The sequence below is a fragment of the Lissotriton vulgaris genome, chromosome 7 (assembly GCF_964263255.1).
Source record: "Lissotriton vulgaris chromosome 7, aLisVul1.2, whole genome shotgun sequence".
Taxonomy (NCBI): domain Eukaryota; kingdom Metazoa; phylum Chordata; class Amphibia; order Caudata; family Salamandridae; genus Lissotriton; species Lissotriton vulgaris.
The window spans coordinates 68,195,654-68,339,832 of record NC_141695.1 but is presented as its reverse complement, the minus strand read 5'-3'; positions in this window follow the sequence as shown (position 1 = coordinate 68,339,832).

Genomic DNA, 144,179 nt, shown 5'->3' with positions numbered 1-144,179 from the left:
ATTGTTGTGTGAACTTGTGGCCATGACAGGTCAGGCAGGCAGTAGTTGCTATGGAAAAGAGGTAGAAAGGGCAGAGGAGGGAAGGGTGTTCATTTGAAAAAAGTGAGATAAGAGTTTTTATTGGCTGACATGAGAGATATGTGTGTTGAATATCAGCGTTTCAGTGCCTTTGTTGGTTCCAGCCTCTGGAGTGGTGTGTTTCTGAGACTGTTTTCAATTTCAAAAAAAATTTGTAAAGGTGAGTTATCGTTTATATATTTTAGTTAAAGAGTAGTATGCTTTTTTGCGTAAATAAGAAAGTCAGCTGTGTAAATGATGTTTTGTGTCAAGTGTTTGCATTCTGCTTTCAAAGGCGATTTTGCATTCTTCATTTATAGAATCGGAAAAATTATTGGTTCGGTAAAATACCGAATCGGTAATTTTACCGATTCTGTAAATTTGCTATGTAGGGGGGAGTCTTCTGAGTCTCAAATGACTTAACGAATCGGTATTTTAGCATGAAATCAAACTTCATGGTAAAATACCAATTCCGGTGTGCATGCACATTTGTGCATGCACACGTATGTTATGTGAAAGGCAGACCTGTCCTTACATGAATGTAGGTGTATAATTGTTTTACATAAAAGGTTTTAAAACTTTGTTTGAAATCAAATGCATGCACACTTAGGGCCCGATGAAGGTGGTCGTTTAGGCCATTTACCGACCGGTTACGGCCGATTTCGGTCGTTTCCGACCTGTAAATGGCGAAAAGGTATGTAGGCGCATAAATCCAGGGTCACATGTAGGTAAATTTACATTTACAAAATCGGAGAAATTGTTTTTGATGGTAAAATGATGTGACTCCAGCAATGCGTCGCTTTTGCGGAACAGATATATGATGTAATTGTGTTGTTAATGTTACGGTGTACATGTAAAAAATGATGCAGTAGTGTTGCACGGGCATTGTAGATACTCTCCTATCTGTGCTTAGCAATTTCAAGTCACTTCCCCCGGGTTCAAGGGCCTTGTAAATACGTCCCCATGTGTGTCTGGTCATTTGAAGTCATTTTCCTTGTAGTGTAAGGCCCTTGTAAATATGCTCCCATGTGTGCTTGGCAAATTTTCATTTTGATTGTTTGAGTTACATAGCCATGTTAAAAGTTATTGAAAAAAAGGTGCAAGTTCCTTAAAAAATGTTTTCATGTGTATTAGGGCATTTTAAGTCTGTTCCCCATGAATGTAGGGACCAGATGTAGGTGGCTGAAAATAGCCATTTACCGATCGGTAACGGCCGAATTTGGCCGTTACCGACCGGTAAATGGGCATTGACATGTAGGGGAAGTTAAATGTTGCCTTTTCGGTAATTTTACCGAATCGGTAATTTTACGGATTCGGTAATTTTACCAAATCGGTAATTTTACAGATTCGGTAATTTTACCGAAAATTCAAGATTGAAATGTGGGTAGCCAATTTTCTATTGGCACATGGCTTTCAGAATCGGTATTTTACCATGGCATGCAAATCCATGGTAAAATACCAATTCCTGTGTACATGCACATCTGTGCATGTACACATATGCCATGTGACAGACAGACGTGTCCTTAGGGCATGTCTGTGTGCCACATTGCTCACATGCCCGTTTTGGGGGTGCTAGATGGTGTCAAAGTGATACCCCCTGCACCCTTGACAAATTCGGTATTTACCGATTCGGTAAATACCGAATCAGTATTTGAATTGAATCCTTTGGGCTTCAAGGCCCATAGGATTCAATAGCAAATACCGATTCAGTATTTACCGAATCGGTAAATACCGAATTTTTAAGGAATCGGTAATAAATCAGATGTTGGTACCTACATCCCATTTACCGATTTTGAAATACCGAATCGGTAAAATTCGGTAATATTCGGTATTTCAAAATCGGTAAATGTGATTTACCTACATCTGGTCCTAGGTGTATTACTGTTTTACAAAAAATGTTTTAAAACTTTGTATGAAATCAAATGCATGCACACTTAGGGCCAGATGTAGATGGTCGTTTCAGGCCATTTACCGACCGGTTACGGACGTTTTCGGCCGTTACCGATCGTTAAATGGCAAATCGGTATGTAGGGGCTTAAATCCAAGGCCACATGTAGGTAAATCTACATTTACAGAATCGGAAAAATTATTTGTTCGGTAAAATACCGAATCGGTAATTTTACCGATTCTGTTAATTTGTTATGTAGGGGGGAGTCTTCTGAGTCCCAAAGGCCTTAACGAATCGGTATTTTAGCATGAAATCAAACTTCATGGTAAAATACCGATTCCGATGGGCATGCACATGTGTGCTCGCACACCTATGTCAAGTGAAAGGCAGACCTGCCCTTAGGGCTGGTTTGCTTGCCACATGGCACCTGTGCCTGTTTTGAGGGTGTCAGAGGGTGTCAAAGTGATACCCCCTGCACCCTTGTGCATACTTTTTTTTTTTTATAGCATTGTCGAATCTAGTTCTTACTGTTATTGATTTACTGTTTGGTAATATTGGTTAATAACATTTTTTATTATATTTCACCACAGATTCAACTGCAGATTATTTGGGAATTAGACAATGCCGTCTAAGGATAGAATTCGAAAGGCTACAAAACGTCAAAGACAGCAGTTACCTAATATTTTACAGCAGTCCTCTATATTAATATTACCTCAACGGACGAAGAGAACACCGGGTAAGAGAACAAAATCATTCCTTAAAAACATTTGTAGAAACAAAAGTATAACTACAGAACAAGTTTTAGTCCAGAAAAAGAGAGCCAATTTAAATGGAAAGGAAAGGCCCGTGAAAAAAGTTTGTGCTAGAGCAGGAGATAACTCTGTGCATGGCAGTAGAAGGGCAAATATTTTCAGGGACATTCGTCAGCGAATGTTCCGTAACAGGGTAATTGTCAATTTGGTAAAACAATTTAAAAAAGGTCAACAGAAAGTGTCATTTTATAAGAAAAAGAAAAATGTAGAGAAAATTATTGATCAGGCTTTTGAAATCAAGCGAAAGTTATTTATTTTGGTAATTAATAGAATTAGGAAACTAAACAAGGTAATCTATGTTTTCAAATCTAATAGTAGATGGAAGAGAGACGTTAATCAGAGTAATTTTTGTGAAGTTTTCTTAGGAGAATGGATGCATAGTTCAAATAGTGAGGCATTTTTTAATGAGGAGAGTTATTTTCAGGACAATGTTTTGGTGCATGCAGTTTGACAGCAGTGGTCTAGCATATGAGGTAAAAGATGGTCATCCGGTTGAAAAAGAAATACTTGTGTCTGCAGATGCAGAAGAGGCGCTAAGTGATGAGGTTTTAGGGAGACGTCCTAAGGGACCAGTGTACACCTGGAAGTGTAGTTCTATTTGCAGTGTGCGACAGAATTCCATCAATTTGCTTTGTGATTTTATACGGACATTTCATAAGAAAAGTGTAAAGCAAAAAATAAAGTTGTTGCAAGAATTAGATCCTTGCAGAGTGAGACAAGTGACAGGTTTGCGTGGTCATTCACTGGCTTTTCTTTCTAGGAGAGTATGCCAGAGTGTATTTCATCATTTCAGGATGCTTGCAGTGCATCATAATAAAGTGAGGAAATTAGTTAGAATGTTGTATTATGCTAAGAATCCAGCAATTATGCTTAAAAAATTAAGCAAAGCTCTTTTTCATGGTTCTGAAGTAGATGTGAAGAATATTTGTCAAGAAATTGAGTTCTGTTATTTTGCTGGTAAAGAGAACAATGTTGATATTGAACCACTAGAAGATGGTAATGTGGAAGACAGTGAACAGATTTTCAGTACAGATAAGCTTCACAAGGAAATTTCCACGTTTATGGTGAAATCAAGTGAGAGGCCTAATTTCACTTGTGTGTGTTGTCGACGGACTTATTATAAGAATCAGACTAAGTTAGTGGATATATATGCAAAGAGTGATACGGAAAACAATAGTGAATAGAAGGATTTTGCCACATACTTGATGGTAGAAAATTCTTTTGATTTGGGAGCAGACCAACGTATGTGTACTTATTGCTATAACAAATTAAACCAAAACCAGATGCCTGCTAGAGCGGTTTATAATAATCTGGAATTAGATGACATTCCTTATGAATTGAAGGACTTAAATACTTATGAATCTATTTTGATTCAAAGTGTCCATCCCTTCCAGGCTATTGTACGAATGGAGCCACAGTCAGGGAAGTTGCCTCCATCAGATTTACGTAGAGGATTAAAGGGAAGGGTTGTTTATTTGCCTTTGGATTTGAAGAAAAACAATAATACAATTGGAGTAGAGAAAGTGGAAGAGGAACCTCTGGTTATCATAGTTAATGGTGTTCCGACAAAGAGTAAGAAAATCTGGCAAGATTTAGTGGATGTTAGGAAAGTTAAAAAGGCAACATTGTATTTGATAAAAAATAATAAGTACTACAAGAATGTATGTGTTGCAGAAGAGGAAGTAAGTGAAGAAGAGGACAGCGATGTGTGTCCTGGTCAAATTGAGAAAGTAGAAACCTCTAAAAAGGAAGAAATGTATGAACATTATAGTGTTCATCCTTTGCATTCCAAGGAAGTCATGGGGAATGCTATTGAGTTGTTGCAAATGAAACAAGCCAAAGGGAGTCCAATTAGTGTTTGGGAGGAAAGTTTGGAAGCTCGGTGTTTCGCACAGTTATTTCCCACAGGTCGAGGAGGACGTTATGATGAGCGACCTGTTCAAATTCCTGCTTCAGAATACAGGACTTTACGATTGGATACAGAAGATCCTAGGTTTCGACAATGCATTCCCTATTTATTTCATCTATTGTTTGAAAGTGATCTCTCTGGATTGTCTTATGCAGTGAACCACATCTTGAAAAGTGGTATACAACTGCAAAATATCTCGGCAAGGGACTTTATGGATAAAGTCAATGTGCAAGACAGTATTTTGGATTCTCACCTGATTAATCTCATGGCTTGTCAGCGTGGTACTAATGAGTATTGGTACCGCCGTCATGGTGACTTAAAATGTATGCTGAGGAACTTAGGAACTCCCACATGGTTCCTCACTCTCAGCTGTGCTGAGTATGGCTGGGAAGACTTACTTGAATTTCTACGAGAGGTAAATGGAAACATTGAAAATAATGAATTTAAGACACCCGGTGAACTGTGCTCTTTGGATCCTGTGAATGTTTGCAGGTACTTCAATCATAGATTTGAAGCTATGATGTCTTTCATCACGAACAAGAAAAATCCACCTCTTGGAGAGGTGTTGGATTTCTTCTGGAGAAAGGAGTATCAAGCAAAGGGTGCTCCTCATATACATATGCTACTATGGATCAAAGATGCACCCAAATTTGGAACAGATCCGGATGACTTAGTGATGAGTTTCATAGAACAGTATGCTACATGTGCTGTTCCAAAGACAAATGAAGACAAAAGTCTAAGAGAACAAGTTTTACGGTTTCAAAGCCATCGTTGTGGAAAGTACTGTCGTCGTGAATTCAGAAACAAGGACAAATACTACCCCAAATGTCGTTTTGCATTTCCACGGTCGGTGTTATCAAAAGGAAGAGTTAACAATTTGATGTCATCGCTGCGACATAATGTGACGAGGAAATCACCCAAAAACACATACAATTTGAAAAGAAACGAAGAGTCCAAGTACATCAACGACTACAACCCAGTGATTTTGTCCATGTGGAATGCTAACATGGATATACAGTTTGTGGCTGACAACTGTATGGCTGTGGCTCGGTATGTGACATCTTACATCACTAAAAAAGAAAAGACAGAACTGAAGGATTTGTGGGAGGATATTTCCCATGAAAAGAGCCTCAGTAAGAAGTTGTACAGTTTCAGGCTGAAGATGTTGTCGCATCGAAAAATTGGAGCTTACGAATGTTCTGACCGGTTATCTTCAGCCAGTCTCTATGCCAAATCTAGGAGTATCATTTGGGCAAGTCTTGGTCTTGCTGCAACGCGTAATCGAGTTCTGAAACATGTACGGGAAATTGAGTATTTGGCGGAGAAGGAGCCAAACAGTACAGATATTTTGAAGAGCAACATGTTGGATACATATTATCCAAATAGAAGCAGTCACCTGGAGAATGATTGTCTGTATGAAGTTCTTCAAAATTACGTTTTCAAGAGGAACATCAAAGAAGATATTGATAAAGGTGTGTATGCTGTAATTGGAAGTGAGGGATGTCTGGTCAAGCAAAAAAAATGTCAATTGATAAATCATCGAAAATTGGATTGCGAATCTCCCGAAAGAAAAGAGTTTTTCTATTTAGCTCTTTTGCAACTTTTCAAGCCTTGGCGTGCAGAAGAGGAACTGCTTGGGGATTTCCTCTGTTACGAAGACTCTTTCAATGCAGCCAAGGAGTCCATAGAATGTCCTGTTTTTCCAAAATATCTACAAATATTGAATGCAGAAATAGAGCAGGAAGCAACAATTGCAGCCGAGATTGCTAGAGACAGTTCTCAGGACAGTCAGAGTTCTGTTTCATTGAGTCAGGATCCACTAGGAGAACCAGTTATTGATAATGAAGCTGCCACTGCCATGATTGAAGTGGAAAGAGCCATGGCACATGCTCAGAAGGATGCAGTTAACTTAGAAGAATTTGAAAGACAACTTAACGTTGAGCAGAGGAAAATATATGTCGAAGTTACCAACCAAATTGAGCATGGATTAAGTCATGAGAAGAAAGAGTGCTCATGTACATCGTTGAAGCCTGTCCGACTGTTCGTGAGTGGAGAAGCAGGAACTGGAAAAAGTTTCCTTATTAAAGCAATTTAATGTTATATGCAGAAAAGGACTGATTCATCACTGTCTTGTGTTGTGACCGCTCCAACTGGACTGGCAGCTCATAACATTAAAGGGATTACTTTGCATCGGTTACTGATGCTGCCAGTGGAGCATGATAACAAATTACAATACCACAAGTTATCTGGAGATGCTTGTTGTGAAGTATCTCGAGTTTTGAAGAAGATGAAACTTCTTATCATTGACGAAGTAAGCATGGTTTCCAATCTCATGCTTGCTTTTGTGCATTTAAGAATGCAGGAAGTTCTTAAAACAGAGTATGATGTGTTATTCGGTGGCAAACACATCATTGTTTTTGGTGATCTTCTGCAGCTGACACCAGTGAAAGGACAACCAGTGTTTAAAATGCTTACACATGAAGATACCAAGAAGTGCCTAGGGAGCATTGGCAACGTTAACATATGGTTAAACTTCAGTTATGCTGAGCTGCGTGAAAATATGCGTCAGGCGAAGGACGAAGATTACAAGAATATTCTACAAGATATTAGAATCGGGAGAGTGACTGAGCGTGGTAAACAAGCTTTACATGCACGCTTACTGTCAAATTTATATCCAGAAGAAGACGTTTTGCCAGAGGATATTTTTCAGAAAATTACTGTGAAGAAATCTGGAATATGTTTGATGCCAACTCTTGCAGAATGTTCCATCTTCAACAACAAAATGTTGAATTTAGAAAAACAAGAGATTGTGAAACTTGAAGCTATTGACAAAATAGAGCATATGGGAGCAACAATTATTTTGTCAGAGAATTTGAAATCTAAATTGGATTCATTAGAGAAGACTATATCTAAAACTGCGGGTTTTGAAAAGACTTTGAATGTGTGCTTAAATTGCCGAATCATTTTGAGAAGGAATTTACATGTTGAAAGAGGTCTGGTAAATGGATCAATGGGTAATGTTGTTGATTTTGAGAAATACAGAAATAGAGATGGAATTGAATTTTCAAAAATTAAATTTGATGGCATTGAGGAAGTACAGCTAATTGGTCGTTGCTTTGCTAGGTTTTTGCTTGTTAAAGACTTATATGTTCGCCGTAAGCAGTTTCCTGTTTGCTTGGCATATGCAGTGACAATTCATAAATCTCAAGGTTTACGTGTAGACACTGCTTTAGTGAATATTGGCAGTTCTGTATTCAAAGAGGGTATGGCTTATGTAGCATTGTCACGAGTCAAAACTTTATCGGGTTTGTACTTGATTGACTGTGATGTCACAAACATTTGTGCAGATCTAGATTGTGTTAAGGAATACAATAGGTTAAGAAGAGAGTATGCGCCACATTTGCCTCAATATCCTTTGATTGAGAAACGTGTGGTAGGCCGGAAATGAATAAATATCAGTAATAGTAGGGAGGTTGTAGCAAAAAGAGCAAAAGTCGATTAACCCAAAAGTGGAAGCAGGAATAAAATGAATTCTGTTGAAAATATTATTGGTTTTAAATTTGAAAATAGTTCTGGTGTCAACTGCTATGCTAATGTAGTTTTTAATGTTCTCTTTTTACTAGAGACTTTCAAAGAACAGATTGTGATCAATTCAGAACAAAGTTTATGCTGTTTGTTGAATTCTGTGTTAGAGAAATGTAGTGCTGATAAAACGAGAGTAGAAAGTGCGTCTGAAATTCGTTTTCTGTTAGACTAATGTTCAGGTCAAACAGAATTCTCTGAAAATATTCAGCAGGATTGTCAGGAGTTTTTAATGTATATGCTTGATGTATTGCAAGATGAGGGTGTAGATGTAGATTATCTATTTGGCCTTTCTTATCAATGGCAGCATGACTGCGAGAAATGTAGGCTATCAAGTACTACTAGTGTAGACTCAGAAAGATTTATATATTTAACTTTGCCTGACAGTAAATCAGTATCCTTCAATAAGCTAGTAAATGCAGCCGATCAAAACATGGAGTTCAGCCAATGTAAGTCTGGAATGCTGTCTACGTTAATTTTACGAAGTTATGGCCAGTATGTCATTTGAATGTTCCAACGATGTAGGCCTGATGGAACTAAATTGACAACTTTAATTAATAATTTTGTGGCTTCGCAGTTGTCAATATCAGGAAGGACTTTTAAAACTACTGCAATTATATATCATAACAGTCTTTCAACTAATTCAGGACATTAGACAGCTTATTTGAAATCTGGAAACGGATGGTGATTCTGCAATGATTCTGTTTTAACTTTTAAAAAAAGATTGCCTTTCCACCTTCAAAATTCTTACCTGGTGTTCTTACAACCAAAATTTTAGGAAAGGAAGCTTGGGATTTGTTTAGAGGAATTTACAGAGGTTCTAATGGCTCCTACTATATATGGCCTTGTGGATAATTGTAGTACAGAGCGAAAACTATTTGTTTTTATTAGCAAAGTCAAGCAGCAGATAAAAAAAGGAGTAGAGGAAATGTAAGTCTGCAATGCTGTCCACATTTTTTTTGAAAACTTATGGATGAAATGTCATTTTACAATTTCAACTACATAAACTAGAAGGAAATAAGTTGTCCAGTCTAATTAAAAATGTTTTTGCTACACAGTCATCGATTTAAGGAAGAACATTTGCAACTGCAGTTATTACATAATATGCTGGTCCTTTGACAACATCTGGATATTACACAGCTTATTTAAAATTTTAAAAATGGCTATTCTTTCAGCAAACATTACTAATTGAGTATGAAGCAATGTTGCCTTTTAACTTGATTTTTGAAGTCAGAATTTAGGGTAGGTAATTGGACTACAATGATTCTAGGTGTTGCTGTAACTTAGTGTGCTGTTTCAAATTGCTTTGTATGTCTCAGTTTTCTTAAAACAATTGAGTTTATCTTTCGGAAAGTGGCGGGCAGAAAATAGTAACAGCACAACTGAGTATAAGCTGTTCATAGGATATCCTTTGACGTCATAGAAAGTAAGTTACTTTGGAGAAGTTCCTATTTCTGCTTATTTATATTATTTGGGTTTTTTAAACACAATCATTTTGATTGTGTTTTTTTTCCCCGCTGTTATATGATGAATACCTTCAACTCACTGTTTTCAGTGAAATTTGATTTTTTTCTGATAACAGCAAAAATAAACCATTAAATATGTTTAATTAATTTTCTACTTTGAATTGTGATTTTGTAATATGTATATGGATTGGTGTGGCTCACTGATTAGAGGCGGTAAACCCAGAAGCAGAGGTCGGCCTGGGACCAGGGTTCAATTCCTGACGTGGCAGGATCTTAGGCCTTGGTCAGCGGACTCGATAATTTTTGCTTCGGTGCCTACTCCAACCATGGGTCCCACTCAGCAACTTTGGGTAATAGCTTGCTTAATCTCAACTAACAGCCCCATCAGCGCCGGGAAAGCCTGGCATCACCTTGGGGATGCTCAGGAGGATTTATCTCACAGGGAAAGCCAGGATGGGTTCCCCAGCAAAATATAGCGCAAGGACGCTTCTTTGCTGGGTCAGCTGTACGCTTTACTAGTATACCACATTTAACATTTAACATTCATTTTGTCTTATGCTCACTCTTATTTTACCATCTTGTATTAATTTAATTTTTTTTGTTCTTTCTTACACAGATAAAAAGTATGAAAATGACAATACAATTACGGTAATGACAATTATAAGGTAAGCGTTTAGTACTTTTTACGTTACATATCTATCAGATTTAACTTTTATTAGTTCCTCAGCTTCTTTTTTTTAACCCTTAGTTTCCTGTCTTTGCTACTTCCTTCATTTCTTTTTCTATTACTTATTTATACTACTCTTTTCACTTCTTTTATCAGTCCCTCTTTCTACAGTAACTGTGTGTTACTCACTCTATTTTTCTTTCTTTTCACATTACTCTCTGTTTATTAATTCGTCTTTTTAAAAAATATATTTTTTTTACTTTGCTCCCGGTTCGCGTACTCGAACGCTAACCGGGAAGCGTATCAATAGAAATAGAGGATGCTAGAGTGCTAAACATTCTAGCAATTTTTTTTGAAAAGGGAAGGTAGTTCTGAAAAGAACTTTTTTTATAATTTTTGATGTTTTATATTTTTTTTGAATTTTTTTTGAGGAAGGAGAAACAAAAATGATTTACTTCAAAGGACTCAACAGGAGCAACAAAAAAAAAATTACTTTCTAGGACGTTTTGGACATTGATGATTTTCAAATGATCTATTTATTAAAGTAATACTCATTTCTCCGCATGAAATTAATTTTCCACACTGTACACAAGTCAATCTCATCTGCCCAAAGTTCTTTTGCAGATTTGGAACCGTTTCCGTTGCCTCTGACTCACTTATTGTAAAGTCATTGGTGGATGTTTTTGCCGGTCAGGGGTTTTCCACCAAATCTCGAAATTGCGCTTTGGAATAATTAAGAGGGTGCCAAGTGTCCATGTGCCGATGCATGGTATAATTACCAAAGCTATATTTTTTTTCGGTCCCTCTCGAGAGTGTTTTTTTGCAGATGAGGCAGGTAACGTACCTAGCATTAACTTTCTTTTCATGAGAAGGAAAAGAAAAAAATTGCCAGATAAAATTCACTTTCACACGGGACGTTCTTGGCATTTCTTTCAAAAAGACACTTGTCCCTTGCTCCAGTTCCTCGTCTTCCTCTTCTTCTTCTTCCTGCTCAAAGATGACCTGGCTAGTCGGTCCTCTCTTCTTTGGTGGTGGTGGAGGTGGTGGAGATTCACCAGCTGCAGCTAATAGAAATGCCATGTCTTAGCAAACAAAAACAGGTCTTTCTCTCATAAAAATGAAAGTCGGAATGAGGAAAAAAGGTGGGACTTTCATCATTTGAGAAAACAAAATGTTCTAAACCAATGAAAAGTGTTTGTTTTACGTCATATGATCAAGCGTTCCATCATTAGGAAACTAAAAGTAAAATCAACCAATGAAAAGTTTTATTAACTAGTCACATGACCTGTTATGTTATGTTCCGCGTTCCGCACTGCGCCTTGGATCGATTCCGGGGCTTTACGTTTCGCGCCTTTGATCGCGTTCCAGAACGCTTCCGGGTGCGCTAACGCAGCACGTCATAAGGTGCATTACGTAGTAACGCGATATGTTGCGTTTACGGGACGCGTCACAATGAGCCTTTCTAACGCGGTATTTGCACTAACGGAACGTTTACCGATTCGCGGACCGGCAACGAAACAAGAAAAAATAATTTAAACTATAATATAAATTGAATTAAAAAAATATAATACAAATATATATAAAAAATATTTGTGAATTAGAATAAAAATATATGTTACAGCTAAAGATATTAGCTTTTAAAAAACCAATGAAATTCACTGAAAAAACCATAGGTTATAGACCATATATAGTTAGGAATTAGCATTTACAAAACCTTGAAAATTCACTGAAAAAACCATAGGTTTTAGGCCATATATAGTTATGGATTTGCATTTACAAAACCTTATTTTACTCGCACAAAACCATAGAAATTCGCATATATAGTTAGATGCAATAACTATATATCGCGCACCCGCAACCCACTGCTGATGATGTCACATATTACATCATTCATGACATGGTCAGTGACATCACTGATGACATCTCAAATGACATCACTGATTACATCACTGATGACAACATCCAGTGACTGTATGTTTCTGAAAAATTAAAATATGTCTTACATATTGAAGAATGAGCGGTCGCCAGTAGGTAGTTATAGTTAGGATTTTTTTCAATGCAAAATCTCAAAATTCTATTGTAAATAACTTTGGCGTCGGTTGACAAATCTGCCTGAAAATTTTCTCAAATTTGCCTCGTGGAGCTCCGGTCCTTCCCTGAAAGATTGGGGGAGATTCGTGAAGCGGGGGCTGAGACAAAAGGGGGGTCCCAAAATTTGTTTTCCCCATGTTCATTTCCATATGGCGGTCGAACTCACTTTTAGCCCGGAGAGCGCACTGGGCGTGCTACGCGACTTGCGCATGGAAAGCTGATTGGCTCATGGGTGTCTGTAAACATTTGAAACAGTCCGGAGCGGCCTCCATCTTGTGTCTCGGTAGGATCGAGACACAAGAGATGGCAAACAAAAGGGGGTAATGACCATAAGGGGGCAGAGTAGACCCACCTGACCCCATAGGTTTGATGTGGGGGCTATAAAAGGGCCCCGCGGGGCCCAACAAATAAAAAAACATTTGATTTGCCCGGGGGAGCGCCCGGTACGCGCTCCGGGGAGTGGACCGGGGAGCGTAGCATGGGGTAAACCCAGTTTATTCACTGCGTCACCTCAACTCCAGCAATGCATCCTTTCACATGGGGCCAGGCCCCATGTGAAAGGGCCTGCATCAGTCTTACGCCTGCTGTGATACAGGCGCAAGATTTGAACGCAACAGCGTCATAAAAGTGACGCAGTGATATCTCATAGATTTCACTGCGTCACCTCTACGACCCTTTCTTGCGTCAATACGTCCCTTTTGCATACATTACACCTGACGTAGGTATAATATTGTGCAGGGGCTTACAAAGTGACGCATCTACCTAGATGCGTCACTTTGTAAATATGACTGAATAAGGTGCATTTTTTACAGCACTGGTACATCACAAAAATTGACGCACCGGTGGCGTTAAAGTGACGCATGGCCTCATAAATGATGCCTTCAGTCTTCTAGTCATGCTTCATATTAAATATATGACGTATTATGTCGGAAGTACTTACAGATACGTCAGTATTTCAGACGTATCTCTAAGCGCAAAAGTGATGCATGGCTGGAGTGTGTCACAAAAATGATGCAACTCCAGCAATGCATCTTTTCTTACCCTTCCACACCCCCGTTCCTTTTCAACATTTTCTTTGAATATCCACATTCCCCATATTCACTCTCCTTCTCCTTACTTTCCTTCCCAACACTCACCCTCTTTTAGTCCCCCTACTTCAATTCTTTTCTCCTCTTATACCTTTCTGTTCTTTCTTACTCATTTTCCTTTCCATTATCAATGCACTCCACTTCACTTACTCTTTTTCATTTTTTTAAGAATATAGCTCTTTGATGAGAATTGGAGGTAGTTCTGAAAACAACTTTTTTTTTCTTTTTTTAGAACAAAAACAAAAACAGGGAATGGAAACTGCTCAACAGGAGCAAAAATAACAAAATAAATTAGGGCTGGGAATGGCAGCGATGGTTCTCCAATGCTCGAACCATGAGCGGGACACTTTGCTCCCCAAAGGTAAGTAGCTGATCGCAGTATCTGCATTTCAGGACGCCTTTGTTGAATGCAGACTGAATGTTTGGAAGCAGCTCCTGCGATCGCCCCCTCACTGACGTAGTTGCTCCTCCGGTGGATGTAGAGGCCCCATCACTGGGAACCTCTTGTACCAGAGCCCTGACACTTACCTGAGCAAAATTCGGGGGGTGCCTTCTCTCCATATGGCGAAGCATTGTGGAGTTCCCAAAAGAATATTTCTTTGTGGGGTCACCCCGTGACAGGACTGTGTGGCAGATCCTGCACTCCACCTTTGGACTATTGACCTTCTTCTGGTCATCTGGAAAAAAAATCCAGATGAAATGCTCTTTCACCTTTGGCTGAGGAGGCTCTTCATCAATGAATTCAGGCTCATCTTCACTGCTGGATGATCTGGCAGCCATGATTATCCAAGAAAGATTGAAGAGAAAAAAGGCAGGTCTTTCAGTCACAAAAGTGAAAGAAGAAGTGAAGGAAATGAGTTGGGATTTCATTCTTTGTAAAAAAAAACTGTTAGCAACCAATGAAAAGTGTTATTTTAAGGTCACATGACTTGACGCGCTGACGCTGCGCGCACCGGAGCGTTTCCGGGGGCGCATACGCGGCACAAACGTAGGTGCTTCCGGGGGCGCATACGCGGCGCAAACGTAGGCGCTTCCGGGGGCGCTTACGCGGCGCGCCGAAGTGACGTTTTGATAGTTTCACGGAAATGCAAAATTATTTTCATTTCCTTATTAAAAAAAACTGCTTTTATATGTATGGTACTAAATGTCTTGCATTATTATTTACTTTTCATTCATATTTTTGTACACGAACGCAAGTAGCGCTCTGGCTGCGCTTTCCGGAGAGCTTACCGGTGCGCGGACCCAGAGCGCCCCAGGAAAAAATGATTAAAAAAAAAAAAATTTAAAATATTTATATAAAAATAATTATACTAATTAATACTCACACAAAACAGCAAATAAAAAAAATCATAGGTTACAAACTCGAAATAGAAAGGAATTCGCTTTTAAAAAACCTATGAAATTCACTGAAAAAACCATAGGTTTCACACCAGTTATAGTTTGGAATTAGCATTTAAAAAACCTATTAAATTCACTGAAAAAACCATAGATTTCCCACCAGTTATAGTTACCTGGAATTTTACTGACATAAAACCATTGAAATTCCCACGTTATAGTTAGTTGGACTCACTATAGCTTGCGCGCCTGCAATGCACTGCTGATGATGTCACATATTACATCACTCATGACATGGTCAGTGACATCACTGATGACAATGTATTGCCAGGATTATTAGTTACTGTTGTGTTTACTGTTTCTTGGATGTTATCCAGATCCCCTTCATTTAGGAGATCTTGTAAGTCACATTGCAACTCATATTCTCTCACCGACAAATTACTGCCCTCCACCATACTTGTTTCTTGGGGTTTGCGCACTTTTTGTTTGTTAACCAAGAATAGCTTTCTAAGTTTTAGTTTTCTTACAAATTTAAAAAGGTCCATTCTGGCGCAAGTTAAAGTGAGTCCAACTAACTATAACGTGGGAATTTCAATGGTTTTATGTCAGTAAAATTTCCAGGTAACTATAACTGGTGTGAAACCTATGGTTTTTTCAGTGAATTTAATAGGTTTTTTAAATGCTAATTCCTAACTATAACTGGTGTGAAACCTATGGTTTTTTCAGTGAATATATATATATATATATTCAATGAAAAAACCATTGGTTTTAGGCCATATATAGTTAGGGATTTGCATTTAGAAAACCTTATTTTACTCGCATAAAACCATTGAAATTCCATATATAGTTATAAGCGCTAACTATATATCGCGGACCCGCAATCCACTGCTAATGATGTCACATATTACATCATTCATGACATGGTCAGTGACATCACTGATGACATCACTGATGACATCTCAAATGACATCACTGATGACATCACTGATGACAACACCCAGTGACTGTATGTTTCTGTAAAGTTAAAATATGTCTTACATATTGAAGAATGAGTGGATGTATAAGTGTCTGGATGAAGGATTTAGTAGGTACATGACTGACTGTATGAGAGAATGATTAAATGTGTCTCACTGAGTGTATGGGTTAGTGATTAAAGTGTCTTAATTTGGCAATCATTATTTATGTTGTTCTGTAAACTGCTGCATGTTTAAATCAGTAGCTATATCAGTAACTATATGGGTTATTGAATGGTTGCCCAAGTATGTGTATGGGAGACTGAGTATGTGTGTGGGTGGCTGGGAGGTGTATAACTCTGTGCATAGATGTGTGAGCAGTTGATTCCCTAGGTGTATGGGTTCAAAAGTGCATGTAGAAACAGCTGTATGGACAGTTGACTGTGTGCATGAGTATATTGGTGAGTGAATGGATATCTCAGTGCTACATGTCAAAGTAAGTACATATGTAAAACACACTCCATGTGAGAGTTGACATATATAAATAACTGAACATAAGAGCCAGTGAATGTGTGAGTGGCTGTATGAATCATTGTGAACTTGTATCAAGGATTGTATAAGAGAGTAAATATGTGTTACTATATGTTTGAATAAGTAAGGTGTGTATAACTGTATAGTTGAGGAAATGGAGATGTGATTGATTCTTTGCATGACTGACTAGGTGTGTGAGTAACTCCATGGATGTGTGACAGTCTGTGAGTGCCTGTTTACACTAAGTGTATCTAAGGTTATATTAGAGTCTGAAGATGTATTATCACATAAATGATATAATCAGTGATGTAATCAGTAATGTCAAATGAGATGTCAGTGATGTCATCAGTGATGTCATTTGAGATGTCATCAGTGATGTCATCAGTGATGTCATTTGAGATGCCATCAGTGATGTCATCAGTGATGTCACTGACCATGTCATGAATGATGTAATATGTGACATCATTAGCAGTGGATTGCGGGTCCGCGATATATAGTTAGCGCTTATAACTATATATGGAATTTCAATGGTTTTATGCGAGTAAAATAAGGTTTTCTAAATGCAAATCCCTAACTATATATGGCCTAAAACCAATGGTTTTTTCATTGAATTTTCAAGGTTTTGTAAATGCAAATTCCTAACTATATATGGAGTATAACCTATGGTTTTTTCTGTGAATTTCAATGGTTTTTTAATAGCAAACATCAAAAGCTGTCAAATGTCAAGTACGTGATAGGTAAAAACGTTTTCGTGTTTATGCACGCTGATGTGCTTTGAACGCTGCCCCCCCCCCACTCCCCTCTTTTCTCTTAGTAGTACTCTCTCTTTGCAGATAGTGAACGGTAGTTAACGCAGACCTTTACCCCTGTTGTAATCTGTCGTACCTGCTTGTCTCTCCATTTGATTGATTATTATCCAAGCATTTACTGTTTTACAATTGGTTCTCTTTGGATCATTCTCTATTTACAAACAAGCACAAAGTCGCAATACTCTGTTTAGTCTTTGCAGATAGTGAAAAATCGTGTAAAAAAATAAAAGTAATCGAGCAAAATCAGTAGACCACTAATTCGATCTCTTTTTAACCTCGGTAAAATACAAACATTAGGAATAACCCTTCATGAGAAATACGAAAATAGTGAAATGAATTGAGCTCCACACCATGAGGGCTGCAAAACAGCTCGACTCCGCCACCCACACCGCCCAAAATAACGGCAAACCCTATGCAAATATTATAAATATACACAACACACCACCAAAGAAACAGAATAAAACATTTTATTAAATAACTATTTACATAACTATTTTATACTTTTTATTGCCCGATCCGGCTAGCTCAATCGATCGAGCATGAAACTCATGCACTGATAACAAGCGTTGAGAGTTTGTAGAATGATGGCTTCAGATTTTCCACATACGGTGTAGTGGCGCGAACTGGCAGGGGGCATTTGGATTCTACCCCTTCTCCAAATAAGATTTTCATACGTGAATGTTCGTTCATGCTTTTTGTCCCTGAGTTGCTTCCATGTCACTGCCTTACATAAATGGCATAAGTCTTGGTTATTGAGTGCCATACTTCAGAGTTCTAAGCAGTTCTTGTAACACTGTTTAAACCTTATTTGCACCTGCTGCAGCTTCACTATTCAAAGTAAGTGGGGTCCATTTGTGGACCTGACTGCATTGGAAAACAATGTGATACGGTGCCTCCCTAAACCGCTTGACGGAGGCCCCCGAGGGGCGGTGAGATGGCGCGGACTGAGAGGGGGCGCTTGGCTCCTGCCCCCTCCCCAAGTCGTGTTGCCCTGGTGAGGCCTGAGATCGCCCCCGGCATAGGCGGCCGGCTCCCGGGGTCCGGCGGAATTTTTTCCCTTTTGAAGAATCTTTCATTCTGGACCTTGTCCCACAATCCGTTTCACCTGAAGACACGCTGTCGTAGGGCGCCCCTTTACCGTTTTAGTTGCCATTCCGCCCGCTTTTGGTACTCTGTGCCTCTTCCGCCATTCAGCTGTTTACCGCTCGCTCTTGCGACTACAACGTCTCGCTCACCATGTAGTTGAGTTGCTCCCGCTCTTAAGATTTGACCGAACTTTTTGGACTGCTGAAAGCGGTGGAATTCCGACCGCTGGTTGGTGGAGACATTTTGACTATATTCTGCACCTGCATTGTCGCGTAATGCGTCATATGACGCGACGCGTTAGCGCACCCGGAAGTGCTCCGGTGCGCAAGGCGCAGCTTCCCGGAAACGATCCAGAGCGCGCCGCGCAGCGCGTAACGTAAGCATAACAGGTCATGTGACTTGTTAATAAAACTTTTCATTGGTTCATTTTACTTTTCTTTTCCTAATGATGTAAGACTAGGTCATGTGACCTAAAAATAACACTTTTCATTGGATTAAAACATTTTTTTCCCCAAACGATGAAAGCCCCACCTTGTTTCTGGATGTTTCAGACTGAAGCTGGCGTCACCATGAGAGCACCACCATCTCGTAGCTCCGTCGTGGCCATTCCGCAAGCAATCATGGCAGCCGCTCCCCACCGGAAGCCTGCGGGAGTCGAGGGCCCCCAAGACTTTTGTACAATCTTCAAGGCTGAGGGGACGCTTTCGAGAATGGAACCCAAGCCCTGGCAGACAAGCGTCCGAGTTCCAAGGTGTCCCAGGGCCATTTTACTGGACCAGGCCCAAATCCGAAGAGCCGGCCGCCATTTTAAGAGTCCTGTGGCAGCCGCCTACCGCTGCACCGCAAGAGTGGGAACAACTCAACTACATGGTGAGCGAGACGCTGTAGCCGTAAGAGCGGGTGGTAAACAGCTGAATGGCGGATGAGGCACAGTGTAGCAAAAGCGGGCGGAATGGCGACTGAAACGATAAAGGGGCGCCCCACTACAGCAGACAAGCCTCCGCCATGTGCTTCAAAACTGCATATGTATCTCGTGATATCAAGGTTGGGCAACCAGTACAGAACAAGCAGTTACGAGTCCCATTTACACCGGCGCCATTTTGGGCGCGGCCGGGCAGGTCCAGGATCTACTGAAACATAAAAAATGAGGCTGACGTCTCTGAAGCAGTTCACGAACAGCAGGACTTGGCAAATAAACATGAACTCTCTAAAGCTGTTAACTCACTGTAGAACAAAACAAGTGAACCTGAAACCTCTGGAATAATTGTCGCTCAAAAGAACAACACACAAAACTCTGTAGAGCCTGAAGAAAAAAAAAACAGAAGGGCACTGTAGTTTCAGACACACTTAACACTAATGACTAAACAAAGATATCGTCTGTTTATAAAGCAGTTATCATCTTGACAGAATTGACAAAGAAGTGTACAGACACCAATGCATCAGCATTCTCAGAGATAACATCTTAAGGAACAAAGAAAGACCTGTTCACTCTTGACACCCCAGGTGCTGTGTATATTGCACTATAGTGCTGCATCGAGAAAACGGGCAACCCTATTGATGTGGATTTTTCATTATTGCTTATTGTAAAGAAATGGCGACTCCCCCCTTTAGCAGATTAGCTAAATGTTTGCGTAATTTAGGCATAAAAGTTATATTATTGTTGTTGTTGCTGTTATCGTTATAGTTCTGGTTAATTTAAAAAAATGGTTAAATATATTTACAGTTTTTGTTGCGTTCGTTATATTTAAATATTAATAAACTTTTAAAATGTAACTGTCTTGGAGTACTATATTTTTTTTAAAAATCGGGTGAATGGGGCCTTGAATCGGGTTATTGTCATGTGTGGGCTTTGCAAGTGTACTGCTACAAGATCGGACATTTCAAACTCAAATGCACGTTCTTTTTCTTACCTTTCCGAAGCATGGAGCGCAATAGCAGGCAGAGAAAGGGTGATGCACGTGTTGAACACTGCCTGGCCTGCAAATTGCTGCCAGTGCCCCCCCGCCCGCTCCTGAAAGAGGACACACACACACCGCCGCCCCGAGTACTTCACAAATCTTTAAAAGACCATGCGCTTGTTCAATGGGAAGTGGATAACATGGCTAAGAGCATTTGCTGACTAATGCATGAATATCGCTGACTTTTCAGCGATATTCATGCATTGTGGCCGTTTTTTATCGCATTTGCGATAAACCTTGCTAATAGCAAGGTTTATGTGCGATAAAATTCGCCGAAGTGCGGCGATAATTATTGTCTCTAAACAAGTTAGAGACAAAAATTACCGCTAGTTGTTGGAAATATTCCCCCGGGTTTTTCCTTGCAGGAATCGGGAAGCGAAAGACTAGCACTGAAATCAGTAGTCTCACACCTGAATCGGGATGGTTGGCATGTCTGGATACTCTACAGCTGGAGCCATAAACTACATCCGCAGGGCTAGGTGATAGCCTAGGTCCGGCCTGGACAATCGGACACAGAGGAAGAGAAGTGTCAGAGGGTGCAGTAGTGAATAGGGTGAAAGGGAGGTGTCGAACGGGCACAGGGTGTGATTCTCAGAGAAGAGCAGCGCAGATGGGGGAAGTATATGGCCCATGCATGAGAGAGAGAGCGGGGGTGACCATTGCGTGGGGGAGATGCGTGCGAGGGTGGGGAGCCATGCTGAGAATCGACGGCGTGCAGAGAGTGGCCCTGGTCAAGGCATCTAAAATGGCTGCCGTGCACGACAAAATTGTGGCATTGGACAAAAACGCAAGATGGCGCAGACAATGTTTATCAATAAGGATTCATTTATAACAAAATATTTACTCGCAGTGACAAAATGGTGTTCAACACTTCCTGATTTCCATCGAATCGAACGTTAACAAACGTCACGCAGCAAAAAAAAAAAAAAAAAAAGCTCACGCACAGAGCGGTTTTAAGCCATGTTATCCAATGGAAGGTGGATAACATGGCTAAGAGCATTTGCTGGATAATGCATGAATATCGCTGACTTTTCAGCGATATTCATGCATTGTGGCCGATGTGCGGCGATAATTTTTGTCTCTAAACAATTAAAACAAAGCACAAAATGGCGAATTCCCGTTTCGCTACCAGTTTGCGGCCCAGTTCGCGGCCCGGGAAACGCTTCTACCGTGAAAAATAATTTTTTTTTTATTTTCCCCACGGGACCCTTTAATAACCCCAACAACAATCCTAGGGGGTTAAGAGGGGTATACCTTGCCCCCTTTCAATAAATTCCCCCTTCGTTTTTCACCTCTTCTTCTCTCTCGATCCTACCGAGAGATAAGATGGCGGCCGCTCCGGACTATTTAGAATGTTGACAGACACCGGAGAGCCAATCAGCTTTCTGTTATCCAATGGAAGGTGGATAACATGGCTAAGAGCATTTGCTGGATAATGCATGAATACCGCTGACTTTTCAACGATATTCATGCATTGTGGCCGATGTGCGGCGATAATTTTTGTCTCTAAACAATTAAAACGAAGCACAAAATGGCGAATTCCCGTTTCGCTACCAGTTTGCGGCCCAGTTCGCGGCCCGTGAAGCGCTTCTACCGTGAAAAATCATTTTTTTTTTATTTTCCCCACGGGACCCTTTAATAACCCCAACAACAATCCTAGGGGGTCAAGAGGGGTATACCTTGCCCCCTTTCAATAAATTCCCCCTTCGTTTTTCACCTCTTCTTCTCTCTCGATCCTACCGAGAGATAACATGGCGGCCGCTCCGGACTGTTTAGAATGTTGACAGACACCGGAGAGCCAATCAGCTTTCTGCGCGCAAAGTTCCGTTTCGCGAAAAGTAAGCGGACCGGATCGCTGCCCGGAGCGCTGTTACAGATATATATCTTGTTTTGAACGTTAATTTCTCAAAAACTACTGGAGCACATATATTGAGACCTAGCAAAGGCACATCGGGCTAACAGTCCCTACAATTTTGCCAAGTTTCGTGCAAATCCATTCAGCCGTTCGAGCTAAAAGTGAGTCCAACCGCCCTATGGAAAAATGAATGGGAAAAACGAGTTTTGAGACCCCCCTTTTTTCTCAGCCCCCCCTTGACGAAACTCCACCAAATTTTCAGGGGCTGCTCAAAAGCAAAATGTGCCATTTTCCTGAAAATTTCAGCCGATTCCGTCCTCAAACGCCAAAGTTATTAGACATAGAATTTTCAGAAATCCCATAGGGAATTAATCCTAACTATATATACCTACTGGCGATAGCCAGTAGGTAATATATATATATATATCGAGAGAGAAGAAGAGGTGAAAAACGAAGGGGGAATTTATTGAAAGGGGGCAAGGTATACCCCTCTTGACCCCCTAGGAATGTTGTTGGGGTTATTAAAGGGTCCCGTGGGGAATATAAAAAAAAAATGATTTTTCACGGTAGAAGCGCTTCACGAGCCGCGAACTGGGCCGCAAACTGGTAGCGAAACGGGAATTTGCCATTTTGTGCTTCGTTTTAATTGTTTAGAGACAAAAATTATCGCCGCACATCGGCCACAATGCATGAATATCGCTGAAAAGTCAGCGATATTCATGCATTATCCAGCAAATGCTCTTAGCCATGTTATCCACCTTCCATTGGATAACACTCCTCTTCCTCTGTGTCCGATTGTCCAGGCCGGACCTAGGCTATCACCTAGCCCTGCGGATGTAGTTTATGGCCCCAGCTGTAGAGTATCCAGACATGCCAACCCTCCCGATTCAGGCGTGAGACTACTGATTTCAGTGCTAGTCTTTCGCTTCCCGATTCCTGCAAGGCAAAACCCGGGGGCATATTACCAACAACTAGCGATAATTTTTGTCTCTAACTTGTTTAGAGACAAAGATTATCGCCGCACATCGGCGAATTTTATCGCACATAAACCTTGCTATTAGCAAGGTTTATCGCAAATGCGATAAAAAACGGCTGCAATGCATGAATATCGTTGAAATGTCAGCGATATTCATGCATTATCCAGCAAATGCTCTTAGCCATGTTATCCACTTCCCATTGGATAACATGGCTAAAACTGCTCAGGGCAGGTGTTAGGTTTTGGAGATATTCGCGCTTAGCGCGAATATCTCCAAAAGTTGGTAATAGGAGATAGCGATGGTTAGGGACTGTTTCCAGTCGCTAAAATCTTGGCACGCCCACTTTGCATGTCATTAGTGATAAATATCACTGATATGCAAAGCGGGGCCCAAGATGGTCGCTATCTCCTTTTAGCTGTCACTAACTGGTGTTAGCGACAGCTTGGTAATAGGGAGATAATTTTATCTCTTTTCTTTTTGGCTTTTAAAGCCAAAAAAGCGGAAATAAACCCCCTTGATAATATGCCCCATGATTTCTCGGGGGTTTCAGCTGACAGGGCTTGGTATTGTGTTACGTGCTAATTCTTCCAGGAAACGTCAGAGGGTCGATGCAGGGGTTCTAGAAGGGGTGATAAACCATTTAAGCCTCATGAACAAGCGCATGGTCTTTTAAAGATTTGTGAAGTACTCGGGGCGGCGGTGTGTGTGTGCCCTCTTTCAGGAGCGGGCGGGGGGGCACTGCCAGCAACTTGCCAGGCCAGGCAGTGTTCAACACGTGCATCACCCTTTCTCTGCCTGCTATTGCGCTCCATGCTTCGGAAAGGTAAGAAAAAGAACGTGCATTTGAGTTTGAAATGTCCGATCTTGTAGCAGTACACTTGCAAAGCCCACACATGACAATAACCCGATTCAAGGCCCCATTCACCCGATTTTTTAAACATATATAGCACTCCAACAAAGTTAGATTTTAAAACTTTATTAACTTTTAAATATAACGAACGCAACAAAAACTGTAAATATATTTAACCATTTTTTGAAATTAACCAGAACTATAACGATAACAACAACAACAACAACAATAATATAACTTTTATGCCTAAATTACGCAAACATTTAGCTAATCTGCTAAAGGGGGGAGTCGCCATTTCTTTACAATAAGCAATAACGAAAAATCCACATCAATAGGGTTGTCCGTTTTCTCGATGCAACACTATAGTGCAACATACACAGCACCTGTGGTGTCAAGAGTGAACAGGTCTTTCTTTGTTCCTTAAGATGTTATCTGTGTCAACCTCTTCCGAGAATGCTGATGCGTTAGGATTTCCTTGTGTTTCTTAATAGCATTGGTGTCTGTACACTTCTTTGTCAATTCTGTGAAGATGATAACTGCTTCATAAACAGACGATATCTTTGTTTAGTCATTAGTGTTAAGTGTGTCTGAAACTACAGTGCCCTTCTGTTTTTTTTTCTTCAGGCTCTACAGAGTTTTGTGTGTTGTTCTTTTGAGCGACAATTATTCCAGAGGTTTCAGGTTTACTTGTTTTGTCCTGCAGTGAGTTAACAGCTTTAGAGAGTTCATGTTTATTTGCTATGTCCTGCTGTTCGTCAACTGCTTCAGAGACGTCAGCCTCATTTGTTATGTTTCAGTAGATCCTGGACCTGCCCGGCCGCGCTCAAAATGGCGCCGGTGTAAATGGGACTCGTAACTGCTTGTTGTGTACTGGTTGCCCAACCTTGATATCACGAGATACATATGCAGTTTTGAAGCACATGGCGGAGGCTTGTCTGCTGTAGTGGGGCGCCCCTTTATCGTTTCAGTCGCCATTCCGCCCGCTTTTGCTACACTGTGCCTTTTCCGCCATTCAGCTGTTTAGCGCCCGCTCTTACCGCTACAGCGTCTCGCTCACCATGTAGTTGAGTTGCTCCCACTCTTGCGGTGCAGCGATAGGCGGCTTCCACAGGACTCTTAAAATGGCGGCCGGCTCTTCGGATTTGGGCCTGGTCCAGTAAAATGGCCCTGGGACACCTTGGAACTCGGACGCTTGTCTGCCAGGGCTTGGGTTCCATTCTCGAAAGCGTCCCCTCAGCCTTGAAGATTGTACAAAAGTCTTGGGGGCCGTCGACTCCCGCAGGCTTCCGGTGGGGAGCGGCTGCCATGATTGCTTGCGGAATGGCCACGACGGAGCTACGATATGGTGGTGCTCTCATGGTGATGCCAGCTTCAGTCTGAAACATCCAGAAACAAGGTGGGGCTTTCATCGTTTGGGAAAAAAAATGTTTTAATCCAATGAAAAGTGTTATTTTTAGGTCACATGACCTAGTCTTACATCATTAGGAAAAGAAAAGTAAAATGAACCAATGAAAAGTTTTATTAACAAGTCACATGACCTGTTATGCTTACGTTACGTGCTGCGCGGCGCGCTCTGGATCGTTTCCGGGAAGCTGCGCCTTGCGCACCGGAGCACTTCCGGGTGCGCTAACGCGTCGCGTCATATGACGCATTACGCGACAATGCAGGTCCAGAATATAGTCAAAATGTCTCCACCAACCAGCGGTCGGAATACAACCGCTTTCAGCAGTCCAAAAAGTTCGGTTAAATCTTAAGAGCGGGAGCAACTCAACTACATGGTGAGCGAGACGTTGTAGTCGCAAGAGCGGGCGGTAAACAGCTGAATGGCGGAAGAGGCACAGAGTACCAAAAGTGGGCGGAATGGCAACTAAAACGGTAAAGGGGCGCCCCACGACAGCGTGTCTTTAGGTCAAACGGATTGTGGGACAAGGTCCAGAATGGAAGATTCTTCAAAAGGGAAAAAATTCCGCCGGACCCCGGGAGCCGGCCGCCTATGCCGGGGGCGATCTCAGGCCTCACCAGGGCAACACGACTTGGGGAGGGGGCAGGAGCCAAGCGCCCCCTCTCAGTCCGCGCCATCTCACCGCCCCTCGGGGGCCTCCGTCAAGCGGTTTAGGGAGGCACCGTATCACATTGTTTTCCAATGCAGTCAGGTCCACAAATGGACCCCACCTACTTTGAATAGTGAAGCTGCAGCAGGTGCAAATAAGGTTTAAACAGTGTTACAAGAGCTGCTTAGAACTCTGAAGTATGGCACTCAACAACCAGGACTTATGCCATTTGTGTAAGGCAGTGACATGGAAGCAACTCAGGGACAAAAAGCATGAACGAACATTCACGTATGAAAATCTTATTTGGGGAAGGGGTAGGATCCAAACGCTCCCTGCCAGTTCGCGCCACTACACCGTATGTGGAAAATCTGAAGCCATTGTTCTACAAACTCTCAACGCTTGCTATCAGTGCATGAGTTTCATGCTCGATCGATTGAGCTAGCCGGATCGGGCAATAAAAAGTAAAAAATAGTTATGTAAATAGTTATTTAATAAAATGTTTTACTCTGTTTCTTTGCTGGTGTGTTGTGTATATTTATAATATTTGCATAGGGTTTGTCATTATTTTGGGCGGTGTGGGTGGCGGAGTCGAGCTGTCTTGCAGCCCTCATGGTGTGGAGCTCAGTTCATTTCACTATTTTCGTATTTCTCATGAAGGGTTGTTCCTAATGTTTGTATTTTACCGAGGTCAAAAAGAGATCGAATTAGTGGTCTACTGATTTTGCTCGATTACTTTTATTTTTTTACACGATTTTTCACTATCTGCAAAGACTAAACAGAGTATTGCGACTTTGTGCTTGTTTGTAAATAGAGAATGATCCAAAGAGAACCAATTGTAAAACAGTAAATGCTTGGATAATAATCAATCAAATGGAGAGACAAGCAGGTACGACGGATTACAACAGGGGTAAAGGTCTGCGTTAACTACCGTTCACTATCTGCAAAGAGAGAGTACTACTAAGAGAAAAGAGGGGAGTGGGGGGGGGCAGCGTTCAAAGCACATCAGCGTGCATAAACACGAAAACGTTTTTACCTATCACGTACTTGACATTTGACAGCTTTTGATATTTGCTATTAAAAAACCATTGAAATTCACAGAAAAAAACATAGGTTATAGTCGATATATAGTTAGGAATTTGCATTTACAAAACCTTGAAAATTCAATGAAAAAACCATTGGTTTTAGGCCATATATAGTTAGGGTTTATTTATAACAAGGGGTGGTGAGGGACAGAGTCTCTGAATTAAGCAGAAAGCTCTCACCCAGTCAAGAGATCAGGGCTAGATCCAACACCATTTTTTAGCTCACTGCACCATCCCAGTTTCAGAACCTGGCTGTATGCAAATTAGTCTGTTCCTGTCCCAGTGCATGATGGGAACAGGGCAAACCAAACTACAAAAGCCAATTCTTACACTGGGAAGGAAACAAGCTCCCGGGGACCGGTTTCTGGCATTACAGCCGTCTTCGGCCCGGTTTGCTTGAATCCTGATGGTGCAATGAGCAAGGGTCTCACATCTGAGAATACTCTTCCACGCTTAGGGTGGACAAAAATATTTATAACAAGGGGTGGTGAGGGATAGAGTCTCTGAATTAAGCAGAAAGCTCTCACCCAGTCAAGAGATCAGGGCTAGATCCAACACCGTTTTTTAGCTCACTGCACCATCCCAGTTTCAGAACCTGGCTGTATGCAAATTAGTCTGTTCCTGTCCCAGTGCATGATGGGAACAGGGCAAACCAAACTACAAAAGCCAATTCTTACACTGGGAAGGAAACAAGCTCCCGGGGACCGGTTTCTGGCATTACAGCCGTCTTCGGCCCGGTTTGCTTGAATCCTGATGGTGCAATGAGCAAGGGTCTCACATCTGAGAATACCCTTCCACGCTTAGGGTGGACAAAAATATTTATAACAAGGGGTGGTGAGGGACAGAGTCTCTGAATTAAGCAGAAAGCTCTCACCCAGTCAAGAGATCAGGGCTAGATCCAACACCGTTTTTTAGCTCACTGCACCATCCCAGTTTCAGAACCTGGCTGTATGCAAATTAGTCTGTTCCTGTCCCAGTGCATGATGGGAACAGGGCAAACCAAACTACAAAAGCCAATTCTTACACTGGGAAGGAAACAAGCTCCCGGGGACCGGTTTCTGGCATTACAGCCGTCTTCGGCCCGGTTTGCTTGAATCCTGATGGTGCAATGAGCAAGGGTCTCACATCTGAGAATACCCTTCCACGCTTAGGGTGGACAAAAATATTTATAACAAGGGGTGGTGAGGGACAGAGTCTCTGAATTAAGCAGAAAGCTCTCACCCAGTCAAGAGATCAGGGCTAGATCCAACACCGTTTTTTAGCTCACTGCACCATCCCAGTTTCAGAACCTGGCTGTATGCAAATTAGTCTGTTCCTGTCCCAGTGCATGATGGGAACAGGGCAAACCAAACTACAAAAGCCAATTCTTACACTGGGAAGGAAACAAGCTCCCGGGGACCGGTTTCTGGCAATACAGCCGTCTTCGGCCCGGTTTGCTTGAATCCTGATGGTGCAATGAGCAAGGGTCTCACATCTGAGAATACCCTTCCACGCTTAGGGTGGACAAAAATATTTATAACAAGGGGTGGTGAGGGACAGAGTCTCTGAATTAAGCAGAAAGCTCTCACCCAGTCAAGAGATCAGGGCTAGATCCAACACCGTTTTTTAGCTCACTGCACCATCCCAGTTTCAGTACCTGGCTGTATGCAAATTAGTCTGTTCCTGTCCCAGTGCATGATGGGAACAGGGCAAACCAAACTACAAAAGCCAATTCTTACACTGGGAAGGAAACAAGCTCCCGGGGACCGGTTTCTGGCATTACAGCCGTCTTCGGCCCGGTTTGCTTGAATCCTGATGGTGCAATGAGCAAGGGTCTCACATCTGAGAATACCCTTCCACGCTTAGGGTGGACAAAAATATTTATAACAAGGGGTGGTGAGGGACAGAGTCTCTGAATTAAGCAGAAAGCTCTCACCCAGTCAAGAGATCAGGGCTAGATCCAACACCGTTTTTTAGCTCACTGCACCATCCCAGTTTCAGAACCTGGCTGTATGCAAATTAGTCTGTTCCTGTCCCAGTGCATGATGGGAACAGGGCAAACCAAACTACAAAAGCCAATTCTTACACTGGGAAGGAAACAAGCTCCCGGGGACCGGTTTCTGGCATTACAGCCGTCTTCGGCCCGGTTTGCTTGAATCCTGATGGTGCAATGAGCAAGGGTCTCACATCTGAGAATACCCTTCCACGCTTAGGGTGGACAAAAATATTTATAACAAGGGGTGGTGAGGGACAGAGTCTCTGAATTAAGCAGAAAGCTCTCACCCAGTCAAGAGATCAGGGCTAGATCCAACACCGTTTTTTAGCTCACTGCACCATCCCAGTTTCAGAACCTGGCTGTATGCAAATTAGTCTGTTCCTGTCCCAGTGCATGATGGGAACAGGGCAAACCAAACTACAAAAGCCAATTCTTACACTGGGAAGGAAACAAGCTCCCGGGGACCGGTTTCTGGCATTACAGCCGTCTTCGGCCCGGTTTGCTTGAATCCTGATGGTGCAATGAGCAAGGGTCTCACATCTGAGAATACCCTTCCACGCTTAGGGTGGACAAAAATATTTATAACAAGGGGTGGTGAGGGACAGAGTCTCTGAATTAAGCAGAAAGCTCTCACCCAGTCAAGAGATCAGGGCTAGATCCAACACCGTTTTTTAGCTCACTGCACCATCCCAGTTTCAGAACCTGGCTGTATGCAAATTAGTCTGTTCCTGTCCCAGTGCATGATGGGAACAGGGCAAACCAAACTACAAAAGCCAATTCTTACACTGGGAAGGAAACAAGCTCCCGGGGACCGGATTCTGGCATTACAGCCGTCTTCGGCCCGGTTTGCTTGAATCCTGATGGTGCAATGAGCAAGGGTCTCACATCTGAGAATACCCTTCCACGCTTAGGGTGGACAAAAATATTTATAACAAGGGGTGGTGAGGGACAGAGTCTCTGAATTAAGCAGAAAGCTCTCACCCAGTCAAGAGATCAGGGCTAGATCCAACACCGTTTTTTAGCTCACTGCACCATCCCAGTTTCAGAACCTGGCTGTATGCAAATTAGTATGTTCCTGTCCCAGTGCATGATGGGAACAGGGCAAACCAAACTACAAAAGCCAATTCTTACACTGGGAAGGAAACAAGCTCCCGGGGACCGGTTTCTGGCATTACAGCCGTCTTCGGCCCGGTTTGCTTGAATCCTGATGGTGCAATGAGCAAGGGTCTCACATCTGAGAATACCCTTCCACGCTTAGGGTGGACAAAAATATTTATAACAAGGGGTGGTGAGGGACAGAGTCTCTGAATTAAGCAGAAAGCTCTCACCCAGTCAAGAGATCAGGGCTAGATCCAACACCGTTTTTTAGCTCACTGCACCATCCCAGTTTCAGAACCTGGCTGTATGCAAATTAGTCTGTTCCTGTCCCAGTGCATGATGGGAACAGGGCAAACCAAACTACAAAAGCCAATTCTTACACTGGGAAGGAAACAAGCTCCCGGGGACCGGTTTCTGGCATTACAGCCGTCTTTGGCCCGGTTTGCTTGAATCCTGATGGTGCAATGAGCAAGGGTCTCACATCTGAGAATACCCTTCCACGCTTAGGGTGGACAAAAATATTTATAACAAGGTGTGGTGAGGGACAGAGTCTCTGAATTAAGCAGAAAGCTCTCACCCAGTCAAGAGATCAGGGCTAGATCCAACACCGTTTTTTAGCTCACTGCACCATCCCAGTTTCAGAACCTGGCTGTATGCAAATTAGTCTGTTCCTGTCCCAGTGCATGATGGGAACAGGGCAAACCAAACTACAAAAGCCAATTCTTACACTGGGAAGGAAACAAGCTCCCGGGGACCGGTTTCTGGCATTACAGCCGTCTTCGGCCCGGTTTGCTTGAATCCTGATGGAGCAATAAGCAAGGGTCTCACATCTGAGAATACCCTTCCACGCTTAGGGTGGACAAAAATATTTATAACAAGGGGTGGTGAGGGACAGAGTCTCTGAATTAAGCAGAAAGCTCTCACCCAGTCAAGAGATCAGGGCTAGATCCAACACCGTTTTTTAGCTCACTGCACTATCCCAGTTTCAGAACCTGGCTGTATGCAAATTAGTCTGTTCCTGTCCCAGTGCATGATGGGAACAGGGCAAACCAAACTACAAAAGCCAATTCTTACACTGGGAAGGAAACAAGCTCCCGGGGACCGGTTTCTGGCATTACAGCCGTCTTCGGCCCGGTTTGCTTGAATCCTGATGGTGCAATGAGCAAGGGTCTCACATCTGAGAATACCCTTCCACGCTTAGGGTGGACAAAAATATTTATAACAAGGGGTGGTGAGGGACAGAGTCTCTGAATTAAGCAGAAAGCTCTCACCCAGTCAAGAGATCAGGGCTAGATCCAACACCGTTTTTTAGCTCACTGCACCATCCCAGTTTCAGAACCTGGCTGTATGCAAATTAGTCTGTTCCTGTCCCAGTGCATGATGGGAACAGGGCAAACCAAACTACAAAAGCCAATTCTTATACTGGGAAGGAAACAAGCTCCCGGGGACCGGTTTCTGGCATTACAGCCGTCTTCGGCCCGGTTTGCTTGAATCCTGATGGTGCAATGAGCAAGGGTCTCATCACCACCCCCTTTTCTGAATCGTTTTTGGCCACTATAGGTGTGGCAGGGTATACTCAGACATGAGTCCCTTTCTCACTGCACCATCAGGATTCAAGCAAGCCGGGCCGAAGACGGCTGAAATGCCAGAAACCGGTCCCCGGTAGCTTGTCTCCTTTCTGGTGAAGAATTGGCTTGGTAGTTTAGTCTGCCCTGTTCCCATGATGCACTGGGCCAGGGACAGACTGATTTGCATATAGCCAGGTTCTGAGCTGGGATGGTGCAGTGAGATAAATAACGGTGATGGATCAAGCCCTGATCTTTGGACTGGGTAAGAGTGGTCTGCTTTATTCAGACACTCTGTTCATCACCACCCCCTTTTCTGAATCGTTTTTGGCCACTATAGGTGTGGCAGGGTATACTCAGACATGAGTCCCTTTCTCACTGCACCATCAGGATTCAAGCAAGCCGGGCCGAAGACGGCTGAAATGCCAGAAACCGGTCCCCGGTAGCTTGTCTCCTTTCTGGTGAAGAATTGGCTTGGTAGTTTAGTCTGCCCTGTTCCCATGATGCACTGGGCCAGGGACAGACTGATTTGCATATAGCCAGGTTCTGAGCTGGGATGGTGCAGTGAGATAAATAACGGTGATGGATCAAGCCCTGATCTTTGGACTGGGTAAGAGTGGTCTGCTTTATTCAGACACTCTGTTCATCACCACCCCCTTTTCTGAATCGTTTTTGGCCACTATAGGTGTGGCAGGGTATACTCAGACATGAGTCCCTTTCTCACTGCACCATCAGGATTCAAGCAAGCTGGGCCGAAGACGGCTGAAATGCCAGAAACCGGTCCCCGGTAGCTTGTCTCCTTTCTGGTGAAGAATTGGCTTGGTAGTTTAGTCTGCCCTGTTCCCATGATGCACTGGGCCAGGGACAGACTGATTTGCATATAGCCAGGTTCTGAGCTGGGATGGTGCAGTGAGATAAATAACGGTGATGGATCAAGCCCTGATCTTTGGACTGGGTAAGAGTGGTCTGCTTTATTCAGACACTCTGTTCATCACCACCCCCTTTTCTGAATCGTTTTTGGCCACTATAGGTGTGGCAGGGTATACTCAGACATGAGTCCCTTTCTCACTGCACCATCAGGATTCAAGCAAGCCGGGCCGAAGACGGCTGAAATGCCAGAAACCGGTCCCCGGTAGCTTGTCTCCTTTCTGGTGAAGAATTGGCTTGGTAGTTTTGTCTGCCCTGTTCCCATGATGCACTGGGCCAGGGACAGACTGATTTGCATATAGCCAGGTTCTGAGCTGGGATGGTGCAGTGAGATAAATAACGGTGATGGATCAAGCCCTGATCTTTGGACTGGGTAAGAGTGGTCTGCTTTATTCAGACACTCTGTTCATCACCACCCCCTTTTCTGAATCGTTTTTGGCCACTATAGGTGTGGCAGGGTATACTCAGACATGAGTCCCTTTCTCACTGCACCATCAGGATTCAAGCAAGCCGGGCCGAAGATGGCTGAAATGCCAGAAACCGGTCCCCGGTAGCTTGTCTCCTTTCTGGTGAAGAATTGGCTTGGTAGTTTAGTCTGCCCTGTTCCCATGATGCACTGGGCCAGGGACAGACTGATTTGCATATAGCCAGGTTCTGAGCTGGGATGGTGCAGTGAGATAAATAACGGTGATGGATCAAGCCCTGATCTTTGGACTGGGTAAGAGTGGTCTGCTTTATTCAGACACTCTGTTCATCACCACCCCCTTTTCTGAATCGTTTTTGGCCACTATAGGTGTGGCAGGGTATACTCAGACATGAGTCCCTTTCTCACTGCACCATCAGGATTCAAGCAAGCCGGGCCGAAGACGGCTGAAATGCCAGAAACCGGTCCCCGGTAGCTTGTCTCCTTTCTGGTGAAGAATTGGCTTGGTAGTTTAGTCTGCCCTGTTCCCATGATGCACTGGGCCAGGGACAGACTGATTTGCATATAGCCAGGTTCTGAGCTGGGATGGTGCAGTGAGATAAATAACGGTGATGGATCAAGCCCTGATCTTTGGACTGGGTAAGAGTGGTCTGCTTTATTCAGACACTCTGTTCATCACCACCCCCTTTTCTGAATCGTTTTTGGCCACTATAGGTGTGGCAGGGTATACTCAGACATGAGTCCCTTTCTCACTGCACCATCAGGATTCAAGCAAGCCGGGCCGAAGACGGCTGAAATGCCAGAAACCGGTCCCCGGTAGCTTGTCTCCTTTCTGGTGAAGAATTGGCTTGGTAGTTTAGTCTGCCCTGTTCCCATGATGCACTGGGCCAGGGACAGACTGATTTGCATATAGCCAGGTTCTGAGCTGGGATGGTGCAGTGAGATAAATAACGGTGATGGATCAAGCCCTGATCTTTGGACTGGGTAAGAGTGGTCTGCTTTATTCAGACACTCTGTTCATCACCACCCCCTTTTCTGAATCGTTTTTGGCCACTATAGGTGTGGCAGGGTATACTCAGACATGAGTCCCTTTCTCACTGCACCATCAGGATTCAAGCAAGCCGGGCCGAAGACGGCTGAAATGCCAGAAACCGGTCCCCGGTAGCTTGTCTCCTTTCTGGTGAAGAATTGGCTTGGTAGTTTAGTCTGCCCTGTTCCCATGATGCACTGGGCCAGGGACAGACTGATTTGCATATAGCCAGGTTCTGAGCTGGGATGGTGCAGTGAGATAAATAACGGTGATGGATCAAGCCCTGATCTTTGGACTGGGTAAGAGTGGTCTGCTTTATTCAGACACTCTGTTCATCACCACCCCCTTTTCTGAATCGTTTTTGGCCACTATAGGTGTGGCAGGGTATACTCAGACATGAGTCCCTTTCTCACTGCACCATCAGGATTCAAGCAAGCCGGGCCGAAGACGGCTGAAATGCCAGAAACCGGTCCCCGGTAGCTTGTCTCCTTTCTGGTGAAGAATTGGCTTGGTAGTTTAGTCTGCCCTGTTCCCATGATGCACTGGGCCAGGGACAGACTGATTTGCATATAGCCAGGTTCTGAGCTGGGATGGTGCAGTGAGATAAATAACGGTGATGGATCAAGCCCTGATCTTTGGACTGGGTAAGAGTGGTCTGCTTTATTCAGACACTCTGTTCATCACCACCCCCTTTTCTGAATCGTTTTTGGCCACTATAGGTGTGGCAGGGTATACTCAGACATGAGTCCCTTTCTCACTGCACCATCAGGATTCAAGCAAGCCGGGCCGAAGACGGCTGAAATGCCAGAAACCGGTCCCCGGTAGCTTGTCTCCTTTCTGGTGAAGAATTGGCTTGGTAGTTTAGTCTGCCCTGTTCCCATGATGCACTGGGCCAGGGACAGACTGATTTGCATATAGCCAGGTTCTGAGCTGGGATGGTGCAGTGAGATAAATAACGGTGATGGATCAAGCCCTGATCTTTGGACAGGGTAAGAGTGGTCTGCTTTATTCAGACACTCTGTTCATCACCACCCCCTTTTCTGAATCGTTTTTGGCCACTATAGGTGTGGCAGGGTATACTCAGACATGAGGCCCTTTCTCACTGCACCATCAGGATTCAAGCAAGCCGGGCCGAAGACGGCTGAAATGCCAGAAACCGGTCCCCGGTAGCTTGTCTCCTTTCTGGTGAAGAATTGGCTTGGTAGTTTAGTCTGCCCTGTTCCCATGATGCACTGGGCCAGGGACAGACTGATTTGCATATAGCCAGGTTCTGAGCTGGGATGGTGCAGTGAGATAAATAACGGTGATGGATCAAGCCCTGATCTTTGGACTGGGTAAGAGTGGTCTGCTTTATTCAGACACTCTGTTCATCACCACCCCCTTTTCTGAATCGTTTTTGGCCACTATAGGTGTGGCAGGGTATACTCAGACATGAGTCCCTTTCTCACTGCACCATCAGGATTCAAGCAAGCCGGGCCGAAGACGGCTGAAATGCCAGAAACCGGTCCCTGGTAGCTTGTCTCCTTGCTGGTGAAGAATTGGCTTGGTAGTTTAGTCTGCCCTTTTCCCATGATGCACTGGGCCAGGGACAGACTGATTTGCATATAGCCAGGTTCTGAGCTGGGATGGTGCAGTGAGATAAATAACGGTGATGGATCAAGCCCTGATCTTTGGACTGGGTAAGAGTGGTCTGCTTTATTCAGACACTCTGTTCATCACCACCCCCTTTTCTGAATCGTTTTTGGCCACTATAGGTGTGGCAGGGTATACTCAGACATGAGTCCCTTTCTCACTGCACCATCAGGATTCAAGCAAGCCGGGCCGAAGACGGCTGAAATGCCAGAAACCGGTCCCCGGTAGCTTGTCTCCTTTCTGGTGAAGAATTGGCTTGGTAGTTTAGTCTGCCCTGTTCCCATGATGCACTGGGCCAGGGACAGACTGATTTGCATATAGCCAGGTTCTGAGCTGGGATGGTGCAGTGAGATAAATAACGGTGATGGATCAAGCCCTGATCTTTGGACTGGGTAAGAGTGGTCTGCTTTATTCAGACACTCTGTTCATCACCACCCCCTTTTCTGAATCGTTTTTGGCCACTATAGGTGTGGCAGGGTATACTCAGACATGAGTCCCTTTCTCACTGCACCATCAGGATTCAAGCAAGCCGGGCCGAAGACGGCTGAAATGCCAGAAACCGGTCCCCGGTAGCTTGTCTCCTTTCTGGTGAAGAATTGGCTTGGTAGTTTAGTCTGCCCTGTTCCCATGATGCACTGGGCCAGGGACAGACTGATTTGCATATAGCCAGGTTCTGAGCTGGGATGGTGCAGTGAGATAAATAACGGTGATGGATCAAGCCCTGATCTTTGGACTGGGTAAGAGTGGTCTGCTTTATTCAGACACTCTGTTCATCACCACCCCCTTTTCTGAATCGTTTTTGGCCACTATAGGTGTGGCAGGGTATACTCAGACATGAGTCCCTTTCTCACTGCACCATCAGGATTCAAGCAAGCCGGGCCGAAGACGGCTGAAATGCCAGAAACCGGTCCCCGGTAGCTTGTCTCCTTTCTGGTGAAGAATTGGCTTGGTAGTTTAGTCTGCCCTGTTCCCATGATGCACTGGGCCAGGGACAGACTGATTTGCATATAGCCAGGTTCTGAGCTGGGATGGTGCAGTGAGATAAATAACGGTGATGGATCAAGCCCTGATCTTTGGACTGGGTAAGAGTGGTCTGCTTTATTCAGACACTCTGTTCATCACCACCCCCTTTTCTGAATCGTTTTTGGCCACTATAGGTGTGGCAGGGTATACTCAGACATGAGTCCCTTTCTCACTGCACCATCAGGATTCAAGCAAGCCGGGCCGAAGACGGCTGAAATGCCAGAAACCGGTCCCCGGTAGCTTGTCTCCTTTCTGGTGAAGAATTGGCTTGGTAGTTTAGTCTGCCCTGTTCCCATGATGCACTGGGCCAGGGACAGACTGATTTGCATATAGCCAGGTTCTGAGCTGGGATGGTGCAGTGAGATAAATAACGGTGATGGATCAAGCCCTGATCTTTGGACTGGGTAAGAGTGGTCTGCTTTATTCAGACACTCTGTTCATCACCACCCCCTTTTCTGAATCGTTTTTGGCCACTATAGGTGTGGCAGGGTATACTCAGACATGAGTCCCTTTCTCACTGCACCATCAGGATTCAAGCAAGCCAGGCCGAAGACGGCTGAAATGCCAGAAACCGGTCCCCGGTAGCTTGTCTCCTTTCTGGTGAAGAATTGGCTTGGTAGTTTAGTCTGACCTGTTCCCATGATGCACTGGGCCAGGGACAGACTGATTTGCATATAGCCAGGTTCTGAGCTGGGATGGTGCAGTGAGATAAATAACGGTGATGGATCAAGCCCTGATCTTTGGACTGGGTAAGAGTGGTCTGCTTTATTCAGACACTCTGTTCATCACCACCCCCTTTTCTGAATCATATATAGTTAGGGATTTGCATTTAGAAAACCTTATTTTACTCGCATAAAACCATTGAAATTCCATATATAGTTAGAAGCGCTAACTATATATCGCGCACCCGCAATCCACTGCTGATGATGTCACATATTACATCATTCATGACATGGTTAGTGACATCACTGATGACATCACTGATGACATCATAAATGACATCACTGATGACATCACTGATTACAACATCCAGTGACTGTATGTTTCTGTAAAATTAAAATATGTTTTACATATTGAAGAATGAGTGGATATATAAGTGTCTGGATGAAGGATTTACTAGGTGCATGACTGACTGATTGAGTGAGTGATTAAATGTGTCTCACTGAGTGCATGGGTTAGTGACTAAACTGTTTTAATTTGTGCATCATTATATCTGTTGTTCTACAAACTGCTGCATATGTTGATCAGTAGCTATATGAGTAACTGTATGGGTTATTGATTGGTTGTCCAAGTATTTGTATGGGAAACTGAGTGTGTGTGTATGGGTGGCTGGGAGGTGTGTGACTCTGTACATAGATGTGTGAGTAGTTGATTCACTATATGTATAGATTCAAAAGTGCATGTGGAAACAGCTGTATGGGCGGTTGACTGTGCATGAGTGTATTAGTGAGTGAATGGATATCTCAGTGCTACATGTCAAATTAAGTACATATGTAAAACACAGTACATGTGAGAGTTGACATCTATAAATAACTGTGCATAAGAGCCAGTGAATGTGTGAGTGGCTGTATGGATCATTGTGAACATGTATCAGAGATTGTATAAGAGAGTAAAGTAAATATGTGTTAGTATATGTTTGAATAAGTAAGGTGTGTATAACTGTATAGTTGAGAAAATGGAGGTGTGATTGATTTTTGGCATAACTGACTAGGTGTGTGAGTAACTCCATGGATGAGTGACAGTCTGTGACTGTCTGTTTACACTGATTGTATCTAAGGTTATATTAGAGTCTGAAGAGGTTCATGGTATTATCACATGAATGATATCATCAGTGATGTGATCAGTCATGTCAAATGAGATGTTATCAGTGATGTCATCAGTGATGTCATTTGAGATGTCATCAGTGATGTCACCAATGGTTTTTTCATTGAATATATATATATATATATTACCTACTATAGTTAGGATTATTTCTCTATTGAACTTTTGAAAATTCTATGTCTAATAACGTTGGCGTTTGTGGACGGAATTGGCTGAAATTTTCAGGAAAATGGCACATTTTGTTTCTGAGCAGCCCTTGAAAATTTGGGGGGGTTTCGTCAAGGGGGGGCTGAGAAAAAAGGGGGGTCCCAAAACACGTTTTTCCCATGTTAATTTCCATAGGGCGTTTGGCCTCACTTTTAGCTCGAACGACTGAATGGATTTGCACAAAACTCGGCAAAATTGTAGGGACTGTTAGCCTGATGTGCCTTTGCTGGGTCTCAATATATGTGCTCCAGTGGATTTCGAGAAATTAACGTTTTAAAAAATGAATATATCTGTGACAGCGTCCCAGATAGCGCTCCAGATCGCGTACTTTTCGCGTCACGGAGCTTTGCGAAGCGATGCTGATTGGCTCTCCGGTGTCTGTCAACATTCTAAACAGTCCGGAGCGGCCGCCATCTTGTCTCTCGGTAGGATCGAGAGACAAGAGGAGGAGAAAAACGAAGGGGGAATTTAATGAAAGGGGGCAAGGTAGACCCCTCTTGACCCCCTAGGAATGATGTTGGGGTTATTAAAGGGTCCCGTGGGGAAAATAAAAAAAAATTGATTTTTCACGGTAGAAGCGCTTTTCGGGCCGCGAACTGGGCCGCAAACTGGTAGCGAAACGGGAATTCGCCATTTTGTGTTTCGTTTTAATTAAATTACAGGGTATAAGGGGGGACGGGAGACATATGATTTCTGAGGCCCCTTATGTTTTCTGAGGGTGGCTGAGGAGGCTCATATATGTTGATACATGTCTTCCAGCGGCTGTGCGTGAGCGGTTTTTTTTTTTACGTCTGTTAACGTTCGATTCGATGGAAATCAGGAACTGTTGACCGCCATTTTGTCACTGCGATAAAATATTTTGTTATAAATTAATCCTTATTGATAAACATTGTCTGCGCAATCTTGCCTTTTTTCCAATGCCACAATTTTGTCGTGCACGGCAGCCATTTTAGATGCCTTGACCAGACCCACTCTCTGCACGCCGTCGATCCTCAGCACGGCTCCCCACCCGCGCAAGCATCTCCCCCACTCACTGGTCACCCCCGCTCTCTCTCTCATGCATGGGCCATAAACCTCCCCCCATCTGCGCTGCTCTTCCCTGAGAATCACACCCCGTGCCCGCCCGACACCTCCCTTTCACCCTATTCACTACCGCACCCTCTGACACTCCTCTTCCTCTGTGTCCGATTGTCCAGGCTGGTCCCAGGCTATCACCTAGCCCTGCGGATGTAGTTTATGGCCCCAGCTGTAGAGAATCACCCCTCTTCAAAGGAGTTACAGTAGATCAAGGCCCCCACCTCATGAGATCCGTCACACCATACGCGTTCCTATTATCTGATAACCATCCTGTATTGTGCTTGGGGAGGGGATTCTCACTGTGAGGGTGTGTGGGACCGAGCCTGAAGCGGAAGATTCCAGGGATGCCTCTTTGTACATCAAAGTTTTTACAATTATGTGTCACATTAAAAATATATAGCACTCCAACAAAGTAGTAGGATTATAAAACTTTAATAACTTATAAATATATACAACGCAACAAAAACAGTAAACACATTTAAACATTTTTTTGAAAAAAGAAGCAACAATGGTCAGTAGCTGTGTTTTGTGCGAATAGTCCCAAGGCAGCACAACGAGCTGGGTTCTGGACGGCACCCAGGTGATGTCACCTGGGTGCCGCACTGGTTTTTGGTATCCTACAATGCAGCTCCGAAAAATGGCGTGGGGCGTCCCGGGGGAGGCCTTGTCAGTAGCGGTCTGTTGTGCGAATAGTTCCAAGGCAGCAGAACGCGCTGAGATGTGGATGGCACCCAGGTGATGTCCAGTAAACTGCCGCACTGGTTATGGTATCCTATAATGCTGCTCCGAAAAACGGCGTGGGGCGCCCCAGGGGGGGAGGAGGGGGGAGGCGGCGTGAACGGGCCTCCCCAGGTGGCGGCTCGTGTGCTGTAGTGGGGCGCCCCTTTACCGTTTCAGTTGCCATTCCGCCCGCTTTTGGTACACTGTGCCAAAATCTGCCATTCAGCTGAGTTGCGCCCACTCTTGCGGTTCAGCGATAGGCGGCTGCCACAGGACTCTCAAAATGGCGGCAGGCTCTTTCCTTTTTGGGCCTGGTCCACTAAAATGGCCCTGGGACATCTTGGAACTCGGACGCTTGTCTGCTAGGTCTTGGACCCCATTCTCGAAAGCGTCCCCTCAGCCTTGAAGATTCTACAAAAGTCTTGGGGGCCCCCGACTCTTGCAGGCTTTTGGTGGGGAGCGGCTGCCATGATTGCTCGCGGAATGGCCACGACGGAGCCACGAGATGGTGGTGGTCTCATGCTGACGCCAGCTTCAGTCTGAAACATCCAGAAAGAAGGTGAGGCTTTCATCGTTTGGGAAAAAAAAATGTTTTAATCCAATGAAAAGTGTTATTTTTCGGTCATATGATCAAGCCTTCCATCATTAGGAAACCAAAAGTAAAATGAACCAATGAAAAGTTTTATAAACAAGTCACATGACCTGTTATGCGGCATAGGGCTATAAAAAGCGTAGAAAATCCGTTGGCACGTGAGGCGGTGTCAGTAGCGGACCGATGTGCGAATAGGCCGAAGGCAGCACAACGCGCCGAGATCCGGATGGCACCGAGGTGGTATCCAGCAAGTTGCCGCACTGGTGTGGCCATCCTACAATGCTGCGCCGAAAGTCGGCATGGGGCGCCCCGTTGGCCTGTGAGGTCGCGTCAGTCAGTGGGGTCTGTGCGTCTCCCCCAAGATGGAGGCTCCTCGGCTGCAGTGGGCGCCCCTTAGCATTTCACTCGCCGTCCAACTGAGTTGCGTCCGCACTTGCGGCTACAGTAGGCCGAAGGCAGCACAGCGCGCCGAGATCTGGATGGCACCGAGGTGGTGTCCAGCAAGTTGCCGCACTGGTGTGGCCATCCTACAATGCTGCGCCGAAAGTCGGCGTGGGGCGCCCCGTTGGCCTGTGAGGTCGCGTCAGTCAGTGGGGGCTGTTTGAGGATCTGACTGCATTGGTGATGCTGTGCGTCGCCCCAAAGATGGAGGCTCCTCGGCTGCAGTGGGGCGCCCCTTGGTGTTTCAACGCGCCGAGATCTGGATGGCACCGAGGTGGTGTTTAGCAAGTTGCTGCTCTGGTGTGGCCATCCTACAATGCTGTGCCGAAAGTCAGCGTGGAGTGCCCCGTTGGCCTGTGAGGTGGTGTCAGTAGCGGACCGATGTGTGAATAGGCCGGAACCAGCACAAGGCGCCAAGATCCGGATGGCACCGAGGTGGTGTCATAGTTGAGAGTTCTGAGCAGTGCTTGTAACACTGTCTGAAGCTTATTTGCACCTGCTGCAGCTTCACTATCGCCCTGGTGTGGCCAAAGATCGCCCATGACATAGACGGCCGGCTCCCGGGGTCTGGCGGAACTTTTTTCCTTTTCCTTTCTGCATCTTGTCCCACAATCCGTTTGACCTGAAGACACGACCAGGTCCCTGAATGTGTGCAGGGGGACGCTATTGATTGAATCAAAATGGCGGCTTCACACAAAGCTGACTCAAGCGTTGCTGCTGATGCTATACAGACAAAAATTGGTTTTCAGTTTGTACATTCTTCAGGATTTTTCCATCCAAGGCTGGTTGAGAGTTTGTAGAACAATGGCTTCAGATTTTCAACATACTACTCTTCAACATTCTTCCTAAATGTAACAATGTGAGACTCACTAGGAGAACGGCTGTTTATCTTTCCTTTCAAAATGCTGCCAACAATATTTTCTGAATGGAAGACACCATCTTGTAGCATAAAGGGCTGCGTCAAGGGTGGTATTGCCCAAAATGGCGCCGGTATAAATGGGACTCGTAACTTCTTGTTGTGTACTGGTTGCACAACCTTGATATCACGAGATACGTATGCAGTTTTGAAGCACATGGCGGGCGGGGACGAGAATTGATTGAATATTTCGACATCCCTATTGATATTAAGTTCTGATGTGTTATTGATTACTGTACTATTGAAAGTTCGAATTAACGTCACCCATGGTACTTGCCCGCAAATGTATATCTAGATAATTTTATTGAAAGTGGCCCTGTCGTATTTTAATTACAAAATGTACGTCCACCGATTCCGCAACTGTTCGACACCTTAGTTCTTGCAACCTAATGGCCCGCTCGTTACGTTCCTCTACAATGTAAATGTCTCCTCATCATATACGATTCCAGTTTGCTCCGTGGCCGGCCCACGTGGTTAAAGGCCCGTATTTGTATACTGATATTTTCACAATAAAGGTTTTTAAAACAAAACATGGTAGTAATATTTACATTGGTAAAGTTTTTAATTTTAGTCACTGTTTTCGAATCAGTAAAAGGCAAGTGAAATAAAGCAGTCCAATTACATGACGGATAAAAGGTATAATACGCAGGAACGCAGTAAAGATAAATGGTCAAGGGCAGTTGTGTTTTCCACTCCTGCAACATAAAGTGATCGATAAGAATCTGATATTCAGGTGTATCGGCGACTAAGACAGCAGGCCGAGCCTCTTTTACTCAACGGCTCCGTCATGGGACGAAGAAACGCCCTTTTTCTCGAAAAAGGAATATATTTTACTTGCAGGACAGTTGTAAATTTTCCGGGAAAGTACATTAGCTTGAAACATTATAACATATATGTTTAAGAAAAAATAATGTTCGAAACCAATAAAAAGCGTAATTTTTAGGTCATATGACCAAGCCTTTCATCATTAAAATAACAAAAGTAAAATGAACCAAAGAAAAGTTTTATCAACAAGTCACATGACCTGTTATGCTTACGTTACGCGCTGCGCGCCGCGCCCCGGATTGCTTCCGGGAAGCTGCGCTTCGCGCACCGGAGCACTTCCGGGTGCGCTAACGCGGCGTGTCATATAACGCATTACGCAACAACGTAGGTCCAGAATATAGTCAAAATGTCTCCACCAACCAGCGTTCGGAACACAACCCCTTTCAGAAGTCTAAAATGTTCTGTTAAATGACAACAGAAGGGACAGGCAACAAGAACCATCAGTCAAAGAGGGGAGGGCAAGTTCTTCTCTACCGGGTCACGTTGGGGTGCTACCGGAACTGATCGAATTGGTAGTCGACAGTGTTTCTGGATGTTTCAGACTGAAGCTGGCGTCAGCATGAGAGCACCACCATCTCGTAGCTTAGTCGTGGCCATTCCACGAGCAATCATGGCAGCCGCTCCCCACCAGAAGCCTGCGGAAGTCGGGGGCCCCCAAGACTTTTGTAGAATCTTCAAGGCTGAGGGGACGCTTTCGAGAATGGGACCCAAGCCCTAGCAGACAAGCGTCCGAGTTCCAAGGTGTCCCAGGGCCATTTTAGTGGACCACGCCCAAATCTGAAGAGCCGGCCGCCATTTTGAGAGTCCTGTGGCAGCCGCCTATCGCTGCATCGCAAGAGCGGGAGCAACTCAACTACATGGTGAGCGAGACGCTGTAGTCGCAAGAGCGGGCGGTAAATAGCTGAATGGCGGAAGAGGCACAGTGTAGCAAAAGCGGGTGGAATGGCAACTGAAATGGTAAAGGGGCGCCCCACTACAGCGTGTCTTCAGGTCAAACGGATAGTTGGACAAGGTCCAGAATGGAAGAGTCATCAAAAGGCAAAAAGTTCCGCCGGACCCCGGGAGCCGGCCGCCTATGTCGGGGGCCACACCAGGGCAACACGACTTGGGGAGGGGGCAGGAGCCAAGCGCCCCCTCCCAGTCCAAGCCATCTCACCGCCCCTCGGGGGCCTCCGTCAAGCGGTTCAGGGAGGCACCGCATCACATTGTTTTCCAATCCAGTCAGGTCCACAAACGGCCCTCACTTACTTTGAGAATAGTGAAGCTGCAGCAGGTGCAAATAAGCTTCAGACAGTGTTACAAGCGCTGCTCAGAACTCTGAACTATGGCACCCAACATCCAGGACTTATGCCATTTGAGCATGGCAGTGACATCGAAGCAACTCAGGGACCAAAACCATGAACGTACAATCATGTATGAAAATCTTACTTGGGGAGGGGGCAGGAGCCAAGCGCCCCCTCCCAGTCCGCGCCACCACACCGTATGTTGAAAATCTGAAGCCATTGTTCTACAAACTCTCAACCAGCCTTGGATGGAAAAATCTTGAAGAATGTACAAACTGAAAACCAGTTTTTGTCTGCATAGCATCAGCAGCAACGCTTGCTATCAGAGTGCATGAGTTTCATGCTCAATCGATTGAGCTAGCCGGATCGGGCAACAAAAAGTATAAAATAGTTATGTAAATAGTTATTTAATAAAATGTTTTACCCTGTTACTTTGCTGGTGTGTTGTATATATTTATAATATTTGCATAGGGTTTGTCGTTATTTTGGGTGGGGTGGGGTGGGCGGCAGAGTCGAGCTGTCTTGCAGCCATCATGGTGTGGAGCTAAGTTCATCTCACTAGTTTCGTATTTCTCATGAGGGGTTGTTCTTAATGTTTCTATTTTAGCGAGGTCAAAAACAGATCCCATTAGTGGCCTACTGATTTTGCTCGATTCCTTTTGTTTTTTTAAACGATTTTTCACTATCTGCAAAGACTAAACAGAGTAGTGCGACTCTGTGCTTGTTTGTAAATACAGAATGAACCAAAGAGAACCAATTCAAAAATAATAAATGCTTGGATAACAATCAATCAAATGGAGAGAGAAGCAGGCGCGACGGATTACAACGGGGGCAAAGGCCTGTGTTAACTACCCTTCACTATCTGCAAAGAGAGAGTACTCCTAAGAGAAAAGAGGGGGGGGGGCAGCGTTCAAAGCACATCAGCGTGCATAAACACAAAAATGTTTTTACCTATCATGTACTTGACATTTGACAGCATTTGATATTTGCTATTAAAAAACCATTGAAATTCACTGAAAAAAACATAGGTTATAGACCATATATAGTTAGGAATTAGCATTTACAAAACCTTGAAAATTCACTGAAAAAACCATAGGTTATAGACCATATATATTTAGGGATTAGCATTTACAAAACCTTATTTTACTCGCATAAAACCATTGAAATTCGCATATATAGTTAGTTGCGCTAACTATATATCGCGCACCCGCAATCCACTGCTGATGATGGCACATATTGCATCATTCATGACATGGTCAGTGACATCGTTGTGACGTTTGGTATGGGTGGAAGTAGCCATGCCTGTATTTGGTCTGCATGGACTACGTCTAAATAAGGGCTTGATTTCTATGCCTATATAAGGGTAATGTGATTTGTAGCTATATAAGGGCATGAATTGTGAAAATTCACTCGGGGCCTAAAACACCACACAACACCCACTCCACTTTATTATGTACGACATTACCAAGTTCTAAACACATTAAAACGTAACTGAACATGATGTGTTGAAACCCACCCAAAAATATAAAAAAATGCATTGAGATCGGTTGCACATGAAAAGAGAATTTTGTGCCGTCCGCATTTTAACAAGCTATGTTTCATTTAAAGCATATAGATGTCATTTTTGCTATCCGAATGAATCATGAAAATACATTTATGAAATGGCTCTTAAATACAGAAGAAAATTGGAGCCCATCTCATGGCAGATTATATCAATTACCTAAATGTGGACAAGGTCAAATATTGTCTCTTGGAAGTTTTCAAAGAATTCTAGTTCTCTATGAATAGTTCTACTTCAAGCAGAATATTCTGTGCCAAAAAATAAAATTTTTGGGAAAAACAAAAGTCTGAACATAGGGAAGAGGGAGGGAAAAAAATGTAGTACCAAAGTTAGAAACTTTATTTTAAAAAAATGAAGGTCAAATTCAGGGTTTTCTCATAACATTGTGTGCTAATTTCAAAAGTCAGTGTAATTGTTTGGAGAAAACATCAAGTCTTCCAAGTCTGTAAAGAGTTTGTCTACCATCGTAGATGATAGTTGGATTACCTCATTAAGGAGATTAATTGTACACAGATGCGAACCATCGCCGTCAGCGTTTGCCGCGTTAGCAATGTTCGGATTAGGTGGTACCTGTGTGCCGCTTTCCTCTCATATCTCAGCAGTAGTATGTTGCATCTGCGAGATCTCAACGAATGCCGTCATCAGGATTGGTAGCTGTTGGGGACAACACAGTGCATGAGCCGTTACTGGTCCAAACAAAGTATCAACATCCGCTGGCATTACTAATGGGAGTGTAAGACAGATGCCTAACATGCATTCTTCTCCACATAGCAGGCAATGTAGAACAGGTAAGATTGGTCTGATTGATAAAAACCATGTGGTATTCAGCTCTCTTAAACGAGTTAATCCCAAAATTTGGATTATGCGCTCATGGCACCTCAACGCCAGATGAGTGTCCTCCACAGTTAATTAGGAGTCGAAGCAATAGGAGAAAAAATAGTATCCCTGCTGCTAGTCCCAAAATGAGTGGTAGTCCGCCAAACACCGAGTGCACAAAGTTTGGAAATATGCCAAGGACTGCTTCGAAAGGTGCTAACGGTCCCGAAACAATTGTCTTAAATACATGTACAATACAACTTGTATCAGACATGTTTAAGATACGACTTAACATTTCTGAGAAATGTATAGGGCAATTTGTTGTTAAAAGAATGTGTATCTCTGCAGAAGTCCTTGCAACTAGCGGATCATACTTTTCTTTGGACAAGGTCAGTGGCACAGTTTTTTGTAAAAGAATGGCTTTTAGTCTGCTTAAAGTATCAATTCGTATTAAAGAGATGTTCAGTGAAGGCCATAACGGTGACTCCTCGTCTGTCTTAGTTGTAGGAAACAATACTTGCATACAGCAAGTGACCTTGCCTGACACAGTTACGAGATAGGCTATCCCTGGCAACATGCCACAGCAGCTGTGATCATTCAACATTAAATAACTTCCATTAGAAAGTTGCCAAAAATTGGATCAATCACTGCAGCTGGTGAACCTTGCAGGTGGCAGGATAGGTTGTTCAAGGAACCCTCACAGGCCCAGTGTAAATTAATACCCTGACATAGGAGAGAACCTCTTAGTGTGTTTTTGCAATTTGTACCACTAAGGAACACTTCTTTCCCCCCACTCCAACATCGGTGTGTATATGGTAATTCCCTGGATGTCTTGATGTATTCTTTACCCAACTTGTCATGCAGGCCTGGTGGTATATGTTTGGCTCTCCATTCTTATCCGAAATAATTTGATCTCCTATTTCTTGCACACAATGTATCAATTTGTGATGTAAAAAAGGGAAGTTGCATAAATTATAAATAACACAGTCTAAAATTGGGTAAAGGGTGGTGATTACAACAGTATATCAGTAGATATAACTGGATTCATGTTCTACCTAGCCCGGTTAAAATGACAAACATTAATTTATAGATGTGAGTGCATCTCCTCATCATTATTCATCCCTAATGAGAACATACTGCCTGCTTGTAGTATGAATCAAGATTCTAGTCTCCGCAGAGTCTGCACCCAATTTCCACCCCTTGGATGTTTGGGAACTGTGTCTAATGTAAACAATTTACTGAGTGCCCAATTGCTATTATGGGCTTTCCGGAAATGTCGAGCTGTACTGTAGCTAAGATCTAGATTGGTAATTGCTCTCCAATGCTCAGGAATGAGTTTTTTAATGGGAAAGGTTTTTGATCCTACGTCCCATTTATGGCATGGACAAGTGATTGCGTAGACCACATAGTCGGTGTTACAATTGATACTTTTGGCATTTTCCATGTTTTGCCTACCTTTACTAATCTCACTTCCTTTGTGTCTTTGCTATGGCTACATGCTTTGCATTTATGCATCTGGGAAACCCCTTGCCCTTGTCTAACCGTGTCATTCTCCATCGTTTCAGATGGCTGCTCACTAGGAGAACTGTGATAGATAGATTCTTCCTGCACAAAAGTGTATCCTGTGTACGGATATCCCACCTTTTTTTTAAAGATCTGTTTCAGTTTGTCTGCCTGTGTATTGAAAGTCGTGATAAATCCTATTGGTGCCTTATCTAGATTGTTTCCCTTTTTCTGACTCTCTACTCTGTAAAGTGCCTTGGTTCGCTCAACCTTGTTCGCCTTAGTTACCCCCTTCCTTAGAATTTTGGTACAGTATTCTAAATGTTTTGATCATGTCTGTTTTGGTTCTTGTTTAACATTCCTAGTAGCTTATTACTCGCTCTGAGTAATTCTCTGTAGGGGATACTCCATCTAAAGTTTGGTGGGTGGCTTGTGATCGGTGGAAAGGCTCCCTTCATCCAACTTTAAATCAAGGAAGTCAATGGTCTGCTGTGTTGCATAGTAAAATTCAAATTCCTAACAACATGCAATCACATTCGTCACCCTCACAAAGAAAATGTCATCTATGTAAAGCAGCTAGATATTAATATTTTTGGTCCAAGGTTCTAAATTGTCACTCCAGAGCACCTGCTTTTCCCACCAGCCCACCGTGAGATTAGCATAGCTAGGGGAAAAGCAGATGCCCATTGAAGTCCCTTGTGTTTGTTTGAACCAGTGTCCGTTAAACATAAAAACATTTTCGGTGAGGCAAAACTCAATCATCTGTAGGATCATGCATTTGTGATACGATATCCCTCATCTCATATGATGTAGTTTAAATAAGTAAATATACCATAAATAATAATATACCTCAATAACAATAATTTTAGAATGTTAAAACAGAAACCCCTTTTTACCATTGCTGATGTATCATAAGAAACTTGCAATTGGACCATCAGGTGGCTACTTCCTTTCTAGTGCAAATTGTGCAGAAGTGAGTTGGTAAGGTTAGGGTTAAGAGTTCAAGACTGCAGTATCAATGAGCTTGCTTCTATATTCCCAAAAGTAATTTTCAATAAATAAAAATATCAGAAAGAATTATAGATAGTGTATAACCTAAACTCCATTTCTGAAATACAACACATGTGGAAAGGCTACCTATTAAGAAAATGCTCATAGAGGTAGTGCCTTACTGTGGAGAAATTGATCTTAGGTTCTAATCATTTAGGAAGGTACCTCCATGTGGCGAATTCATTGATAGCACAAGGTATGCACCAGGGTGTTAATAAACAGTGAGGCTACAGGTTTGAGACTCCAGTCTAATTAAAACACCCCTTCATTTTCATCTTTTGCAATTTATAATACATTTGTAATCTATTTCACAAATCACGTAGCAAAATACACGGATATAATCTTGATCAATAGAGGCAGACAAAATGTAATACCATGTCATTTTGCTATGCATGATGACTTAGTTAACTAGAAATAAAAAAAGTCTTAGCTCATATGTAGAGCTCCTTTTTTGTGCGTCTCCAGGAGGAGTTAATTAAGGTCAGAGTGGAGTATATAAAAGAGAGAAGGTAATGGGTGTAATGAATGCATGATCCATTCCAGACGAAGACCACGCAGGTTGACTGAAGATATATGGTAAGCTGAATGGGGGAAATGGGTTAATGGGCTGTAACTTACATTAAGAATACGGAGCCTTTTACAGAGAAATCGCAGAAGAACATATGCCTTGGCAAGTTGGCAGCTATAACTTTAAAGATTTAAAATAGAAGCACATTTTATTGTTCCACTCTAAGAAGTCAGAGTGATGGCTGTACTCAGCAGTGTTAAACATATGGAGACAGTTACTAGTAGTTTAGTTTGAAACATCTTTACATCAGATTCTTGGTTGGTAAGATGAGGAACTTTGGGGCAGATGTATCAAAACATCTATTTGTGATTCTCAAATAGCGATTTTTTGAGAATCACTTTTTAAGAAATTGCAAAATGGTATGTATTTAAAAAATCACAATTTTTTAGCAATTTCTTAAAATTCCTTAATTGCGATTAGCAAATTGTGAATCGCAATTAAGGAATAATTTCCCTTTCACTTCTATGGGCCAGGAGGCCCACAGGAATGAATGTGAAGTTATTCTCAATTTGCGATTCTCAATTTGTTAATCGCAAATTGAGAATAATTTCAAGGGTGAAAGTGTGTCTCCAGGACACCCTGCTGCATCCCTGAAATTTACATGTGTGCGCATATGGTGCACATACATGCCCTAATGGCATGTATGAGCGCCACATGGCACCTTTACAAATGCAAAAAAAGTGCATTTGTAAAACAAATCGCAAATTACCACCAAATACAAGTTGGTGGTAATTTGAGATTTCTTAAGGAGAACTCGGAAAAATGAAATGCTTGATGCATATCACTTAAGGAATCGCAATTTGCGATTCCTTAAATGCTTACGCAAAATTAAAGAATCGCAAATTTTGAGATTCCTTAATTTTGCAATGCAATTTCAATAATACATTGCACGGTCCAATTTTTTTGTCGCAAACTCTTTTATTTTGCGAATCGCAGCATTTGTGATAAAAAATCGTTTGAAACATCTGCCCCTAAATACAAACCGGTAACATTAGACAAGTGGTTAGTAATATTGCACTTTTAGGGAATAGTTTAGCTTTACAGCAGTGTATTGAATGTTGTACTGACAGGGAGTATGTATAATTATTTGAGCAGAGCTCTTGTAAACAATTGCAATACTGTGCTACTCATAGATGGAGTTTTACACCATTCTTTGTTTTTTTCACAGACCCTTTTCAAGGGGAAAATGTTCTGAATAAATGTGGATGAAAGAAAATGTATATTGAAAAGGAGGAGAGTTGTAAGACTATAAAGGTGAGAATCTTATGACTTAATCACACTTTTAGTTAACAATAGGGTATTTATGATTGGTGTTCATTTACTACTTTGTAAGAACTGGAACATAATTCTGTTTTTGTACTCTTATATTCTTTATCTGCATTAGACCCAAACTACTACTTCTAACTAGGAAAATGGCACTACAAAAGAAGTTAAAGGCAAAGGATAACCCCAAGCTTTATGTTTAGGAGGTAATACATTTTAATTGAACAAATCCTTGAGAGAAGAAGAACATTTATTTAAGAGGGTCTAGTGAGAATACCGGAGTTCAAATTGAGTAGTAAATATGTCAAAAGCATAACTTCTAATGTGAAAGCGTGGAGAGTCATTTACAGTATTGTATAAGAAAGTCTCATCCTCCACTGAGCATTGAATAACTTACATAATTTTTATATTTATTTCTGAGACCAAAATGTAACAAATGCACTTCACTTATATTAATGTGTGTTGTCAAATCGGAATATGATTGTTAGAGAGATAGATCCTTATAGAACCAATACTGTGATTTCTTGTTTATTTTAAGTGTTTTTGGAATTTGATGAATATGTTTTGATGCAGAATTTTTGTTTGTAACAGCCCTCAAGAAGCGCAGTTGAGCACGGAACTCATGTTTGTAGTGCATCTGCGCAGCTGCAGTTAACCTTATGACTGGGGGTTCCGAAAGGCATTGAGGAAGGCACAATGGATCGGAAAGCAACTTGCCAGTTCCCCTAAAAAATAATTACAGAGAAATGAACTGCAGCTAAGTGCATCCTTAAAATTCCTGACATATGTGGAGTTGTCCTTGCCAAATAAAACAAGCTTTGAATACAAATTGGGCCATGGTGTGTTTTTGCTTTAAAGAACTTGTTGCACGTCTTTGATGAAGGTATGGGGGTTTGATACCCCACCAAAGAACACCGTTCACAAGAGGCTTGGGATTGAGCATCATTTAAGTAATGGATATATCAATATCTATTTTTATATATATATATGTATATATAAAACTGCCTTTCAAAAACGAAATGCCGACGCTGTGTCTCCGTGCACCAAGATTACTGTAATTGTCAGCCGCAATTGCTAAACGCATTTCGCTGTTCAAATCGCTTTATTAATTTAATTGTTTACTTACCTGCAATCATCCAGATTCTGCTGTTTATAACCCCCTACCCTTCCCCTCCCCTGCCCCACCTGCCTACCCCACCACAACTCCCTCCACGGGCCACGGCTGAGTCAGTTACTTATACTTACCTTAAGCATATTAAATAATAAAAAAATTATATATTATAAAAACTATCACCTGTGGAAGATACAAAAAACGCACAGTTACAATATATATTTTCCAACACAAAATAATTTGTAAAACATTTCATTTGCCTTTTTTGCTGTTCTCAGAATATATTGAATTTCACTACAAACAGTGAGTTCAAAAGTACTCATCACATAACAGCGGGCAAAAAAAAGACAATCCATATGATCATCCTAAAAAAAACACTCAACATTCTCAATAACAATATAAAAAATAGAAATAAAACATATCTTAAATGTTTTTTCTAAGAGCACTTTCTTACGTGAATATGACACATCTCAAACAATCATAAAATAAAAAAACAGTATGGTTAATTTTCTTACACTGTAAATAATGTTACTTACAAATATATGCTGACAAAATACACAGCAAAAACTCCTTAATGGTTTCACACACTTTTCCTTATGGCCAAATAGTATGCATCAAGTCCTTTTGTTTGGAAGTTGTTGAATAGTAATACTGAATGTCCGCCTCCCAGCCTTCTGATCCAAAACCACCAACATCATCTACAGGTCCCTCAGGACTCATCCATCAGACCGACACTGTTCAACATCTACATGGCCACCCTAACACAAGTAGCCCACCATTACAACTTCAACAACATCTCCTACACAAATAACACCCACCTCATCCTCTTCCTCACCAAGAAGCCACATACCACCAAAAGCAACCTCTAGAACACAATGAAGGACGTCACTCACTACATAAAGAGTAGCACTGTAAACACAAACTGGCACAAGATGAAGGTACTCATCCTCAGATCAACCCCCCTCAGCCTTGGACAATTCCTGCTACCTGACTACACTGTGAACAGTACCAACAACTTCCAACCATGTCCACAACATACGATTCAACCTCATCTCCTCCCTCTCCATGTGTAACCAAGTCTCCACCATCTCCTCGTACTGCTATAACACCCTCCACATGCTCCGCAACATTTACAAGTGGACCCTAACCAAAAGAGCAACAACAGTGACACAGGCCCTCATCAGCCGCAGGCTACACTGTGGCAAAATACTCTACAACAACTACAACAAATCCAAAAGACCTCCACCTGAGGGATCATCTATGTCCCCGGCTGCACCCACATCACCCACCACCTGATACATATACACTGCCTCAATATCAACAAAAGGATCACCTTCAAGCTCCTCACCCTCATGTACAAAATACTCTACAACACCAGACTAATCTACCTTAACAGCACTATTCCTAAAGAGCAAATTTTTATCTTAAAATTTTGCCTTTAAAAATATTAGGTAAGAATTTGGTAACTCTTTGGGCTAATGTTGCTTAAAAACTAATTGACTTTCATTACAATGTATCCAACCTTTCAGACATTTTAAATAAACTATGTAATGTCCAGATGTGGTAGAAGGTCCATCATGAAAAATAATTGCAACAGCTACAAAAGTTCTTCCTCATATTGAACATTGATCAGCTACAACATTTTTAATTAAAGTTTTAAATTTCCTTCCATCAGCTGTACAACGTTGCAGCATTAAAATAACATACTGTCCATATCTTTGTATATGTAATGTTGATGACATTTCTGATTTACATTGGCTACACTCCATGTTTTGACTTGCTTCTCTAATTAGATTGTTAAAAGACACTGATTCACAGTCAGGTAAAGTCAAATATATGAATCTCTTAGTGTCTATGTCAGTGCTACATGTAAACAAACAATTTTAACACTCATGATGCCTTTATAAGAAAGGCCAAAAAGGTTTTCAACATCTATACCTTCATCTTACAGTACACCAAGCATAAACATTAAAAATTCCTAAAAATCTTGTTGAATATTCTGCGTAAATTCAGTACAACCAGAACATATGTCCAAAACATTTCGAATATCAGAAACACTTTGTATTTTACTTTTATCACTACTACATTTCTCATAAACAGAATTCAACAAAGAACATAATCTTTTGTACCGATTTTCTACAATTTGCTACATTAGCATAGCAGTAGACACCGTAACTATTTTCAAACCGATAACCAACATTCTCTTCAACACTGTCCTTTTTCTTCTTGCTTGCAAGCGCAACTTGCTCTTGTTTTTTTTTTTCTTTCTCTACAGTTTCACAACAGATATTCTCAAATCTTCTTTTTCTACCTACCACACGCTTTTCAACTACTGGATATTGACCTAAATTGGGTGCATATTCTCTTCTTAACCTATTATACTCTTTCACACAATTTGCATCTGCACAAACCTTTGTCTCATCAAAATCAATCAAGTGCAAGGCAGATAAAGTTCTTACTTGAGACAAAGCAACATATGCCATACTTTCTTTAAACACGGTACTTCCAATATTCACTAAAGCACAATCTACACTTAAACCTTGAGATTTTTAAATGGTCACTGCATATGCCAAACAAACAGGAAACTGTTTTCTGCAGACATACAAATCTTTTACAAGCAAAAAACGAGCTACACAATGACTAACTTGTGTACTTCAGCAATTTCATCAAATTTGATTTTCAAAAATTCAATCCCACCTCTATTTACATAATGAACAAAATCAACAATTTTACCCATTGCTCCATTTACTAAACCTTTTTCCACATTCAAATTACGTCGCAAAATTACCCTACAATTTACACATATATACAAATTATTTTCTAAACCAGCAGGTTTACTAATCGATTCCCTAAACAATCCAATTTTCTCTTCAACTTTTCACTTAAAATAATACTGATTCCTTCATGTTCTATTTTATCAATTGCTTCCAATTTTATAATTTCTTCATTTTCCAACTTTAACATTTCTTCAATCAATCAATCAATCATAACACTTGTATAGCACGCTACTCACCCGGAAGGGTCTCAAGGCGCTTGGGGGAAGGGGTCCGCTACTGCTCGAACAGCCAGGTCTTGAGTTGTCTCCTGAAGGCGAGGTGGTCCTGGGTCAGTCGAAGGTGGATGGGGAGGGAGTTCCATGTCTTGGCCGCCAGGTAGGAGAAGGATCTGCCTCCGACGGTTGTTCTTCGGATGCGTGGTACGGCGGCGAGGGCGAGGCTAGTAGACCGTAGCTGGTGGGTGGGCGTGTAGAAGGTCAGGCGGTCGTTGAGGTACTTGGGGCCCAGGTCGTGGAGAGACTTGTGTGCATGGGTGAGGAGCCCGAACGGGATCCTCTTGTTGACGGGGAGCCAGTGCAGGTCCCTCAGGTGGCCGGAGATGTGGCTGCGTGGGGGATGTTCAGGATGAGTCGGGCGAGGGGCGTTCTGGATGCGTTGGAGTCTTTTCTGTAGCTTGGCTGTGGTTCCGGCGTAGAGGGTGTTTCCGTAGTCCAGTCGGCTGGTGACGAGGGCCTGGGTGACCGTCTTCCTGGTTTCGGTCGGGATCCATCGGAAGATCTTGCGAAGCATGCGAAGGGTGTGAAAGCATGATGAGGAGACGGTGTTGACTTGTCTGGTCATCGAGAGGGAGGAGTCCAGGATGAAGCCCAGGTTGCGTGCATGGTCTGTTGGCTTGAGGGAGGTGCTCAGGGCTGGGGACCACCAGGTTTTGTCCCAGGCGGAGGGTGATGGTCCCTGGATGAGGACTTCTGTCTTGTCTGAGTTCAGTTTCAGGCTGCTGTTCTTCATCCACTCGGTGACGTCTTTCAGTCTTTCATCCCTTTGTGTAGGCTGGTTCTGGCGATGTCGAGGTCTCTGGTGAGAGAGAGGATCAGCTGGGTGTCGTCGGCATAGGAGATGACGTTGAGGTTGTGTTGGCGTGCGATGGCAGCAAGAGGTCTCATGTAGATGTTGAAGAGGGTGGGGCTGAGTGATGATCCTTGCGGGACGCCGCAGATGACTTCGGTGGCCTCGGATCGAAACGGGGGAGGCGGACTCTCTGTGTTCTTCAGGCGAGGAACGAGATGATCCACTCCAGTGCCTTCTCTTGGATGCCGGTGTTGCGGAGGCGTTGGACTAGGGTGCGGTGGCAGACAGTGTCGAACGCTGCAGAGAGGTCCAGGAGGATGAGTGCCACTGTTTCCGCCGTGTTGATCAGGGCTCGGATGTCGTCGGTGGCTGCCATGAGGGCGGTCTCGGCGCTGTGGGTGGCTCTGAAACCGGACTGCGAGGGGTCGAGGGATCCGTTCATCTCGAGGAAGGCGGCAAGCTGTCTGTTGGCGATCTTCTCGATGACTTTGGCAGGAAAAGGGAGGAGAGAGGTGGGGCAGAGGTTTTTGAGGTCGGTGGGGTCCGCTGTTGGTTTCTTCAGTAGGGCGCTGAGCTCGGCATGCTTCCAGCTCTCCGGGAAGGTGGCGGTGTTGAAGGAGGTATTGATGACGTCCCGGAGTTGGGGTGCAATGGTGGAGTCGGCCTTGTTGAAGACGTGGTGGGGGCAGGGGTCGGTTGGAGATCTGGAGTGGATGGTGTTCATCGTGCGGGCTGTGTCTTCGGTGGTCACCGTGGTCCATGTGCGGAGGGTGGCGGTGGGGTGCGTTGGTTCGACGGTTGGGTGCATGAATGGTGCGCCGAAACTGTTGTGGATGTCGGCAATCTTGCGGTGGAAGAACGAGGCGAGGGAGTCGCAGAGATATTGTGAAGGAGTGATGTTGTTGTTGCCGGTGATGGGGTTGGAGAACTCCTTGACGATGCTGAAGAGTTCCTTGCTGTCGTGGGCGTTGTTCTCCAGTCTCTCCTTCAGTGATTTCTTCTTGGTGGTGCGGATGAGCTGGTGGCTTGCGGGTGGCGTGTTTGAGGGCGGTCATGTTGTCAGTGGTCTGGCGAGGAGCCAGGCTTTCTCGAGGGTGCGGCAGGTCTTCCTGGAGTCCTTGAGTTCATCGGTGAACCAGGGGGCCTTCTTGCTTCTGGGTCTGCTGGGAGGAATCTTCAGTGGTGGGAGGTCGTCAGGGCAGGCGGTCAGCCACTGCGTGAAGTTGCGGGCTGCTTTGTTGGGGTCCGTTGTGCTGGCAGGTGGGTTCTGGCTGAGGGAGGTGGTGAGCTGGTCGGCGGTGATCTTGCTCCAGCTCCTGTGAGGAACCTGTTGCGGGTGGTGGTGGGTTGTGGTTTTTCTGAAGCTGAAGTGGACGCAGCTGTGGTCGGTCCAGTGGAGTCCGATGGAGTGGCTGAAGGTGATGTGCTTGCTGGATGAGTAGACGGGATCAAGCGTGTGGCTGGCGTAGTGGGTGGGGGTGTTGACCAGTTGCTTGAGTCCAAGGTTGGCGAGGTTGTCCAGCAGGGCGACGGTGTTGCGGTCCTTGTTGTTCTCCAGGTGGAAGTTGAGGTCACACCAACCTAAAGTTAACAGAGAGTCAGAAAGCAAGCAATCAAAGTACCCAAATACAAATATACAGGAAATAGTTACTAAACTATGCAAGTTCCCATCAGTCCACCATCGAGACCGCCCTTCATCATCTGGGATCTCTGGTGCATAATTTCTGTCACATTAGCGGTAAAAAACCTCTGCTGGCTGATGACTAAAACCAGGCACAGGAAAAACCACAATGATATGTACAGATGTGAAACAGGAAAAGGCGTGTCTAGATGGAAACTGGAGATAGCAGTGCGTGAAAAAAAAAGTGTATTTGTGAAAGTGGAAAAAGATATTTTTAAAATTAGGTAGTGGTCGGGAAAAAAAGCTTTAATGGACACCCTCACACTCCTAAATCAATAAAAACAGTGCAATAGTGGTTTAGCAAATAGCCACTAAGAGATGAAAGGTCGACATGTTTCTGCAGACACCCGGAGTCTAGTGATCTCCTGCTGCTTCCTCAGGACCATTAATGCTACTGCTAGAGAAAATATAACAAAAACCATATCACCTGATAGTGTATGTATCAACTTCCTCTCATCCCACTCGATGAGAAGGAACCACTCCACCTCACCTGGCTCGAGCTCAGGTAAATGGATGCACCGCACTAAAAGTAAACAACAAATCAAAGGATGTATCCACATCTCAATGTAATCCTAAACTAGACTGTTTTCGCATGCTCAACATCAGGCATCACATTCCTGCCAGCGCCGTGGAACAGCACCTAGGTCAGTCAGCCTCAGTTAATGAATGGTAGTTTAGTTTTGCTGACCGCGCTTAATTAGAGTCATCACTGTTTTCAATAATTATAAGCTAGCCGCCGCACTTTACTAAAAATGCCAGATTGTAGCGCAGACAATATTTTATGCGAAGCGCAGAGCGTCACCTATTTCACTCATACACATACGCGAAGTTGAGGTCCCCTAGGAGGATGTAATCGGCTGAGGGGAGGGCGTGTGGGCTGATGAAGCTGAATTGTGTGCGTGGTCCCGGTGGTCTGTAGATGAGGGTGCCTCAGAGGGTCGTCTTTGGGTCGGTGTGAATCTGGACGTGGAGGTGCTCGGCAGCGGCTAAGGTGTCGTTGGTGTCGGTCGTGATGCGGATGGTGTTCTTGTGGACGATGGCGATGCCTCCTCCGGTCTGGTTGACGCGGTCCCTCCTGATGATCTTGTACCCGTCCGGGATGGTGATGGCGATGTCGGGGGCTGAGGAGGCGTTCATCCATGTTTCCTTGAGGAAGGCGATGTCTGGTGATGTTGTGTCGAGGAGGTTCCAGAGTTCCACGGCGTGTCTCTGGACGGAGCGGGTGTTGAGCAGGATGCACTTAAGGTCGCTGCTAGAGCTTGGCTTGGCGGGCGTGGTGCAGATTCGGAGGCAGGTGAACTTGCAGGTTCTGCAGATAAAGGGTCCGTGAATGCGTTTCGGGGTTACCCGGCAGCAGGTGGGGTTCCGGCCGGCATTGAGTGCGTTGAGGGCAGCGGCGTCGTAGGTCTGTCGGGTCGTCTTGCATCGGTGGGGGCCAGGGGTCCTGGCACTGGGCGCGGTCCAGGTGCGGATGGGCGCAGACGGGCGCAGACGGGCTTGCCTGTGGTGCGCCTTCGGCACACAATCGTCGCACCGGCTGCGTGTGACCACTGCGCGTCCTCGCGGTCTCCATTTAAGGCTAAGTGGGAGGGAGGAGCAGCTGGGAGACGGAAGCAGGGAGGACACGGAAGAAAAGTGGGCAGGGCCGCGAGATCACGGCGGCGGGAAGCGGGGAGCAGGGCTATCACCAGCGGAGGCAATACAGGGTACAGATAACACAAATGATACAGCAGGGGAAATGGAGGCAAATAGCAGGAAAAAAACGATCAGGAACAAACAAGCAAAAAATCTGCAGATCGTCTCGATGAGCAGCAGCGAGGGGGCACACACACAGCTGGGGGGCCGTGCGGCGCGGGGGTGTCCTTAGAACAGGTCACAATCACCTGCGCCGCGCAGTCTCCATTTAAGGCCAAGTGGGAGGGAGGAGCAGCTGGGAGGCGGGAGCGGGGAAGACACAGAAGAAAAGGGGGCGGGGCCGCAAGATCACGGTGGCAGGAAGCGGGGAGTAGGGCTATCACCAGGGGAGACAATACAGGGTACACAAATGAGACAGCAGGGGAAACAGAGGCAAATACCAGGAAAAAACGAACAGGAACAAACAGGCAAAAAATCGGCAGATCGTCACGATGAGCAGCAGCGAGGGGGCACACACACAGCTGGGGGACCGTGTGTCGCGGGGGTGTCCTGAGAACAGGTCACACTCACCTGTGCCGTGCGGTCTCCATTTAAAGCCAAGTGGGAGGGAGGAGCAGCTGGGATGCGGGAGTGGGGAGGACACGGAAGAAAAGGGGGCGGGGCCGTGAAATCACAGCAGCGGGGAGCGGGGCTATCACCAGGGGAGGCAATACAGGGTACAGATAACACAAATGAGACAGCAGGGGAAACAGAGGCAAATACCAGGAAAAAAATGAGCAGGAACAAACAGGCAAAAAATCGGCAGATCGTCACGATGAGCAGCAGCGAGGAGGCACACACACAGCTGGGGGGCCGTGCGGAACGGGAGTGTCCTGAGAACAGGTTATTGAATATAGAACATTCACTCAGTGTTGGCATTAAGCATTGAATATAGAACATTCACTCAGTGTTGGCATTAAGCAGATTAGGGATTTGTTTTCTGCAATTCTCATGTACATTTCCTCTGGGACCATATTTGCATTTGGAAACAAATTGGAAAGTATTCAGCTCTGTAAAGCTTGTTTGCCATGTTCGGTCAATTTTCCAATTCTTATATCTTGAAGAATTGTTCCATTTGCTGTCGCATATTTGTAGTAAGTTCCTTATACTGAAAATATGACCAAATGTTTACATTGCAAATACTCAAAGACTTTCAAGTATCTTCATGCACCAGTGTTTTAAACACTGGCTGTCCTTTAACAGGAGTAAGTTGTAGAAGATCTTCAAAAAATATGACGTGTTTTCCTCAGAATAATACGACATACTCTGTTTTAAGAATTTGCTGCATTCTTAAATGCACAAAGGCAAGCATTACGTTTGAGACCATGCTTACCGCATCAATAATAAGAAGCTTCATTTTCCTCAACACTCTTGAAACTTCACAGATAGCTTATGGTATTCTAATTTGGTGTCATGCTCTACTGGTAGCATTAATAAACGATGTAAAGTAATTCCTTTAATATTGTGAGCTGCTAATCCAGTTGTAGCAGTGACAACACAAGACAAATGCGACTTAGTTCTTTTCTGTACTTACTTTAATTAAAAAAGTTTTTCCTGTTCCATCTTGTCCACTCACATGTTATGTTATGTTATGTTATTATATTTTATTGAGCGCGAACAGCTACCTCAGCAACGAGGCATCCCGGCACTGAACCATAACAGTAACCTGAAGGGAGGGGGAGGAAGAGGAAGGACTATTGAAGATTATGATGGGGAGAATAAAAGAGTTGTAATCGCTTTGCGAAAGGCCAACAGGTTGGTCATGGAGCGAATGTGAGGAGGCAGGGAGTTCCAAAGCTTTGCCCCCAAAACTCTGAAAGAACGGCCACCTATTCTGCTTAGTCTTATGCGGGGGGTTACAACCAGATGTTGACCCGAGGAGCGTAGGGCACGCTGGGGGATGTAAGGCTCTAGGAGTGGACGTAAGAGTCCGGGACAGTCAGTTTTACGAATTTTAAAAACAGTAGTGAGAGCCTTGAATTGAACTCGGGCTTCCATACGCAGCAAGTGTAGTTTCTGGATGGTATTTCTTGCAGAGCATCTGCGAGGGAGGCCTACAACGGCCCTGGCAGCAGAGTTTTGTATCTGTTGTAGCCGCGCCATCTCAGCTTTGTTAATGCCTAGGAATAGTACATTGGCGTAGTCCAGTCGAGCCAGGATGGTAGACTGGACTATCAGTTGGCGCGTGTAGTGGTCAAAAAAGCCAAGAATCGGATGAAGGCTCCTCAGCAGGCCCACACAGGTAGCAGCCAGTTTCTTAGTGTGGGTCTGGAAGTTAAGAGAGGCGTCCGCCCAGACACCTAAGTTTTTCACCACGTTTTTGGGGGGGGGAGATGGGGCCCAATGCGGACGGCCACCAGTGCTCAGTCCAATAGTCGGGATTTTTTCCTAGGAGCAACACCTCTGTTTTACCAGCGTTCAGCTGGAGGCAGTTGTGTGACATCCAGCGTGCGACTGCCTCTAATCCGTTCTTGAATTTCGCAGCTGAGATCGAGGGGCCTTCAGTCAGGGAGATAACCAGCTGGGTGTCGTCGGCGTACGACACCAGCGTAAGGTCCCATTCTTTTGCTATTTCAGCGAGAGGCTGGACATAAAGATTGAATAGGGACGGGCTGAGCGCCGATCCCTGCGGGACACCTTGCTCTATGGGGTGAGGCTGGGAGATAAATGGGGGGCTGAGACCCGGAAGGATCTGTCCGTCAGGAAAGACCGGAACCACTCATGGGCCAGGTCTCTGATACCTATGGCTTCGAGGCGTTTTAGCAGAAGAGAGTGGGAGACCGTATCAAAGGCTGCGCTGAGGTCGAGTAAAATCAGCGCAGCACTTTGACCGGCGTCTAGGATGTTCCGTAGGTGTTCAGTAGTGGTCAGCAGGGCGGATTCGGTACTGAATCCTGGCCTGAAGCCGTTCTGTGAGGGGTCTAGGATTTGATTTTGCATCATGTAGTTGGCTAGAACCTTGTTCACATGGGCTTCTGCCAATTTTGAAGCCCATGGAAGCAACGAAATTGGTCTGAAATTTTCTGGTTTTGATGGGTCTAGGGTGGGTTTTTTAATGATTGGAGTGACGCAAGCCTGCTTCCAACATGTGGGAACCACCGCCAAGGAAAATGATAGGTTGAGTAGGGTAGTCAGAGGTGGAAGGAAGAACTCAAGGGATTCTAGGAATTTGGCGGGTCTCATGGCGTCTGTAGGAGAACCAGATTTAACTTTAGTGCATAGCTTAGCAAGCTCGTCATGGGTTATGCTGGGGATGAGTGACAAACTGGGACTGTCCGGCACAGGCTTACGTGGTTTGGAGGTTTCCAGTGGGTTCTGAGGAAAGGTGGTATAGATTTTCTTTACTTTTTCGGTAAAGAAAGTGGCAAGTTCATCGCATTGTTGTGAGGAGGTAATACATGGAGCTGGCTTAGAGCTATCTTTAAGTTTTTGTACAAGCTTAAAAATAGTTTTTGAAGGGTTAGTACTAGAGCTGATTGCTTCCGCATAAAAGGCAGCACGGGTGGTACGAACCGCCTTGTGGTACGACCTCAGTTTTGGCAGGTAAGCGGCTTTATCTGTCTCCATACGGATAGGTTCGAATGATGAGCAAGAACACTCTTTCTTCTCATGAAGTAATCCATGGTCAATCTGTTCTCTCACTTGCTCATATATTTCTTTCCGCTCAAGATTTACTCCTTCTTCCCAGTTTCCTAAGTTTGTTACATCTACTTGACATTGATACATTGCTGTGTCCTCCTTTGCCATAGCAGTTGCTACTTCATTTAGAACAATTGGTTCTCCTAATGAGTCCTGACTCAATGGAGCAGAAGTTTGACTGTCTTTAGAACTGTCTCTAGCAATCTCAGCTGCAACTGTATCTTTTTCTTAATTTCGTCATTCAACATTTTCACATAATTAGCAAAAACAAGACATTCTATAGTATCTTTAGTTGCATTGAAAGAGCTAAATAGTAAAATTCCATTTTGTCTGGTGGTTCGCAACTCAGTTTACGGTGATTAATCAAATGTCCTTTTCTTTGTTTCACCAGACATCCTTAAGAACCAATAACGGCATATATACCATTATTAATGTTTTCAGTAATATTCTGTTTAAAAATATAGTTTTGCAGCACTTCATAGAGACAAATGCTCTCAAGATGATGGCTTCTGTTTGGATAATATGTATCCAACATATTTGTTTTCACAATATCAGTACTTTCTGGCACTTTTTCAGCTAAATATTCAATTTCTTGTACAGATTTAAGAACTCGGTTTCGTGTTGCAGCAATACCTAGACTCAGCCAAATGATTCTTCTAGATTTAGAGTACAGACTTGCGATGATAAGCGATCTGAGCATTCATACGCTCCAATTTCTCATTGAGATAACATCTTCAAACAGTAACTGTATAATTTCTTTCTTAGACTCTTCTCATGGGAAATCTCTTGTTATGTTATGGTATGTTATCTGTATCTTTTATAGTGCTCGGCTACTCCTAGGAGTGTCCGGGTGCTTTTATTTTTCACCTGTAACAGAGAACACAACAGGGCAAATCAAAGGAACGGAAATCAAAAGAAAGAGCATACCTAGAGAGCAAAAAGCCAAGTTTTAAGGCCCTTCCTAAAAGTTAACAGGTTGGAGGTGCTGCGCAGTGACACTGGCAGAGTGTTCCATAGCTGTTGCGCCAACAGCCTGAAAGACCGGCCCCCAATGCGTGTCCTTTTTACCCGAGGAACCACGGCAAGGAACAAAGACTCGGATCTCAAGGATCGGGCAGGATGGTAGAAGGCTAGCCTCTTTTGAATATATTTCGCTCCAGAAGCGTGAAGAGCCTTGTGAGCCAAGGTCAAGGCCTTAAAAACTATCCCTTCCGGATAGGCAGCCAATGAAGTGACTGCAGGAGGCCAGAGGTTCTGGCTCACCCGTAGAGGCCCAAAATGGCCTGTGCTCTGGATCACCTGCAGCCGTTGCAAGAGGTACTCCGGCAGGCCGAGATAAAGGACATTAGAATAGTCCAATCTCGAGCCAATTAATGCCTGAACCGTGATCTTCCTATGATCTTCAGGGAGCAGAGGAAGAAACTTGCGGAGCATCCTGAGGAGGCCAAAGCATGTACCCGTTAAGCCCAGAATCTGTGATCTCATCGTCAGGCCGTTATCGATCTTGACCCCCAGATTCTTGGCTAGCTGGGAAGAGCCTGCTGGAGGAAACATGTTGACAGGCCAACATTCCTGCCAATCTGGATCGGACCGACAACCGAAGAAGAGTACCTCATATTTATCTGAGTTGCACTTGAGGCTGTTAAGCTGGAACCAGTTAAAAACAGCCCCAAGGCACCCGCGGATACTACCTCCGTCAAAATCTGCTCCCTTCCCACACGTAAAGAGGAGCTGGGTATCATCAGCGTAGGATACGATCTGGGCCCCAAAAGTCTCCGCCAGTGCCACCAGAGGGGTCATAAAGATGTTGAAGAGAGTCGGGCTCAACACTGAGCCCTGCGGGACTCCGACTCCCAATGGCGGCATCACGGCGGAGCAAGGGGAGGCCTGGACCATTTGTCGGCGCCCAGCCAAAAAAGATCTAAACCAGCTGAGCACCACCCCCCCCCCAGACCGATCTCATAAAGTCTGGTGAGGGGACCCTCATGGGGGACGGTGTCAAATGCCGCCGACAAGTCAAGCATCACAAGCATAGCTTTGCCGCCTGAATCCAGTACCTCCTTGATTGCCTCCGACACTTCCAAAAGTGCCGTTTTGGTGCTTAAGTTGGTACGGAAGCCGGATTGGGTGGAATGCATCAAATTGTGGGATTCTAAAAAATTAGAGAGCACAGTGTGCACATGCTTCTCCAAGATCTTAGCAAAAGCAGGCAGGAGCGAGATGGGCCTGTAGTTGTCGAGAACCTCAGGATCTAAACCAGGCTTCTTGAGTAGAGGAATGATCATCGCCTGCTTCCAAGCCTGCGGGACCACCCCCACACCCAAGGAAAGATTCAGAATGGGATTCACCATTTCCTTCAATTCCGTCTTTTCTGACTTTGTTATGTACGATGTCACATATCGAGCAACAGCAATGGAATTGTCTGCAACATATTGAATATATTGAATATCCATATTAGCATTCCACATGGACAAAGTGACTGAGTTATAGTCATTTATGTATTTTGACTCTTCATTTCTTCTTAAGTTGTTAGTATTTTTGGTGACTTTCTTGCGATATTATGTCGCAAAGATGACTAAAACTGCTCACTCTTCCTTTCGATATTACAGGTTGAGGAAATCCAAATTGGCATTTGCTTTAGAATTTGTCCTTAGATTTGTACTTTCAACAGCAGTATTTCCCACAACAATGGCTTTGGAATCGTAAGACTTGTTGTCTTAAGTCCTTATCTTGTGTACTTTTGGGTACTTCACATGTAGTATATTCTTCAATAAAAGACAACACAGTATCATCTTAGTCTGTTCCAAATTTGGGAGCATCTTGGATCCATATTAGCATATGTATGTGAGGAGCACCTCTCGCTTGATACTCCTTTTTCCAAAAGAAATACAGAACCTGTCCAAGACGAGGATTTTTTTATTGGTGATAATGGATATCATAGTTTCGAATCTATGACTGTAATACCTGCATACATTAACAGGATCCAAAGAGCACAATTCTCCAGGTGTCTTCTGGGCAATAGCTTGCTTAATCTCCACAACGGCCCCTCACGGCGGGATGCCTGGCTTTCACCTTGCGGATACCCTGCCGGTGTTATCTCGCAGGGGAATACCAGGATGGGTTCCCTAAGCAAGCGCTTAGAGACCAGTTGGTGATTTGCGCTATATAAATTCCTGTACATTTACATTTACATTTACATCTTCTATTCGATATTCAGTATATTTGGATTTGCCTCTCGAAGAAATTGAAGTAAATCAGCCCAAGCATATTCAGCACAGCTTAGAGTAAGGAACCATGTAGGAGTTCTGAAGTTCCTTAGCATACAATTGAGTTCTCAGTGACAATGGTACCAGTACTCATTAGTACCCACGCTGACTTTCCATCAGAATAATCAGCTGAGATTCCAAAATATTATCTTTCTGCTGTACTTTATCCATAAATTCCTTTGCCAAAACAGATTGCAGATTTAAACCTGTTTTCAATATATGGTTTACTGCATAAGAAAGTCCAGACAAATCACTCTGAAACAAAAGATGAAACAAATAGGGAATTGTCGAAATCTTGGATCTTCTGCATATAATCTTGATGTGCGGTGTTCAGATGCAGGAATCTGCACAGGTCGGTCATCATATCGTCTTCCTTTTCCTGTAGGGAAACAACAAGCTTCCGAGCTTTTTTCCCATACACTAATGGGACTTCCTTTTTCTTCTTTCATTTGAAATAACTCAATAGCATTCCCCATCATTTATTTGGAATGCAATGGATGAACACTGTAATGTTCGTAGATTTCTTCAGTTCTGGGCACATCCACTTTTTAATTTGTCCAGATGGCAAGTCACTATCTTCTTGTACAGTTACTTCTTCATCTCCCACATGCACATTTTTGTAATATTGATTATTGCTTACCAGATACAGCGTTGCCTTTTTTACTTTCCTAACATCCACTAATTTTTGCCAGATTTTCTTACTCTTAGTAGGAACACCATTAACAAGAATAACAAAAGGTTCATCCTCTACATTTTCCACACCAATAGTTTCAATATTTGTCTTTAAATCTACAGGCAAATATACAACTCTTCCCTTTAATCCTCTCTGTAAATCAGAAGGAGGCAATTTTCCTGTCTTAGGATCCAAACGAACAATAGCCTGAAATGGATGCACACATTGAATAAGAATCGACTCATAGGTATTTAAATCCATCAGTTCTGAAGGAATATTTACCAACTCAAGATTATTATGCACAGCTCTAGCAGGCATTTTGTTCTCATCTAATTTATTATAACAATATTTACAAATACGCTGATCAGAACTCAAATCAAAACAATTCTCTCCCAACAAATAATTTGCAAAATCCTTCCACTCATAAATATTTTCCTTTTCACTTTTTATGTACAGATCAACAGTCCTGGTCTGATTGTTATAATGAGTTTGCCAACAACAGATACAAGACAAATTTGGCCTTTCACCTGAAATCACCTTAAACTGTATAATTTGTTGCTCAAACTTGTCTACACTTCACTGTCCTACATTCTCTTCCACATTTTCTTCTATTAATCTCTCACTTTCTCCACTCTCTTCATGAGGACCAAAGGAAGTAATCTGAATTTCATCACAAACATTTGTTACATCTGATACAGATCCACGCAAAAGAGCACTGTTCAACTTTTTTAACATTAGTGATGGACTTTTCACGTAATACAATGTTCTGACTAATTTCCTCATCTGAGTATGATGAACTGCTAACATCCTGAAATGGTGAAAAACACTTTGACATACTTTTTTAGAAAGGCAAGCCAGAGAATGACCTTGCCAACCAGTATTTTCTTTCACTCTGCAAGGGTCTAGTCCTTGCAACATCTTAATCTTTTGTTTAACGCTTTTCTTAGTATATTTGCGTAAAACATTGTGCAAAAAATCAATAGATTCTTACTGCAAACTGCAAATACTACTACAATTCCAAGTGTACACTGGAGCTTTAGGACGTCTCCCTAAAACTTCACTAGCTAACACCTCTTCTGCATTTCTAGAAACAATTTTCTCTTTCTCAATAGGACAACCATTTCTAACCTCATAAGCACGACCACTAGGGTCCACTGCATGCAACAAATCATTACTCTGAAGATAACTTTCTTCATTAAAAAAGGCTCAGAACTTGAACTATGTTTCCATTCACACAAAAAAAACTAACAAAAATGACTTCTGTTAATTAATCTTCTCCGCTTAATTTTGGACTTCATTAAATGCATTCGCTTATCTGGTGATCTAAGTCTATTGATTACTAAAATAAACAATTTACTTTTCAATTCCAAAGCTTTCTCAACTACAATTTCTATAGCTTTCTTCTTCTTATAAAAACTGTTTTTTTCTTACATAACTTCATTTCTTTAATTAATTAATTAAATGTGTCACAAATCTATTATAACACATTTGTTTCCTAATCTCAAAAATTAATTTCTCCTACTTTTACTATACACAATTTTTTCTGAACTTGATTTTCCATTATTCTTCTCTTTATTAGTATTTTTTTTTCGTTGTTGATACGCTAAAATCATTTTTCTCTTTCTGAACACTACTCTTAGTCTTCAATATTTCCCTCAAAAAAAGTACTCCTGCTCTTACCAGGACTTGCTTTCTGTTTGTGAAGACATCTCTCTTCATGTAAATGTTCTCGATCATTTCTCCTCAAATACACACTATTCTTTTGTTGCTTCCGCTTTTGCAACTTTGTTGGCATCATACAATATTTTTACAAAAAAAAATATGTCAAATATTCTATTATATTACTCACAAGAACAGAGGAAGGATTATGAGGACAAACTTTGGACTACAAAAATGAAAGGACTTACAACAAAAGAACACAGAGTATGAAACAAGGAAAATATAATAAAAAATGAGAGTATGAATAGACATGGGCGTCCGCAGGGGAGAGCAAGGGGGTGCGCTTGACCCCCCTGGATCGCCGGTCCCATTCCTTTTGGTCCGTAATGTCCAGGGTGTTGATTGTTTGATTGGGGGCATGCATCTGGATTTATTTGGTATTTAAATTTATTGTGGTGGGTGGGAAAAATGTTGCACAGTTCACTACATTTCTTTTTCATGTTTTATTGATTTTGCAACATTGATTCATTTAATTCAGTATGTGCCTAGACTGTCAATGGGCCTTCCAGCCAGAGGGTCCAGTACTTGTCATGGGTGCATGGAACAACTACATCTGTGCTGTCTGTTAATTCGAAACATTATTCAAAACGTGGAACAAGAACACACATGGTCCGTACTCAAAACAGAACTTCCAGCTTGACAGTACATTGGTCAACTCCCAGACACACAATTTCACAGTTCTATTTTAAAGTGAAAGAGACATTGAAAAAAGCCCCAGGTAAATACTACAGAAGATCTTTATTCCAGTAGGAAATATATTGGATACAAAGATTTGCCACAAAACATCCTAGAGGGTTTAATGACAAGGTTGATATGACCTGTATTTTTCAGATGTTAACCGATGGTTACTTATTATTTTTGCAAAATGTTATTCATGATTATATCATAATGGAATACAATTTAAAATCTTATGATTCATGTTCATATTAAGTATTCTGAAAATAAACCCTGCATGCATGGAATAATCCCTATTAATACCATTTATTAACACACAATATTGAATGACATCAAACACAAGTGAGAAATTGCATTGCATGGGGGATAAGTCAATAAATTAGCATTTTCTTGCTGTTGTGAATAGGATATATCTCCACTGAGAATTTTGCAAGTGGATAGCAAAATGCCGTGTTTAGCCTAATGCTGATTGTTCACGCAGAGATGGTTATGATTTAAAACATATTACAGGTCATCATTTGAGAAACTGAAGACACTAGACGGCCATCGACATATACCCGTGGGATTTCAGTGACAGAGTTTTAGGCTTTTGGATGTTGAGGACTATATAAACAAGTGCAGGGTAGCAATTATAATTTTTTACTAGTATTTAGGCAAATTATACATCGTTTTAAGGTGGCGCCTTGCTACCGGCAAAAGTAAGTCGTTACCCAGTATTCCGTTATTGTTTATGATCGAGGGAGGAAATTCAAATCGCAAGATCACAGGAAACACAAGGTCACGACAGGCGTCTATTTTCCGTTTGGGGGGGTCCCAGTGAACCATTAAACATTAATCACATTTATTCACAATAACAATACATACAGACACTAATCAGAGCACATTGCTAATTAATCGCAATGGGCTAAAACTAAAATACATTAGACAAAAATAATAATGATACATTCATCTAGTGCCCCAAGAGGAGAGAAAAAAAAGGGAGAGTAGAGTGATGCTGTGAAGAAAGGGGGAGGATGTGTAAGAAAAGATAGTTAATGTGACCACAGATTATTTCCAAATTGACATGCAAAACTAAATTGGCTTCAGATCCCTGAGCCAAGAAATGGAATCACTGATTTCCAATGGTTCATCAATAATCATGTGTATGACGCTGGTATTCAATATCCAAAATAGGGGCGACATCAACTGAGGTATAAGGGAGTAGCCGTCGACGTTTCGACCCCAAAACTACAACTATAGGCCTAGTTGAAACCTTACACCTGGGTCTTCATCAGGACAAAGAACGTGAAACCCAAGGGTACACTAGGAATTCTATAAAGGTAAATTAAGTGATATATTAGTGATGCTCTCGCAATCAAATTTAAAGAGAGTATAATGACAACATGTCAAACCGTCAAGAACACAGAAGAAGTTTTAAATTGTTTTCTAATTATTACCATGGTGGGTGGAGTAATCAATTTGCATGCGAAAGTGAAGCAGTTCAATCACTCGAGTAACTTTGTTGCCATAGAGACACTGCCAAGGTCGTCACATTTCTGCAAAAATGAAGTTCCAATCAGGCTAAATTAATTGCCACTTGGTCATTATCAATAATTAACAAAAACCAGCATGAGTGTACCTTCTACGACATTCATCAGAATGTTTCTAAAAGACAACACCAAAACAGGCCAGAGGTAGACCAACCCTCTACCAAGACAATTTGGTGTAAAGTAAAATACCCGTGTCACTCCTGACATAGCAATATATTTGGTAAATTAGCATGCAAGAGACATTTTATGGTTGTGTATGGCATTTTAGAAAATCAAAACGGGTCCTGCACACGTGGTAAAACAAGACCCTAATGCAACCAATTCAGACATAAACAAACTAGTGTATCTTCCCTATAGGCAATGACATACACTGTATTTTGTATTCATGTTCCAAAAGATCACAAATGCATATCCCATTTACAAGCACCAAAGATCATAACATATAGCGGTAATGTTCCTACCTTCAGATAGGTAGACAATACATAAGCCTGTTCATGCGACCCATAAAGGAACAATCAATCGGGACTGGAGACAACCTCGGGACCTTGGAGTAAAAAGTCCGAGGGGTTAACGTGACTTTGGCTGGTCTGCACCCTGTGTCATACGCATGCTAAAACACATACCTAATCTCGATGAGGTTTCTTGTTAGTGAAATAAAGCGCCGTTCTCACTGACGTTCCAACTGAGACAATTTCCTACATAGAAAAATTTGTATTAGCCAAGTACTTTATGACACAACCGCAAAATCAATAAAAGTGTCCTATGTGTTGTCCTACCTGATATGGGGATTCACTCCAAGACGTACTCTGGTCAAATCCACGGGATCAATCTCCGCAGTAGCGCGGTGAAGAGTTAGCTCTACTAATATAGAAAAAGGATGGAGATAAGACCTTAACCAACGCCAAATCTGCACTTGAAACTCTGGATGCAACACTAAAAGACTTTGATGTAACTACTCAAACTAAAAAACTTGAGAAACTTGCCAAAGACTTGAGAGCATTCGACAAGAAGAACGTCTACCCCTACCTCCAACCGGATTATTACAAGCAGGATAATCAGGGTCGGTTTGCCAAACGTAGCAGATGAGGGTTTAGAGGCAGGAGAACCTACACTACCTTTTCTGACTTTTCATATAGCTCCGGAAGCGAATCAGAACAAACTACACCAGGACCATCATACAATTACCAATACCAGGATTTTGGTTACCCACAGTACCCACCACCACCTCATTTTTTAGGCCAAGGCCAGGGTCAATGGAGACCGCCTCGGGGACGTGGCAACTGGTCCTGTGGCCAACAATGGGGACAACAACGCAACGCAGGCAATCAGAATGAAGGCAGAGGCAGAGCACAGAAGCAAGTGACGTTCCGCCCGGAAACTCATGGGGAAATCTCCACGTGGAAGAACACCTACCGGTGGTAATTACTTCATCTGTACATGAAACACCTATAATAACAGCAAGAACTGTCTCTAACCCAATAGTGAACATTTCTATATACCAACTGTCGGATGAGGAAAGTAAGGTGCTGAGCAAGGGTCTTTCTTATGTACCAACGACTCCACCAAATAAATTCCAATTGAAAACTGAACTCTATAGGTTTTTCAGAAAGGTGCGCCTAAGATATTTTTTCGGACATTCCACCACCCACCTGAGACCTTCACTAACTGGGCGAAGGGAAACATCAACCTTTTTCCCACCATCCTACGCCATGAGCGACAAAGTTCTTGCTTTTGAAGACGTGGTCACCCGGGATGTGGTGAATGCCGTATCCAGACCAAAATACACCAGATTCAACTTGAGTAAAGGGGAGAAATTGGCCTTAAAGGATCTTAAGAACAACAATGAAGTAGTTATTAAGCCCGCCGATAAGGGCGGGGCAATTGTGATTCAGGATGTTAACACCTACAAAGAAGAAATACATAGGCAGTTGAGAGATGGCATCAGCTACAAGAAAATCGGCAGTGACCCTTCAAGAGAACTGGCTCTGGCGATTTTCCAAGTAACACAAAAGGGTTTGGATGAGGGCTTCCTTTCTGAGCAGGAGTTTAAATTTCTCAATCAAAGTCATCCTCGCCTTGCGACCATCTACACCCTACCCAAGGTGCACAAAGGCCTGGACAACCCACCCGGACGTCTGATTGTGTCAAGGTGTGGTTCAATACATTGATTTTTTTCCTGAAACCACTTGCCACGCAAACCAGGGCTTATCTTTGTGATACCACTCAAGAAATCAACCTAATTGACCAAAGACCTTTTGATCCTAGTATACAAAGACTAGTAACATGTGACATTGTGTCACTTTATACTAGTTTTTCCACAATTGGATGCTATTACTGTGATGGAGAAGGCCCTTGATACTAGGACCGCATCGGTCCCAGTGCCGACCAACTTTATTCTGGAACTATTGAAACTTGCTATGCTGAAGAATTTTTTTATGTTCCAAAATGAATTCTTTCTTCAAACAAAAGGTGTGGCGATGGGGGCTACTTTTGCCCCTAATCTGGCAGTGCTCTTCATGGATGACTTCACGAAGAGATTTATTTTTAGTGACACTAACCCTTTGGAAACCACATGGCACTGTGGGTCCGATATATAGACGATGTACTGTGCATTTGGAATGGTACACAGCCTGACCTCACATCATTCCACACTTGGGTGAATGGAAACAGCGCTGACACCCAGTTCACTCTGGAATCCAGTAGTGAAAAAATTCCATTTCTGGACATCATGATTTATGTCGACCATGAAAAAAATCTTTTACAAACCACACTATTCTGGAAACCATCGGAACAAAATTCTCTTTTGGAATATAGTAGCCTTCACCCGAGAGGTTTGAGGGATAACCTACCTGTTGGTCAGTTTTTTTGGATCCGCCGAAACTGTTCGGATAAATAGAATTATATGACCGAGTCACAAGAACTCTCGAATCGCCTTCTGGAACGTGGGTATCCGGCATGTTTAGTGAAACGTGCACGTAAGAGGGCACGGTACAGTCCACGTGATATTTTGCCAGCACCGGAGTCTAAACAAGGCGTAGCCCTTGAGCGTCTTATCTGTGTGACGACTTTTTCAACTCGGAGTAATGATATTAAAAAAATCATCAATAAACATTGGGGTTTAGTGGCAGATGATATTGGACAGAAGGCCCTCCCTTTACACTCCTTTAAGAGGGCGCGCAATATTAAAGATGAGGTAGTGCAATCCTTTTTAAACATACCTCAAAATCTAACAACTCATTCCCTGTGGAATCTCCCACCAATTAAGGGCCATACCAGATGTGGTACATGTGCAGCATGTCCAACAACGATGCAGACAAAGGAATTTTCATATAGAGGCAGGTCTTTCAAACTAAGATCACACACAAACTGCAATACGTCAAATGTAATTTATGTGATCAAATGCCCGTGTGATCTAGCATATGTGGGACAGACTAAACAGAAAGTAAAGGCTCGGATCCTACAACATGGTAGCCGAATTAGGTGAAACGTACGTGGGGCCCCTTTGGTAGACCACTGTACCAGACATGGCCCTACCCCGGACACCTTAGAATGGCTTGTCTTAGAGAAGATTGTTCTAGGCCCAAGGGGTGGTGATATTACACACATTCTCACTCTCAGGGAATCCAAATGGATGACGATCTTAGATACTATCCATAATGGGTTGAATGAAGCTGATAGCAGCTATGCACAATTGGCTAGGTTTGGGTACTGAATCATTAATACAGGACTTTCACCCTCCTGTGTGAGAGGTGCGTCTTACTAAGCTTTGGGTGAGATCTGTGGGATACCTGGTTATATGCAATGATGAACGCTGCTTCACCCTTCCGTGTGAGAGGTATGCGGTTAACCTAGAAACTTGAGATATTGAATTGTGCTGCTTATATATGTCTCCAATCTATGATCATCTGAATTACAATAATGTGTGCATTGTTTTATGTTAAATCTGACTTATGCAATACCCTGCGGGACGTAGTGAAGAACGTTACTTCACCCTCCTGTGTGAGAGGTGTGTGGCTGATTTTTAGATTTGAGATATTGAATGTTGCTCTATCTTAATTTATCGGTATAATAATGTACGTATAGATTATAAATAGGTGATATGTCTTTATTTCCATACTATAGGAATTAGCACACTGAGTCATTCCATCAGACAATTTTTTGATAAGTTTCTACCACTGTTTAAAGTTGTCTCCCATCTACTCCAGATATTTTGAAAAATCCCCCATCTACTGAGATGTTACGAGTCTATTGATTGTGCTTGGGAGGTATTTGACTATTGGCTATTTTATAGCTACTGTTAGTCTAAATCTCCATGTCCGAATTGAATCGATTTCCACAAATTGTCACTTTTCCATTCAAAAGAGGTACAATACTGTTTTTGCCCTCCTTGTTAATCTGTGTACTTTTGACTAAGTTTACACAGTCGGGTCAGTCCTCTTTCTGTGGTGGCTTTTTTCATATCACAACAGTGCTGTCTCAGGGGAGGCCCCGGAAGTGATTAATGCTGGAGTTAGGCAGTAGTCCTATTTCTATATTAGTAGCGCTAACTCTTCACCGCGCTGCTGCGGAGATTGATCCCGTGGATTTGACCAGAGTACGTCTTGGAGTGAATCCCCCTATCAGGTAGGACAGCACATAGGACACTTTTATTGATTTTGCGGTTGTGTCATAAAGTACTTGGCGAATACAAATTTTTCTATGTAGGAAATTGTCTCAGTTGGAACGTCAGTGAGAACGGCGCTTTATTTCACTAACGAAAAACCTCAATGAGATTAGTTATGTGTTTTAGCATGCGTTTGACACAGGGTGCAGACCAGCCAAAGTCACGTTACTGACTCGTAACCCCTCGCACTTTTTATTCCAAGGTCCCGAGGATGTCTCCAGTCCCGATTGATTGTTTCTTTATAGGTCGCATGAACAGGCTTATGTACTGTCTACCTATCTGAAGGTAGGAACGTTACCGCAATATGTTATGATCTTTGGTGCTTGTAAATGGGATATGCATTTGTGATCTTTTGGAACATGAATACAAAATACAGTGTATGTCATCGCCTAACGGGAAGATACACTAGTTTGTTTATGTCTGGATTAGTTGCGTTAGGGTCTTGTTTTACCGCGTGTGCAGGACCCGTTTTGATTTTCTAAAATGCCATACACAACCATAAAATGTCTCTTGCATGTTAATTTTCCAAATATATTGCTAGGTCAGGAGTGACACGTGTATTTTACTTTACACCAAATTGTGTTGGTAGAGGGTTGGTCTACCTCTGGCCTGTTTTGGTGTTGTCTTTTAGAAACATTCTGATGAATGTCGTAGAAGGTACACTCATGCTGGTTTTTGTTAATTATTGATAATGACCAAGTGGCAATTAATTTAGCCTGATTGGAACTTCATTTTTGCAGAAATTTGACGACCTTGGCAGTGTCTGTATGGTGACGAAGTTACTCGAGTGATTGAACTGCTTTACTATCGCGTGGAAATTAATTACTCTACCCACCATGGTAATAATTAAAACAATTTTTTTTTAAATTCTTCTGTGTTTTTGACTGTTTGACATGTTGTCATTATACTCTCTTTAAATTTGATTGCGAGAGCATCACTAATATATCACTTAATTTACCTTTATAGAATTCCTAGTGTACCCTTGGGTTTCACGTTCTTTGTCCTGATGAAGACCCCAGTGTAAGGTTTCAACTACGTCTACAGTTGTAGTTTTGTGGTCGAAACGTCGACGGCTACTCCCTTATACCTCAGTTGACGCCGCCCCTCTTTTGGATATTGAATACCAGCGTCATACACATGATTATTGATGAACCGTTGGAAATCAGTGATTCCATTTCTTGGCTCAGGGATCTGAAGCCAATTTAGTTTTGCATGTCAATTTTGAAATAATCTGTGTTCACATTAACTATCTTTTCTTACACATCCTAGCCCTTTTATCACAGCATCACGCTACTCTCCCTTTTTTTCTCTACTCTTGGGGCACTATGATGAATGTATCATTATTATTTTTGTGTAATGTATTGTAGTTTTTGCCCATTGTGATTAATTGGCAAAGTGCTCTGATTAGTGTCTGTATGTATTGTTATTGTGAATAAATGTGATTAATGTTTAATGGTTCACTGGGACCCCCCTTTATGTATACTACATAGCACCCAGGTCCCCAGTGACTTATTTGGGTAAACCCCCTTATACTTATCTATTTTCCGTTTGGAGCAGAACTTATAGTCCTAAGGTAAGCAAGTTACACTTTTCATATAGTTAGACTTGAGAAATCCAAGGGTAACTTTAAAGCAGGAATGCTCACATCAGCCTTGTGGTAGGCAGTTTACGTATTTTGAACATTTAAATAGAGGGGAGAAGTCACGTAATTGGTTTAACTTAGGAGATCTTGCATTTTAATTTACAGAAATACATGCAAGCAACATCCCTGTACGTTATTTTCATTTTTCTACAGATTTACCCCTGAAGAAGGCACTCAGTTCCGAAATGATTTGGGCGTGAGAAACAAAGTTGTTATCAAGCTTGCACTCAAAAGCAGAGAATATCAACATTTGCTTGTACATATATTATGTAAATATGTAATTGCTATATGTGATTGATACAATATAGAATGGTGTTACTAAACGTTGTATGAAAAGACATGAAAAGAAAAAGCATAAATATACATCAACATGATGAAATTGAAAAAATTGTTGATATTAATTTTTGAAAACTGTGCACATTGGTTTCGAGTTGAGCTACTTGAATTAATGAGATATGTGTCTGTCATAGGCCACCATATGTCTTTGTTCCCCATGTTATGTGGCCAGGGGCCATTTTGTATAGTCGTGCCTTAAGGCAATGATTATATACTCTAGCTTGCTGTTTGGCCTGCATGTATTCTTTGTGTCCATTCCTCCTTGCTTACTGTTTGAGCATGTCGTCAGTAGACATTTTGTTTAGGTAGTCAGTGTGCTTTTACTATAGGTTTGCATGTGCTGTTTTATGCCAATGCTGGCCATGTCTTAATGCTTGCTGTTGTGACAATGTGGCTGTTGACCATTTTGTCCAGTCAGCCAGTGTGCTTTTGCCATCGGCCTGCATGTGTTCTTTGTTTGTAGCTAAGCCTGCTAGCTTGTTGTTGTGCCCATGTGGCTGATAGCCATTTTGAATTGGCAGCTGGTGTACTTTTGCCATAGTCCTGCTCGTCTTCTTTGTTCCCAATGACTTCTTGCTTGGTGTTGTGAACTTTTGACCAATGTGGCTGGCAGCATTTTGTGAAGGCACTGCAGCCAAAGTTCTTTTGCCAAAGGCCTGCATGTCTCCTCTTTATTCCACATGCCATCTTGCTCAATATTGTTGTTGTTGACAATGTGACACTGTCTGGCAGCCATTTTGCGTGTCCAGTCAGTGTGGCCATTTGCCATAGGCATTCATGTGTATTTAAGATAGCAGTTTAATAAATGAGATGCTTCTAGACTACAGTCAGGTGCTTGCTGTAATATATTATCATCTCTCTCTCCTCACAAACCAACAAAACCTCAACACAGCTAAACCACTGTCTGCAACAGGTTGTAGATTGGACTGCAGCAAGCAGTCTGAAACTGAACCGGAAAAAACTGAGGGTATGGTGGTGGGAAACAATCCAGCAAGATGGCTGGAGATAAACTGGCCAGCATGGCTGGGCAGCCAACCCACCCCGAAATCAGAGGGGAAGAGCCTGGGCATCTGGCTTGACAACAAGCTCACAATGACAATGCCATGTACAACACTAGCAGAAACAGGCTTTGGCATGCTCAGAGATCCTGAGGTGGTTACCTGAACTATTGAGGAGAACAGTGGTAAAAGGATTAGTCATCTCACCTAACCATGGGCGAATTTTGCGAATCTCGCGTTCGCGAATTTTGCGGATTTGCGAACTCGCAATCCGCAAAATCCGCGAATTCCCGCGAATTTGCGGATTTCTTTTTTTTTGTGTTAGCGCGTGTTTCTGCCAGTTCGCGAGGGTTTTTACAATTTCGCAATTTGCGAACTTACCTGTCGGGTCGCAAGTTTTGCGAACTTGTTGTTTCTACGTGTCCAGCCTGTTTGGGACACTCTTCTTCATCACTGCCACTCTCTGTCACCACTGCCACTCTCTGACTACTCATGCCACCCTCTGGCCTACCCATGCCACCCTCTGTTTCATCACCACACCCTCTGGTTGTCCAGTGTACATTATTTTCGGCAAAGCAAAGCACACCTTCCCTGCCTCAAGTGACCTGAATTAATTTGGGGCTGATTAATGTTTCACAGAATATTTTTTTAGCTGGCACCTGCTTCCTTAGTGCTTCCTGATTAGTGATCTTTTGCACTTGCTAAGTGCTTTCATTGTTGCAAAATTAGTTACAACACCTGCCCTGCCCAAACTGACACTAATGAATTAGGGGCTGATTAATGGATTTTAACTTCCAGCCTGGCTCCTGCTTGTCTCCCTTAGCTGTAATTCAGGACCTTTGTGGCATATGTGTAACTATTCTGAGGTTCAGAGCAGGGTTACATAATAGTTGCAACTGGCAACTGAACTCTGGAGGGGCCCCTCAGGAAGCGCTACAGGAAATGGCTACTAATGATGAGACTGAACTTTTGAACCTGGTAAGTAGTTTCAGTTTTGCTAAGATCGTATTTCTGCAATTTAGCACTTACTCGCGGGGTGCGAAGTTGTACTGGCAAGCCGCGAACTCACACGAACAGTGCGAGCAAGCCATAAAATCCGCTGCTCGCGGATTTGCGGATTTTGCGGGAGATTCGCGGATCTCGCGGATTGCGAATTTACCGAAAATCCGCAAAATCCGCGAGCGAAACGGATTTTCCGCCCATGCCTAATCTCACCCCTGGATTGTGGTAACTCCCTTTATTATAGAAGTCCCAAGGTTGTCATAAAAAGACTACTGGTTATCGAGAATGCTGCTTCTCTTAGATTATGTAAAATCCCCAAACATCAGTCTGCTGCTGCCTCGGCCCTGGTAAGTCTGCATTGGCTACCAGTGAATAAACGAATACATATTAGAGCACTCTGCTTAGTTCATGTAGAAATCTATAAAAAAGGACCAATGTTAATCAAGAGACTCCTTACACCCTACAACACAACAAGAATGTAGGGCTCTACCAGGCAACAACTGTTTTCAATATTTATAATAATAATGGGGGAAGTTCCTTTGCATTCCTAGTTCCCAAGCTCTGAAATGCACTTCCACAGCATTTCAGTCTCCGAACCTAAGTTTAGGAAACTGCTAAAATCCAACCTGTTCAATGAATTTGGCACATCCAGATATCGCCTGTTGTTGACTTACTGCTGGAAGGCACTTTGTGTAGCCATGCATTTTAGAAATCTTCATGAATAGAATAGAATATGCCTGAGGATAATTTCAATTAGTTATGATTTTTTTGTTTTATTTTTTACTTTTTTAATCATATATATATTATTGCATGGATAGTTACAGTTTATTGCAATTTTTTTATGATAGCTTAAGTAACCACACTAAAAGATATCGTTTGTTTGTACTACTAATTGAACTGCAACAATGCAATGCTTCTCTGATGTTCTTCTTGCTTGTTTGCTTTTAGGTGCACAACATGATGCATGACTGACTACGCAATATGGGGATCTCTTTAGCTTGGGAAGGTAAGTCCCACTTCCAACAGACAGTGTCATAATGGCCCCAAACAAAGGTGTTACTAGGAAAGTGGCTAGTGGGGAGAAGAAGCAGATTTCAACCACAACCTTTTGCTGCAAACTTGTATCTGCCACACCGGCACGAGAGAGCAAGCTAAGAGCAGCACTCCTGCATCAGCAGCACCATCTGCCCAACCACAGTCCAGGACCATGTCTGTCAGTGAGGGAGCAACTGCAATCATGCCAATGCGGATGTGTAGTGACATTGAATTGGATTTGCCCCTTTGATAAAGCAGCACACAATTGTTTCAGGAAACAGAGAAAAATAGGCAGCAGCCACAGCCAGCAATAGTACATGTGCCTGATGTTGGAGCAGAACAGGAGGTTGAGCATCCTTCCAAGAAAGAAGTTAAACCTTCTCCTTTAGAATCATTAGCTCACAGATCACCAACAAGGAAAAGGAAGGGTACTACTTCATCACGTTCTCCAAGCACCACTTCAGAAGATGATGACAGGGACATGGAGTGGACCCCGGCAGAGTCCAGGAGACAACAGGAGAGGCAAGGGAAAAGAAAGGTCCTGAAAGACACATGGATGGGTATGATGAGGAGGATGATGGCAGTGAGGCAATCATGGTAGAAGGTGACACAGAGGAGTTTGATACTTCTTTTTATCCTGATCTGAGGGATGTGGCACAAGTAGCACTGCCACCAACTATTATATGCAAATCACCAGCTAAGACCTACACCAACCACTGGCTTGCGAGAAGCAGAGAGGCAATCTATGACATGCCCACTACCTCCTGTAGGAGAGTAGGATCTACTTACTATGATTACCCCCACTTTTTGCTGGTGTTTCACTGTTTTTCGACTTTAGTCTGGATGGGGCCCTGCTATCCAGGACCCCAGCCTAGCTGATTGCTCTCTAAAATGATTGCATGTACTTTAGGTACACTCCAGTTTGGTTACTGGGGTACCCTTGTGAGTCCCTAGTATATGGTACACTAGGTACTAAGGGCATAGGGACCCTAGAGGCCTACCAGGGGCTGAAGAATGAATTATGCCATCCCTGGGAAGCCTTCCAAAATGACCCCACAGGACTGCTACTGCAGCCTAGGTAAGGTGGTGCATGCAGGCAGACCTTATCAATCCTGAAGGCAGAGTGCTTGGTTTTGTGTGAGAGGGTGCGCATGCATGAGCTGGGCCCCTCTGCAGCTTGCGCGGCCTATTCTCTGAAGCTGTTCTGGGTTGCAGTCAGACTCTTAAGTGCATTATAACCTTGCGGTAAATGCTAACTTTGGAATGGCTGCATGGAAACATGTCGTGTTTGGTGTCAAACACCTTGGAATCCTACCCCCCCCCGCCAGTCCTGGTGGCAGAGGTAGAAGAGGGAGAGATATGTACAGACTGGTCTAACCAGTAATAGTTTAAAAGAGCCCTGGCATCACAAAATGGATGCTGCAGCCACAGACATGAGTCTGGCGTCCTGCTTCTGGATAAAACTCTGACAGGGGAGGCCTGGACAATAGGTTTCTTGTCACAGAGAGGTGTAACCACCTCCCAGGCAGGCTTTGGTGTAGTTTTGCTTGGTGGGTGAACTCTGAGAGTGCTTTGAAGTCTACACTGGGGGCACATTTGGTGTCCATGTGCATAGCCCAGTTCAAACCGGTTGCAGGGGCTACCAGCCCCTGCTCTGGTACAAAACTGGACAAAGGAAATGGGTGTAGCACCACTCTTTCCAGAGTATGTCCAACCCCATTTCTTAGTATAAGTAAGAGACCCCTGGCAACAGGACTTTAGATTATACCTGGATGAAACTCTGACACTGAATTATGGAACTTCAATGCTCTATTAAAGACTAGAGGACGGAAAATCTCCTTTGGGGTCACCATCGAAACATCTTACCAGTCTGTATTTCCGAAGTCCCTGATGGACTTTAACGTATCTGCGACACATGATGAGGATTTCCAGACTTCTCAGAGGCCAACACGAGTCCCCAGCAAAGCTGAGACCCGCAACCCTCACAAGTGATGTGGAACCGGAACCCCAGGACACCATGCACATTTGCTAGGGTATCAACTTCCCAAGCTTTTCCAAAGTTGTGCATTGGGTTACTTGTAGCCCAAGCCCCAAGCACTGTCTTCCCCAAAGATTGTGGGCCTATACGCCATGAGTGTTTGGTGAGCCCGCTTCTTGCATTTCTGCCCGCTCTAGAATCCTTTGTGACCCCTGGTCCGTTGACTGGTGGGTCCCCTCAAAGCTAACTCTACTGTTCCGTGGACTTCCCTCATTGCTCCAGATGTGCCCTGACTCCCTACCAAGTGGTGAGTACCTCAGACGTAGCTGGTCTGCACCAGAGCCAATCTCTTCTTTCTGCGTGGGTTGCTGTTGCTAAAGCTTGTTGGGTATGAGCCGGAAACCGACACTGGAGCACTCGACATCCTTTGTAAGACAGCTTGATTCCAGAACTGGGTTGTCGTCGATGCCTCCTGGTCCTCGTGGCTGAAGAGGCAACATTTCCTTCTTCACCTGCAAGCCCCTGACATCAGTGGGCATCCGCCTATCGTCTTCCTGGTCACTGGCAAGTGACTGAGACTCTCTCCCCTCTACTTTCAGGTTCTTCTCATCTTTGATCCAGGTTTGGATCACACCGGACACTTTCCACTTGGACGCCAGCAGCACTCTGCAGCATTGAAAACGATGACGGAACCCGACACGAAAAGACACCTATGGACCCAGCTTCCCTGGGTTAGGTAACCCCAGTACTCCAGTGCTCCCATGGGTGTTGACTAGTTCTAAAGGGGTTTGCTCCAAGTCCTCTTCTAAGTGTCCTTTATCTTTAAAATTCCAGCTGCGACTTTCCCCATAGAAGGTAATGTTGATTTGTGACTGTGTTTAGACACTGCACGTGTCCCCGTGGGTCCCTGGTGTCACTACCTTGGGTGGTTCCTGGTGTCCCCAGCAGTTCTACAGGCTCTAGGCCTTGTCTCTATGCCAGTCGTGGTTCTTATACCACTTTCTTAATAAATGGTTTGGTACGCCCCTAGGGCTCAACGGATATTGTGCTAATTTACTGTGTGCTATTAAGTTTACTAAATGTACTTTTGTCTCTAGCCTCATAAAGAGACTATTGGGATGTGTTTAGAATAAATACATATATTTTATATATATATACCTGGTGTGTTTCTCCTTTCATTTGTTCATTCACAAGATTATAGACTGGTAAAACAAGCTGCTTTACATTCCTTCAAGATTTAGCCTGAAGGCTGCTCTACACAGCTACCACTAGGACAGATTTCTATTAAGGTTGTCTTTAACCTACCATCATTAAGGGTCATTTGGACTGGTGCAAGGTGCCCACTAGAATAGTGGACAGTATATGCCAGGCCAACTTCTCACACCTCCAGTTCTATTTCAGGGATTGGAAGTGGCACAGTAAAAACTGTTCTGCCCCAGTTTGGGACTTTTTTACGGTTAGCAAAGAGGGGGATTACATTGCAGTATGTAGCATTTGCAGCACGAGTGTTTGTCGAGGTAAGCCTGATACAAATTATGGTACTTGAGGCCATGCATCCTATATGACAAAATGCCACACAATCAAGTGAGAGGAGTTCCTAAAAAAAAATTGCTGTATGTGGTAATGGTGGTGAGGAGAGGCAGGGAACATCAGCTCCAAGTCCTATCCTGAAGGAAAGTGAAGATGAGGAAGAAGAGGATGACATCTTGATGCAAAGAAGCCCTGTCCCCAGCAGTGCACTCGTCGATTCACCCACCTATACGACTTCACAAGGGCACAAGACTCAGAGTGAGATTAAGACAACACGGCCTTCGATGACTGCCTCACCATGGAGCATATAGAGTCTATCACCACCATCTACTTCTTGAAAGATGCTTGTGTCAGGAGCCCCAGAAAACAAGAAAATTCAGGCTACTGTTACAAGCATGTTTAGGCAGGATGGGCCCTCACAGACATGGGGCCCTCACAGACATAAACACGCAACTAGATTGTTAAAAATTGATTTAAAAAGCGTCTCTGAAATTAGATTTTAAAGCTTGTGTTTACCGATTACGCTTTTAAATTGAAACTTTTCCTTGCACATTTCACTCTGCCTGTTAACCGCCTCGGTCCCCGCAGCCTCGGCTGTTTGAGTGAAGGGCGTGTTCGCAACAGACTGATCCCGCGCTGCACATCCGGCCAAAGGGGGCGGAGCCGTGTTTCCGCTTGGCTCCCTACTTAGTTCGATGGACCCATGGATGTGCAGCGGACACGCGCAGCGGGCACACCAAGGGTGCACCGAAGGTCAGCCAAAGGTAAGCCCGTCTGCGCCCATCTGCGCACGACCGGGCCCAGGGGCCAGGCCCGCTGATCAACGATTGAGGTATTCAGCTGAAGAGTTGCACTCCCTTGACTCTAAGAAATACTCCATCAGTGGGTCTACTTTTAATAAAATAAAGGAAGCTAATATTCAACAACGCACTATAGATAAATGTCCTCACCCATCCTCTCAAAGACTTTGCACAAGTAACACTAGCTCAGCGGTCAAAACCCAGACTGAACTAAAAGTCACAATTTTAAATACACGATCCTTACAAAAACACTGTCTGGAAATCTTTTCCCCGTCTCCAGAATGAGGACATTGACATTTTGGCACTCACCGAAACCTGGCTGGGTGAAAACTCAGTACCAGATATTATCGCTTCTCTTTCAAATGAATACGATGCTTTATGGCATAATTGTAGTGATAACACCAGAGGAAGGGGCGTGGCAATCCTTTTAAAAAAATGATTCACTGTCACCAAAATAATGGCAGAGAATGCTGATTCAGCTGATTTACTCAGGGTAAAAATCACCTTTAACAACTCCTGCCCCGCCCTCCTGACGGTACATCGTCCTCCAAAATCAACACCGCATTTTATTGAACTTTTCACCACTATAATCTCTGATATTCGAACACGATACCAGAGAGTACTAGTGGTGGGAGATTTCAACTTGCACTGGGACAAAAAACCCAAAGATTCAGCAGCGTTACATCTGGAGACTCTTATGACCACACTAGGCTTCCAACAACTAGTGGATGCCCCCACACATATTAAAGGTCACATCTTGGACCTTGTCTGGACCACACAAATGGGGGCCAGCCTTACAGACATTGTACCATGTATGTGGTCAGACCACTTCCTAATTAGGTGCTGTATCCCAATAGATGGCCTCCTAATTAATCCACCCCAAATATGGAAAATGGTACATCAATGGAAGAAAATTGATCCTGCAACTTTGGTAGATCTCCTTCTCACTTACACCCTCCCTGACTGTAAACAAGGTAATTTAGATCAGGAGTGTGATGCCCTTACTAAAAATCTATGTTAGGCCATCGATCAGTTAGCACCTGAGTGAAAGCATAAGATCAAGGATGATATGAAAGGTGCCCCCTGGTTCAACTCCTTGTTAAGAGAATCATTCAGAAAGATGTTGGCGCAAAACTAACGATCCAGCAGATCGAGAGAAATATAAGTCATTGCCTAATTCCTATAAAAAATGTATCACAACAACCAAAGCTGAATACTATGAAACCAGAATCAATACCGCCGAAAACAAACAGAAAGAAACCTTTGGAATTCTGACAGAACTCAGCAAAAAAGCAGATAGGACACCAGCAGAAGCCATAATTGACTGTAATACTTTCCAATCTTTCTTTCTTGAACAAGTTAGGAGACTTCTTTCAGATATTAACAACACCCCTACCAGTTATATTGCACCACATTGTTCCCAAACTCCCTCCCATGATCTTATACTCTCAAGCTTCCCAAAACTGGATACAGCTTCTCTCAGGTTGATTACGAACTGGATAAAAACAGGTTCCCCATCAGATCCATGCCCTCCTAGAATTTTTTGAATGGCGCTCCCAGGTCTTGATGGACAAATCATTTCCATACTAAACAACTCCCTAGAGACCAGATACGCACCATCTAGCCTCAAAGAGGCGAGAGTCAAACCACTATTAAAGAAACCAGGGGACGATGCAACCAATATAAAAAAATTATAAGCCAATCTCCCATTTACCCTTTTAGGCTAAAGTCTTAGAACAGCACGTTCTGAAAACACTCTCATCTTTTCTGGAAGATTACCATCTCCTCCAAGGACGCCACTCTGGGTTTGGAGCACATCATAGCACTGAGTTGGTTATGCTCTCAGTGCTTGATGAGCTTAGAGCTACGGCTGACAGTAAAAGACCCTGCACCCTGATACTATTAGATCTATCAACGACATTTGATACTGTCTGCTATACCCTATTGCTGGACAGACTTAACACTCTTGGTATTCAAGACCAGGCTCACCAATGGCTTGAATCCTTCCTGTTGGGTAGGTCCCAAAGGATTCAATTGGACTATGCTGTATCTGATTTAGGGTCACTTGACAGCGGAGTCCCCCAGGGCTCAGCTCTGTCCCAACTCCTTTTTAATGTCTACCTATAACCACTGGTAACAGCCTTAGCAAATATGGGCTGTAGAATTTTTAATTATGCCGACGATACCCAGCTGCTGCTCAGCATTGACAACACCCTATCCGCCCAGAGTCAAACACAAAATGCCCTCAGTTTCACCGTGAGTTGGATGACAGCTAACTCACTAAAAATTAATCCTGACAAAACAGAGGTCTTGGTCATCCCCACAACTCAATCACCTTGGAGTGATATGTTCTGGCCCCAAGACCTAGGTCCTACTCCTAGACCTAGCTTAACCATAAAAAAAAGCCTTGGCATAAAAATTGATGATGAACTTTCAATGGCCAACCAAATTTCATCTGTGGTTGGCATCTGTACGGGACTAATAAGACAACTTCGTAAACTGGTCCCCCTTCTCTCCACCTCCACGCTTCATACGATTGTTTCAGCCATCATAATCTCGAGGCTAGACTACGGTAATGCCTTTTGCGTAGGTCTTCCCCAGTATCTGGCTAATAGATTACAAGTAGTTTTAAATGATGCAGCAAGATTAATCTTTAGATTGCCTAGAAAAGCACATGCCACCAAGCTGCTACGCAAGTTGCACTGGCTCCCAATAAAATAAAGAGTGAAATTCAAGAGCCTGTGCAAAGCTCATAAAGCCATATATGGCCTAGCCCCTGTCGATATAAAAGAACGCCTGGCGGTTTATACTCCGGGACGCTCATTGCGATCCTCAGAGGCACAACTCCTGTCATGCCCTCGGTACAAACTCTCCTCAAAAGGAGGGAGATCCTTTTCAGTACTGGTTCTTCAGCTTTGGAACAAGTTACCAGACCAGCTCTGCAAAGAACCCAACTTGCTTCACTTTCGGAAATTACTCAAAACTGTCCTCTTTGGAGAAGCATTAAATATAGATTCATTTCCCTTTAGACCCCCTCCTCTACCACCCATGCAATAAGTCATCTCCCCCACCCTGTTCCGAGCGCTAAGAGACCTGTCGGTGATTTAGCGCTATACAAATCTCTATTAACAATAACAATAACTTTCTTTTTATATTTGCAGCATGTTTTCATTGCATTCTGAATCACTCTAGATCGAAAAAGTCTCTGATGAATTTCTTGAAATTGCTTTTGTCTCCGAGTAACAGATACTGTTTCTTTCTCATGTTTTCTTTTCCTGGTATTTGAAATTCAAGCCTGCTTCTCCTTACTTGAAAAATTCTTCTTTTTGCTTTGTGTGATGTTATTTTTGGTAAATGTTCGTAATATTTTTTACAGAAATTGTCTAGTGTTTTTACCAGAAGAAACTAATTGTGTAGTACTTCAATTTTTTATAATTGACAATCTTTCCTTTTCTTCAAATATATATTTTTTTCTCTTTCCTCTTTTTTCAGTTCTTCTAGGTATTTTCAAATTGTAATCCAAACGAAATATTTTTCTGAAAAACCAAAAAAATTCAATGATTTTTTACATCTGTTCAATATGTTAAAATAATAACATACAATTACCTAAGTCCTACTGACGGCTTCCAGAGGCACTGCTGCAACGTGATGGAGCATGACAGGGGAGCAGTAGGATGACTGGTAGTTCCATAAAACATACAGCAAATATATTTAATTATTTACATATGCCTTTACATATTTAACTGCACTACCTTGTACTTTCACCTCTCCGCAGAACCCCACTACATCACAACACTCACTTTGCAACCCACTACAGACAACTTTATAGATAGTATTTTTAAAAATTGTAATCTATGTACTTAGGATGATATTATCAACCAAACACCACACACATAAATTACCATTTATAGCCTAACAATTGTATCTACAACTTTGCAAACATAACACTGCACTCAAAGCTTTAAGTGGGGGGCTCTGTGGGGGTCTGAGCAATGGCAGTTTATTTTTGGGGGCCTCAAAATGGATCTCTATGGGGCTCTATTTTTGGGCCTTGCAAAGGTAGTCCGTTGTTATTTTGTTTACTGGACTGCAGTGAGACTGTGAGAGTATGCACATTGCTCACTACTGAGAAGTGCAGACATCATGCCAGGTGAGTTGCGTTGTAGGAGAAGGGAAATCCTTTAAAGAGAGCCATTTTCTCTAGGATTTCCCTTCGCTTTTTGCAGTGCAGGAGCAACATCATCGTTTGGTGCTTAGCAGAGAGACAACCAGGCACGCAATGCCCATTGCCCTGGACTCCCTGAGACAGCTTCCCAGGCGCACACACAGAGCCGCGCCTGAGTACTTCACAGGTCTTCAAAAGACCATTTACTTGCAAATGAGGCTCTGTGCTCTTTCACCCCTTTTTAGAGCCCCTACATCCCCACTCTGCCTATTGCTGAAGGAATTAGCCTCCCCCTAAATTCCACTCTGGTTGCCCCTCTGGAGACGACCACCGGCAGCCAACTCCAGCACGACGCTGCTCTGACCTTTCACAGTGTCTTGTTTTAGTGCTACAAAAACATACACTTTGCCTGTCTCACTTAGTTCACACACCCCCTCTTTAATATGAAGATAGTAGCTTTGGAATTACCTTGTTATTCCTATACTGTGCTTCACATTGCAATATAGAAGTGCAGGTTCTCACCACCCCAAATGAGCTGTCTGGTATGCTCTCTCAAATGTAACAACTACAGGTATTCAGTATCTGTCAGTCTTGGCCAGTTTAAAGCAGTGTTCCTCTATAGAAATGGACAAAACATTATGTTTCTATATTAACGTCTTACACTGAAAAACTGCTTTACATTTCTTTCGCTGGATCAACTTTGTTTATAACACCACCATAGAAGGGTGGTGACCTATGGTCCACAAAGAGCAACTCAAAGCTTTCTTGTTCTTTATCCGAAACATCTACCTGTCAATGCCTATCACCAGCCTTTTCGGCCCCATAAGAGGCTGGGTAGATGAGTATAATATGCTATATTTAGGATCGGGCGGAGGGTGCACGGAAATAAGGACGGATAGTTGAATATAGGGCGAGTGGATGGATGGCCAGTTGGATGAATGGATAGCTAGATGAATGGATGTATGGATGGATCAAAGGATGAATGGATGGCTGGACCAGTACTTAGGATAGACGGGTGGGCTGATAGATGCTTAGGATTGGTTCTGGTACAGATGTATGTATGGATATATGGGGGTATGGGCGTATGGCTGGATGGATGGCACAGTGCTTTCCATAGGCGAGTGGACTGATAGGTGCTTAGGATAAGGGCAGGGACAGATGTACGTATGTGGGTAGGTAGGAATGTATGGATGAATTGAAAGATGGTTGGATAGTGCAGTGCTTACGATGGATGGATGCAGGGCTTTAAGTGGGCCGGGTCTGAGCACGTGGCAGTTATTTTCAGGTAGCCTTGAAACGGTCTCTATCGGGCTCTATTGTTGGCCCTCGCAAAGGTAGTCAGGTTTTTTATTTTTATTTTCACTGTTGTGAGAGCATGCACATCAATGTGCACATGCTCATTATGAATTTCACGTTGATAAAGGGATGCACACCTTCTTTTGCCATTTCTTTTTATATCTCCAAATTTATCCTTCCTTTGTAAACAATTGCGTGCAGATCAGTTTTTAGGCGTACCCCACTGCCATCAGTCAAAAATGAACTTATATGAAATGGGACTACATTTAGCCCCAAAGAACCAGTCGCACAGCTTCATGCTGCCCCTGGCGTGCATGTTTTCACCAAAACTTTTTCTCTTTCCTTTTTAGATTATACCAACTTTTGTCTAACATTTAAACTTGTCTTGAAACATTTTATTCTCTTTGTTGTCCAAATCCACAAACCGGATCAAATGCCAATTTTCAATTTCCATCCATTCAAACTGTGCCAATCCAGGCCTCTTGTAAGAATACGAAAGATGCAAAATTCATCGCAAGCAGTCTTTATTTCATGTAAAAAACCCAATGCATTTCGGGCATCTTGGTGCCCTTCTTCGGGGGTCACTACAATAAATAATAACAGAATAATTATTAACACCACTCTAGTTGAATGCATATCTGATTGCGACAAAATGTCTTAACATTTCATGTTTTTCGACATTGCATGTCTGCACATTGCGCCTTATCTTTCCCCTCTCACTATGTGCTTAATAAAATGCACGCTTGTCCCTCCTATTTCTTCCTTTTTTACAGCCTTGTCCCTCTGTCCTGATTCAATTATAGACATCTGGAAAGTTGTGCGACTGGTTCTTTGGGGCTAAATGTAGCCCCATTTCATATAAGTTCACATGCTCATTATGCTCACTACTGAGAAGTGGAGACATCATGCTAGGTGAGCCATGTTGTAGGAGGAATGGAAATCCTTTCAAGAGTGTGTTTTACGAAGGTAGGATAAGCGGAGGGGATTTTCTCAAGTACACAATCTTGATTTAGACCATGCCACTCCTTGGATAGCCCACAACACTTTAAGGGGTTTTCCCCGCCCCTTTTAGAGCACCCCAAGTTTTTGTCCCACTTATAGCTCTGACTGCACCATAGTAATAAAGAAATGGTCCAAGCTTCACTTTAAATCTACAATAGCACCATGTTTCATAACTTTCCATCAATGCTGTCAGCCTTCTACCACAGTGCCTTTCAGCATGAAAATGTGTTATCCACAGAAATGGTGTGCGATTTGCGTAGCTGTCTGCTGGAACACTCATCACCAAAAGCTATTAAAACATGCAAATTTGCAAGTCAAATATAAACCATACCATAAAGCAGTCCATAAATGGGCCCACTGCCACTACACCACCCTCATCCCCATCCTTGCTTAACCTTACGAAATCAAAGAAAGAGCCCCAGAAAACCTGGTAGAGCCACTATAGCAATACAGGAACTTAATTTCAACAAGTGTGCCAGAACACTCAGCAACAAAAGTTATTAAAACATGCAGATTTCCGGATAGAGAGGTTTATAAATGGACCCAGTGGCACTACATCACCTTTACTAGCTACACATGTGCACATTACAAATGTCCGTATTATAATTAGCAACATACCCACCTCCCCCACCCTCACCCCTGCCCTTGCTTAACCTTACGAAATCAAACAACGAGCCCAAGCATTCCCGTTAGCGTCACTATAGCCATACATAGACTTAATTTCAACAGGTGTATGCCGGAACACTCATCAGCAAAAGGTATTAAAACCTGCAATTTTGCAAGTAAAACATACACCATATCATAAGGCAGTTTATAAATAGTCGCAGTATCACTACACCACCTCCACATCCGCCATTGCTTAACTTTATGCAATAAAAGAAAGAACCCCAGCAAACCTGGAAGTGCTGCTATAGCCATACAGAGGCTTAATTTCAACAGATGTCTCCCGAAACGCTCCTCAGCAAAACATATTAAAACATGCAAATTTGTGGGTAAAACATATACCATGCCATAGGGCGCTTTATAAATGGTCCCAGTGGTACTACATCACCTTTAGTAGCTAGACATGTGCAAGTTACTAGTCTGTGTTTTAATCAACAACATACCCACCTTCCTCACCCCCGCCCTTGCTTAACCATACGAAATTAAACTGAAACCTCCACCATTCCTAATAGCACCACTATACCCATACAGGGGGATCATTTTAACAGGGGTTTGTCACAACGCTTATCAGCAAAAAGTATTCAAACATGCAAATTGGCGGGTAAAACATAAACCATCCCATGCCCAGTGGCTCTACACCACCTTTACTAGCTAGACATCTGTATGTTAATTAAGTTGTTTCAACACTCTGTAGAGTGTATAGCAGGGGATGGAGAGAGTAAACAAGTTGAAATTCCCAAACTCTTCATATACCTTCCCTTTACAGTATGTATATTAAGGACATTAAATGGAATGAAAAAATTGACGAGTGTCCCAAAGGGGATAGTGAAGCTGAGCACCGGTAAAACCTTGACCACTTAAACACCTACGTATATCCAGCACATGGACACAGCCTGACGATTAGTATCACTTATAATCACATGTTGTTTACTAATGTCAAGAAAGTCATATAGAAAATATACCAAACATTTTCATTTCTTTTTTATCTCTCACACATTTATAAAACATCTTTTCTAAAGAAACACTCCCCAACCAATACGTTTACTACCATATATTTTAGTATATCTACCTTTTTTTTATTCACTAGTCAGAAACTACTAAAACTATTAACTATACCCAAATGGACACCAGAAACCATGTTCATATTATATCTCAACCTATGAATAAATGAATCAAACTATGCATACATATAAAAGGAACTTATCACTTTTACTATCTCCATCTCCCCTCCATGTAATCTTCAAACACTGTAGAAGGCCTCACAGTACAACAACCGCCCTCTACTTATTATCAAATCTACCTCTCAGTGTCAGAAATGAGACCACAACCTGCCCACATAACATTTCTGGGTTTGGTTTTATTGCTTTTAACTTAATAACACATACATCTCCTACCCCATCCCACTATTTCCACAAAAACTATAATTTGCAAACATGGGACATTATGTTTATCTCGCCTGAATACATTAGCAAACCCAAATTAACGCTGTACCTCATTTTCAAAACCATACAGTTGTTTAAAGATGACAAACTACACTTCTTCTTTGTGAAAAATTCCTAAACATATATAAAGTACTTATTTAACAACAGGCTAAATTTTATGCATATTTAATAACCAATATTAAACACCGCACTTTACTAAAAGTATATTATTTTGAAATAAAAAATATTTTCAAACTTAAAAATATCACCTCAAATACTTAATCACTACCACAGAACACATAGCACCCGTTCATTTCTACCTCACCTTTTCAGTTGGAATTCAGATTTCAAATGTCACACAGGCATACAATTTTTTCTTTGTCACACAGTGCAAGTAATGTGCAGCTTTCATCAAGTATGGAACCAGTAATGGCACAATTTCTCTGTCGCTCCACATACAAATACATATAAAGAACTAATTAGCATACTTCATTCCTTCATCAACATTCCAAAATGTATCTCCATTGGTTATTTTTGAATTTTCAATATCAAAAGCTTCTTCATATTCCGCGCCACATACAGGTCAGAAATTCAACCTATTTTATCACCACACTTTCGGGAATATTCTATGACACCTGCAGGTTAAAAGTTCATAATTTCTTTTAACGAAACTTTTTTTTTCCCCAGCATATTCTGGAACATTTAATAGCCCCTGCAGGTGAAAAGTTCACTATTGTTTTAAGTTCCAAATGTACCTTTTAAATGCAAGTAGCACGTCTGGTTGAGCTAAGCACATTTCATCCTATTGTATGTACTCCACGTTTAGACTGCTCTTTATTGACCAATGACAAACATGCTTTTTCACGCAACTAATAAGAACCCTAGTTTTTAGTACCCAACGCTTCTTATCTTCCAATCAATTATCATTTTCTGTGGGAAAAAAAAGTTTTACCCCATCTTTAAACATATCTCTTTCTCTAAGAAGGAACTGCATGAGTTACAGATATCTTTCCATTCCTTCCAGCCATACCTTCAAAATGCTAGTGTGGATCGTAGGACATAGCTATGTTTTCTGGTGCATGAGGTATGCAGAAAGAAAAACCAAAGGGGATGATGGACGGAGCGTTGACAATACAAACACTCACCCCCAGTCAACTGATCTGGGTTTAATCCATCAACGTTCTGTAGCTTACTCCGCCACCCCAGTTCAGACATGGCCATATGCAAATCAGTCTGACCCTGTGCCTCATGGGAACAGTCCAGCCCGAACTGCCAAGCCATGTCTTCCCTGGACAGGAATCAAGCTTCCCAGGACCGGTTTCTGGCATTACAGCCGTCTTCGGCCGCGCTTGCTAGAATCCAGTGGCAAAGTGAGCAAGGGACTCACATCTGAGCATACCCTGCCAACTTAGGGCGTACAAAGAAAAACCAAAGGGGATGATGGATGGAGCGTTGACAATACAAACACTCACCCCCAGTTAACTGATCTGGGTTTAATCCATCACCGTTCTTTAGCTCACTCCGCCACCCCAGTTCAGACAGGGCCAAATGCAAATCAGTCTGACCCTGTGCCTCATGGGAACAGTCCAGCCCGAACTGCCAAGCCATGTCTTTCCTGGTCCGGAATCAAGCTTCCCATGACCGGTTTCTGGCATTACAGCCGTCTTCAGCCGGGCTTGCATGAATCCAGTGGCAAAGTGAGCATGGGACTCACATCTGAGCATACCCTGCCAACTTAGGGCGAACAAAGAAAAACCAAGGGGAATGATTGATGAAGCGTTGACAATACAAACACTCACCCCCAGTCAACTGATCTGGGTTTAATCCATCAATGTTCTTTAGCGCACTCCGCCACCCCAGTTCAGACATGGCCATATGCAAATCAGTCTGACCCTGTGCCTCATGGGAACAGTCCAGCCCGAACTGCCAAGCCATGTCTTCCCTGGAACGGAATCAAGCTTCCCAGAACCGATTGCTTGAATCCAGTGGCAAAGTGAGCAAGGGACTCACGTCTGAGCATACCCTCCCAACTTAGGGTGAACAAAGAAAAATCAAATGGAATGATGGACGGAGAGTTGACAATACAAACACTCACCCCCAGTCAACTGATCTGGGTTTCATCCATCATCCTTCTTTAGCTCACTCCGCCACCCCAGTTCAGACATGGCCATATGCAAATCAGTCTGACCCTGTGCCTCATGGGAACAGTCCAGCCCGAACTGCCAAGCCATGTCTTCCCTGGACCGGAATTAAGCTTCCCAGGACCGGTTTCTGGCGTTACTGTCATCTTCAGCCGGGCTTGCTAGAATCCAGTGGCAAAGTGAACAAGGGACTCACATCTGAGCATACCCTGCCAAATTAGGACGAACAAAGAAAAACCAAAGGGGATGATGTACGGAGAGTTGACAATACAAACACTCACCCCCAGTCAACTGATCTGGGTTTAATCCATCACCGTTCTTTAGCTCACTCCGCCACCCCAGTTCAGACATGGCCATATGCAAATCAGTCTTACCCTGTGCCTTATGGGAACAGTCCAGCCTGAACTGCCAAGCCATGTCTTCCCTGGACCGGAATCAAGCTTCCCAGGACCGGTTTCTGGCATTACAGCCGTCTTCAGCTGAAATTGCTTGAATCCAGTGGCAAAGTGAGCAAGTGACTTACGTCTGAGCAAACCCTGCCAACTTAGGGAGAAGAAAGAAAAACCAAAGGGGATGATGGATGGAGCATTGACAGTTCAAACACTCACCCCCAGTCAACAGATCTGGGTTTAATCCATCACCGTTTTTTAGCTCACTCCGCCATACCAGTTCAGACATGGCCAAATGCAAATCAGTCTGACCCTGTGCATCATAGAAACAGTCCAGCCCGAACTGCCAAGCCATGTCTTCCCTGGACCGGAATCAAGCTTCCTAGGACCGGTTTCTGGCATTACTTCAGCCGGGCTTGCTTGAATCCAGTGGCAAAGAGAGCAAGGGACTCACGTCTGAGCATACCCTGCCAACTGGATTGGCACTTCGGGCTCGTCTGTTCCCATGAGGCACAGGGTCAGACTGATTTGCATAAGGCCATGGCTGAACTGGGGTGGTGTGGAGTGCAAAAAAACCGATGGATTTAGGCCCAGATATCTGTACTGGGGTGAATTTATGACATTGTTCTGCATTCCAACTGTGGTTTTTGCATTTGTCACCCCGAGTGGGATGGGTATGCTCAGACGTGAGTCCCATGCTCTCTACACCACTGGATTCAAGCAAGCCGGGCTAAAGACGGCTGGAATGCCAGAAACAGGTCCTCAGAAGCTTGTTTCCGGTTCAGGGAAGGCATGGCTTGGCAGTTCGGGCTGGACTGTTCCCATGAGGCACAGGGTCAGACTGATTTGCATATAGCTTTGGCTGAACTGGGATGGTGTGGAGTGCAAAAAAAATATGGAATTAGGGCCAGATCTCTGTACTGGGGTGAATGTATGACATTGTTCTGCATTCTGTCCATCAAGTGTGGTTTTTGCATTTGTCACCCCGAGTGGGATGGGTATGCTCAGACGTGAGTCCCATGCTCTCCACACCACTGGATTAAAGCAAGCCGGGCTGAAGACGGCTGGAATGCCAGAAACCGGTCCTCGGAAGCATGTTTCCGGTCCAGGGAAGACATGGCTTGGCAGTTCGGGCTGGACTGTTCCCATGAGGCACAGGGTCAGACTGATTTGCATATAGCCATGTCTGAACTGGGGTGGCAGAGTGGGCTAAAGAACGGTGATGGATCAAACCCAGATATTTTGACTGGTTGTGAGTGTTTGATTGGTTCAGATGCTCCATTCATCACCACCCCCTTTTGTAACGATTTGGCCGCCATAAGTGTGGCAGGGTATTCTCTGACGTGAGTCCCTTGCTCACTTTGCCACTGAATTCAAGCATGCCGGGCTGAAGACGGGTGGATAGCCAGAAACCGGTCCTCGGAATCTTGTTTCCAGTCCAGGGAAGGCATGGCTTGGCAGTTCGGGCTAGACTGTTCCCATGAGGCACAGGCTCAGACTGATTTGCATATAGCCATGTCTGAACTGGGGTGGCAGTGTGGGCTAAAGAACGGTGATGGATCAAACCCAGATCGTTTGACTGGGTGTGAGTGTTTGATTGGTTCAGATGCTCTGTCCATCAACACCCCCTTTTGTACCGAACTGTTCCCATGGGCACAGGGTCAGACTGATTTGCATATGGCCATGGTTCAACTGGGGTGGTGTGGAGTGCAAAAAAATGATGGAATTAGGGCCAGATCTCTGTACTGGGGTGAATGTATAACATTGTTCTGCATTCTGTCCATCAACTGTGGTTTTTGCATTTGTCAAGTCAAGTCAAGTCAAAACATTTATATAGCGCACTACATACCCAGAGGGTTTCAAGGCGCTTAGGAAGGGGAGGAGGATTATTTGTCAAATATCCACGTTTTAAGCTGCTTTCTGAAGGCTAGGTGATTCCGGTTGAGGCTAAGGTAAGCGGGGAGTGAGTTCCATGTTTTGGCAGCCAGGTATGAGAAGGATCTGCCTCCCATGGTGGTCTTGTTGATGCGAGGTACAGTGGCGAGGGCTTGGCTGGAGGAGCGAAGTTGGCGGGAGGGGGTGTAGAAGGACAGTCGGGAGTTGAGGCAATCTGGTCCGATGTCGTAGAGTGATTTGTGTGCGTGGGTAAGTAGTCGGAAAGTAATCCTCTTATTAACGGGTAGCCAGTGGAGGTCTTTAAGGTGGCCAGAGATGTGTTCGTTGCGTGGGATGTCTAATATGAGCCTGGCTGAGGCGTTTTGGATTCGTTGTAGTTTCTTCTGGAGTTTAGCGGTGGTACCTGCGTAGAGGGTGTTTCCGTAGTCCAGTCGGCTCGTGACTAGAGCGTGGGTGACTGTTTTCCTTGTTTCGGTGGGGATCCAGCGAAATGTTTTTCTGAGCATGCGAAGAATGTTAAAGCAGGAGGAGGATACGGCGCTGACTTGTCTGTTCATTGAGAGTGAAGAATCCAGGATGACGCCAAGGTTCCGTGCGTGGTCTGTCGGGATGGGTGCATTTCCGAGGGCTTCCGGCCACCAGGAGTCGTCCCATGCAGAGGGGGATTTACCTAAGATGAGGACTTCTGTTTTGTCTGAGTTCAGTTTCAGACGGCTTTGTTTCATCCATTCGGCGACTTCTTTCATTCCTTCGTGTAGGTTAGTTTTGGCGGTGCTGGGGTCCTTGGTGAGAGATAGGATCAATTGAGTGTCATCCGCGTAAGAGATGATGTTGAGGTTGTGTTGGCGGGCAATGGCCGCGAGGGGGCTCATGTATACGTTGAAGAGGGTGGGACTGAGTGAGGATCCTTGTGGTACGCCGCAGATGATTTCAGAGGCCTCGGACTTGAATGGTGGGAGGCGGACTCTCTGGGTTCTTCCGGTGAGGAACGAGGTGATCCATTCCAGTGCCTTTCCTTGGATTCCGATGTTTCTGAGGCGTTGTAGAAGGGTGCTGTGGCAGACTGTGTCGAAGGCTGCAGAGAGGTCGAGGAGGATGAGGGCGACTGTGTCTCCATTGTCCAGTAGTGTTCGAATGTCGTCTGTTGCTGCGATGAGGGCGGTCTCAGTGCTGTGTTTGGCTCGGAAGCCAGATTGTGAGGGGTCGAGTGATTTGTTGGCTTCGAGGAAGGCGGCGAGCTGGTTGTTGACAGCTTTCTCGATGACTTTGGCCGGGAATGGAAGAAGCGAGATGGGGCGGTAGTTTTTGAGTTCGGTGGGGTCTGCTGTTGGTTTTTTCAGAAGGGCGGTGAGTTCAGCGTGTTTCCAGTCTTCTGGGAAGGTAGCGGAGTTGAAGGAGCAGTTGATGACGTCTCGGAGGTGCGGAGCTATGACGGAGTCTGCTTTGTTGAAGATGTGGTGAGGGCATGGGTCTGTGGGGGATCCAGAGTGGATGGAATTCATCAGGCGGATGGTGTCCTCAGTGGAGATTGGGTTCCAGGCGTTAAGGGTGTTAACGGGGGGAAGATGGTCAGCTGATGGTAGGGTGGGTTGGCTTCCGGGTTGGTTGTCAAAGCTGTTGTGGATGTCAGCAATCTTGTTGTGGAAAAAAGAGGCTAGGTAATCGCAGAGGGCTTGAGAGGGGGTGATGTCGTTGGAGTTGGCCGAGGGGTTGGAAAATTCCTTGACGATGTTGAAAAGTTCCTTGCTGTTGTGGGCGTTGTTGTCAAGTCGATCCTTGAATGCTGTTTTCTTGGCTTTTCGGATCAGTTGGTGGTGAGTACGGATGGCGCTTTTGAAGGCGTCCTTGTTGCTGGTGGATGGGTCTTTTTTCCAGGCCTTTTCAAGGGAGCGGCACAGTTTCTTGGACTTCTTGAGATCATCGTTGAACCATGAGGCCTTCTTGTTGCCAAGTTTGTGTTGACGTTTTTTCAGTGGTGCTAAGGTGTCGGCGGTGTTGGATAACCAAAGGGTGAGGTTGGAGGCGGCTTCGTTGGCGTTAGAAGATAGGGTTGGGGAGGTTTGAAGGAGTGATGTGGAGATCTGCTCCGTGGTGATTTTGTTCCAGTTTCTTTGTAGAGTTGGTTGGAGGTGGATGATGGGTTTCGGCTTGTTGTAGGTGAAGTGAACGCAGCTGTGGTCAGTCCAGAGGAGATCCGTAGTGTGGCTGAAGGAGACATGGTTGCTGGAGGTGAAGATGGGGTCGAGTGTGTGACCTGCGATGTGGGTGGGGGAAGTGACCAGTTGTTTAAGTCCGAGGTTGGCGAGGTTGTCCAAGAGGGTGGCGGTGTTGTGGTCGTTGATCTTTTCAAGATGAAAGTTGAGGTCTCCCAGAAGGATGTAGTCTTTGGAGGGGAGCGCGTGTGGAGTGATGAAGTCCGTGATGTCTTCACTGAATTTTGCGCGGGGTCCTGGTGGTCTGTAGAGGAGGGTGCCTCTGAGTGTGGTCTTGGGGTCGATGTGGATCTGGAAGTGAAGGTGTTCGGAGTTAGCGAGGTTGGCGTCAGAGCTGGTTGAGATGCGGATTGATTTCTTATGGACGATAGCGATTCCACCTCCTGTATGGTCGGTGCGGTCCTTGCGTGTGATCTTATAGTCATCAGGGATAGCGATGGCGATGTCAGGGGCGGAGGAAGCGTTCATCCATGTTTCCGTTAGGAAGGCGACGTCAGGAGAGATGGTGTCTAGTAGGTTCCAAAGGTCAATGGCGTGCCTGTGGACCGAGCGGGTGTTGAGAAGGATGCATTCTAGGTGGTTGGGGTCTGGAATCTGTGGTGTGGTCGTGGCGGAGATGTTGTTGGTGCCGCTGAATTTGCAGGAGTAGCAAGAGAAAGGTCCATGGGTGTGTCCAGGAGCGGCTCGGACGCAGTTGGGGGCGCGACCAGGGTTAAGGGCTAGGAGGGTGGTGGCATCGTAGGTAGTGCGGGGGGGCTGGGGAGCGCGAGGGGCAGGGGGTCTGGCGCTGGGCGCGGTCCAGGCGCGGAAGGGCGTAGACGGGCTTACCTTTGGCGCACCTTCGGCGCGGATTGGGCGCGGTCGCTGCGCGTGAACGCTGCGCGCGGGAACTACTGTCATATATGGATGGTGGAGGGGGAGGGGCGAGGGCGGCTCAGCTGGGAGGCGTGGCGGGCTCAGGGGAACACAACAACAGCACTAACAAAATGGAGGGGAGGTCAGAGCAGGGCGCCGGGGGAAATCACACACAACAATGCAATTCAAGCAATCTAAGCGCTGTGGGATAATAGCGCTATGAAATAACGAAGCTTACAAACAATTCGAGCTATGCAAATAATACAGCTTGGTTAAAAAGCGCTATGCAGATAACTCTAATACAACTTGGTTACAAAGCGCTATGCAGATAACTCTAATATAACTTGGTTACAAAGCGCTATGCAGATAACTCTATTTGGTTCCAATGCAGCAATACAATACCACGCTGTGAGGAGCAGCGAGGGGAGCGATCACTCAAGGCTGGAGCAGCGAGTGAATCACAGCGCTGAGAGGTTTGGGGAATGCTTTTTAGTGCTTGTGGGAGGGCGGCTCAGCTGGGAGGCGTGGCGGGCTCAGGGGAACACAACAACAGCACTAACAAAATGGAGGGGAGGTCAGAGCAGGGCGCCGGGGGAAATCACACACAACAATGCAATTCAAGCAATCTAAGCGCTGTGGGATAATAGCGCTATAAAATAACGAAGCTTACAAACAATTCGAGCTGCTAAAGAACGGTGATGGATCAAACCCAGATATTTTGACTGGTTGTGAGTGTTTGATTGGTTCAGATGCTCCGTTCATCACCACCCCCTTTTGTAACGATTTGGCCGCCATAAGTGTGGCAGGGTATGCTCAGACGTGAGTCCCTTGCTCACTTTGCCACTGAATTCAAGCATGCCGGGCTGAAGACGGCTGGATAGCCAGAAACCGGTCCTCGGAATCTTGTTTCCAGTCCAGGGAAGGCATGGCTTGGCAGTTCGGGCTAGACTGTTCCCATGAGGCACAGGCTCAGACTGATTTGCATAAATCCATGTCTGAACTGGGGTGGCAGTGTGGGCTAAAGAACGGTGATGGATCAAACCCAGATCGTTTGACTGGGTGTGAGTGTTTGATTGGTTCAGATGCTCTGTCCATCAACACCCCCTTTTGTACCGAACTGTTCCCATGAGGCACAGGGTCAGACTGATTTGCATATGGCCATGGCTGAACTGGGGTGGTGTGGAGTGCAAACAAAAGAAGGATTTAGCCCCAGATCTCTGTACTGGGGTGAATGTATGACATTGTTCTGCATTCTGTCCATCAACTGTGGTTTATGCATTTGTCACCTCGAGTGGGATGGGTATGCTCAGACGTGAGTCCCATGCTCTCCACACCACTGGATTCAAGCAAGCCGTGCTGAAGATGTCTGGAATGCCAGAAACAGGTCCTCGGAAGCTTGTTTCCGGTCCAAGAAAGGCATGGCTTGGCAGTTCGGGCTGGACTGCTCCCATGAGGCACAGGGTCAGACTGATTTGCATATGGCCATGGCTGAACTGGCATGGTGTGGAGTGCAAAAAAGCGATGAATTTAGGCCCAGATCTCTGTACTGGGGTGAATGTATGACATTGTTCTGCATTCTGTCCATCAACTGTGGTTTTTGCATTTGTCGCCCCGATTGGGATGGGTATGCTCAGACGTGAGTCCCCTGCTCTAAACACCACTGGATTCAAGCAAGCTGGGCTGAAGACGGCTGGAATGTCAGAAACCGGACCTCAAAAGCTTGTTTCCGCTCCAGGGAAGGCATGGTTTGGCAGTTCGGGCTGCACTGTTCCCATGAGGCACAGGGTCAGACTGATTTGCATATGGACATGACTGAACTGGGGTGGTGTAGAGTACAAAGAAACAATGGATTTTGGCCCAGATCTCTGTACTGGGGTGAATGCATGACATTGTTCTGCATTCTGTCCATCAACTTTGGTTTTTGCATTTGTCACCCCGAGTGGGATGGGTATGCTCAGACGTGAGTACCATGTTCTCCACACCACTGGATTCAAGCAAGCCGGGCTGAAGACGGCTGGAATGCTAGAAACCGGTCCTCAGAAGCTTGGTTCCGGTCCAGGGAAGGCATAGCTTGGCAGTTCGGGCTGGACTGGTCCCTTGAGGAACAGGATCAGACTGATTTGCATATGGCCATGGCTGAACTGGGGTGGTGTGGAGTGCAAATAAACGATGGATTTAGGCCCAGATCTCTGTACTGGGGTGAATGTATGACATTGTTCTGCATTCTGTCCATCAACTGTGGTTTTTGCTTTTGTAACCCCGAGTGGGATGGGTATGCTCAGACGTGAGTCCCATGCTCTTCACACCACTGAGTTCAAGTAAGATGGGCTGAAGACGGCTGGAATGCCAGAAACTGGTCCTCGGAAGCTTGTTTCCGGTCCAGGGAAGGCATGGCTTGGCAGTTCGGGCTCGACTGTTCCCATGAGGCACAGGGTCAGACTGATTTGCATATGGCCATGGCTGAACTGGGGTGGTGTGGAGTGCAAAAACATGATGTATTTAGGCCCAGATCTCTGTACTGGGGTGAATGTATGACATTGTCCTGCATTCTGTCCATCAACTGTGGTTTTTGCATTTGTCACCCCGAGTGGGATGGGTGTGCTCAGACGTGAGTCCCATGCTCTCCACACCACTGGATTCAAGCAAGCCGTGCTGAAGATGGCTGGAATGCCAGAAACAGGTCCTCAGAAGCTTGTTTCCGGTCCAGGGAAGGCATGGCTTGGCAGTTCAGGCTGGACTGTTCCCATGAGGCACAGGGTCAGACTGATTTGCATATGGCCATGGATGAACTTGGGTGGTGTGGAGTGCAAAAAAACGATGGTTTTAGGCCCAGATCTCTGTGCTGGGGTGAATGTATGACATTGTTCTGCATTCTGTCCATCAACTGTGGTGTTTGCATTTGTCGCCCCGAGTGGGATGGGTATGCTCAGACGTGAGTCCCATGCTCTCCACACCACTGGATTCAAGCAAGCCGGGCTGAAGACGGCTGGAATGCCTGAAACCAGACCTCAGAAGCTTGTTTCCGGTCCTGGGAAGGCATGGTTTGGCAGTTCGGGCTGGACTGTTCCCATGAGGCACAGGGTCAGACTGATTTGCATATGGCCATGGCTGAACTGGGGTGGTGTGGAGTGCAAAAAAACGATGGATTTAGGCCCAGATCTCTGTACTGGGGTGAATGTATGACATTGTTCTGCATTCTGTCCATCAACTGTGGTTTTTGCATTTGTCACCCCGAGTGGGATGGGTATGCTCAGACGTGAGTCCCATGCTCTCCACACCACTGGATTTAAGCAAGCCGGGGTGGAGACGGCTGGAATGCCAGAAATCAGTCCTCGTAAGCTTGTTTCGGGTCCAGGGAAGGCATGGCTTGGCAGTTCGGGCTGCACTGTTCCCATGAGGCACAGGGTCAGACTGATTTGCCTATGGCCATGGCTGAACTGGGGTGGTTTGGAGTGCAAAAAAACGATGGATTTAGGCCCAGATCTCTGTACTGGGGTGAATGTTTGACATTGTTCTGCATTCTGTCCTTCAACTGTGGTTTTTGCATTTGTTACCCCGAGTGGGATGGGTATGCTCAGACGTGAGTACTATGCTCTCCACACCACTGGATTAAAGCAAGCCGGGCTGAAGACGGCTGGAATGCCAGAAACCGGTCCTCGGAAGCTTGTTTCCGGTCCAGGAAGCCATGGCTTGGCAGTTCGGGGTGGAAGTTCCCATGAGGCACAGGGTCAGACTGATTTGCATATAGCCATGGCTGAACTGGGGTGGTGTGGAGTGTAAAAAAACAATGGATTTAGGACAGATCTCTGTCCTGGGGTGAATGTATGACATTGTTCTGCATTCTGTCCATCAACTGTGGTTTTTGCATTTGTCACCCCGAGTGGCATGGGTATGCTCAGACGTGAGTCCCATGCTCTCCACACAACTGGATTCAAGCAAGCCGGGCTGAAGACGGCTGGAATGCCAGAAACTGGTCCTCGGAAGCTTGTTTCCGGTCCAGGGAAGGCATGGCTTGGCAGTTCGGGCTGGACAGTTCCCATGAGGCACAGGGTCAGACTGATTTGCGTAAGGCCATGGCTGAACTGGGGTGGTGTGGAGTGCAAAGAAACAATGGATTTAGGCCCAGATCTCTGTACTGGAGTGAATGTATGACATTGTTTTGCATTCTGTCCATCTACTGTGGTTTTTGCATTTGTCACCCCGAGTGGGATGGGTATGCTCAGACGTGAGTACCATGCGCTCCACACCACTGGATTCAAGCAAGCGGGGCTGAAGACGGCTGGAATGCCAGAAACCGGTCCTCGGAAGCTTGTTTCCGGTCCAGGGAAGGCATGGCTTGGCAGTTCGGGCTGCACTGTTCCCATGAGGCACAGGGTCAGACTGATTTGCATATGGCCATGGCTGAACTGGGGTGGTGTGGAGTGTAAAAAAACAATGGATTTAGGATAGATCTCTGTACTGGGGTGAATGTATGACATTGTTCTGCATTCTGTCCATCAACTGTGGGTTTTGTATGTGTCACCCCGAGTGGGATGGGTATGCTCAGACGTGAGTCCCATGCTCTCCACACCACTGGATTCGAGCAAGCTGGGCTGAAGACGGCTGGAATGCCAGAAACTGGTCCTCGGAAGCTTGTTTCCGGTCCAGGGAAGGCATGGCTTGGCAGTTCGGGCTGGACTGTTCCCATGAAGCACAGGGTCAGGCTGATTTGCGTAAGGCCATGGCTGAACTGGGGTGGTGTGGAGTGTAAAGAAACAATGGATTTAGGCCCATATCTCTGTACTGGAGTGAATGTATGACATTGTTCTGCATTCTGTCCATCTACTGTGTTTTTTGCATTTTTCACCCCGAGTGGGATGGGTATGCTCAGACTTGAGTACCCTGCTCTCCACACCACTGGATTCAAGCGAGTGGGGCTGAAGACGGCTGGAATGCCAGAAACCGGTCCTCGGAAGCCTATTTCCGGTCAAGGGAAGGCATGGCTTGGCAGTTCGGGCTGGACAGTTCCCATGAGGCACAGGGTCAGACTGATTTGCGTAAGGCCATGGCTGAACTGGGGTGGTGTGGAGTGCAAAGAAACAATGGATTTAGGCCCAGATCTCTGTACTGGAGTGAATGTATGACATTGTTCTGCATTCTGTCCATCTACTGTGGTTTTTGCATTTGTCACCCCGAGTGGGATGGGTATGCTCAGACGTGAGTACCATGCGCTCCACACCACTGGATTCAAGCAAGCGGGGCTGAAGACGGCTGGAATGCCAGAAACCGGTCCTCGGAAGCTTGTTTCCGGTCCAGGGAAGGCATGGCTTGGCAGTTCGGGCTGCACTGTTCCCATGAGGCACAGGGTCAGACTGATTTGCATATGGCCATGGCTGAACTGGGGTGGTGTGGAGTGTAAAAAAACAATGGATTTAGGATAGATCTCTGTACTGGGGTGAATGTATGACATTGTTCTGCATTCTGTCCATCAACTGTGGTTTTTGTATGTGTCACCCCGAGTGGGATGGGTATGCTCAGACGCGAGTCCCATGCTCTCCACACCACTGGATTCGAGCAAGCTGGGCTGAAGACGGCTGGAATGCCAGAAACTGGTCCTCGGAAGCTTGTTTCCGGTCCAGGGAAGGCATGGCTTGGCAGTTTGGGCTGGACTGTTCCCATGAGGCACAGGGTCAGACTGATTTGCGTAAGGCCATGGCTGAACTGGGGTGGTGTGGAGTGCAAAGAAACAATGGATTTAGGCCCATATCTCTGTACTGGAGTGAATGTATGACATTGTTCTGCATTCTGTCCATCTACTGTGTTTTTTGCATTTGTCACCCCGAGTGGGATGGGTATGCTTAGACTTGAGTACCCTGCTCTCCACGCCACTGGATTCAAGCGAGTGGGGCTGAAGACTGCTGGAATGCCAGAAACCGGTCCTCGGAAGCTTATTTTCGGTCAAGGGAAGGCATGGCTTGGCAGTTCGGGCTGGACTGTTCCCATGAGGCACAGGGTCAGACTGATTTGCATATGGCCATGGCTGAACTGGGGTGGTGTGGAGTGCAAAGAAACAATGGATTTAGGCCCAGATCTCTGTACTGAAGTGAATGTATGACATTGTTCTGCATTCTGTCCATCTACTGTGGTTTTTGCATTCGTCACCCCGAGTGGGATGGGTATGCTCAGACGTGAGTACTATGCTCTCCACACCACTGGATTCAAGCAAGCGGGGCTGAAGACGGCTGGAATGCCAGAAAACGGTCCTCAGAAGCTTATTTCCGGTCCAGGGAAGGCATGGCTTGGCAGTTCGGGCTGGACTGTTCCCATGAGGCACAGGGTCAGACTGATTTGCATATGGCCAGTGTAAAAAAACAATGGATTTGGGATAGATCTCTGTACTGGGGTGAATGTATGACATTATTCTGCATTCTGTCCATCAACTGTGGTTTTTGCATTTGTCACCCGAGTGGGATGGGTATGCTCAGATGTGAGTCCCATGTTCTCCACACCACTGGATTCAAGCAAGCCAGGCTGAAGACGGCTGGAATGCCGGAAATGGGTCCTCGGAAGCTTGTTTCCAGTCCAGGGAAGGCATGGCTTAGCAGTTCGGGCTGGATTGTTCCCATGAGGCACAGGGTCAGACTGATTTGCATATGGACATGACTGAACTGGGGTGGTGTAGAGTACAAAGAAACAATGGATTTAGGCCCAGATCTCTGTACTGGGGTGAATGTATGACATTGTTCTGCATTCTGTCCATCAACTGTGGTATTTGCATTTGTCACACCGAGTGGGATGGGTATGCTCAGACGCGAGTCCCATGCTCTCCACACCACTGGATTCAAGCAAGCCAGGCTGAAGACGGCTGGAATGCCAGAAACTGGTCCTCGGATGCTTGTTTCCCGTCCAGGGAAGGCATGGCTTGGCAGTTTGGGCTGGACTGTTCCCATGCGGCACAGGGTTAGACTGATTTGCATATGGCCATGGCTGAACTGGAGTGGTGTGGAGTGCAAAAAAACGATGGATTTAGGTCCAGATCTCTGTACTGGGGTGAATGTATGCCATTGTACTGCATTCTGTCCATCAACTGTGGTTTTTGCAAGAGGTATGTAGAACAGAGACATACTGACTTAGAACTAGGTTTACAAAATGTGGACATTAAATGGTCTGCACAGAGGATTGAAGTGGCACCAATTCCTACCTTTGGTTAAAACCTCTTTGCATCTTCCACACCCTAACCTCATGATTGTGCATTGTGGTGGAAATGACCTAGGCACATTGACTGAGGTAGTTTTGGATATGCTTATGAAGGACACCTTTGGACAATTTTTGTTACTTTTGCCTCAAACTGTCTTTGTATATTCCAATACATGTCAAAGACAGAAGTGGAAATGGTCAAATCAGTTTTGTCGTCAGATTGAAAAATCTAGGAAGTATGTCAACAAAGCTTTGTCTGCATACCCCAGAGACCATAGAATGGGGTCAATCTACAACAACAACATATGTTTTGATTTGCCTGGTATCTACAGAAGTGATGGGGTACACTTCACAGATCAAGGAAACAGAGTTTTTCTGATTAACCTGAAATTGTGCATCTGCACCTACATGTAGCTCCAACTAATGGACACAAGGGCTCTTTGTTGAGCCACCCTAAAACTGACAACTTAGGCACGCTATTTTAGGGCCAGGTAACGGCAACTCCTGAACCCTTGCAGGAATGTATTCTCCACACAGCTGTGGCGCAGCGCCCAGACAATCTGACTTTGGTGCACAGAGCTCTCACTTTGAGCACCGGCTCTAGCGACAGCTCAGGATAGCACCAGGTGACTCTGGGCAATAGTTCACTTAATTTCCACACTGGCCCCCACCGCCTGCAGACACATACGAGTGAGTTTTTTTAACTTTACAAATCCAGGATTGATTCGAAACGGCAGAATTTAACTTCACACTACCTCTGTAGGACCCCCCAATCACCCTACAGATGTCACACTGTTTAAAACAAAAGTTCATCCTAGTTTGTATGCACACATGCTGACACTACTTGGACAGGTATGCCGCAGCAGCCAGAAAATATGGGTTCAGAGCACAAGGCTCAAGGTTTAATCCCAGTCTCCGGCAGCAGCTCAGCTCAGCACCATGTGGCTCTGGGCAATAGCTGACTTAATAGCTCACATAATTTCCACGCCGGCCTCCAGGCCTTTAGACCCATAGGGGTGAGTAGTTTGCACTTTACAAATACTGTTTTAGTTTACCTTCGCACTCCCTGTATAACATCACCTAAGTACAATATGCAAGTTACCATGTTCTAAACAAAACTTCCTCCTACTATGTATAAAATATTACTGCCACTACTTGGACAGGTGTGGCACAACGCCCAGAGCACATGATTTCACAGTGTAGGACATACAGTTTGGGCTCACAGTTTTATACCCGAGTCCAGCAACAGCTCAATTTAGCAGCATGATACTCTAGGCAATACCTCACTTAATTTCCATACCTTGCACTTTCAGACCAATAGGGGTCAGTAGTTCAGCGGTTTTATCCCCTAGTCCAGCAGAAGCTCAGCTTACGCCCCCAGCTCCATCAGACCAGTTGGAATGAGTAGTTTGCACATTACAAATACTAAATTGATTTGATACGCACAGATTTACCTACGCACCCCTAAGCACGATACACAAGTTACAATGTTCAAACAAATGTTCCTCCGAGTAGGTATAACTACATGTTTAACGTACTCGGACAGATGTGGTACAGCGGCCAGAGCACATGACTTCACAGCATATAACACACAGTTTGGACTCAGTCCTTTATCCCCGAGTCTGGCAGCAGCTCAGCTTAGCAGCATGAGACTCTAGACAAAACCTCACATATTTTCCTTACCCCAGGACTTTCAGACCAATAGGGGTCAGTAGTTAATCCTAGAAGGTATAAACACATGCTGACACTACTTCCACCGGTGTGGTGCAGCGGCCAGTGCACATGACTTCCCAGCATAAGACACACAGTTTGGGCTCCCGCTTTAATCCCTGTGTCTCGCAGCAACTCACCTTAGCAGCCTCAGACTCTAGGCAATACCTCACTTAATTTCTGTACCCCAGTACTTTCAGACTGGTAGGTATGAGTAGTTCACTTTGCACCCCCTGTATAGCTCACCCTAAACACCCCAAAGAGGTTTCAGTGTTCCTACCCTCCCCTTTCCTACTTTTTTTGCCCTTTTTTCCACTTACTGGCTTCAACAGAATCACAAAATGGCGGCCAACACTACCTAGTTGCAACCGCTCGCAGCCAATAAGAAGCAAGCTCGTGCTCGTAACTCCTCAGCCAACCAGATGACAGAATTCCCAAATATCGTTATCTGTACATTTTTATATTTCTATAAAACTACAGAACGGATTTACACCAAATAAACAAAAGCGTTCTTTCTAGACCAAGACCCTTCTCCCTGCCAAATCTGGGGTAATTCCATTCACCTGTGTGACCTGTAGCCTTGTCTAAAGATTCCTATGGAAATTAACATGAAGGACATTTTGGGGGGACCCCTTTTTTTCTCAGCCCCCCTTGATGAATCACCCCCAAACTTTCATCATAGGAGCTTATATGAACAAAGAATTTGTTTAGAAGATTCATCAAGCGATGCCAAAGTTAAAAGCAAAACAAAGAATGCTCTTCCTATGGAAACTTTGTTCTAACTATAACTACCTTCTGGCGACTGCCAGTAGCTAATATACACATATGTATATTAACAGCAGCGGGTAGAGACAAGGGAGGGTTGATGTTCCTCATTTCGGTTAACCTTAAGGCCTCTGTAACAATGTTAGATGTGGCTTCTGCCAACTGTTGAATAGCAGAGCTCACTACTATGAACTATCCGAAAACGCTAATAATACATTTTTATAATTCTGCTGAAAGTGAGTTTTTGAATGATCATCTCTGCTATCTGACACGGTTTTTAGAATATTATAAAGCACAGCAAACCACTTTTGTTTACATTATTCTTATGGGTGATTTTAACATTCATTTATGTAATTTTAATTGCCGAATTGATGAATTCCATGGTCCCCCTCATTCCGAGCCACCTCATTTTGAACATACTTCGAGAGGGGAGGCCCTAGAAGAATCCTTTTATATGCCAATCTTTAAGAGCAAGAGGGTTGCAACATTTGAAGCAAGGGATAGTGAAACAGTTATTGAATATATATTTATATCCCCCGCACTTCTAGGGAGCGTACTTAAGTATAATGCAATATGGTCCCCTTTTAGTGACCACAACCCAGTAATTTTAGAGCTGGACAAGGGTCCTTGTCTCAGGGATACTAAACCTACTTTGAAGGGCCCTATTTCCGTGGTCCCTAAAGACCAAGGGAGGAAATTAGAATGGGCTAAAGTAGTTCCTGCTGACTTTCTGGATAGCTTAAGTTTGAAAGTCAGTGAGGACATCAGGAAATGTGCAGACTGCCTTACTCCTTGGGGGGAAACCATCTTAGCCTTTGAAGCTATCTATAGACAGGTCGCAATTGACCTAACCATTACATCAAGGCACAAAGTAATACAGGCAAAAAGATGGTTTGATTCTAAATGCACCAGGGCCCATCAAAAGTTGATAAAATCACTGGAAACTGAGCCCAGGGATAGATCCCTTACAGCTAGTCTTAGAAAAGAATATAAATTAACCATACAGATGTGAAAAAATGAAATCAAAACGGAGGCATGGGATGCTCTAATGACTGTAGAGGTCCTCAAAGATAGTTCAAAGTTCTGGGTCATTGTCAATAGCCCATTGCTTACGGGGGAGGAAAATGTTCTACTTGACATTAATATCCCAGGGGAAGAGTGGTTGACTCACTTCGAAGGTATTTATGAAAGTAATGAGGCGTTTGAACCCTTTAAGGACCCTGCTTGTAACTCTTTGCTTTAGTTTTTAATGAAAAGGATGTCAAGAGGGCAATAAAAGAATATGCTAGTAATAAGGCTCCTGGACCAGACGGCGTCCCGTCAGATCTTTATAAGGGTAACGTTGAACTCTGGACCAACATCTTCACTAATGTTTTTAATGCTAGTGCTGTTCAGGGGTTCCCGGAATCATGGTCCCAATCGATTATTATTCCTGTTTTTAAAAAAGGGCAGGGAGGTGACCTGATGTGTTACAGACCTATTTCTTTAATAGATTCTGTGTCAAAAGTTTAGGTAAAGTAATCCTGAATAAGGTCAAAAATTGGGTGACAGAAAAAGGGATCCTGATGGATCTTCAGTACGGTTTCAGAACTGGAAAAAGCGCAATGGATCAGTGCTTAAATCTGTATTCATTAATAAATAAGTACACCATAGCTACTAAAGGTTCCATGTATCTGGGCTTTATGGATTTATCCACGACCTTCGATCTGGTGAACAGATCGAGGCTCTGGACCATTTTGCTAGATCTGGGGTTAGACTCCTGCTTGGTTTACTTTTTAGCGGACCTGCATCAGGATCTGTTTGCGGCAGTTAGGTTGACCCACGAGGGCAAATGCACACGACACTTTAAATCGGGCAGAGGGGTTCGACAAAGGTGCATACTGGCCCCTTTACTTTTTACTCTATATATCAATAGTATAGATAAAACTCTAGGCAATGCCAGTCTGGACATTCCGTGTGTAGGAAACAGTTACATCCCGGTTCTCCTATACGCGGACGATGCCGTACTATCCGTTCTCTGGTCCTGGTAGTTAATATCGCTAAATCACACGTCCTGACTATGGGACCACGCAAAAATAAGGTTAGAAACTTTCATTGCAAAGGGGCGGAGGTCACAAGAGTTAAGGTTTTTACTTACCTTGGGGTCCTTTTCGATGGTAGATGCTCGTGGGTCCCCCAGTTTTTAGCTAAAAGAAATAGTGTAGCCAGGTCCTCATCTGCCATTTTAAGTATTGCTCGTCGACTGGGTGGTAAACCAGGTGAGGTCGTTCTTGCAATCTATAAGGCAAAATGCTTAGCAATAGCGAAATATGGTGTAGCAATATGGGTGTACAAGCAAGCAGAAGAGGTTCAGAAGGTTGAAAGTACATTTTTCCTTACACTTCTCCCTATCCCCCAATCATCCCCAACCTTTGCTGTTCATCAGGAGCTGGGGATAGGATACGTCTCCGATCTTATGAGTATCGCTCCACTAATTTGTTGGATAAAAACGTGGCTGAACCCCGAACTTACTTTAAATAGACAGATTTCAAAATGTTTTGTCCTTTTAGATAGAGCAATTGATATACCTTGGCTCTTCTATATTAAGGCTATGTTTAACAAACTAGGGCGCCCTGAAATTTATGCAAAACCGGAAGGAATCACCAAAGGTGATATTAGTTGAGTGAAAGTAGACTTCCAGAGTTTCAGGGCACAGGAACGTGAGAGAGAGGAACTAAAAAAAATCCTTGGTTAGGGCTCATTTTTTATTAATTACATCCCCATCTATTGAGCCTTACCTAAAGCTAATAAATAAGCCGTTCCATCGCTGGTTATTGACAAGATTTCGTTTTAATTTGATTCATTTTATACTGGGGAATTTTCATGGCTGGAACGAACCAGAGGATGCAGCACTTTGTGAGTGCGATCACAGTTCACTTCAAGATTCGGTTCACTTTACATTATTCTGTGATATGAACTCTGATATTAGAAAGAAGTTTATTTTCCCACTTTTACGGGGAAGAGGTTTCTACAGGTCAAACCTGCTCTAATGTATTTGCAATTACTAGATAACCCATGGAATATTTTTAATGTTGCAAATTTTATTGTAGCTGCAGCCCAGAGGAGAAAAATAAGATGTCCAGTAATGATTGTAACATGAATTTTATAGTATTTTTTAATGTAATTCAAAACAGCATATGGAATTAGTTTAACATGAGATTGTTTTTAAAAATGTTGTGTCACCCAATTTGCATTTTAATGTTTTGTGTATTTTGTGATGAACTTTTATGATTTTAACTAATCAAATAAAGTGGTTTGACTGACTGACAATTTTTAAATGTTTTAATTGTTATTTTTTATACTGATTTTCTACATTTTTTAAAACAATTTATTTTTAGATATTTTATTTTTTAAATTACTTTATAATTACATTAAACATTACATTACAAAATATACTTTCTCAGAAAGAATTACTTTAGTTTAAATAGGCAATAGTCTTCTAAGTACAGTAGTTACAGTTGTTGCAATGTGCAACACAATTTTAGACACAATGCAACTTTGAGGTCAATGTGAATTTCTAGTTAAATGCAATTAGTTACTTTTTGGATTACTTTTTTAACCACTGGCCTTGATCCTAGATTCAGTCCTGGGATATCTCCTGTAAACAGTTGAGTAAAAGCGTTTTGGTTACGGTAGTGATTTTTAAGGAAAATTATTGTACTTTAAAAGTTGACAATTCGAAATTTTTTCACAGAGAATCACCAATGTTATCCTACGGGAGGCAATTCACTTAGCAGATAAATAGTGTTAACGTTACTTTTTCTTACTCCGTGGTGGATCCTGGATCCTGCACAGGTGCATCTCCTGTAAACAGTTGAAAGAATGCGTTTAAGTCATACAGGCAATTTGTAAGCAACATTTTTAGTTTGTGAAAATAGACACTTCGAAACTTTTCTGGTGAAAACCAGACAATGGATTTCTATGGAAGGGAATACAAGTTACTGGTAAGTACGGTTAGAACTACTTTTCAGGATCAGTACTGGGATCAAAGAAGCAGCACTGAGGTCAATCCTGATAACAGGTGAGTAAATCTGAATTTGTAGTTCTGCTGATTTTATAGGAATTCTTTAAAGTTCAAAAATTCCACACAACAGAATTTCCAAGTGAAACCAGTCAATGTTAGCCTATGGAATGAAATTCAAGTTACTGGTAAGTATAGTTAGAATTACTTTTCAGGATCAGTACTGGGCTCAAAGATGCAGCACTGAGGTCTCTCCTGATAACAGGTGAGTAAATCGGAAATCGTTGTTCGGCTGGTTTTAGGTGAATATTTTAAAGTCAAACTACTCAATGTTACCCTATGGAAGGAAATTCACTTAGCAGGTAAGTAGTGTTCTTGTTACTTTTTCTTACTCAGTGGTGGATCCTGGATCCAGCACTGGTGCATCTCCTGTAAACAGTTGAAAGAATGCGTTTAAGTCATATAGGTGATTTTTTAGGAATATTTGTAATTTGTGAAAATAGACACTTGGAAACTTTTCTGGTGAAAACCAGACAATGGATTCCTAAGGAAGGAAATACAAGTTACTGGTAAGTATGGTTAGAATTACTTTTCAGGATCAGTGCGGGCTAAAAGAAGCAGCACTGAGGTCACTCCTGATAACAGGTGAGTAAATCGGAATTCGTAGTTCGGATGATTTTAGAGGAACATTTGTACAATGGTGAAGGAAGGGGGCAGGCCTGAAGTGACATGTGTGCAAACACGCCCTGTGGTGCGTTTTAAGTTGCTGGATTAAGTGCCCTTGAATCCTGATGTCCCCTGGGGGCAAACTAGCCCACCAAGTACCTCTAGTATGCGTCAGGGGGCTGCTTTGCAAAGAGATGTTCAGAGGCCACGCCCCTTTTTACAACAATCCGCATTGCAGCTCTGTGGCGCCTACTAGAGGTACCTGGTGGGCTAGTTGGCCCCCTGGGACCCTCAGTTTTGACAAGGCATTAATTCCCCAACTTAAACCGCACCACACGGCGTGTTTGCACACAAGTGAACTCAGGCCCCGCCCCCTCCCTTCACCACTGTGCAAACGTGCCCCGTGGCATGTTTTAAGTTGGGGGATTAACTCCCCTTGAATACTGAGGGTCCCTGAGGTGCAACTAGCCCACCAGCTACATCCAGTAAGCTCCACAGAGCTGTGTTGCAGAGAGGTGTAAAAAGGGGTGTGGCCTCAGAACAACTCTGTGCAACGCAGCCCCCTGGCACATACTGGAGGTACCTGTTGGACTAGTTGGCCCCCAGGGACCCCCAGTATTCAAGGGGAATTTGTTGCCCCTCTACAACCGCGCCAGGGGGCGCGTTTGCAGAGTGGTGAAATAAGGGAGCGTGGAGATTTATAGAGCGCATGGCTGCCCGAAAGTGTCCCAGCGCTAACTGAAATCCACTATGAGCTCCAGAGGTGGGGTCAGGCGGGGTGAAGAAGAGGTCAGGGGAACAGCCATGTCTTCAAGGATTTGCGGAATGACAGGAGATTAGGTTGGGCCCGAAGGTCCGGTGGAAGAGTATTCCACATCTTGGACGCTTGAAATGAGAACTGCCGACCTCCAGACCGTGTTCTCTTGATCTTGGGTATTTTGGTCAGATGGGCGTTGGTTGAGCGTAGGGTTCTGTTTGTCGTATAGGGAGTCACGAGATCTTTCAGGACCGGAGGGGCTTTTCCATGCAGGATTTTGTGAGTTAGGCACATGGCCTTGAATTGCACCCTTTGCTCCACCGGAAGCCAATGGAGTTCTTTGAGTGCAGGTTTGGCAGAGCAGCGTTTTTTTGTGCCTGTGAGGATTCGGGCGGCCGCATTTTGCACCACCTGTAGCCTAGAGATGACTTTTTTTGGGGAACCAAGATATAAGGCGTTGCCGTAGTCAAGTCTAGACAGTATAAGACCCTGTATGAGTAGTTTTCTTGACTGGAATGGGAGTAATGGGAGGATCTTACGGATGGAGCGAAGCAGGCCAAAGCATGTGCCTGCGGTTTTCCTGGCCTGCGTGTTGAGGGTTAGTTTGTCATCCAGCCAAATCCCCAGGCTTTTGATATCAGTTTTGGGGATTGGTGGTGGGCCCATGCTGGGAGGCCATAGAGACTCCGGGCGGAAGTGGGACTGGTTGCCCAGTACCATTAGCTCGGTTTTGTCCCCGTTGAGCTTTAAGTGGGAGTCGCTCATCCAGCTGACTATATCCTCCAGGCAGGAGTACAGATCGATGATGGGGGGTTCTGACTGACTGAGGTAAAAAACCAGCTGTGTGTCGTCCGCGTAGGTCAGGAGTTTAATGCCATAGGGGACGACAATTTGTTCAAGAGTTGCCATGTATACGTTGAAGAGTGTAGGGCTCAATGAAGAGCCCTGGGGCACTCCACAACGTATCGGGGTTTCCCTGGAAATGCAGTCTCCCTCCGCCACCTGAAAGGAGCGGTTGTGGAGGAAGGATTTTAGCCATTCGAGGGCCATCCCAGTGATGGCGAGGTTTTCCAGGCGTTGGGCCAGGATGCTATGGTTAACGGTGTCGAATGCTGCGCTGAGGTCCAGGAGGATCACTGCCACTGATCCTCCTGAATCGATGATTTTCCTAGTTTCTTCGACTACCGCTACCATCGCCGTTTCTGTCCCCTGGCCCGGGCGGAAACCGGTTTGAGAGGTTTTTAGCAGCTCGTTGGACTCCAAATAATGTGAGAGCTGGGAGTTGATGTATTTTTCTGCCAGTTTGCTAATGCCTGGGAGGAGTGATATCGGCCTGAAGTTAGCCAGGTTGTCCGGGTCGAGGTTAGGTTTTTTTATAAGTGCCTTCACCACCGCTTTTTTCCAACTTATGGGCACAGTTCCGGATTCAAAGGAGGCGTTTAGTAAGTTGGTCAGAAGTGGTAGGATGCTCGGGGCGACCTGCTTCAGATGTCTCGCAGGGGCTGGGTCATGAGGCGATCCGCTTTTGAGGGCTTCTAGTATGGAACCAAGGGTTTCCGCGTTGATGGGATGGAACTTGCTTAGCTCAGTGTCTCTGTTCTGGTGCTGGGAGGAGGGAAGGAGGGAGGGATCTATAGGAGAAAGAGACAGAAGTTGTTTGAGTATTGTTTGTATTTTTGAGTCGAAGAAGTTGGCTAACTCATTACAGTGTTCGATTGAGGGTTCGCGCGCAGCTGTGGGTGTGGGGTGCTTTAAAAGCTTTTTCATGGTGAGAAACGTCTCCCTCGACGAACTTGCTGCTTTGCTGATTTTTTCATTGTAAAAGGAGATTTGCGCGTTTTTAAGCGCTTTTTTACAGTTAAGAATCGTCAGTCTGTAGTTGTTTTTGCAGATGGGATTGAAGTCTTTCCTCCAAACTCTTTCTCCTCTCTTGCAGGTTTTCTTTAAGAGGCGTATTTCCTGGGTAAACCATGGAGAGGTAGCTTTTGTCCTTGGTTTACGATGAGGTTTTTTTGGGAGAGCTATGTCTAGAGAATTGGTGATCCAGGATGAAAATTCACTATCAGCAAGGTCAAGGGTTGAGCTAAGGGTTGGGACTGTATCCTCGAGGGCTTGTTTCCATTTGTCATAGTCTAATTTTGCCCAGGGTCGATATGGTCTACCAGGTACTTGGGTTTGCGGCGCTTTGGGGTAGGTGCGCCAGCTGAAAGGAATAAGTAGGTGGTCAGACCACGGCACAGGGATAGGGGGCCTGGTCACAAGGTCAGGGAAATTACAAAATATGGGGTTGAGCAAGTGCCCCCGGTTGTGGGTGGGGAGGGAGTTCTGTAGGTGCAGTTGGTGGACTGCCAAATCTTGGATCAGTTCTGAGGCCGTGTTATCATTGCTGTCTTCTATATGGACATTAAAGTCCCCTAGAATGAGGAAGTTGGGCCGAGCGCTAGATATAGCCAAGGAGCATTCTAGGAGGGAGTTAAGGAATTGTCCCATGGTACCAGGGCGACGGTAAATAAGGAATCCGGAAAGAGAGGAGCAAGGGGAAATTTGCAAGGTAAAGTGGACGTTTTCACAGTCTAGCAGAGGGCTATCAAGGAATCGGCATGGAATTGAATCCTTGAAGATGACAGTGATGCCTCCTCCTCTGCCCTTGGGACAGTTAAGATGTTGGATACCGAATCCTGGGGGAAGGGCTTGGACTATGTCGGCGTCTGAGTCAGGCGTCAGCCACGTTTCTGTGAGGAACAGAATTTCTAGGTTAAGGTCTTCAATGAGCATATTTATTTCAAGGGCGTGTTTGGGCAGTGATCTGCAGTTGATCATTGCCATGTTTATAGTTGTCTGGGTGGGGACGTTATTGATAGAGGGGGTGTATTTGAAGGAGCAATGCGGACAATGGGTGAGGCGAGAGTCTCCTCTCAGTACTTTCGAGCATGGCGATGGGACAGGCCTGTTGAGATGGCGTAGGGCATCCCCTGAATAAGTAGACCTTACCTCAGTCCTCTTGCCTGGCTCCTGGCGTGTACTGGCGCGGACGGGCGCAGATGGGCTTGCCTTAGGCATGCCTTCGGCGCGCAAACGGCGCTCCCGCTGCGCTTGCGTGGAAGGCACATTTAGGGAGAGGAGGGGTGGGCGTGGCCTGTCAGGTGGGCGTGGCCTCGCGACTGGCGATGGCGGCCGTCCAAAACAAATTCACGAAGCAGCGCTAAATCCGCTGCCTGTGGGATGAACGTTTGTCAGTAGCCCAGCAAAGAGCTCAGGATAGGAATTAAGTTTTAAAAGATGTCATAAACACAAGATAAACAATTTTAAAAACAGCGTACAATTCCTCCGGCTTCTGCCTCAGAGGTAGTGGTTTCCAATGGGTGCACTTGTAGTCAGCGCTTTTTATAGGCGGGAGGGGTGGGCGTGGCCTGTCAAGTGGGCGTGGCCTCGCGACTGGCGATGGCGGCCGTCCAAAACAAATTCACAAAGCAGCGCTAAATCCGCTGCCTGTGGGATGAACGTTTGTCAGTAGCCCAGCAAAGAGCTCAGGATAGGAATTAAGTTTTAAAAGATGTCATAAACACAAGATAAACAATTTTAAAAACAGCGTACAATTTCTCCGGCTTCCGCCTCAGAGGTAGTGGTTTCCAATGGGCGCACTTGTAGTCAGCGCTTTTTATAGGCGGGAGGGGTGGGCGTGGCCTGTCAGGTGGGCGTGGCCTCGCGACTGGCGATGGCGGCCGTCCAAAACAAATTCACGAAGCAGCGCTAAATCCGCTGCCTGTGGGATGAATGTTTGTCAGTAGCCCAGCAAAGAGCTCAGGATAGGAATTAAGTTTTAAAAGATGTCATAAACACAAGATAAACAATTTTAAAAACAGCGTACAATTCCTCCGGCTTCCGCCTCAGAGGTAGTGGTTTCCAATGGGCGCACTTGTAGTCAGCGCTTTTTATCGGCGGGAGGGGTGGGCGTGGCCTGTCAGGTGGGCGTGGCCTCGCGACTGGCGATGGCGGCCGTCCAAAACAAATTCACGAAGCAGCGCTAAATCCGCTGCCTGTGGGATGAACGTTTGTCAGTAGCCCAGCAAAGAGCTCAGGATAGGAATTAAGTTTTAAAAGATGTCATAAACACAAGATAAACAATTTTAAAAACAGCGTACAATTCCTCCGGCTTCCGCCTCAGAGGGAGTGGTTTCCAAATTATTGTTTTATGAAGGGGGGCTATGTAGCCCCCATTCTTTTCTAATTTTTTGGCCCTGGGGACCCCATAACCCAGGGCCTGCCCCCAATTCTTTTAATTTTTATTAAAAGATTTGGAAGGGGCCCGTGGCTCCCCCTCCAGAGACTATAGTTTGCCCCGGGGACTCCTTCCCCTGGGGCATGGGCCTTTTTTATTTATTTTTTTATTAGGAGGGGGGCTGCCTTTCCCCCCCTCCTGTGGCCACTTATGGCCCCGGGGAACCCATCCCCATTGTGGCTGGCTCTTTTTGAAAGAATGTTTTTAAATGTTCCTTTTGGGGGGGGCACGTGGCCCCATTCCTGGGCCACTAATAGCCCCAGGGACCCCATCCCCCGGGGCTGGCCCTCACCATTGGGGACTGTGGGGGGTCCCCAATCCTCCCACAGTCCTGCCGGCTCCCCGCCTCCTGTGGGAGCCGGCATTGCGTTTCCATATGGGGAGCAGCTAACATGCTGCTAATGACAGTAATGTTGGGGGCCTCTAAGGCCACCCGAGCCCCGGGGACCGCCACCTTTATTTTTATTTAAAAACACCTGTGTGGGGGTCAGTGACGGACCCCCCAGCCCCGGGGACCACCACCCCCAAGGACTTTGTTGATGTTGGGAGGGGTTCTCCTGGAGCCTTTGATGGCCCTGGGTCCTCAGGTCCGGCTCCTGGAGTGACCCGGGGTGCCTACCCCCGGACACTGCTGTTTGCTGTGGTAGGGCTGGAGCCTCACAGCTCCCGCCCTATCACAGCAAACTGCTTTGATTTTTGAAAGAGAGCAGGAAACCTGAGAGCAGGAGACCCCCGGCCCAGAAGTCGCCCCTCCTCCCTCAAAAAAATACAAAAAAAAAGCCCTGGGGGATTTGGTCCCAGGGGCCTAAAGGGGGCATAGGAGGGGGGTTGCAGCCCCCCTCCAGTATAACACAATGTTTTTAAATGAAGTTGGCCATGCCCCAGGGAATGGGGTCCCCGGGGCTGGAATTGGCTACAGGAGGGGGGCCACGCGGCCCCCTTCATGTCAAAATTAAAAAAAAAGATTTGGGGGCAGGCCCTGGAGCATGGGGTCCCCAGGGCCCAAAAAAAAAAGTAGGGGGGCTACACCTTCTTAAAACTAAAAAAATTAAAATAAAGACGGGATCGGGAGGAGGCCACACCCCCTCCCTGCACCTCTCTGAAGTAAATCCCCTCGGGTACTGGGGGTCCCTGGAGTAAGTTATCTCTACTAAACTAGGTCCACCTCTTATAATTTCATTAAAAGATGTATTTGTGGGAGTGTCAGGGGGAAATAATGTATTATGTGATTTATTGAATATTTTCATAACCTGTGCTAGGCTGAATATTGCTAGAGTCTGGGTTCAACAAAATTCACCAAAGGTTATGGAGTGTTGGAGCTTGTTAAGGAAATACACAACATGGAACATTCTCTTGCAAATACAAGGGGTCTACAGACTAAACAGAAAGTGGGCAGAATGTGGGGATTAATTATGTCATAAAATTGTTTCTTTAATTACTATTTTTCCTTCTTATCACTTCGCTGAAGAATAATTCTAGTATTTTCTGTTTATGTTTTGCTGTATAATCTGTTTGATTTTCCCACTGATGCAAAAAAATAGAAAATATTTTTTAAAAAAAGGACACACTATCGACTGGACAGAATATAGACTACAAAAATATCGAATAGGATAGCATTATTATTGAATCAAAAATATAGAATGGACATAATATCGAATGGTCAGAATATAGACAACAAAAATATAGAATGGACAGAATATAGACAACAAAAATATAGAATGGACACAATATAGACTACAAAAATATAGAATGGGCAGAATATAGACTACAAAAATATTGAATTTGAGGTAAGTAAGTTAATATCGATTTTTTAAATGTTTTTTATGTTAGTATATGTTTGAAAAGTGTATATTCATTTTATTATTTGTATTAATTACATTTTTTTATGGTATTTAAATTTTTGCGTAATGTAATTCTGTTGCAAAAACAACAAGTGATGGACTGAATGTGGATCAATGTCGCACACTCCCCCAGTCAAAAGATCTGGGCCAAAATCCATCGTTTTTTTGCACTCCACACCTCCCTGGGTTAGACAATGGCGATATGCAAATCAGCTCTGACCCTATTGCCCCATGGGAACAGTCCAGTCCGAACTACAAAAGCCATGTCCTTCCCAGAACGGAATCAAGCATCCGAGGACCGGACCGGTTTCGAGGTAACACCTCTCATCAGCCCGGCTAGCTTGACTCCAGTGGTGTGGAGTGCCTGGGACCCACGTCTGGGCATCCCCAGCGCACTTAGGGCGGCAATTGCAAAAACAACAAGTGATGGACTGAATGTGGATCAATGTCACACACTCCCCCAGTCAAAAGATCTGGGCCCAAATCCATCGTTTTTTTGCACTCCACACCACCCTGGGTTAGACAATGGCGATATGCAAATCAGCTCTGACCCTGTTGCCCCATGGAAACAGTCCAGTCCGAACTACAAAAGCCATGTCCTTCCCAGAACGGAATCAAGCATCCGAGGACCGGACCGGTTTCGAGGTAACACCTCTCATCAGCCCGGCTAGCTTGACTCCAGTGGTGTGGAGTGCCTGGGACCCACGTCTGGGCATCCCCAGCGCACTTAGGGCGGCAATTGCAAAAACAACAAGTGATGGACTGAATGTGGATCAATGTCACACACTCCCCCAGTCAAAAGATCTGGGCCCAAATCCATCGGTTTTTTGCACTCCACACCACCCTGGGTTAGACAATGGCGATATGCAAATCAGCTCTGACTGTATGTTTCTGTAAAATTAAAATATGTCTTACATATTGAAGAATGAGTGGATGTATAAGTGTCTGGATGAACGATTTAGTAGGTGCCTGACTGACTGTATGAGAGAGTGATTAAATGTGTCTCACTGAGTGCATGGGTTAGTGACTAAACTGTCTTAATTTGTGCATCATTATGTCTGTTGTTCTGTAAACTGCTGCATGTGTTGATCAGTAGCTATATGAGTAACTATATGGGTTATTGATTGGTTGCCCAAGTATTTGTATGGGAGACTGAGTGTGTGTGTGGGTGGCTGGGAGGTGTGACTCTGTGCATAGATGTATGAGCAGTTGATTCACTAGATGTATGGGTTCAAAAGTGCATGTGGAAACAGCTGTATGTGTGGTTGACTGTCTGCATGAGTGTATTGGTGAGTGAATGGATTTCTCAGTGCTACATGTCAAAGTAAGTACATATGTAAAACACAGTACATGTGAGAGTTGACATATATAAATAACTGTGCATAAGAGCCAGTGAATGTGTGAGTGGCTGTATGGATCATTGTGAACTAGTATCAGGGATTGTATAAGAGAGTAAATATGTGTTAGTATATGTTTGAATACGTAAGGTGTGTATAACTGTATAGTTGAGAAAATGGAGGTGTGATTGATTCTTTGCATGACTGACTAGGTGTGTGAGTAACTCCATGGATAAGTGACACTCTGTAAGTGTCTGTTTACACTGATTGTATCTAAGGTTATATTAGAGTCGGAAGAGGTTCATCGTATTATCACATGAATGATATCATCAGTGATGTGATCAGTAATGTCAAATGAGATGTCATCAGTGATGTCATAAGTGATGTCATTTGAGATGTCATCAGTGATGTCATCAGTGATGTCACTGACCATGTCATGAATGATGTAATATGTGACATCATCAGCAGTGGATTGCGGGTGCGCGATATAAAGTTAGTGCAACTAACTATATATGCAAATTTCAATGGTTTTGTGCGAGTAAATTAAGGTTTTGTAAATGCAAATCCCTAACTATATATGGTCTATAACCTATGTTTTTTTCAGTGAATTTCAATGGTTTTTTAATAGCAAATATCAAAAGCTGTAAAATGTCAAGTACGTGGTAGGTAAAAACATTTTCGTATTTATGCACTGATGTGCTTTGAACGCTGCCGCCCCTTCTCCCCCTCCTCTTTTCTTTTAGGAGTATTCTCTCTTTGCAGATAGTGAAGGGTAGGTAACACAGGCCTTTTCCCCCGTTGTAATCCGCCGTGCCTGCTTCCCTCTCCATTTGATTGATTGTTATCCTAGCATTTATTGTTTTGGAATTGGTTCTCTTTAGTTCATTCTCTATTTACAAACAAGCACAGAGTCGCTATACTCTGTTTAGTCTTTGCAGATAGTGAAAAATAGTTAAAAAAACAAAAGGAATCAAGCAAAATCAGTAGGCCACTAATAGGATCTCTTTTTGACCTCGCTAAAATAGAAACATTATGAACAACCCCTCATGACAAATACGAAACTAGTGAGAGGAACTGAGCTCGACACCATGATGGCTGCAAGACAGCTCGGCTCCGCCGCCCACCCCACCTAAAATAACGACAAACCCTATGCAAATATTATAAATATATACAACACACCAGCAAAGTAACAGGCTAAAACGTTTTATTAAATAACTATTTACATGGCAGTCTGCTGCAACATCGATCCAAACAAGCCTTTGTATTTTGGGCTCAAAATAAACCATCAATAGTAAGATTTTCATAGGTGAGTGTAGGTTCATGGTTTTCCATCCACAGACTAAAAGAGCGGGAGTGAAAGAACAATAACTAGGTCAGAAGGAAGGCAGAGGTTGTGGGAAGGACTCTGGATATGGTATGTTGCTTGGTCCCTGAGATGCTTCGATGTCACTGCCTTGCACAAATGGCATAAATCCTGGATGTTGGGTGCCATAGTTAAGGGTTCCGAGCAACGCTTGTAACACTGTCTGAAGCTTATTTGCACCTGTTACAGCTTCGCTATTCTCAAAGTAAATGGGGGCTGTTTGCGGACTTGACTGCATTGGAAAACAATGTGATGCGGTGCCTCCCTGAAACACTTGACGGAGGCCCCCGAGATAATTGCGCCTGCTCCACACCTTGTCCCACAATCCGTTTGACCTGAAGACACGTCCTGCAGTGCCCTGGTCCGACCATCACATATACCTGCACCAGGAGGCGGCGTGGGGTGCAGTAGAAGGGAGAGGCGGCGCGAACGAGCCTCCCCCACCTCCCCAGGTGGAGGTTTCTCAGCTACACCCCAGCGCTTCACTCGACCAGCTGACTTGCGCCCGCTCTTGCGACACAGTGCCTCGCTCGGCCAGCTGAATTGCGCCTGCTCTTGCTATTACAACGTCTCACCCGCCATCCAATGGAATTGCACCCAATCTTGCGGTACAGTGACAGGCGGCTGCTGCGGAGCTCACGAAATGGCGGTCGGCTCCACAGACTTGGGCCTGGCCTGCAAAGATGGCTCTGGGCAACCGTGAAACTCGGACGCTTGACTGCTAGGGCATGGGCCCTATTCCCAAAAGAGTCCCCTCAGCCTTGAAGATTCTACAACAGTCACCGGGACCCCCGTCTCCCGTAGACTTCCGGTGGGGAGCGACTGCCATGATTGCTCGCGGAATGGCCACAACGTACCCACGAGATGGTGGTGCTCTCATGTTGACACTAGCTTCAGTCTGAAACATCCAGAAACACTGTAGACTACCAATTCGATCAGTTCCGGTGGAGCCCCAATGTGACCCGGTAGAGAAGAACTTGCCCTCCCCTCTTTGACTGATGGTGTCAGCATGAGAGCACCACCATCTCGTAGCTCCGTCGTGGCCATTCCGCAAGCAATCATGGCAGCATTGTAGGATGCCAAAACCAGTGCGGCAAGTAAAGGACATCACCTGGGTGCCGTCCAGATCTCAGCGCGTTGTGCTGCCTTCGGACTATTCGCACAACAGACCGCTACTGACGAGGCACAGTGCAGCAAAAGTGGGCGGAAAACCACTGAATGGCAAGTGAAACGCTAAAGGGGTGCCCCACTACAGCAGACGAGCCTCCATCTGGGGAGGCCCGTTCATGCCACCTCCCCCCCCCCGGGGCGCCCCACGCCGTTTTTCGGAGCAGCATTGTAGGATGCCAAAACCAGTGCGGCAAGTAAAGGACATCACCTGGGTGCCGTCCAGAACTCAGCACGTTGTGCTGCCTTCGGAATATTCGCACAACAGACCGCTACTGACCATTGTTGCTTCTGTTTAAATTTTTTTTTTAACGTGTTTACTGTTTTTGGTGCGTTGTATATATTTATAAGTTATTAAAGTGTTATAATCCTACTACTTTGTTGGAGTGCTATATATTTTTAATGTTACACATAATTGTGAAGACTTTGATGTACAAAAAGGCATCCCTGGAATCTTCCACTTCAGGCTCGGTCCCACACACCCTCACAGTGAGAATCCCCTCCCCAATCACAATACAGGATCATTATCAGATAGTAGGAACGCGTGTGGTGTGACGGATCTCATCGGGTGGGGGCCTTGATCTACTGTAACTCCTTTGAAGAGGGGTGATTCTTTACAGTTGAGGCCATAAACTACATCCGCAGGGCTAGGTGATAGCCTGGGACCGGCCTGGACAATCAGACACAAAGGAAGAGGAATGTCAGAGGGTGCGGTAGTGAATAGGGTGAAAGGGAGGTGTCGGGCGGGCACAGGGTGTGATTCTCAGGGAAGAGCAGCGCAGATGGGGGGGAGGTTTATGGCCCATGCATAAGACAGAGAGCGGGGGTGACCAGTGCGTGGGGGAGATGCTTGCGAGGGTGGGGAGCCATGCTGAGGATCGGCGGCGTGCAGAGAGTGGGTCTGGTCAAGGCATCTAAAATGGCTGCCGTGCACGACAAAAGTGTGCCATTGGAAAAAAAGCAAGATGGCGCAGACAATGTTTATCAATACGGATTAATTTATAACAATTATTTTTAACAATATATTTACTTGCAGTGTCAAAATGGCGGTCAACACTTCCTGATTTCCTTCGAATCGAACGTTAACAGACGTCACGCAGCAAAAAAAATAAATGAATAAACGCTCACGCGCAGCCGCTGGAAGACAAGTATCAACATATATGAGCATCCTCAGCCACCCTCAGAAAACATAGGGGGTCAGGATACGTCTCCCGTACCCCCTTATACCCATTTCTCACATTGTTTTCCCTCCATCTTGTAATTTAATTAAAACGAAACACAAAATGGCGAATTCCCGGTTCGCGAACCGGAAATCGCTTCTACCGCAAAAAAACAATATTTTTTTATTTTCCCCACGGGACCTTTTAATAACCCCAACATCATTCCGAGGGGGTCCAGAAGGGTCTACCTTGCCCCCTTTCATTAAATCCCCCTTCGTTTTTTTCTCCTCTTCTTGTCTCTCGATCCTACCGAGAGACAAGATGGCAGCCGCTCCGGACTGTTTAGAATGTTAACAGACACCGGAGAGCCAATCAGCTTCGCTTCGCAAAGTTCCGTTACGCGAAAAGTTCGCGAACCGGAGCGCTATCCGGGAGGCTGTCACAGATATATCTGTTTTTTAAAACGTTAATTTCTCAAAATCCACTAGAGCACATATATTGAGACCCAGCAAAGGTACATCGGGCTAACAGTCCCTACAATTTTGCCAAGTTTCGTGCAAATCCATTCAGCCGTTCGAGCTAAAAGTGAGGCCAAACGCCCTATGGAAAACTCAATGTTAAAAACGCGTTTTGGGACCCCCCTTTTTTCTCGGCCCCCCCCCCTTGACAAAACCCCCCAAATTTTTAGGGGCTGCTCAGACACAAAAGTGCAATTTTCCTGAAAATTTCAGCCGATTCCGTCCACAAACGCCAAAGTTATTAGACATAGAATTTTCAAAAGTCCCATAGAGAAAAAATCCTAACTATATATACCTACTGGCGGTCGCCAGTAGGTAGTTATAGTTAGGATTGTTTTCAATGCAAAATCTCAATATTCTATTTGGAATAACTTTGGCGCCGGTTGACGAATCTGCCTGAAAATTTCCTCAAATTTGCTTCGCGGAGCTCCGGTCCTGCCTTGGGGGGGATTCGTCAAGCGGGGGCCGAGATAAAAGGGGGGTCCCAAAACGTGTTTTCCCCATGTTAATTTCCATAGGGAGGTCGAACTCACTTTTAGCCCGAACGGCTGAATGGATTTCCACCAAACTTGGCAAAATTGTCGGGACTGGTAGCCCGATGTGCCTTTGCTATGTCTCAACATATGTGCTCCAGTGGTTTTTGAGTAATTTATGTTCCAAAAAATATATATATCTATGGCAGCGCCCCGGTACCCTCACTGGGGAGCGCACCAGGCGCGGTACGCGACTTGCGCACGGAAAGCTGATTGGCTCTCGGGTGTCTGTACACATTCGAAACAGTCCGGAGCGGCCGCCATCTTGTGTCTCGGTAAGATCGAGACACAAGAGGAGGCAAACACAAAGGGGGAAATGACCATAAGGAGGCAGAGTAGACCCCCCCTGATCCTATAGGTTTGATGTGGGGGGCATAAAAGGGCCCCGCGGGGCAAAAAAAAAAAATCTTTTTTTTCGATTTTCGCGGGGGGAGTGCCCGGTACGCGCACCAGGGAGCGGACCGGGGAGCGTACTATGTTAAAAACCCAGTGAAACAGTAAAATAATAATTTAAAGTGCTTAGATTGCTGGAGTGTGTCATAAAAGTGATGCAACTCCAGCAATGCATCCTTTCACATGGGCCCAGCCCCATGTGCAAAATTTTGACGCAATGGTGTCCTAAAAGTGACGCAGTGAAATCTCATAGATTTCACTGCGTCACTTCTACAACGCTTTCTTGCGTCAATACGCCCCCTTTGCATACATCACACCTGGCGCAGGTATAATATGAAAGGGCTTGCGTCAGTCTTTTCTTACCCTTCCACACCACCGTTCTTTTACTACATTTTCTTCACTTATCCACATTCCCCATGTTCACGCTACTTCTCCTCACTCTCGTTCCCCACACTCACCTTCTTTCAGTCCCCCTACTTCACTTCCCTTCCCCTCTCGTCCCTTTCTTTGCTTTCTCACTCATTTTAATTTCCTCTCCTCTCTCACTGCACTCCACTTCAGTTACTCCTTTTGAATTTGATAAGAATATAGCTCTTTTTTGAGAACTGGAGGTAGTTCTAAAAAGAACTGTTTTTTTTCTTCTTTTTTTATGTTTATTTCAGAACAAAAATAAAAACAGGGAATGCAAAACTGCTCAACAGGAGCAAAAAAAAGGGGACAAATTAGGGCTGGGGAAGGCAGCGGTGTTCTTGCCTCTTGCGTGCAATGAGCTTGATGCTCTGCTCACCATAGCAAAGCAATTCATCGCATTGCTTGCACTTAATAGTAATGTCACTAAAAACAGGTTGAATGTTCGGAATCATCTCCAATTCCGCTGCACATCCTCTCCCTGATGTTGTGGCTCCTCCTGTAGATGTAGAGGCACCATCCCTTGGGGGATTACGTGCCAGGTCTCGGACACTCTCCCGCGCATAGTTCTGGGGCTGCCTGCGTTGGATGTGGCGAATCATTGTCGAATTGCCAAAACTGTACTTCCTTTTTGGGTCTCCTCGGGAAAGCACAGTTTGGCAGATTTTGCATTCTACTTTGGTAGCATTCACCTTTTTTAATCCTTCAGGTATTGAAAAAAAATTCCAAATAAAATGCTCCTTGATCTTGGTCTGAGGAGGCTCTTCCTGAATGAAGCCATCTAAATCCTCACTACTGCTGGATGGTCTAGCTGCCATTCTTTCCACAAAATGGTAGGACAGAAAAAAACAGGTCTTGCTGTCTCCGAAGTGAAAGAAGAAATGAAGGAAATGGGTGTGGTTTTCATTAGTTGTAAAAAAAATTGATAACAACCAATGAAAAGAGTTATTTTAAGGTCACATGACCAGGGCTTTCATCATTTGGAAACCAAAACTGTCCTGAACCAATCAAAAGTGTTATTTTTAGGTCACATGACCCGACGCGCTTACGCAACGCGCCCCGGGGCGCGTCGCGTAAGCACGTCGGATGCTTACGTTTCGCGATCGTATTCGCTCGAGTGCTTCTGGGTGCGCTTACGGCGTGCATATCACGCGGCTACGCGAAACGTCACAATGATGTTTTCGTTCGCGGCAATAGCGCTAATTGGACGCTCACCGCTGCGCGCCCCGGGATGCGCCGGAAAAGTGCGCTTTCCGGTGCGCACACCGGGATGCGCACCGGGAGCGCACCAGGGCAAAAAAATAAAAAAGTATTATATAAATGTACAATATAGGATTCATTATACAAAATATTACATTTCATAGGTTTGAGGCCCTATATATAGTTAGGAATTAGCATTTAAAAAACCTATTAGATTCACTGAAAAAAACATAGGTTTCACACCAGTTATAGTGAGGAAATAGAAATTTTTTGGTAGCCAATGTGTCCCCCACTCGCACCCCATCCATACACACGTGTTCCATGTATGTCATGTAATTCCTTTTCCGTGCCTGCCAGGAAGACGCATATGCATTTGCGTCCAACATTAACATGTCAGTTATTCAGTTCTCCAAGAAAACCACGTTAATTAGGCTTCTAGGCCTATGGTGCCAACGTCTTTACATGGTACACTTTTGAATATTGCACACGCTTTCTCCATGTTTTTTCTGGCTCAGCCGAGCCAGGCCCTTAATTGAGGCTTCGAGTTTCTTTCTGTCTCTGAAAGCTGTAGTTTAGGTATGCATCCCATACCTCTACCTTACATCCTGCCCAGACGAGCGGTGCCCGGCTCGGCCTGGCCTGCCTGCCAAGACGGTATTTTGCCTACAGTTATCTGCTCCGCCTCCGCAAAAACACATTCCAGTCTAGTGAAATACATAAACATATTCCCGGCTGCAGAGCAAAGGGCCCTGCCTTCCTGTCTCCATGCAAGTAATTTACTGCACCCGTTACCATGGTAGGCCCATGGCCCCCGTACATTGCATGAAGAACCGTATGCACGCACTAGCATTCAGTATTGAACGGCCTCTGCCGGAGAGACCTTTTACTTCAGATAAAACATCCTCTAAACACAAGATACCAGATATGCTATAGGTGCAGGTCCTTTCTGACATCCCAGACATTAGTCTCCTCTACTAGTGTTAAAGTCAAGCCCCCAGCTCTCCCCAGTTACACATCATGCTCAGTTGCGCGCGCATACGTGCCAAAGGTTTCTGCTGATCCTGCAAACTTTCTCTAAGCATCCACCCACTTGTGACGTTTCTCTGACTCGCCCAGTGCACGCCTACGTGTACGCCTTCTTACACGCCTTCTTTTACGCACATGTGTTCTTATCTCTCTCTTTTCACTTGTTACGCCTACTGTATTCATTTCAATTATATGGTTTTACTATATATATTGTGTGATGTTAATAAAATGTTGAATATCCCTTCCTGAACCTTTGTGGTGATGGAACCCGATGTCCAGTGACTCGAGCCACTTAATTAAAGCCCGTATGACTCAGATTCCACGGACTCTGCCTCTCATTTGATTGAGCTATCCTTATTGTTATTTAATGTATAGAAAAATAGTCCGGTAATTTTATTTACCACATAAATCTGGCGCCCGAACAGGGACCCCTCCCCTTCCCCATTTGCCGGCGATGTAACGCAGGCCCCTGACCCCTTCTACAGCCGTGACGGATTCCGTGCACACCTGCGGGTTTTCCTGCTATCTCCCTCAGGCCCACGGAGGAGACAGAGACTGCGACCCGGCATCCAGACGAGGCGGTGAGGAATGCGGAGGATCCCGACCAGAGCCCCAAGCCGAGAGAGCAAGGTCCGAGGTATCCGGAGGCCCACCTGTTCCGAAGCGCATGCGTAGTAGCAGCCTGACGCAGTCCAGTCCAGTCCAGTCCAGTTTCCGAGGCCTTCAGTTTCTGCTTCCCGGTGAGTACCGTTGTTGGGAACGCATCTAGACAGGTTCATTAATTTGTGCCCGGTCAAGACGGGTCTGGGTACACAGACTCGGTCCAGACGTGTTCACTTAGGTGAATACGGTATGACGTGTCTCTTTATGGGACCGGTATGTCTGTACTGTTCTAGCAGTGCATCTAGTAATTCAGTATTTTAGTGTTGCAGCTCGAGATTTTCAGTATTGTGTTTTCTATGTTCTAGATAGCATCTGTTCAAAATTTTTTTAATGTATTTCATGTCGTGGTATGAATGATTGTTTGCAATTCATTACTGTGTTTATTGTGTTCACGTACAAGTCAGTTCAAATATGCCACTGTTCTCGAAATTATGTCAGATAGGAACCAGGAAAGGGATACTCGAAGAAGCAGTTCCCGTCCCGCCTAGGGACACTCCCGGACATTTTATGTACCAGAAACATGGCTTAGATGCCATACTGTATTTAGACTTATGGGTTGATTACACTAAGGATCTGGAAGAAAAGTTTAGATGGCCTGTCTCAGGGACATGGGATGCTGAATGCATTATGAGAGTAGAAGAAGCATTATGGAAAAAGAAAGCCAGACAATCCCAGAAAGATGCCATAGAATTATGGCGTAAAGAAGCGCATAGAAGAACAGAGAAAGAAATCAGGAAAGCAGAGAGGAGTAGAGAAGAATCTGAAAAAGCTAAAGAAAGGGAGTTACTAGAAGAAGGTGAACGAGTCAGAATAGAACAATTAGACAGACAAAGAAATGCCCTTATTACAGGTCTGTATCCTGTTCTCGCCGAGGGCCTACCCAAGGCGACCCCGGAAGTACCCCGTAACTTGCCACCACCATTGGTCCCGGCTAAACTCCGTCATAAACAGACTGCAGCGGACATTTTCCTTTCTTCCTATTTAGATGACGTTGCTCCAGAGTATACCAATGTACGTGTACCACCTGCTAATAATAATCTTCAGCCTGTTCAGCCTGTTCAAGACTCGATTCCCCCACCCATTGTCACTTCCCCTACTGTCCCTCCTGCTACTAGTCCTGGGAATCCTTTTTCTACACCCGCAACCCAGAGTCTGCCTACATTACCTACAGCTACTTTACCAGCTATGACACCAGTAGCGACATCACAGCCAGTAATAGTTGATGGTCACGCTTCAGCTTCAGGAGGTGCAGTAGGAGGTCTCCCTATCACCCCGCCTCAAGTAAAACGACTAACACTTAGAGAAGCAGCATTACAACGCACACCAAAAGTAACTACATTCGCAGCCCTTAGACAGTACCTTACAGATTGCAGATATGATCCAGTACCAGGCGAAGACCAGATGATACTATACTCAATACGTTTACGACGAGTCACGAACTATTTGTCTATTTTACCAAATATGAGAGAACATTTAGATAACATATATGATTTTATTAGAACGGGGGAGAGACCAGAATGCATTCATGAGGCCATGGCACACAACAAGGTAGAGACGCAAAATATGATCTTACAGTTTTTGATAAATTGTTTGATAAGGGAACAAGATCGGCCAGGTAAAAGCAAAGAAGGGATGCAAGTCCTGATAAAATGGAGTGACAACATATCCAATGGTAAACATAGTAAACAAAGTTGTATAGAATCCATGTACAGAAAGATCCGTAAAGAAATTCTAGACATACACGCAAAAGAAAAAGCGGCTAGGGAAGCCGAGAAAGCGGAGGAAGACATCTCTGAGGACGACGATATAGATGACACAGAAGACCCAGATAGAATAGCGTACGTAGGTAGAGCAAGACCTTTTGACAGACCCATTCGCCCAGAAAGCAAGAAACGTTTTCTTTCTCCCATACCAGAACAATGTTCTCTTGAGCATCTATTCCAGGCCACTGATAAAGTACTGAAACAACAAATAGGTTACAGTGAACTTAGTATCATGCGTGAACAAGAACTAGCACGGTCAGCAGTACAAAGGGCTGGAAATACCAGCGTATATAAAGATGATTCAGTAGCGCAAACATTTTTGAATCTTTCCCCAGACGAAAAGCGGTTAGCTGGTATGTATATGATCCAACATCTCATTATACTATAAGAGAGTCAGCATTCTGATCCAGGTCCCCTATATAATATTTTGGACGAGTTACTCCTAGGTAGATGGAGAGGCCTAGGTACCGATTTAATTAACGTCATTCTAGAACAACAACACAAATACAGAACTTTCCTGACTCCACATTTCGTTCCCGTTCCACCCCCAGTAAGGAAAACATTTTACATAGACAGACAGAATCCCTTACGAGAAGTTCATCCAGTCCGGAAAACAGACGGCGAGCTTGAACGAGTATTCGTATATACACCCTTGACCAAAATGGAATTATTGGAAATGAAGAAATTAGTGCCCTGTCATGATAAAGATCCAGCAGGGTTTCACCGTGAATTAAAAGACATGCTCCTCATGGGGGAGTATACATATCCCGATATCCTTAAAATGTTAAAAGTATTGCCTGCCGGCATTTATGAAAAACTTAAAGAAAAAGAATGGGAGGTGGGAGAGAAAAAGATTGATTGGACAGCATTAGAAAACGAAGAAAATACACGAGTTCCAGGTACTGGTCTTGGGGAAAAAGCCAAAGCATTACCCGAGTTATTAATACAGGTTTTGCCAAGATTACTAGCTACGAAAAAGGAAGACTGGGATGCAATCTCAGCCTGCAAACAGAAACAAGACGAAGACACTAGTGATTTTTATTCCAGATTCGAGAAATGTTTCATTATTAATAGCGGCCTGAAGACAAGTAGTGAATCATACCCACATCTTTTTGTGACCAAATTAGTCGAGAATTCCTTACCACAAGTGAAAAATAGAGTACTGAAAGTCGAGAGTACGTGGCAAGCTAATACCCCTTCCCAAATGTTACAAATGTTACAGTACCACCAGAACCGAATTAGAGAGGAACACGATCACGAACAGAGACGTATTAAAGACACGAAAATGAAAGTTCTAGTTGCCCAGTCTGTTCCAGCTGACGGTCAGAAGAAGGGTACGGCGCCGCCAGGTCATTCTGCAGCTCCCCTTAAAGGGAATTGCAACTACTGTATGCAGCCAGGTCACTATATGAACGAATGTACTGTTCTGAAATACAATATTGCTACAGGCAGGACGAAAGAAAGACCGCGTCCTCCTAGACAAGAACATGTTCCACAGCATATTCCACAGAACACACAACCTCCACAGAATGCACAACAGACAGTAGCTGTACCCCAACCCCAACCCATTGCTGCCACGCAACATGTCACGCAACAAATGTACCAGTATGCACAGTCAGATTGGAAAGGGGCGACCATTCGGTCCCCCCGAACGTATGGCGGAGTACCACGATCCCCCCGGGACGCCATCTTGGGCGGGAGGCGAGTCTCGGCTGGTATGCCCGTAGCGGCGTAGCCGGGGCGCGCCTTTTTCCTGCCCTGGAGTGGGCTGGCCTAGACACTGACGCGGCCGGCCACGCCCTTGGGGCAGGCAGGGGCGGGTTTACGCCCGCCCTGAAGACGGATAAAAGGAGCAACAAGCCAAGAAAGCATCCTCTTGTTCCTGTGCTCAGAAGCTGCACCTCCTCGCTGCACGTGAGCTCGAGACGGAACGAAGAGCCAATTTTGAGCGTGGTAATCTTTCTTTTTGTCTTACAGATACTCGGTCTGAGAATGCCCAAGAAAGTCGGGAAGCGAGTCAGTACCGATCAGATGCTCCGCATGCTCATGAAAGAAGTAACCGATCTGAAGAAGCAGATGGCAGCTAAGGACGGGGAAGGGGGACCGAAACGACCTTTGTCGGGAGCAGCCCCTGGAGGGAGAGGCAAGAGGTCCAGAAGGGGGGCATCTGGGGGGGAAACCCCGGTTCCCGATATCCCGCTTGAAGAGCCAACTCCAGTACCGAAGGTGGGGAATCCGATTCCCGTGGTGGTCACTCCCGTGTCCGGGGAGGATATGCCTCCCGAGTTAGCAGCACAATTGGCAGCGTGGTTGGGGAAAGATAGCGAGGGCCCCACGGCTGACGACGCCCGGGTGTTAATGAGACAACTGCGTGAAACTAGGGAGGCGGTGAAGGCACCATCGTCAGTTACCCCGCTGTCTCCGGCGGTAGAAAAAGCAACAGGCCCAGGTCCGGCGGCGGATGCAGCTTCTGGTTCAGGTAAGCGGCCATTGCCGATTGCGAGGGAGGGGTCTGCACCTTCACGAAGGGAGAAGGTGGCTCAGCATGTTCCTCTGGCAATTAAGGAAAAGATTTGGGCGGATGAGTATGTAAACATTTTTTCGTTGCTTACCGACCATTATGAGATGGAGCATGTTAAGAGCCAAAAGGAGCTCATGCATCCGAGTGTTTGGCGCGCAAAAATGGCCGCCTTTAAGGTCGACGAAAACATTGGCACTTGGGGCAGGGCATGGGGAATCTTTACCTCCATCATGGGCGAACGTAGGCCCGAGTTGTTGACCGAATTGCCTATTTATCAGTCACGGATCATGGAGTATTACGTATCATATGGGGGCAATCAGTGGTTCTGCTATGATAATATTTTTAGAAAAGCGAAAGAACACGACAAAAACTTGACTTGGGATTGTTACGACTCCGTATCATGGTCAAAAATGGAGAGTACAGGAATGTTGAAAGTACCATTGGTAGGGAGTAGCGGGGGCGAGTCCTCCCGCCAATACGTGGGGACACCCTTTCGATCGGGTGCAGGTAACGACTACCACTCTAAGCCGAATGGCAACGCAGGTAAAAGGGGGATTTGTTGGAATTTTAACAGGGGAAAATGTACGAGGCCCCAGGGGTCGTGCAAGTTCAGACACGAATGTGGGGTGTGTGGGCAGCCATCCCATCCTGAGTCCATGTGCAGAGCCAAAACGGGTGATAACGGTGGTAGGGGAAGCGCCAAACAGGTCTGAAATAGTCCGAGGGGCGCCTTTACCTACTCCGATTGATACCATGGCGATGATTCCTTGGCTCAACGAATACCCGGATCATGCTTCCGCTGGGGTGTTGCGGAACGGGTTTTCATATGGTTTCCGCATCCCAGTGGGGGATTTTCAGGGTGTAGCAAAATGTAAGAACCAACTGTCGGTCTTGCAACATACGACCGTGGTACAGGAAAAAATTGGGAAGGAGGTTACTCGAGGCCGAGTCACCGGTCCATTTGATGTGCCACCGATGGCTAACTTTGTTTGTTCCCCTTTAGGGGTGGTCCCCAAGAAGGACCCGGGTTTATCAGCCCCACGTGGTCTTTCCGTGAATGATGCGATAGACCCGGAAGTGTGTTCGGTGCGGTACGCATCTTTCGATGAGGCCGTCGCCATGTTGAATCGCCTAGGGCCCGGTGCGCTGATGGCAAAGTCAGATATTGAGTCAGCGTTCCGGTTGCTCCCGGTACACCCAGACGATCAGCGTCTCCTTGGTTTCATGTTTCAGGGTCACTATTACATGGATAGATGTATGCCAATGGGATGCTCTATATCTTGTGCCTATTTTGAAAAATTCAGTTGTTTTCTGCAATGGGTCTTCACAAAGAGGACGGGTTTTCAAAATGTTATGCATTATCTCGATGACTTTTTGTTTCTGGGGGCAGCCGGGGATCCAGAATGTGGACAGGCTTTGAATGAATTTCGTGTCTTAATGAAGCATTTTGGTGTGCCATTGGCACCAGGTAAGACTGTGGGTCCCTCGACTTGCCTCGAGTTTCTGGGGATCGAGCTCGAATCAGAGGAAGGTTGTTTTTGATTACCGAGAGAAAAAGTGTTAAGATTCAGGTCATCCCTGGAGACGTGTATTAATGAGTCTAAGGTCAAACTGCTTCAATTACAACAATTGGTGGGCCAGCTGAATTTTTCCCTGAGAGTAATGCCGATGGCCCGCCCCTTTTCCCGCTCGATCGCTCAAGCCATGGTCGGCCTGAAGGAGGGTCATCATCGCACGAGGCTGTCGGCAGAGGTTCGCCAGGACATGCGCATTTGGTTGGCATTTCTGGCGGATTTCAATGGTCGAATTGTCTGGAACAAACCGGCGGTGTCCTCCGATGAGCTGGGGCTGTGGACAGATTCGGCAGAAAGCATTGGTTTTGGTGCCATATTCGGCACTCGATGGTCGGCTCAAAAATGGCCGACATGGTGGCACGAGTGCGGGCTGACAAGTAACATTGCTTTTCTTGAACTTTTCCCTATTCTGGTGGCCCTGAAAACTTGGCCCGAGGGGTTCAGAGATCACTCTGTGGTGTTCTGGTCTGATAACATGACCGTGGTTGAGTGTATCAATAGTCAGGCAGCACGATGCAAATGGATTCTGAGACTGCTCAAAGAAATTGTGTTATTGTGTATGCAATTGAATGTGCTATTTAAGGCAAAACATGTGCCGGGGGTAATGAACCAAGCGGCTGATGTGCTTTCTCGTTTCCGTATGCAGGCCTTCTGGGGTTTTCTGCCCACAGCGGACCCGGTGGCGGCACCCTTTCCCGAAGCTCTCTGGTCTCTCGGTGCCCCGGACTACAAAACCTCGTGGGAGAGAGTTTAGCACCCAGGACGAGGAAGGCATACGAAGGGGCGTTCCGTTCCTATTGGGCTTTTTTGGGGACTGCTAGGGGGGAGCTTTGGGGGCCAGGAAGAGTTTGTAGTAAAATTTCTGCTGTCTTTACATCGGGCAGGCAAGTCTGTAGCTACGGCCCAGAGGCATCGGGCCGCCATTTCCTTTATGGCAAGGGCTCACGGGATCCAGGACCCGACAGCGTCTTTCGTTGTGCAAAAAGCGCTACGTGGGTGGCAACGCCTTGAGGGTCGCAGAGTAGATGAGAGGCACCTGATAGGTCTGGATAGGTTGGCCCTGTTATTATCCGTACTCCCTGCGACGTGTTCATCACAGTATGAAACAGTGTTATTCCGAGCCGCTTTTGCGCTGGCATTCCATGGGGCTATGCGGGTAAGCGAACTAGTGGCGAGGAACAAGCAGGATACGATGGGGGGACTGTGCCGAGAGCACATTCAGGTCAAGGGGGAGACGATGACTGTCTTGTTTGTCAGGTCCAAAACCGATCAGGGTGCGATTGGGGACTGCATAATCATACAGAGGGTTCCCGGGTCTTCCATGTGCCCTGTGGTTTGCGTAGAGGAATATTTAGCGCAAAGGGTGGCATCATGGGGGGGACCTTGTTGAGACACGCTGACGCCACCCCACTGACGAGGTTTCAGTTCCAGCGGGTGCTTGCGATGTCGATTTCGGCCGTGGGCTTGAACCCCGGCGAGTTTGGGACCCATTCCTTTCGGATAGGGGCTGCTACAGAGGCTACAGCCAGGGGTCTGAGTGTAGAAGAAGTAAAACGTGTGGGGCGTTGGTCCTCGAACTGTTATAAAAGGTATGTGCGGTTGCACATGTTGTGAAGCTGTAATGATGTACTCACGCTTCTTGTTTTTGTTTGGTTTTCAGTTGCGCAAGCCTACGAGGCGGGGCGGACTGTGCAGTCGACCCGACACCTGGGGACCAGCGGTCAGACATCACCGGCTGTGAAAAAGGAGGTGTGGGTCGTGGGCCACTCACACGTGAGGCGTGCCGCGGACGTATTCAAAGCAGGTGACATGATTAACGTGGCTGGGGAATACGGGTACAGGGTGTCCTTCTACGGAAAGGGCGGGCTCTGTATTGACCAATTTCAATCATTTTTTGAGGGTTTGTTAGGGCGGACAAGGTCACCGCCGTCTATAATCATAGTCCATCTTGGGGGCAACGATTTGGTGGCCACTGGTAGACGACTTCTTCTTGAGGCAATGCTTTCCACAGTAAGTTGGTTGGCAAGAAGAGTTCCAGGGTGCACAATTGCATGGTCCCATATGATCCCACGAAAAGTGTGGCGGGGGCTATTTCGGTTTCTGCTCTGAATCATTCAGTAAGAAAAATTAATAACAAAGTGAGTAGATTGTTTCGTTCAAGTACACTGCATTCTGTTTCGCATGGTTGTATTAAAGGGGACAGTATGTATTTGGGGGATGGTGTTCATTTGTCCCGGGTGGGGAACGAGTTACTCATAGGAGACCTCATAGCTTGGTTAAAGAGTTTATAACATGACCTTTAGGCAGGAGTGTTGTGGGGGGTCCGGATAGCCGGTCAACTATCCGGCCTGTGGCGGTAAGGTCATGATCGGTGAGCAGTAATTGGAAGATCCCTATGGGTGGGCGTCACCCATTACGGATGGGAGCGCTCGAGGGAGGTGGCCATTGGCCCCTCAACGGGGAGGCGGTCCCTTCTAAGGATGGGCCGCCGAAAGGAAAGGAAAGGCGGTCAAGGCCCCTTCCTGGGTAGGAGGGGCTACAGCCCCCTCCTGGGGAATTTCCCGGGGCCAGGACATCTGCGACGGCAGATGTGGTAAGTTGTGTGGGGTTTGGGAGGGGGTTTACGCTACCTTCTAGACACCTCACACGAGTCCTCGGACGACCTTTAAATGGCGTCGAGTTTATTGGGGCCCCCGTCAAGTCAAGGGAAATTGGTAGATGCACGTGAGGTACACCTCTGTGCGGTCGCCCCTCACAAGTGAGGGGGATATTTCTGGTTTAGGGATCTGACACCGGTTACGACCTTGCCGTTGGCCCTTAAACGTTAGGATGTACAATTTCAAGTTAAATGTTTTTGTAGGATGTTAGTTCGGCTAGGTGAACCTTTGTATTAGAGAATATGTTAAGGTTAGCCAAACATCGCAATGTGGAAATGAAATTGTACATAATATGAAACTGTTATTTTAATGTTTTAATTTTGTTTCATATTTTAATAAATACGGCCGGGAGGGTCACTCCCTCCCGTCTTCCAAAAGTTCAGAACCGTTTCCGGTTTCCCATTCCTTGGGGATTGTGTTGAGAGGGGGTGGCGGGTATCTCAGCCATATGGAAAGGGGCGACCATTCGGTCCCCCCGAACGTATGGCGGAGTACCACGATCCCCCCGGGAAGCCATCTTGGGCGGGAGGCGAGTCTCGGCTGGTATGCCCGTAGCGGCGTAGCCGGGGCGCGCCTTTTTCCCGCCCTGGAGTGGGCTGGCTTAGACACTAATGCGGCCGGCCACGCCCTTGGGGCAGGCAGGGGCGGGTTTACGCCCGCCCTGAAGACGGATAAAAGGAGCAACAAGCCAAGAAAGCATCCTCTTGTTCCTGTGCTCAGAAGCTGCACCTCCTCGCTGCACGTGAGCTCGAGACGGAACGAAGAGCCAATTTTGACCCACCCACCGGCCCCTGAGGACAGCAAGTGGTTTTGAATAAAGTTTGATGTGGTGACTCTATTTCTTGCAGGTTGTGATGATTATCGTGATAACTTTGAATATGCAATAAAGAATGGTCAATTTGTAGTATGTTTTGCAAATAAAGTAATTCTGCACTAGTGTTGATCAATAATCATGCTTTTAATAAGTTGTAATTATTACTGTCATTTAGTAATTTAGTCATTTAGTAATTTAGTTAGAATTGTCGTATTTATTTTGGTCGGGCGGTAAGGTCATGATCGGTGAGCAGTAATTGGAAGATCCCTATGGGTGGGCGTCACCCATTACGGATGGGAGCGCTCGAGGGAGGTGGCCATTGGCCCCTCAACGGGGAGGCGGTCCCTTCTAAGGATGGGCCGCCGAAAGGAAAGGAAAGGCGGTCAAGGCCCCTTCCTGGGTAGGAGGGGCTACAGCCCCCTCCTGGGGAATTTCCCGGGGCCAGGACATCTGCGACGGCAGATGTGGTAAGTTGTGTGGGGTTTGGGAGGGGGTTTACGCTACCTTCTAGACACCTCACAAGAGTCCTCGGACGACCTTTAAATGGCGTCGAGTTTATTGGGGCCCCCGTCAAGTCAAGGGAAATTGGTAGATGCACGTGAGGTACACCTCTGTGCGGTCGCCCCTCACAAGTGAGGGGGATATTTCTGGTTTAGGGATCTGACACCGGTTACGACCTTGCCGTTGGCCCTTAAACGTTAGGATGTACAATTTCAAGTTAAATGTTTTTGTAGGATGTTAGTTCGGCTAGGTGAACCTTTGTATTAGAGAATATGTTAAGGTTAGCCAAACATCGCAATGTGGAAATGAAATTGTACATAATATGAAACTGTTATTTTAATGTTTTAATTTTATTTCATATTTTAATAAATACGGCCGGGAGGGTCACTCCCTCCCGTCTTCCAAAAGTTCAGAACCGTTTCCGGTTTCCCATTCCTTGGGGATTGTGTTGAGAGGGGGTGGCGGGTATCTCAGCCATATACCCCGATTATCAGTAGTACTCATGAAACAGCCTAGAGAGGGAGGTTGGCTTGCCTCTTATCGAGGTTCCTGTAGATCAAGAGGGTCCCTATGTACATAGTCAGGTATTAGGGAAAGACAGAAAATTTTTGATTGACACAGGGGCGAGCAGAACTACCATCAGTCATGACGAGGTTCCAGGGGCACCCCTCTCAGGCTCACAGAATGTTTCCCTGGGTTTTTCAGGAAAGCCTATTGTTAACGAAGTGTCAAAGCCAGTTTCCCTAGAAGTTGGTCCATTGTCCCGTACTACAGACTTGTTCCTTACGAAAGCATGTCCAGAAAATCTGCTTGGTATTAAAACGTTGAAAGCACTAGGAGCAGTAATATGTTGTTCTCCGGAAGGAGTGAGATTGTTTTTACGTGATTTTAAAGGACATTATGTGTTGAGAGATTTTGATCCAACATTGCAGAATGTACCACAGCATTTATGGGCACAAGGTCCAACTGATGTAGGTTGTATGCACATTACACCATATCGTGTTACACTCAAGCAAGGAGTTGTACTTCCCCGAATCCGACAATACAAATTACTGGTAGGGTGTTAAAATATCGATAACAAAAATATAGCTGACATAAATATCGTTGCAAAAATATTGTTTACAAAAATATCGACACCCTATACTTAAACAGGTAAGTACATAAATATCGACTCCAAAATATCGTTGTAATTAATATAGATGTAAAAAATATCGACTTTTTAAAATAATGAAAATTACATTAAATAATAAATAAATATAAGTACTATTAACAAAATACATTACATTACTTTAATTTTTTTAACTATTTCAAAAAAATTTACTACACTTTTTAATTATAAACTTAATAAATGTGGACATATAAATTGATTTTACACATTACTTGATATAACAACAATAATACATATATATAATTAAAATACCCTTTTACCCAAAAACCCAAAACTGACCCTGAACCCTAAAAATACCCCTTTACCTAAAAACTGAAAACTGACCCTGAACCCTAAAAATACCCCTTTACCCAAAAACATTTTCACTAAAAAAATCCTGTACACACACCTACAATTAATTAAAAAATTAACATAATTAATTACATAATTATTATTCAATTAACTAATTAAAATTAATTAACTATTATTTATTACACTATTTATATTTATTTAAAACATTAATTAATCTATTATTTCATTATATTTAAAAACCCCTTTACCCAAAAACTGACCCTGAACACTAAAAATACCCCTTTACCCAAAAACTGAAAACTGACCCTGAACCCTAAAAATACCCCTTTACCCAAAAACTGAAAACTGACCCTGAACCCTAAAAATACCCTTTTACCCAAAAACTGAAAACTGACCCTGAACCCTAAAAATACCCTTTTACCCAAAAACTGAAAACTGACCCTGAACCCAAAAAATACCCCTTTACCCAAAAACTAAAAACTGACCCTGAACCCTAAAAATACCCCTTTACCCAAAAACTGAAAACTGACCCTGAACCCTAAAAATACCCCTTTACCCAAAAACTGAAAACTGACCCTGAACCCTAAAAATACCCTTTTACCCAAAAACTGAAAACTGACCCTGAACCCAAAAAATACCCCTTTACCCAAAAACTAAAAACTGACCCTGAACCCTAAAAATACCCCTTTACCCAAAAACTGAAAACTGACCCTGAACCCTAAAAATA